Below are 121,828 nucleotides of genomic sequence, written 5' to 3'. Positions count from 1 at the left end.
AGCTGGCTGTGTCAGGCGGGCTTAGCACCAGCAGTTGAAGTGAGTTCAGCGAGGAAACTATTTATGGAGGCGTGGACAGGTTAAGGGCCCAAGAAGGGGTGGTGAGACCCGGGGACTAGCAGGGTCCTTTGGGTGGTGGGGGGGCTGACTGTGGAACACACCCCTGGACCTGGTTCTCCGCCTGCTCTCACTCTCCCTCAGTGTCTCTCCTTGTCAGAACCTCTTCGGCAGCTGGAGGGCAAGGGCACCTGGGTGGTGTGTGGTCTGCAGGGTGGAACCTGGGTGGGACCCAAGGAGAGAATTGAGAGCTGCAGAGAACAACCCGCCCAGTGTGGTGATTGTTTTGTGATGGTTCATTCAACTCAACCAATATCTGGTAAATTCCATGTGCCAGGCACTGTGCTGGGAGCCTAGGGATACGGCGATGGATACCTTTCCTGCCCTCCTGAACCCTGTGGTCTAGAGTAGCAGCTAATGACTGTGAAAGTACCTCTCTGCACCTCTGACGAGCGCTTGAGTCCTGCATGTGATGACTGAGGGCTGAGGCACGAATAGTCTCAAACAGCTCATAATCCCTAAGCCATTCTTTGGCTCCACTGTGTGATGTGAGTTTCCCTGCCAGTGGACGGCCTGCCCGAGGTATACTTGGCTTAGCTTTAGAGCAAAACAAATGTGCATTTCCTAGCCACACACAGACAGGAGGAACAGCGGCCAAGGAACACGCAGAGCAGAGGGGCAAAGAGAATTTGTGTTCATTGGGACACACCGTGGAAAAGCCATACGTGCGCAATGAGAAACCGATGGGTCGAACGCTGCTGGACTCCCACCCTGGCCGTGTTACCCTCACTGTGATCTTCTGCTTACTTCGGAAAGCCTCTTAGCTCACCTGTTGCAGAATCACATTTCCCCCAAAGCCCACGTTCTACCAGGGCCCAGGACAGTGTCCCACATCAACCATGAAGGCTGCTTATACCTGAGAGGATGGCGGTCTGGACTTTGCAGCTCTGGATCCCTTCTCCCCGCTGCATGGAAGGGCTGGCGGTTGCTGGGTGGGGTTGGGAGAAGACCCCACCTCATCGGAGAGGCCGTGAGTGCAGCAGGTCCAGAGTGACATCTGACATCAGCCTGGCTCTGGCCTCTCCACTTCCTTAGCTTCTCTGTTTTGACCCGAGCTTGAGGCAACACAGCTGGTTGGGCTTGGGGATCAGACAGACCTGGATATGAAATCCCCTGCCTTTGCCACTTCATGGCTGGGGCAAGCAAAGTCACCTTTCAGAGCTTCAGTTTCCTCATCTCTGAAATGGGAGCACGATACCTAATTTTACAGTTTGTTTGTTAAGGGTAAAATAAGAACATGGGCTTTAAGGGCCAAGCACCGGGCTGGCAGGTGCTATCTGCTTGGTGATTAAGGGCCCTTGTCAAACATTGTGTCCAAGGGATTACCTGTGTCTCTGGTTTCTCACCAATCTGTCCAGGTGCCCCAGTAAGGAGTCTCCTTGATTTCATCCTGTCTTCTTGATCTTCACTCACTGGACCAAACAATTGCTCTAACTTGCCCACCTTGTCGCCTCTGTGCCAGGCTGATTCCGGAGTGGCGATTTCCAGCCCTGTTGCCTTGGGCTCGTCCATTCCAGGTCCATCCGGAGAGTCTTTCCTGCCCCTGGAGCATCCCCACTGTTGGGGCTCCCTCTGGAGAACAGTATCACGGCACCTGGAGAGGGGGCCTTCTACTCACTTCCAGTGGTCTCTCACCAACCTCTGGAAGCATCTCAGGGGCAGGCCCTTGGGGTCCTTGCCGTCACCCACAGAACACAGGGTAAGACACATTTTATAAAATGCTACATGGACCTCAGTGAAGGTCAATCTGCAAGCAAACTGGAGATCTGTTCATCATGATGTCCCCAAGGTCATGACTGTACAGCTCCCCAGCTCTGGTGGAGGGGGCTCATGCTCCAGCACCCACGGCGGCTCTGACCCTCCACTATCGCAACTCTCCACCCGGGGAATGGACCTGAGAACCTGAGATCCAGGCCTCATCCAGGCAGTGACCTTAGTCAACACCGGATGAAGTGATCCCTATAAGCCAGCTCTGCGCTTGGGACCTACTATCGGTTAACTGTACCTTTATCCAATTTAAATCTTTCTGGCCATGCGCATCCACAAAAACGTTAGATGAGGCAGTTAGGTAAACAAGGGTCAAAACTACCTTTCGGTGAGAGACTGGCACTGTTCTTTTTGGTATTAAAAACCATCTACAGGACTTCCCTGGTGGCACAGTGGTTAAGAATCCGCCTGCCAATGCAGGGGACACAGGTTCGAGCCCTGCTCCGGGAAGATCCCACATGCTGCGGAGCAACTAAGCCCGTGCGCCACAACTACTGAGCCTGCGCTCTAGAGCCCACGGGCCACAACTACTGAGCCCGAGTGCCACAGCTACTGAAGCCCGCACGCCTAGGGCCCTTGCGCCGCAACAAAAGAAGCTGCCGCAGTGAGAAGCCCGTGCACTGCAATGAAGAGAGTAGCCGCCCACTCACCGCAACTAGAGAAAGCCTGCACGCAGCAACGAAGACCCAACGCATCCAAAAATAAATAAAATTAAGAAAAAAAGACATTACGGAGATTTGTAAAAAAAGTAAAACAATGCCACTCTTCCCACTAGATTAAAAAAAAAAATCTACAGTTCCTCTGTTTTAGACAACTTTATACATGAGTAGTATCTTTTTTCAGACAGAAAATTTATTTCCTATGCGTATATGGAGGAATAATACATCTCAGGTTTTAATGCATACAAATGTCCACAGAATCTTGTTGAGATGCAGATTCTGCATTTGTAACAAGGCCCCAGGGGATGCCAACTCTGCTGGTCCTCAGACCACACTTTGAGTAGCAAGATGGTAGTGGAGACGGTACACAGGTAAGTGCCATCCTCGCCAGGTGTGTCTTCAGGGTTCAGCCCGCCCAGTGTTTGCAGACTTTCTGGAATATCTCTTTAGAAGTCTGCATGGCTCTTTGTGCAATGGGGGCTGTCAGAGCGAGCACTCCCTGCTGTGACAGTGAGAGGACCATTGCCCTTGAATTATTATTTTCTTCTTTTATAGCTTTTTGCCTTGTTCTGCCTTGCACTTGCACTCCTGGAAGAGGCTTTCAAGTTGGTGCTGACAATATGTGACTCCAAATTTATAGCCTTGATGTTTCCTCCCTTGTCTGGTCCTCAACACTCTACCTGGCCCTGCTGGGACCTGGCCAGCAATGTCCTTAACCAAACGGTCCCGACAGCCTCTAGGAGATAAACTCAGGCTGTCCCTGGGGTGGGGGAGCCCTGGGATGCTCCTCCCCACACAGAGAAAACAATTAACAGGTAACAAAACTACCTGGCTCACATTTGCTTTGTTCCAGCCTACCCCTCCTCTGCACAGACAGATTGCAACGGAGGCAAGAAGGCCGGCCGTTCCGCACTGAACCGGAAACGTCTGAGAAAGAGCTCAGCGGTAGGGCGATAAACAGACCTATGTGCTGCTGGGGGAATGGAGGGGCCCGTGGTACGCAGTGGTTTGTGCGGAGTACGAGGAGGCCCAGAATGGGTCTGCTGGGTGGGCGACCAAAAGAATAGAGAAAGTTCTGGTCAGGAGAAAAAAAACCAAGGAAAACAAACAGCTTTGCCTTTGGTGTGGATTTCCTGCTTTAATGCAGGTTTGATTGGGGGGAAAGAAGGGAAAGGAGTGACCTCTACTGTCACTGGCCTGAGGCCTCAAGGCCTTTGGGGGATGGGGACTGATCCTTCCCGGGCAGGGCGCACAGCGGACCCACTGCTTGGGGACAGGGCAGCTGCCACCGGGCCGGCTGCTCCTTGCTTTCCATCTCTAACCTGACTTCACAGTCAGGGCACCAGAGGAGAGACACCCCCGGTCCCCCAGGCCAGTCTGGGGAAACCAAGTCAGGTGGGGCGGCTCCTGCCATCCCGAGGAGCGTGGGCTTCCCCAGACCCTTGGCCTTGAGGAGAACTGCAGAGGCTTCAGGCAGCCCGAGAGGGAGCAGGGCTTGCAGGGGGTCCAAACCTGCCGCTGTGGTGGACGGTGAAAGGGCGGAGCCTCGGGGTCTTCTAGAACAGTCTGCCGAGCGGCCGCCTTCTCTCCACACAGGCACAGGCTGCCTCCATGACTCCTTGCCAAAGCCCGAGGCTGGGAAGTGACTGGCAATCACATCCCAGGAGGCGCCGGCAGTGACCTCGGTGCCCTGGCCTCCGCCTCATTCCCCTTTTCCTTCGGAAAGCTCATGTGATGGACAAGGAAAAGGAGAGCTCTGGACAAAATCTTTCATTCTCAGCCTCCATCCCAACTAAATTAAAACCAATAAACTCCCCACTTAACAAACCCACAGGTCAAAATAGATGTTTAACTTAAGTCTTAAAAAAAATGGACACACAACTTCTTAAGTCCACCTCATAAATGCCCCAAACCAAACTGCCCCACACCCAAGAACGTTAGCCTGGTTTTAAGACACAGGAAGGACGCAGGGTGCTGCCCTCCACACAGCTGGGCTGGTGGCCCAGGTCACCCATTGGACATCCCCTGAGCTTGGCGGGAGACTCAAGGCAGATGGGTGGCGGGGAGCTACAATTTCTAGATGCCAGTGGACTCGCATCTCTGAGAGGCTTTCCACCCACCAGCCCCTCACCGGGGAGCTGAGTGGACTGGGGACCAGGGGGCTCATCAGGGAGAAGCAGGTGACAGACACCAGCAGAGGAAGGTCAAGGGCGGGTTATAGTCAGGTGATGGAGACATTCTGAACACTTCCTGTTTCTTTCCCAATTTGCCTCACAAACAGTAGGTGCCCCAGAAATAGTAATTAATCTATCAAGCCCAAGAGATCATGTTCATCATACCTCTCAACAAAATCATCTCACAACTGAACCCAGCTAAGGAAATTTGTTAGCAAAATATTTATGACTAGACTCTGTTACTCTGGGTCCTGCTTGCTCTCCCCCTGGCCACTCCTTGAATTCCTCCAACCTGTGACTGTCAGATTCTTTCAAGCTCTGCTGACTAAAGCCGGGTACCCCGTCGCCCCTTCTCTGGGGTGACTGCAAAGCTCCGAATCTGTGTGTGAAATCGAGGCGGGGATGGTGGCAGATGAACTGTAATGCAGGGCGAGGGTGACTGGTGAGACTTAGGCGTCTACACATACACATACATGGATATAGAAACAATAAAATATTTTAATTCTCTTTTTACAGGGCCACAGACTTCCTTCTGTCCGGTGAACCACAGTGGGCACCTCTCTCCTGCAGCTACGAGGTGACAGAGTGATGAGGTGCCTCCATACAGGTTGTCCCAGTGAATCGGTGCAAGTAGCAATGGCAATTCTGCACTAACAGCCCTGGGGACGTGGTGATGCTAAGAGCTGTTGCCTCTTCGATTGACTCAGCCTCAGCTCCAGGTGCAGTTGGTCCCAGCCGTCAAAAGCCTCAAAACACCAATCATGCGTCTTACCCCTATTTTGGATTTTATAAAACACTTTATATAGATAGGTAGATAGATAGATAGCACAATAAATGTGCCTGTGATGCACTCTAACATAGAGCACAGGAATACACACCACGGATCCCAGCCCCACCATCTCCACAGTGGGGAAAGTGCGAAGGTTCGTGTACACGCAGGACGTGATGGCGGAAAGGTATAGAACGTCACGTGCCACACCTTTCCACGCAGCCCATCCGAGTGAGAGCTTGTCTTCTTTGTCCCATTGGTGGTAGGAGCAGTAACAGAAACAATGTCATTTTCTAAGGGCAGAAGATGTCCACCTGGTACGAAGAGAGTGACTGCTATCCAGAGATTATCTAGAAATAATTGCCGAGGGTCAGCCTGGCTCCTGACCCCAGGCTGAGGTCTGCTCTGCAGAGGGTGGGGCTGGCTTTGCGGGTGGAGGGCTGATGTGGCATCTCTCAGACACACATACTCTCACACTCAGCCATCCGCTCCAGAGGAAAGTGCACTTCCAACAGCGGATACAAAAATAGATTGGCACGCTCTTTTGACACACTGAGGGTATCTTTTAGAAGCTTTCTCCCAACTTCTGCAAATTCTCTTCCCCAATCTGCTCTAGAACTTTGCACTCCGAGTTGGAACAGGGCTGGAGAGAAGGCCCTGGACCACGCCTGCCAGGTCTGCGTGTGGTCGCGAGGAAGTCTGGGTGAGGCCAGCTAGGAAATCTGGTGGGTGGAGAGCTGGGGGAGCCATCTTCTGCATGGGTCTCCCCTTCCTGGCTGAGCAGTAAACGGTTCATAGTCCATCTCGGCTGGCCAGACGGAAGACTCCCTGAAAAGTTTCTGGTACTGCTTCTACACAAAAACATGTCGAGAGGAGAAAAGTTTGCTGTGTTGAGTTCTATTTTTGCATTTCCAGTAGTACGCGCTGCCCCCGCGAGCTCAGGGGAAGTGGTCCCCTGCCCTCCTAGGAGGCCTGTGCTAGGAGCTCTGGACCAGGCGTCTGTAGTGGGGCATGACTTCGTGCTCCGGCAGATGAAGGGCAAATTCCAAGGCCACCAACACCGGGAACTCAAAGGCAATCAGTTCTCGTCTATTCAGCCGGAACTTCTCTTCCAGTCTCTGGCAACAGAAATAAAGGAAACCAAAAGCCTTTTAGCTTTGAAATAAAAATCCTAGGTTTTCTCCACGTGTAACCTCTGTATCCATCAGCCAGAGAGTGTTTACAGAGAAACCCGTTATGGGCAAGACTGTGGAGGAAGAAACGGAGGCATCAGCTGTGTTTCCTGCTCGCAGTCCTGATGGAAAAGGACTCGTACCTCCCTGAGGACCCACAGTCTGCCGGGAGCCTGAGATACATCCCGTGACTTCATTACATCTCTTGATAATCTCACACGGTCAGTGTTACATTTATCTCTATTTTACAGATGGGTAAACAGGGTCAAGAGGTTAAGAATTTGTCTAAGGTGACACGGGCAGCAAATTGAAATGCTGAGATTCAGACTCAGCTGAGACTCAAACTGTACCTGTCACAACTAGGTTATTCAAGCTTAGAGGTAAGACTAAAACCATAGCAAATCATCTATAACAACAATATCCACGTGGGAGGTTTAGGATTGGGGGGGCTGGTTATGTGTAGCTTGGTCTTTTCATTTTACGCTCGAAGACCAAGTCCTGGTGAGGCTGCCTCACCTTCAGAGCATTACATGGCTTGTGTGTATCTGACTGGGCTGAGCCCACGCCCAGGGGCTCCCCTCCTGCACTGCCTCTCGGTCCAGCTGCTGCCGGAGTAGGAATGGAGAACAATCAGGGTGAGGGTGGGTAGGGAAGGCCTCATTTTAGCTAGAGTACATTCCGCTTTGACTTAAACTTAGCTTTTGGCTTAATTAAAAAAAAAAAAAATCTCAACACCAGAGTAGTAGGCGACTACTTTCAGATTATAACTGGGTCGGGATCTTGCGTTCAGTTAATTGCTACTGCAAACGGCCTGTCAGATCGTTACCCTTATATTCTGCATTGGTACTATCAGCATTGCTGGATGATATATTTCTCAACTATGAAATGTGTGTAACAGCACACTTGTAAAGATTCATTAGTTCAGCTATTATCTATGTAAACCTATTGATTCTCAGCTCAGATTTGGTATCCAAACATCACCTCCATGGTCCTAAAAGTGTTTACTACACAAATTAGATGATTCTGTACCATTTCTTCCATGGATGGATGAATGGATAAACAAAATGTGGTGTATACATGCAGTGGAACGTTATTCAGCCTTCAAACGGTAGGAAATTCTGATGAATCTCCTGATCTGTTGGCTTTATTGTACCTCAGATTTTCTATGAATACACTGATTTTTTTTTTTTTGGTTGTGCCGCGCAGCCTGTGGGATCTTAGTTCTCCCAACCAGGGATTGAGCCCAGGCCCTTGGCAGTGAAAGCGTGGAGTCCTAACCACTGGACCGCCAGGGAATTCCCAGAATACACTGAATTTTAAAAACAGGCATTCTTGTATCTGTCCAAGAAGATCAGTGTTTCCTTGCTTTAAAGGGGCTCTACTTTATTTTTTATTTTTAAAATTTATTTATTTATTTATTTGGCTACACTGGGTCTTTAGTTGCCGCATGTGTGATCTGGTTCCCTGACCAGGGATTGAACTTGGGCCCCCTGCATTGGGAGCGTAGAGTCTTAACCACTGGACAACCAGGGAACCCCAAGGGGCTCTATTTTAAAAGGAAGGAGATACCACTCAGTCAAGCCCATGCCCTTCCCCAAAAAAGTAAGCAGCCGAGGCCACAGGAAGCCAAGGTGTGTCTGATGGATGTTCTGCAGGTCACACCACCCACAAGACCCCTGGCTATTACAGTGGTTTCTGTGGCTTGGAGAATAAGCTCACTCTCATGGTGCCTAAAAGCGTATTTTATGGCCAGACCCAATACTGGGGATCTTCAGTCTCATCAAAGTGGCCTATCCCTCTGTTCTAAGACAGCCTGAGATGCGGGGTCTGACATCTGATGCAGAAGGGCCGACCTCACAGCCCTGGTCCCTTAGCTGGTACTAAGGCACAGAAGTCTCCCGGGCTGGGTCACCAACCAGGCTCTTCTGAGAGACCAACGCTGGCCTGGAGCGCATGCCCCGCCCCCCCGCCCCCCCAACCAGCCAATCAGAATTCAGCCCACTTACGTCAATTAAATGCTTGACTTCATGTTTTTTGAGGTCGCTTCCAATTTTGGCTGCTAAGAGCACGCACGCCCCGGCACAAAGCTTCCGGTTGTGTTTGTTTAGCTTTCCCTTGAGGGCGAGCTTCTCAAAGTAGACAAAGGCCATGGCCACCGTGGGCTCCTCGAGGCCACAGTCCTCCTGGGCAAGCTTCCGCATCTCTCGCTTCAGGCTAGAAAAAGACGGGAGGGAGGGAAGAGTCTTATCAGAACTTGGAGTTTCGGGTGATCCCAAAGAAAAAGACTACCCTGTCTTGAAAGCATTTTCTCTTTCATTTCCAGAAGGGCGGCGTGGAATGGGATTAAATCCCTATGAGTGAGAAAGTTACATTATATGCGGCCAACAGACTTAAGTCGCTGGGAATTTGAACCCTTCTCTGTTGGTCAAGCTGTACAGACCACGTCCAGATGGGACCATGTTGAGCCCAGGTGGATAGCTGAGGGTCCGGAAACTAGGAGTAGAGCCGCCCACAGTGACAGAGGGAAACTAAGGTCATTCCAGAGAGACAGTTACTCGGATAAATTAGGTACTTGGTATCAGCTCTGCCGAAGATCGCTTATGGCCACTACCTATGGCCGAAGAGGGGTTAGACTAAGAGTGCAGGAACCAGCTTACTTAGGAAAGCTGCCCAGACAAAATATGAATACTTAATTTTTCTCACCTCTTTGGCTAGGAACGTGCCAGAATCAAAACAGGATTGGGATACATAAATGTATGAATGCTGGCACATGTTCTAACACTATGTTTGTGTATAGCCTAGCCTCCATTACTACACACACACACACACACACACACACACACACATGCCCTGAAATCTTGCTGTCCTGGCACACAGACACAACACAAGTCAGCTTCTCTCCAGCCCAGCAGGGCCAGTCCTCTCGATTACTGGGCCGGAAGATGTGGGTCACCACAAGGTCGATCCAATCAGCTGCAGGGGAAATTTGGGCCTGATTTTGCTTTGGCCGTTTTGCTGACTGCTTACATACAGGGCTTGGCTGTCACCTCTGGACAGACGGTTGTGGGTAAAGAGTTATCTCAAACCCTCTGATACCAACTCTGTTCTGTTTTGCCTGCATTTGAGAACGCAGGGAACCGAACGTTTCTTATTCTCAGTTTTCCATAACATAAATCTTACTGAACTGTAAGCCACAGATAGTACGAAATAATTCTTTCATAAGGAACCTCACTCCAGATCCTTGTCAGCTTGTGTCAAGGGCTCCGCCTCTGTCCTGCCTGCCTTGGCTCGCTCACATCTGGGCACCGGTCAGCCAGCACCGGACGAGCCTCTTTTAGCTGAACGTGACCATGTTTCACTTCCCCAGAACAACAGAAGACCCACGGTACAAAGCACGAGCTCAGTGCGTGCTGGGAGAGAGGCCTGGGGGAACGTTTAGGTGGGCGTTCATCCCCACGTACCTCCTTATTTTGCTGAGTGTTAACTTAATGTGAGGAAACTTCTCCTTGAAGGTCTCATTCATGTCCTTCTTGAGATCCGAGGGCTTCACGTAGTCGATCACCGTGGTCTGAAACAGATGGGGCGACACGGGTCACTCCTTAAAATACTGGTCATGGGTATAATCAAGTGCAAGTTAGAGCCAACTTCTAACACCCTGCACCACCAGCAACAGGGAACTCAGATGAGGGCCACCTCAAGGGCTCTGCTGGATGCAGGAATCTGACGGGCAGGGCCTCTGCAGGTGGATGGAAACCAAACCCCGTCCATCAGCAGGACAACACTTAGAAATCGTCAGGAGTCTGTGCCTGGCAGAAAAGGGAGACTCTCTTAGTGCCCGTGTTTCAGCCTGTTGTTCACAGAGTGTGATATCTGGACCCTCGCAGATCTGGGTACAATCCTCATGACCATCATAAGTCATCTGGCTGTGAGAGGTGTATTTATTTAATGACCCCCAACCTCAGATTCCACATCTGTAAAAGGCAAACAGCAACGGCGCCTACCTCATACGGCTATTTGGAGAACTACGTCAGAAGTGCTCTGTGCAGTGCTTGGTATACAGCAAGTGCTCAATAAATGTTAGCTACTGGTTTTTTATTTTTTTAATTGTGGGAAAATACCCATGACATAAAATTGACCATTTTTACCTTTTTTTTAAAAAAAAATTAATTAATTTATTTATTTTTGGCTGTGTTGGGTCTTTGTTGCTGCGCACGGGCTTTCTCTAGTTGTGGCGAACGGGGGTTACTCTTCGTTGTGGTGCGTGGGCTTCTCACTGCGGTGGCTTCTCTCGTTGTAGAGCACAGGCTGTAGGCGTGCGGGCTTCAGTAGTTGTGGCTTGCGGGCTCTAGAGCACAGGCTCAGGAGTTGTGGCGCATGGGCTTAGCTGCTCCGCGGCATGTGGGATCTTCCTGGACCAGGGCTCGAACCCATGTCCCCTGCATTGGCAGGCGGATTCTTAACCACTGCGCCACCAGGGAAGTCCATTTTTACCGTTTTTAAGTGTGCAGTTCAGTGGCATTAAGTACATTCACCATACTGTACAACCATTACCACCATCCACCTCTAGAACTGTTGACATCTTGCAAATCTGAAACTCTGTCCCGATTAAACGCTAACTCCCCATTCTCTCCCCCCAGCTCCTCCTGGAAACCACCATTCTACTTTCTGTCTCCCTGAATTTGACTACTCCTCATAGAAGTGGAATCACACAGTATTTGTCCTTCTGTGTCTGGCTTATTTCACCGCGCATGATGTCCTCAAGGTTTATCCATGTTGTAGCACGTTTTAGAATTCCCTCCCTTTCTAAGGCTGGATAATATTCCATTGTAGGTATATAATGTTAGCTATTATTAACAGTCCCGTGAACCCTGAGTTCCTCCTCCTCCCCTTCCCCTTCCTAATTCCATCCATCCTGAAAGACCGGCTCCTTCGAGCTCTCTCTGCGTACCCTGATCTCCCTTGCTTCTCTGTGCCTTACACTATTAACTCTGAATTAAAACTCAGTCTGGTGGGGAGGGATAAATTGGGAGATTGGGATTGACATATACACACTACTATATATATAAAATAGATAACTAATAAGGGCCTACTGTATAGCACAGGGAACTCTACTCAATACTCTGTAATGGCCTACACGGGAAAATAAAAAAAAGAGTGGATATATGTATATACATAACTGATTCACTTTGCTGTACACCTGACACTAATACAACGTTGTAAATCAACTATGCTCCAATTAAAAAAAAAACAAAACTCAGTCTGGCTGGATCTCAGCAGAGTAATCTTACCCCACCTCCTCAGGAACATACTTTCCAAGGGCTGCAACAACGTGTGATGCCACTCCTGGCTGGTTACGGGCGGTAACCTTTGTCAGGCAAAGCCAGAGAAAGAAGAAACCACACACTGTGATGAGAAGGCCGGTTCCCGTGGACAGCTACTGCCAGCCTTTCCAGAAGACACGTCCAAGGTCTCCTCAGCAGCTCTAACAAAAGTTGGTGGCTTTCTGTGAACACCCCCATTCAGAAGATGTTTGGTTGGACACGGTTTCAGAACAGGCACATGGAATGTCTCTGGTGTCACTTTTATAACCAAGAGCAGGCAAACAGCCTGCACGTCCAAATTCACACTGATCTCGGTGGCACCTTCTTTGCTTCTCTGGCCAAGAAAGGCAAACCACAGTCCTATTAACGCACACGATTCCACCAAGCTTGTTCAGAGCTTTTCCACTTCTGGGTGGAAGTGGACTCGGTGGGTGCAATGCCACGACTTCCGCCTCGGAGCTGTGGTCTTTCCAGCCCAATCAGGAAGGCTGTCCCTCAGCCGACCCAGGACACACCCATCTGGTAGCTGCCATGTGTCCCGGCAACGTGCCGGTGAGGAGCCGGGAAGTAGCAAGCAGTCGTGGAGCATGTGTGGACACGTGCGCGCACACACGCATGGGCAGTGCTGCTCTGCTGGGCAATGGGAGTGGGGTGCACACATTTTATGGAAGCCACTTACTACCAAAGTCCAGGAGAGTGGACGCCTTCCCTGTGGCAGCTCTCCAAGCCGTGCCTGTCATCCCAAACAAACGTCTCCTCTGGGCTGAACAGGATGTAAGATTTTTCATTTAGGAAACAGGCAGCAGAATGGGGTACCCCATCTAACACACTTACCTCAAGCTGGGCCCATCAGCCAATCAGCCAAGTTTTCTGTTTCCTAAATACCCAGTACCCCCTCCCCCTTTCTCCCACCCCTCCCCACATCCTGACCTCCCAGAGACAGCCCCTCCTGCTCTTCCTCTGCAGACGACCGTCGCGAGGTTTGCAATGATGTGAGCAGGTTCAAGCAAAGATTTGCCAGGTTTTGCTGGGGGCCAAAGCTGGGTGAGCCCCCAGCAAGGATATTCCAGGGGCTGGAGGAGGTGGGGTTGTGTGGGAGGTGTCTGGATCCCTCCCTGTGGCAACCACAGCAGCCCTGCTGTTTTCTGTCTTAAACGTAGATACACGCAACGCTTCTCTTGAAAGAAGGCTCCCACTGTCAAAAGAGTGCCTTCCAGCCACCTCACCTTACAGAGGAGGAAGCAGAGGGTCAGAGAGGTGATGGGGCTTGCCCCCACTGAGGTAGGGCACACTGGTTTCCTGCTCTTAATCAGACTGAAAGAGCACGGGTTAGTAGCAGCAGGGAGTAGCTCCAAGAGGCTGGCAGGTGGAAAGGGTTGGGGACGGTGGTTGGCAGGTCCATCTCCAGCGAGTCAGGCCTAACCTGCAAAATGTGGCTTAACCTCCCTGAGCTGAGTCTCACCTTCCTCTTCCCTGCACAAGGTAAGAATACCTGACGGGCTGCTTCAGAGGTTTATCTCAAAGATCAAACAGAGAACACGATGTACCTAAAGGACACTGAAGAATTTTATCAAGAGGACAACAGGGAGACAGCAGCAAACAAGTTCCGCTTCAGTCCCACTGAGTCAGTGTCTGAGGGTGGCGCCCTGCTCTCCACACCGTGATCTTGCCCAGGTGATTTTTATGCGAATCAGATCCTCCTTGCCTAGGCTGCAATGCCACTTCTGCAGGATCATCTTCTCTAAACCCCAGTGATTCACCTTCACTATACACTATGGCTTGGATATCCAACCCCCTTCTGGGATGCCTTGATGTACTCCCCGACTCCTTTGCAGCTAGAATTCCAAATACAATTACAGTTCTTCCTATCCCATGCATTGGTGTCAGAAAGCAGAGCTGAAGCAGAGGCTGGGCTTCTGCTGTTTCTGCTACCAAGAAGAATAGCTGCAGGAGCCCTAGAGTCCCACTTTCCATTTTGTGGGTGTAGACCACAGTAGAGCAGCATGGGTCTGGATCCAGTAGCAGTGGCAGCTTCCTGACCATGGAGGGGGCAGTACTGTTACATCCAGAGCTGACAGCCAGTGCAGATTCCCCTAGTGACCTGGTTCTGCAGTATGGTTTTGGGATCATTCCTGAAACCCCAACTTAGGCTGTTTCGTCAGCCTCCCCAGTGACTCTATAAGCTGTTTAGTACCCTGGAAGAAAACGCCTTTCTTCTTAAACTAGCTCGAGTGGATGCTGTGCTTCATAAATGAACCATAAGTGATGCATACACTGTTTTCACTGATGGCATTTACTGCTACTGTAACAGGACCTTACTGGGGGGATGTGGGATAGGGCAGAGCTCTGCTTCCCCTAAAGGCACCGATGTCATCAGTTCACCGCAGCACTGGGGTCCTCCCACGCCACTTCCTGACCAGTCCTAGCTTTAGAAGGGCCCCGTGAGCACCAACAACCCAGCTCAGCTTGCAGCCCTGGAGGTGGGGCAAGGAGGGCTCCGGCCACCCCCAAGCCCAGACCTTGCAGGAGAGACTTATTTTTACAAGTAGCCTCATCCTAGCTCTTGGGATACGAAGCTGGGACCTACTTTTCCTGGCAGCAGGATGAGTGGATAGCTACATTTGTTTCCATGCTGGACCCTGGAGAGGGGTGTAGAAGGAGGGCCAGTGAGCTGATGCTATGAGACCCTTGGCTCAGCACCCGGCCCCCAGCGAGGGCTGCACGTGGCCAAGCCCTCAAGTTCATGTTCTAAGTGGCAGAATTCCTCTGAACCCCAGCTCTGCCCCTGGAGGTACAGAGGTGGCACTCAGTGATGCCTTCTGTGCGGGGTTTCCAGCCACAGGGCCGTGTCCTGGTGACTGCTCCCCACGCCGGGCAGAAGGCTGGCTGGCAGCCTGATTCTCCATTTACCGATCTATTTGGCCATCACCTGGCTACTCTCTTTCCTCAACTAGATATAGTACATTTTGGGGGTGAGAGGGTCTCTGCAAACTTCCATCTTTCTGTCAAGGCCCCCCATTTCCTGACCTCCAAGTGGCCAGCAGCCCTGTCCTCCAGGGGGGTGTGGCAGAGGGAGGGTGGATCCACTGGGAAAGGTACAGGACGGACACAAGCCAGCTGGGCCCGCATTCCTAGGGGTTGCCAGCGTCAGGAAATCCAAGGGCATCTGGGGAAAGTGGCTGTGCATGCTGACTGCTGAAGGCTTGCTATGCCTGGACCTGAGGCAGGTGCCCAATAATAGTCATTCTAGTTCACTTGCTTACATATATTTTGGGGGGTGAGGTAGGTTGGCTTCTGGGGCAACGAAATGCTGCAAGATTCAAGACGGCAGGAGGATGGTGGTAAATCTTGGATGTCAGTCTGAGTGCCTTAGAACACAAAAGTGGTTGTATCCGTGTCCAGTGGCTGCTGTAACAAAGTACCACAGACTTCGTGTCTTAAACAACAGAAATTTATTGTCTCACAGTTCTGTATGCCGGAAATCCAAGATCAAGGTATCAGCAGGGCCACGGTCTCTCTGAAACTCTCCCTTGTTTCTTCCCAGCTTCTGGTAGTCCCAGGTGGTCCTTGGCTTGTATATGCATCATTCCAATCCCTGCCTCCACACGGTGTTCTCTCTGTGTCTGTGTTCACATGGCCATCTTCTCTCTGTGTCTCTGTCTTCTTAGAAGGACACCAGTCCTATTGGGCTAGGGCCCACCTTGCTCCAGTATGACCTCATCTTAACTAATTTACATCTGCAAACACCCCATTGCCAAATAAGGTCACATTCTCAGATACTGGGGTTAGGACTTGAGCCAATCTTCTTGGGGGACACGATTCCACCCACAGCAGTGGTGTCGCTTGTGATGGAGCTGCTGTGCAACCTCGCTGTACTCTGATCTCAGCCCTCCATCCCAGGCTGGATGCAGCGTCGCCCCTGCCTGTGAGGCCCCGCTCTGCCCCAGGCAGCAGGTTCTGGCCTTGACCTTGGTCTGAGGGAGCACGTCTCCTCTGCCCCCACCTCCTCCACCTCCAGATGGCTCTGGCTCACTCTTGCTCTCATCTCTGCTTCTCTGAGCTGCAGCTCAGTGGGGAGGATCCAGACTCTGGAGCCAGGTGCCTGGGTTTAAACCGCAGCTTGGCCACTCAGCATGTGGGCACTAGCGCAGGCGGCCTAAACTCTCTGTGCCTCCATCTCTTCATCTGGCTTCTCCGTCATGTGCTTTATGATGATGGCTGCAGGGCACCAGACGTACGGGCTGCTCGTGCTCAGCTGCTCGGGGCACGTGATCAGGGTGGCTGAATGGGTGGCCCCCAAAGCGACAATCTGCTCCCAGGCCCTTGCTCAGACAGGGCCTTGCACTCACGCTGCACCTGGAGCTTGCTGCTCCAGACCGGCCTGCTCGGGCCAGGCGCCAAGTGTGGGAAGAATAGCCCTGAGCCCAGGACGAACCCTTCAGGTAGATTCCAGAGGGATGACAGTCCTCACTGCCCTCAGCTCTGGTTCCCTCTAGGAAACACTTTCTGGAACGTAGCACGACTCCTCTGCATGGTCCTATCTGTCTGGAGGGAGCCTTACAACATCCTTTAGAGGCTGGACCTCCCCACGTTCCCTCCCTCCCCAACCCCGAGGGACAGTCATCCTCTTTCCAATGACGGGGGTGAGCCGAGGCGGCAGTACTGGAGGCTGAGCTGCTGGCGCGGGTTACGGTGGGCCCCCAGCCACCCATTCGTTCTGGCTCGAGAGAGAATGAATGAAACGGGAGGCCCATGCTTTGTTCCAGGTCCCCTATCAATCTAACTGCATGGTTTACAAAGACGCACAACGCCTGGGTTTTGCCAGTGCGCGTGTGTTCCTATGAATCAAAGTGCTAATAAATGGGCTGTGGTCCCCTACTGGTCTGGTAACAGACCGGGTGACCACTGTGCTCAGTGCCACCAAATTCCAGGCCACGGGATTTGCCAAGTGCAGGGGTCCTTGCGGCCCCAGCAGGGGCCAACAGCTGGGCCCGGCTGCGTGAGGGATGGGCAGCTCCATCCTTGGCGCCTGTGATTCGCAGGGTGGGGTGGAGCGAGAGATCACTTAAATGCACTTTCTCGCAGCTGCCTGGCTGCGGGGAAGCTGTGTGTGCACAGCTGCAGAGAGAAGAAGGAAGGTCAGCTGGGAGGAGGAGACCATTCCAACGAAACGCAGAAGGTCCAGGAGATGCAATTCAGAAAGGAGCCCTGCCCGGCCTGCCCCGCCAGAGAGGCAGGCAGAGTTAGGAAAGGCCCAGCATGGGGGCTGATGCCACACATCCCTTCTGAGATAACAGGAAACGACGGTAAGACCACAACCTAGTTCTCCAGCTGGAAGAGTTTACTGCGCCGCGCCGAGACACCCTTTGCTTTTTACCAAAACAAATAAAGGCTTGGACTCATCATGAGAGAAGGGAGGGAGCCTCCACAGAGCTGACCTTGGGCCCCATTCTGGCCCAGGGCACCACCAGGATGCCCTAAAGGGAAGGCCTCCCAGGGTGGGGTTGGGGTGCAACAGGAGAGGGTGGGAGGCAGCAGGTGTGCGCTGGGGGTGCGTGCACCCTAGTAACAGTGCTGGAGGAGAACAAGGGGCTCAGAGCTGACAGGTTGCGTGCTTCCACTCGGGGCCTGGTAAGGCTCTCCTTCCTTTCGTTCCCCACCTCCAGGGCTCACGTCTCCCTAGGGACTCTTAGAGCAGTTCTGAACTGATGTGAGCTTGCTGTCGACTCTGCTGACGTTCCCCTCTGGGTCAGAGGAGCCTCTGGGGGGCAGGAACATTCCAGAAGAGCCAGGTTCCAGCCGCAGGGCTACCTGAAACCCAGGAGGCAGCAGGGAGCTCGGGGCAGGTGTGCGGCCTCTCTGAGCCTCACTTTCCTGGCCTGTGAAACGGAAGTTACAAGGCAGTGATGTCTGCAGCCCTCTCCAGTGCCAACAGCCAGCCTCCACTGCACTTGCCTGACATCCACGGGGCTCCGAGCCCAGTTGGGCACCGGAAAGCACACGTGACCTGCTCGCTAAGGAAAGCAGAGCCACGGCCCTTGACGAAATCTATCTCACCACACACAGCTGGGCGTTTCGGCTGTTCTCTGTTTATTCCTTTTCCCTGAGAGGACTGTAAATCACAAGGAAACTACGGGAATGAGTGCACAGACCACTCGGCCTGGGGCTGCATTTGTTGCTATTTCTACCCATCGGATTCCAAACACAGGATCCTGGGTCTGACCTCTGCCCCTTCCCTTAGGCGAGCAGGTCTTCAGGTTCTCTCACTGAAATGAGATGGTTCGCAAATCGAGGAGAGGCACACAGGGAAAGCTGCCTTTGCGTCAGGATTACACCACCATGTGGACTGGCCAGGTGTGCAAAGCACGTTCACGGTTTCAGACATGTGTCGAGTGTTTACCTGGTACTACAGAAACTTCTGGAGTAGTGTTTCCACCCACCTGAGATAACAGTGGGTGGACGTGGCCCTGAGGTCACACACACACCCAGATAGTATTTGGATGCACTTTTAAATGCATGCTTCTTAAAGGGTGGTCTCAGAGCACGAGCTGATGAACTGTGTTTGCAGTGTCATGTTAAAAACCACAAAGTGATCATCAAAAATCTGAGACAAATGCAGAGAAAGGGAGCAGATGCTACATCTTGGTTGAAATGTAAAGCAAAGTTTCGTTTCATATTATTTTTACAAGGAAAAAAAAGATTAAAAAAACCCCCACAATACTGATGCATGCTACCACATGGATAAACCTCAAAAACATTATGTTAAATGAAAGAGGCCAGACGCAAAAGACCATATAGTATATGATTCCATCTTCATGAAATGTCCACAATAGGCAAGTCTATAGAGACAGGAAGTACACTGGTGGTTGCCTAGGGCTTAGAGGATGGATGGGTGCTTAAGGGTATGGGGGCCTCTTTTTGAGGATGACGAAAATGTCCTGAAATTGACTGTGGTAATGGTTGCACAATTTTGTGAATATACTAAAAACCACTGAATTGTACACTTTAAAGAGGTGAATTGTATGATATGTGAATTTTATCTAATAAAACTGATACCAAAAAACCCCCAAAATCCCAAAACCCAAACCCAAAACAGAAAACAAAACCCACCACGATGCAATAAGGCATTTTATTTTTACACTTACATCAAAAGCTGGCAGGCCTCAAAGCCCCACTGCTCAGCGTTTGTGCAGGCGCCTGGCAGGGAAGTTCCAGGGCCCCTTCAATTCTCCAGAGAGGCCCAGCAATGGTGTTTTTGTAACGCTGAACTACTTTTCTTAAAGAGGGTCTCCCGAATTGAATAAGCTTCAGGCATCTGGAAACCTGAGGGCCTGGAAAGAGCCTTGCAAGGGAGGGGCCCCTGGGCTCAAGGTGCTTTAGCTTCTCAATAAATCCACCTGCAGACAGGTAAGTAAGTGCCCACGTCATCCAGACAGCTTTCAGTGAAAAAGAAATATGGAGGGAAAGCAGAATCCAATCTCACGGAAGCCTGGACTAATCTCCTTTATTGTCTTCTATTCCCTCGTGCTCAGTATCTCATACTGTCCTGAAAAATTAAGTTCTAAGATATATTCCCACAACCCTGGGGAGATGCTGAAACGGAAGGAGGGGCTTTTCTATGAGTCCTTAGATCGTAATATTAATAAAAGAATGGGCACTGTATCACAGAGATCAATCCAAGAGACATCCTCTGGAGACTGAGATACCTATAGATATCACAAAGGTTGTGAGTCAGCTTTCTTTCTGTTGTCAATACAGTTCGAGAGGGCTTTCTTCCTGGGAAAGGAAAAGGATCCAGAAATCCCTTCACAGAACGTTAATTTTGTTGGCATTATCTCAGTCAGTTCTCTTTATTTTCTCCTCTTGATTGCTCTCCACACCCATAAGGGGGGGAAAAACCACTACCGACTTCAGCTGCCAGGTTCTAATGATAAATAACCGCTCTCTAGTGAAACTTTAATTATAGGCCAGGAGGCACAGGGCAGGAAGCACCGGTTCTAGTGGGAGGCCTCTGGCCCCCCTCACTGCATTGAGAAACCATATGAAGCTCAGGCCCTACAAGAACCTGCATGTAGCCAAGAGGCTCGACATACTTTCATGTTTCATGGTCACCTTCTAGAAACCGTAAGGCCAAAACCACGGGGGCAGCTGCAGTTTGATTTCCACATCTGCACCAGGAATTTTTTTTTTTTTTTTTCCGTTCAAACCTCTCCTTTGCCCTTTCACAATGGCTAATACTGGGAGTGACTTGCTTGGATCAAAGTTAAAAAATACAACTGTAACTACAAATGCAAGACCAGTTTCAAAGGGTTCCACTTAAACTCTGTAAATAACAGCCTTCTTTCTGAGCCTCGGGGAATGTTCAGCTCTGGAACCCTCCCACTTTAAGGCACGTCCCAGCAGTAGCAATGACTGGACTTTTTATCTTCTACTGAGAACAAACATGAACGAAAATATACCTTCAACTACATCCTGACTGGTAAACGTCACCTCCACTGACTCAGAAAGCCCGCTCCTAGGTATTTACCCAAGAGAAATGAAAATGTATATCCACAAAAAGACTTGTATGTGAATGTTCATAGCAGCAATATTCATAATATCCCTAAGTTGGAAACAACGCAAATGTCCATCAATAGGAGAACGGGTAGATAAATGATGGTATATCCATACAATGGAATCTTACTCAGCAATTAAAAAAAAAAAAAACAAACTACTGACACATGCAACATGAGTGAATCTTACAGATATTAAGTTGTGTGAATGAAGATGGATTAAAAAAAAAACACAGTACACAATTCCGTTCATATGAAGTTCCAGTAGAGGCAAAACCAATCTTTGGTGACAAAAGTCAGAACAGCGGTTGCCTTTGCTGGGAGGGGGTATGAAGCAGAACACGATGGAAAGGAGGGAGCTTTCTAAGGGGATAGAGGTGTCCTACATTTTGGTCAGAGTGGAGGATACAAACTTCATGGAACTATACACTTAAAATTGGTACGTTTGATTAGCTATAAGTTATACCTTAATATGAAAAGAGAAAAAAATGGCAGGACTTGCCTGGTGGTCCAGTGGTTAAGACTTCGCCTTCCAATGCAGGGGGTGCGGGTTCGATCCCTGGTCGGGGAGCTAAGATCTCACATGCCTCCCGGCCATAAAACCAAAATATAAAGCAGAAGTAATATTGTAACAAATTCAATAAAGACTTAAAAAAAAAAATTGGTCCACGTCAAAAAAATCTTTAAAAAAAAAAAGGCTGCTGCAGGATTTGATGGGGTAGAAGGACTATGGCTCATCACTGTAAAGCTTGCTTGATTCTGTAGAGGCCACACCAACACCTCAGACCCTGAAATTCCACAGGTATAGGATACCCCAAAACCCAGGACAACAGCCCCTGGTTCTCAGATCTGGGCCTCTGCTTGGCTGGCCGAACTTAAACTGCCCTGGGGGCCTCGTGGGGAAAGGCATATGGCAGCAGGACCCCAGAGGCCTTGGAGGTTACCATTTAGGGAGGTGTGTGGCGCTGCTCAGTCAGCCTGTGAGGGACTTGCTGGTTCCCTTCCCCAACTTCCACAGCAGGGAGCCGGGGAGGCGGAGGGAGGAGCGGGGCTGCACACGCTTCTCACAGGGCTGAGTCCGCCTGCAGGGGGAGCCCTGCCAACCATGAGGGTTCACCCCGCAGCAGGAACGCTCCAAGCTGTGTCAGCTCTTCCTACCCATCTACAGGCCAAGATGTGCCCCAGACCCTCAAAGAGGGCCTTTAACAACCTGGATTCGACAACCCTGTAGCTCCCTCTGTCCACCCTGGTAGCGGCGCCTATTGACAAGTGCAGCTCCCTGAGCATGGGGTCAAGTTAGCACAGAAAATTTGTCAGGATCATCATTCTATTGACTTCCGTGTGTGTGTGTGTGTGTGTGTGTGTGTGTGTATAAAGGGCAGTGACTGTTACTGTTAAAAATATCCATTTTACACAAGGTCAACCTCTTGCACACTTCAGGCTCTTGCACATGGGGCCATCCCCCCCAAGGCCTGGCAGTCCTCTCTCCCCTCAGCGTTCACTTTTGCATGTCTTCAGGGGAGCCTTCCTTGAGGCCCACCTCCAACCCCTAACCCTCCCTGTCATTCCTCACCACTTTTCTAAGACGATTCCTTCCTTACCCTCCTCACTACAGTGACTTGTGTACTACTCGCTGTCTGACTTCTCCACTCATTTTAAGGTTGAGAAGAATGGGGTCGGTGGCTGGTTTGTCCTCCACTGTATAAGGAAGCACCTGGCCTGGCACATGGTAGGGCCTCAGTCAATATTGGTTAGATGGACAAATTCTATACCTGTTACCCAACACACAAAATAAAGCAAGCAAACCAAAGCCAAACCCCCTACCCTTGCTCCTGCAAGTTCAATGCCAAAATGCATGTGAAGCCACGTCTGCTTCTAGAGAGGAAGTCTCCTGGAAGCCAGTCTGAGGCAGTTTGTAACTATGACATGCATGTCAGTGCTGAAAAGTGGACGGCCCACGTTTATCAAAGTACCAACATCTATGGCCAGAGCAGAAGGAGATGTAGGTCTTATGCAGCTGACCAGGCAAATGCAGTTCATGAGCAATTTCATTCTCTAAAAAATGGACGGTTACAGGAAGCACAGGCTACAGATTCAATGTAGTGAACTGAAAAATGACCCACTTGGGATCATAAAACGAGGAGGGTAGGACATACACACTGACTTGGCAGGTCATCTAGCACACTGTCTGGTGGAGCGGGGGAATGATCTGTCTGCACAGGTGTGCACATGTAGACTACAGCCCAGAACCTCGGAGCTCACAATTAAATCATTTAAAGAAAAAAAACCAAAACAACCAGAGCCACACTGGCCAGACACCAGGCCTATAAAAGGAGAGGTCAATGTTATCACCAGACGTAACATGACTACAGAAGAGCGCCCCTCCAAACCCCAACGCCAATCAAAAACAGTGCACCTTCTTATTCTCTTGGTTACCTAGAAATCTGTTAAACTGTTGGCCCAGAGAATCATCTTCACATTTTACCCTGAGGTCGGGGGTTCTGCCAATGGCTGCTGAGGGACGTGGATTCAGAGGCGCAGTAGGAAGAGTACTAAGCCCAGGGTTCTAGCCTCAGCCCCTCACTTCCTGTCTGTCAACTCTGACAGCCTCACTCAGACTCCCTGAGCCCCAGTTTCCTGCCCAAATTACTTAATAAAGTGAACTTTAATAAATAAAGCAGTGAACAACATGAAGAACCCTTACTGTTACACAAGTCACGAACTTTCACTTGCTCCCTCCACGACATCAGGGTAAGGATTCTGGTCATTTACTGGACATTTCTTATGTGCCAGCTGATAACGGATAAGCCCTCGTTTTTAGAAAGAAGTAAATAAACTAACAGGTCATAGGTAGAAAAAAAATAACTCTACATGGCTCTGGTTTTGCTTTCTGTGTTAGGAGTTGGAGAATAAGGATAGGAGAGAGAGGAGACGGGGCAATTTTAAACAAAATGCCTTTGGCAATTCATTCTGATTCAATGTGGCATTTTATTTTATTTTATGTTTTAAAATGTTTATTTATTATTATTATTTTTTAATGATATTTTATTTATGTATTTAATTTATTTATTTTTGGCTGCGTTGGGTCTCCGTTGCTGCATGCGGGCTCTCTCTAGTTGCGGCGAGCGGGGGCTACTCTTCGTTGCGGTGCACTGGCTTCTCGTTGCGGTGGCGTCTCTTGTTGCGGAGCACAGGCTCTAGGTGCGCGGGCTTCAGTAGTTGTGGCTCGCGGGCTCTAGAGCGCAGGCTCAGTAGTTGTGGCGCACGGGCTTAGTTGCTCCGCCGCATGTGGGATCCTCCCGGACCAGGGCTCGAACCCGTGTCCCCTGCATTGGCAGGCGGACTCTTAACCACTGCGCCACCAGGGAAGCCCCTAAAATATTTATTTATTTATTTTATTTTTGGCTGCGTCGGGTCTTAGTTGTGGCATGCAGGATCTTTCGTTTCAGCGTGCAGGCTTCTCTCTAATTGTGGTGCACGGGCTCCAGAGCGCATGGGCTCTGTAGTTGTGGTACACGGGCTCATTAGTTGCTGGAGCGCGGGCTCAGGTGCCCCGTGGCATGTGGGATCTTCGTTCCCAGACCAGGGATCGAACCCGCGTCCCCTGCATTGGAAGGCAGATTCTGAACCACTGGACCACCAGGAAGTCCCTCAGTGTGGCATTTTAGAATGATCTCTGAGCTATCTGCCAAATTACAAGAGGATATACGTTGAAAGTGAACAGCGAGGGCCTGAGTTCTGCCTGGTGTTTCTCTGTCGTCAGCTACTTGCCAGATGCTCAGTGAGAAGAGAAGCTGGGGGTTGGGGTTGGGGGGGGGGTCCCACTGCTGAGAACACTAAGCTTAGAGTGAGTGCATGGGGTGGGGTCCCACTCTGGTCTTTGCAAACACAGGAGCCTAGAACAGAAAAAGGACCCTCTGCTCACTCCTGGGGCCAGGGCTTCTGACATCAGCCGGCAGGGGAGGAGCAAGGGAACCAGAGTAGGACATTTTCAGCTGCACTCGCCCCTCCAGGCCTGGCAGGGGGGCGGTGGGGACATCCTGGGTCGGTGCTCTCTACCTGATGGTGTGTGTGGCAGGCCTGGCGCGGTGGGTTTCTCTAAAAGCCCGGCTCCCACAACCCCACAGCAGCCCAGGCTCTGCCCACATCCAAGTCAGGACAAGTCTGCCCAGTAAAAGTACACAGGACCCTGTCAGGCCCCACTGGTGTCTGGAGAAACAGCGGCCAGAGCGGTGGGAAACGGTGGTCTGCCAAAAGCAGAAACCAAATTACACAAAGGGAAAGAGAGGAAGAGCCTGTGAAATAAAAACAGCAAGGAAAGGTTTTGCATTTAACACCCACATTGTCCTACTTTCACTTTCCCAGGAGATGATTCTGTCATCCAGAACCCAGTGCCAAATGTTTGCTCAGAGTGTGTGCGGAGGCCTACGGTCACCGAGGAACTCCAAACAGCTGAACTTGAACTCAGTGCTGCCAGTGATGGGGCATGATTGGTGATCTCCTACCTAGTGGGGTCCATGGACACCCTCAGAGGTGAAGCTGCACGCTGAGCTGGCAGCTTTCACGGCTGCTGGCAATCCAGCCTTCTCAAGCCCTCTGAAGTGGTGGTGTACCTAGGCCAGGTGGCCGGCAGAATCCTGGATGTGATGCTGGTCCTTCCCTGAGTGACCCACACTCGGCGGGTGGTGGGGGAGGTCCTCGAGAAGAACCAGGCAGAGCAGTGTTTGAACAAGCCCCCAACCCCAGGAAGAGCCACTGTCCATTAGGATGAGCATGGCACCTCCAAGTTCTCCGAGGAGGCTGAGGGGGTCAGCTCCCCTGCCACCCCTCCGCCGCCACTCACCATGTACGAAGGAAAGATCAGAACTCGTTTGTGCTTGCCGCAAGGCCACTGGGGGTCATCCAGGAGATTCGGGTCATAGTCCATGAACTCTCCCGGGTCGCTACCTGAGGATCACACGCAAAATGATAACTAGGGCCCGGGACCTCCTGAAGCAGAAGTAGCCGGGTGAATGCCTGGCACAAAGTTAGACTGAAGACAGGGTGGCTTCAGGTCACTGAGCTCAGAGTCACATTGCTCGCTCTGACCGTCAGTAGGCGTCTCTGCACGCCCGTGAAGTGTACGCCCCGGCAGAGGGGTTCACCAAACACTTAACACTCTCTGCCATTTTTCCCATTTAAAAAAATTATGTATTAATCTCCCTGACCCGGGAGAGCACAGAACCTCACGAGCATGAAAGATGCCGTGAACACTCACAGATTACAAAACGTGGCACGGAAAAGGCTCATTTTCTAAACGTGCAGATCAAATGAGCCTCAAGTTATTGCACGTGAGAAGCACGTTTGTTGTGAGTGGTTCCGGGCAGGCTATGCGGTCTGAATGAATGCAAACCACAGCAGCCACCAGTGCAAACAGCAGTCAGTGACCAGGGGTGGCCGAACATCAGCACAGTGCTTCTGAACTCAGCACCTGGAGAGGCCTAAGGAGCTTCGTGTTCACCTGGAATTCCTCTGACAGTGGACATAATCCTGCTTCATAAAGCATTTTTCTGCCCGTGTGGATTCTCACAAAGGCTTGTACGGGCCAAGCTGGAAGCATCCAAGTCTCCCGTCAGCAGCCGAGTAAGCTCACCCACTGTGAGACTCACAAAGGAAGTTCTCACACCGGATGGTACGTTTATGGCCCAGTTATTTGAAGAAAGGCCAAACCTGAGCACTAGGAGAATGGAGGCAAGAACCAGGTATTTGGAGAGATGAGGAGCTGAGCGGTGGAGAGAAGCCGGGGAGTCTACCCATCTCTGCAAGGCGGCCTGGGCGTGTCTCCTCATGGGAGCTCAGGGGCTGGCGACTGAGGCCTCTCATTTAAAGAGCTCGCCCCTGGGCAGGGTTGTGAGCCTGCCTGGCCTGAAATCCGGTTGCCCAAAAGTCCCGTCACCTGCGGGATGAGCTCACGCTCCAGGGCACCTGTCTCCCAATGTGCACAGGGAGACCCAATCCACACCGTCCACCAAGGCACCTCCGGCTGCAAGCCACCCAGACCAGCCAGGCCCCAGCTTACCTGTGTCAAGGCTCCCCTGGGCGCTGCTCGCCCGGCCGATGGAGAGGCTGCGGTGGCTCAGGGTACGGAGCTGGGAGAAGGAGGACATGGAGTCTAAGGTGTTTCTCCGCGCTCCAAAGGCATTCGTGGGTAACAGAAACTGGGTATAAGAAACAGTCTAAAAGGTGAAGACAAAAACGGGCCAGTGATTAACCCCGGGCAGTGTTAGGTTTGCGTTCTGACCAAGCAGCGTTGCCACGCCAAGTTCACGTCCATATTCTTATTGCTGCAATTCTAAAATCCAAGATCCGAAAAATGAAATGTGTTTTGGCACTCGTTTGTGCCAAAACCTAAACTGGACTGACTAGAGGCCATCTGTAGTTTTAATTTATCCCACTTGGCGTGAATATTCACGTTATGGGGCAGAGATATTAGTGTGTCTGATAACAAGGTACTATCGCAGAGGCTGCTAGGATGTTGTCTAACACAAGAGGCATACATCGTGGTACTTTTTCTAATCCACCAAGTGCAGAATTCTAGAATATCAGGTCCCAAGAGTCTCGGATAAGGGACTGTGCCCTCCCATGTTCCCCTGGCAGATGCTGTGTCTATGACGCTCATCTCACTTCATCCTCCCTCCTTCCTCTGTGAACACTCAACCTTCAGGAATGAAGAGGCAACACGTGTTTTTCTTTTCACCCACTTGGAGAAACACGGCTCATACACCCCGACACGTGAGCTCAAGGCCGATGTCATTTGGGCGCAGGGGTGACCAGCTGTTCTGCGGGAGGGGTGACGGGTAGGTCGTTTGCTGCCCCAGCAGCTTTACCTACAAGCAAACTACACTGGACGACTTCCCCAAAGACACCCTTGCGTCGTCTCCATAAACAGGCTTTGGGAGTGTTTACAAAGACCGCCTGGATCTGGCACAAAAAGGTCCAGTTCATATTTCAACCTTCCCTCCTTAGACTTCAACCTAGCAGCTCAGTGAATTGTGGATGAAAGTGGGATGTGACAGCCCCCTGCTCGGTAGTCACTCTCTCAGGCCGAGGGACTCAGCCTCTCAGGACCATGGGTAGCAAAAAACACTGTCTAGTAGTGGGATTGCTGCCTGCCGTCACCACCAGTTAATGCATGTTCAAACCACCCGCCACTCCATCCTGGAACATGCACCTGTGTGCACGCACGCACGTGTGTGTGTGTGTGTGTGTGTGTGTGTGTGATAAAGTAGTCTCCCCTTACCCACAATTTCAGTTACTCATGGTCCAAAAATATTAAATGGAAAATTCCAGAAATAGGCAATTCATAAGCTTTAAATTGTGCGCCATTCAGAGTAGTATGATGAAATCTAGCACTGTCCTGCCCGGGATGTGAATCATCCCTCTGTCCAGCTGATCCCATCCCTTAGTCACTGAGTAGCCATCTCGGTTATCAGATTGACTATCATGGTATCACAGGGCTTGTGTTCAAGTGACCCTTATTTTACTTGATAGTGGCCCCAAAGCACAAAAGTAGTGATGCTGGCAATTCGGATATTCTCTTACTGTGCTTAATTTATAAATTAAACTTTATTATTGGTATGCATGTATAGGGGAAAATATGGTATACATAGGGTTCTGTACCACCCAAGGTTTTAGGCATCCACGGGGGGTCTTGGAACATATCCCCTGAGGATAAGAGCGGGTGACTGAACTGGTCAGGACCAGCATTAGTGGCGAAATAGCTGTGCTGCTATTTAACCCATGTGCACACCCGGGATCGGGGACAGCCTGGTGTCACGCACCCAGAATCGTGTCCCACATCGGGTTACCCAGCACGAGCGCAGCTCGTGGTCCATCACACAGCCTCTGCTTCCTGACCCTTGTGGTGTCTGTCGAACAAGCTGGTGGCCTGGAAGCCAGGCAGCCTTACCTTCCCATCAGCGCCCAGCTCCACGCCTTCCAGGCCAATGATCTCTTTCAGGCTCACGGCTCCTGCTGACTGTCTCCCTCCGTCCAATTTCAAATCCCTGGGGGGGACAAGCCGAGAATAAAAACGGTTCTGTTTGCACCCAAAGGAGCCACGGAGATGTCTCCTGACGGGACACGACAGTCACACTCGCAAAAATGACAGAGTCCTGCCGGATGAGACCCTCTCTTTGTCCCTCCTTCTCAGCGACACTCCGTGGGTAGGCAGTTCTACCCACTTTGAAATAAACGAAATCCAATTGAACAGACAGCCTGAAGACGAGAGTCAGGCTCAGAAGCCAATGGATTACCGATGTCCCTTCCTGCTCGGCAAGGCCATTGGCTCTTAGCTGGTCGGCTAACCGGAAGCCAGGGGGAGACCAGCTCTCCCTGCCACCCCCTTATTAGATGGGAGAGAGAAATTCTTACCCTAAACAGTTCTCAGCTTTAGTACTAGTAGCGAAGGAATTAATGCCACAAGAGCCACCCCAGCTACCTTGCCAGGCCACTTGGACAATGATTATCTTTCTATAAAAGAATAATCTCCAGTGTTGACAGCAAGCATTTATAGAGCACTTCACAATTTACAAAGACTTTCACACATCCTCCATTTCATTCTTTAAAATCATCCTATCAGACAGGCATTGCAATTATTATCCTACTTTACAGATGAGAAAAAAAGAACCCAGAGCAGGGAAACAGCTCACCAAGGTCACCCTAATAGTGGGCTGTAGAGACCGGTTTTGCAACTAACGCTGTATCTTGTGCAGCACGTGGCCTCGGTCTGGCTGTGCCTCTGCTCAGGGGTAACTGCTCACATGTTCATGGACAATCCCCCTCCTTACAGCAGTTCTCAGACTTTCGCTGCATATTCGAGTCACCTGGGATCTTTGACAAACTACAGGCTCAGAGACACTGCGGGTTCAGTTCCAGATCACCCCAATAATGCAAATATTGCAATAAAGCGAGTCACATGAATTTTTTTGGTCTCCCAGTGCTTATAAAAGTTATGTTTACATTATGCTGTAGTCCATTAAGTGTGAAATAGCATTATGTCTAAAAAACAATGTACATACTTTAATTTAAAAGTATTACTAAAAAATGCTCACCATCATCTGACAATGCAAGGTTGCCACAAACCTTCAATTTGTGAAAAAAAAAAAAACAAAAACGCAGTATCTGTGAAGCACAACAAAACGAGGTACGCCTGTACTGTGTCTGGCTTCCATCCCCAGACATTCATTCTGATTCAGCTGGACGCAGGTGGCAGGAGTTTTCAACGCTCCCCAGGTGATTCCAAATTGCAGCTACGTTTGGAAGCTCTCTCTTCCAGCTTGGCTCTACTACACAGTGCTTATCAGTCAAAGCTGCCCCAGCCTGGCAGTATCCTGCCGTGTGGCCTGGAGGGAAGCACCCCATTCAGGGGTGTCTCTTACAACCTCAGCAAGAATAAACAAAATGTAAAGGCAAGACTCTCCAGGCCAAAGGTGAAGGAATCATGGAAAGAGAGAAAGGGAGCCGGGTGAGAGGTGGGGAAGAGACAAGAGGCCGCCCCCTCCCACCTTCTAAGGAGGAAAAAAAAAAAGTATTCTCGCACTTTGTTGAGCAGTCATCCTTGTCTACGGGCATCCCATGCATGAACTGACTCCCTAATCCTATCTGATTAATGACAGTTTCCGTAAGAAACACCCAAGACCTGCATCTAGTAAGTACGATATTTTCTAAGGTAGTCTCCTTGGGAGGCCAAGGTCGTGTCAAGCTCAGGATTTCTCTGGAGCCCCTTTTGGAATCAACACTAACGTCAGGCAGAAAACAACAACAACAACAAAAAACAACCAACCCATCCCAGTCTTCAAACTTTATATGTATATATACAGTGCATGTGTATGTATGTGTGTTTGGGTGTGTATTTATAATATTTTTTAAAACCTTGAACACTTACTACTTGAATCAGTGTCCCCCCACCCCAATTGACCAGATTTCACTGTACGTGACTTCAGGTACTTCCGAACATCAAACTCACCCCTTAAGGACAACACAGAACAGCACAGTAACCCACAGAATTGCAAATACTTCGTTAAGAGGTGCAAATCACCCCCTCGAGAGCCCCTAAAATGTTCTGAGCAACAGAAGTGCTCTCGGGATGTGTCTGAGTTCTCCCGCAGGGGCCTCCTCTGCTGGGGCCACACCCACCGAGGGCTCTGAGGTCCAGGCTGATGTGAGTCATATCACTTTATGAATATGCCATGCCAACAGAGACACCTGTTTTCCAGTTATTGGCCTCAAATCCAAAACTGGAAGGACCAGGTGGGCTGGAGCAGAGCAGGGCTCAGCAAGGCCGCCAGAACCTCAGGACCTCAGGTACCCAGAGACCACGTGCCCAGCTGACTCACCTCCTACATGAGCCATCGGGGCAGCTCTCAAAAGACTTCCTCAAGCAATTAAGGACGGAGACGATGACTGCACCAGGGCAACTAACAAAGGGAAATGCCTTCAGAGCAAGAACCCGAACAAGACATGGAGGCAAAAATAGCAGTGGTGGGAAAGGATGGAGAGGCCCAATGGCGGAAGACCAGGGGCTGAGCTGGTACAAAGAAGCAGAGCCTGATCTTTTGTTAAAGGACACACGACGTGCTTCTGCGGACTTACTGCTTTTCCAAAGCCTAAACCAGCAAGCACGTGCCTCAAATTCCCAGCTCCCAAAGAACTGTCTCCTTGTTTCCACTTCACCCAGATGGAGAACATTATTTAGGACTGAAACTAATACAAAAGCAAGGAATATCTTTATGGGATGAGAAGACCAAAAGAAATAAGGAGTATTTAAATAGGCCCCTATTAAGAGTGCTCCTGTTGAAAAAGAATAGATACATGCATACGTATAACTGAATCACCTTGCTGTACACCTGAAACTAATACAATATTGTTAGACAACTATGCTCCAATACAAAATACAAATTAAAAAAAAAAGAGCGCTCCTGGATGGAGAGCTGGCTACAGGCAGGTACAGAGTCTGTATCCTGTCTACTTGGTGTCTGATGTGTGAAGATGCTTAAAGAAGTGCTTACTGAACGGAGCTAGTCTGACTCTTTGCTGGTTCATAAAGACGGCACAGAAGGTGGGTGTTTTTCCATCGTGCCCCTTTGCATCTGTCTCAATTTGCTCCCAGGCTCACTGCTTCCCTGGGGCAGCTCTGCCTTTGCCTTCGCCAGCTGGCCCCTCGATACTGGATGCACACACCCCACTTCGCAGAACCAAACCAGCCACCTTCACTCCACACTCTTCTTCTTCACTCCTCCCCCGTGGCAAATGGAGCCATAACAAAAGTTATACTTTCTGTGCACACATGAAATGCAAGACTCCTCTCCATGAGATAAACCCCAAGTCCCATTTAAAGGAACAGGGATTCTTAGACTGTCCAAGCACCTCCTGGACACTTTGGACCACACGGAAGAGAAAGCGTGACGGGCAAAACTCCACTACCCCCGACCGCGGGCACCCATCCTTCGCGAATTACTGCGCCCTTCTGCTTATCGCAGCCACCCTTCCCGCTGGCGCTTCACTTGTATCTTTCTACTTTCTAAATAACTACGGCATGCTGAGAAAGAAAATAAGCCAGGAGGATAGTGCATCCACCCTCACCGGCTACTGAGAAAACACACACTGCTCATTATAATCCAACAGAAACTCCCCCAGTGAGGGAACCTCCTCCATCTGAGCCGTCCTGCAGGGCATCCACGAGCCACATGTGGCAACGGAGCACTTGCAGTGTGCCCAGTTGACTGAGAAACTGAATTGTTAATTTGGGGTAATTTTAGTTAAAATTTAAATAGCCACGTGTGGCTACTGTACTGGACTAATAAGTCAGCCTTTTTGCAGTGGCCTGGCCACTTTCTGCCCATTGCCTCTGGGGGTGTCTCCATCCCAGGCCCCAGCTCACAGAAGAGACCCAGAGTGGGTGGGGGGACAGAAGCAGGACCCTGTGGATGGAGCCAGAGCACGCCAACGAACAGTGAGCAACGGTGCTCCCCAAGTTCACAGCATTCCAGGTCCTTTGTGCATCCTGGAGGGGAGAAGGGGGTGCCCAGTGATCATTAAGTCTGAATTTCCCTCCAGCCTTGTAGAAGGGAGTTTATATTACGTAAACTAAAAAAAAAAAAAAAAATGCTACATTTCTTGTACACCAAAGCTGGTGCACCTGTATTGGCTACACTCACATTTCAGAAACTTCACTGACCTGGTTATAAATATAACTGCTCTAGAAAATGGACTGCTTTGTGGTGGCAGGTGAGGGCACACTTTTCCATTTTTTCTGCCTCAGATTCAGGAAGAGGTTGTTACTAACTTCGGGGCTGCCGTTTTGGCGGCATTGAATTAAGAGTGCCCATGTACACACATCCACTTACACAGCCACGTGTGCACGGAAAATGAAACACATCAAATCTAGTTCCATAATGTTGGTCTCTTTTAACAGCTTTTGAATTGTATATACTGAGACTCTTAGGATATAAAAAATACTTCTTTCAAAAGAGACTGACAAACTTCTCAAGGTGCCTTAGCTAAGTGCTCTCATAAGAGTTGCTGAAACGTATACAGTTGGCCCTCCGTATCCGCAGGTTCTGCATCCATGGAGTCAACCAACCTTGGATCAAAAACATTTGGAAAAAAATTCCAGTAAGTTCCAAAAAGCAAAACTTGAATTTGCCCTATGCTGGCAACTATTGACATAGCATTTACATTGTATTAGGTAGTCTAAGTAACCTAGAGATGATTCAAAGTATGCAAGAGGATGTGTGCAGGTAATATACAAATACTATGCCATTTTATATAAGGGACTTGAGCATCTGTGGATTCTGGTTCCACCGGGGGTCCTGGAACCAACTCCCCGTGGATACTGAGGGATGACTACATAAATAAGAACCATATGAAATTGCTGTCGTCTGTGTGACTTACATAAACTGTAACTTCACATCGTGACACCTAATCTACAGACATAGTAACTGCTCAGGACTTACATGTAAGTGTAAAGCAAGCAAAAGACCTGTGGTCCTTGATGCCCCACTGTTTTGGGAGCCAAGGGATGAAGTCAACCACAGAAGGGAATTCTGAATGATGCTGCTGGTTCACCCAAAGAGAGTCGCCAGTGAAAAAAGAATTAAGCAGAAGTTCCAGAGGAGTAGTGATAAAATCTTGATGTTTTCTAAGATGATCCTTTTGAATTCTCATTAAAATGGTGTATGAAAATAGAAATATCTCTTTGGCTCAAATGCCAGCATTAACCCTCCAGTACCAAGAGGTTGAGCTGGATAACAGAACTGCAGCTGAAAGTAATTAAAAGCAAACTGAAGTTGGACTTTTCTATTTCTTTGAAAAGCCAAGAAGATCATCTTTTCCCAGACACCTCTAGAGTTCAAATATTAATTTATTTACGTTCTACCTCCTTCTGAAAATGGAATGAAGGCAAGTTCAAACACCAGATGTGGGGCTTCCCTGGTGGCGCAGTGGTTGAGAATCTGCCTGCCAATGCAGGGGACACAGGTTCGAGCCCTGGTCTGGGAAGATCCCACATGCCACGGAACAACTGGGCCCGTGAGCCACAATTACTGAGCCTACGCGTCTGGAGCCTGTGCCCCGTAACAAGAGAGGCAGCGATGGTGAGAGGCCCGCGCACTGCGATGAAGAGTGGTCCCCACTCGCCGCAACTAGAGAAAGCCCTCGCACAGAAACGAAGACCCAACACAGTCATAAATAAATAAATAAATAAAAGAACGTGAATTTCAAAAAAAAAAAAAAAAAAAACACACCAGATGTGGATATTGTCCAAAACTGTATGCATTAAGGTTTAAATGCTGTAGCTTGCACTCAGAGACAAACATGGTCAGTCAGATCATAGGAGAAAATCTCATTTGGGCAGATGCACTAACAGACCACTAGTTAAGAAACTGGACAATGCAAAGGCCTGATTCCTTCTCTTCCACAGGCCTGGGTGATGCTACGGCTCCGACTTATTTAGGTACAAGAGTTCATTTCTCATTCTATTCAAGTCTGTTAACTTTTGCAGAGGCTGTAGGCAACAAACATGCTTTGAAAACTCAGCTCAAAGATTTTTTTTACAACGTGTGGCCGATGGGTTGGGGAGTGGATGGCAGCGGTTCAAGGGGGGATGGGGGAGGGCCTCTCAGAAGACTGGGGGGAGATTAAAACAGAAGATGAAAACGCATTTGGGGACACAGCCAATCAGCAGTTGTACCCTTAAGCAAGGAGCAGAAATGTAGGTTGGTTCTTTTTGGGGGTGTAAACCCATCCTTCACAGGACAGCACTGGAAGTCATTTAATGCAGCTCTCCTGAAAGCCTGTAGCTTCATGGCTGGAAACCCCCTGGACCTCTTAGTTTTGGCTCCCACGGCATAAAGTGAATATACATGATTTCACAGTTGTGAAGTCATCCGGTCCGAGCAGATGGCCAGTCTAGATATCCTGGTGCCCAAAGGGGGTTACCCAGGTCGCTATTCATCACACAATGGCCAACTCCTGATTTCATCTTGTGTAATAGGCAAAATGATCTTTCGTTTCCTTTTTTAAATCTCACCCAGCCATAATGCATGGAACTGATCAAATAAGATTCCCTATGAGATAACAAGAAATTCAAGCTAAGGCCCTTTCCTTAGGGAGCAATGAACCAAAATTCCTCTTACTTAAAAAAGAAAAAAAAAGAGATTTAAATACTTAACACCTGGGAAGTAGATGGAACAAGTGTGTGTGTGATCAATTAACTAGTTTCCAGGGCTTTCTGCTTCCAAGGTGGGGATGGCCTGGCTTCTGTCTCTAATCATTCCTCTCATGGAGCCCCAAAGTCAAGACCTTGGAATGCCAGTCCGGAGCTAAACCGGGCACTTGCTCTTTAGAGAACCACAATAGGTTGAGCACTTTGATGTGTAAATAATGTAAAAGCCAGTTAATTGGGATTGACACATATACACTAATAGGCAGAAAATAGATAACTAATGAGAACCTGCTGTATAAAAAAATAAATAAAATAAAATTCAAAAATTCAAAAATAAAAAAGCCAGTTAAATATTAACAGGATTTCTGGGTCCTAAAAAAGAAAAAAATGAGAGATTTGCTGTAAAGAAAGCAAAGCTTGAAAGCTGGATTAGGAAAGAAAATACTACTTGTGAGCTCATTTTAATTAAGAGATCATACATCCACTGGAACTCAACCACACAGCATTTATCATAGTCTAAGTGGTCCTAATTGTCGCTTCTTCAGATACCGTACAGCTGCCATCTTGGATTGGGTCTGCTTCCTTGTATCAGAGCAGAGCATTATAATATCACAGTTCAGTCGATGGAACAAGGCCCAGGAATGACAGGAAAAAGTGAAATCCAAGCAGCTTTCAGTCCAGAAGTCCAGCCCCTCTCACACTCAGCACTTCATTGATAAACCACCCCTCTACCCCCCTTCGGTAACTGGCAGACCATGAAGGGACCGTAATACAGCTTACACCAAAATCTTTGTCTAAAGGCAGCTCCTATAAACAGCGGGGTAATAGCATGATTCATCCATGAGCTCATTCCTGAATCTGTCTCTGGGTGGAAATATGCTTGGTGTGAGGAAAGAAACACAATTTGTGAATGTGCAATTTTCCACAATGAAAAGAGATGTTTTTGGGGAAAATGGGTGCGGAGGAAGGGGGGGGGATGGGCTGGGAGCCAGGCAGGCAGCATTTAGGCTTAGAGGCCCTCTCTAAAAATAGAAGAAGCTGTTCTCTGTGTCACAAAATGATCAACTCAGGAAATGGACCCAAGAGGATGACCTCATCTGAAATGCCCCAATGCCAGAAAGCTAAGGACATAAACACCATGTGGAAGCTGCTATTTTAAAACACGCCCCCTGAGATACCTTGTGCTCCACTGGGACGCCATTTTCTTCATCACACGGTCTCTGATGCATTTATAATAAAACTAACCCAGTGACTTTCAATCAGGTGTGGTTATCTGAATGGGTCTGTACCCACACACGTCTCAGAAACTGTTTTTTGCTGAAATCACTAGCTTGGTTATTTTACATAGCCCCGAATCACAGGTTAACAGGGTTCATTCCTAATTCCTTTTGTTTGCATCCGTACATACAGAAATGCCTACTGATGTCCATATGTTTCAGGAAATAAGAGCATGTGGGCACCCACGTCACTCCCCTTATGCACAGTCCTGGGGCTGGTCCTCAACACAATGCCTGCATCTCTCCCTCAGCAGTGGGTTGTTATCCCAAAGCTTATGAGTCGGCCCTCTGGAACTCAGAATGCACTTCCCACTGACACGATGTTATAAATGGCCATTAGCCCACACAATGCCCTTTTGGCCTACAATGTAACTGAACCAGCCCAAGGGTACCAGCAAGAGCCGTGGTTGCAGGAGCAGCAGGTCAGAGGGCGTAAGAGGGCGAAGAAATAAGAGAAAGTTGGGTTTGTCTCGTGGTTTCCCAGTTTGGGGCTGACCCTCCATAACATTTTTTTTTTTTTTTAATTTATTTTTGGCTGTGTTGGGTCTTCGTTTCTGTGCGAGGGCTTTCTCTAGTTGCGGCAAGCGGGGGCCACTCTTCATCGCGGTGCACGGGCCTCTCATTATCGCAGCCTCTCATTGTGGAGCACAGCCTCCAGATGCGCAGGTTCAGTAGCTGTGGCTCATGGGCCCAGTTGCTCCACGGCATGTGGGATCTTCCCAGACCAGGGCTCGAACCCGTGTCCCCTGCATTGGCAGGCAGATTCTCAACCACTGCACCACCAGGGAAGCCCCATAACATTTTAAAAGAGGTCAAGTTTGCCTTATTTCCACCTCCCTCTCTGAGCCTCCTTTTCCTTCTCAGGATCCTTCCTTCCAAGCTGTTCCTATTTTTTCACAATTTCCTCTCGCTCTCTCTACTTCTGAACTCATAGATTCCTTTACAGCTCCCAGATTTTCCACTCCTGGTCCCATGGTGATGGCACAGCAGCCCAGAGGATGGGGTGAGGGCTGAGGAGCAGGAGAAGGGGCAGTGGTCTTAGAGGTGTGGATGACCTGTTGATCAAGTGGGGTTTGCCTACTTAGGAAAGTCGAGCATCTTGCTTGCAATCCATTTCATAAGTGGAGGGTCGCCAAGCCAAACCACAAATCCACGCTAGAAAAGAGAAGGCAATGACTAATGTGGATAAAAGGCAACGAGACTCAGACAGGCCTTGGCAACTGGTTGAGAGAAGAGGAGCTGGTTTAAGGCTGGGACTCTTCCCAGAAAATGGCATAATTTACAAGCTTAATCTGAGAAGAGTGTTTACAGCTATGGAGGGTTTGATGTTTCAGTTAGTGAAAAAGGCAGGCAACATCTGTTCCTCTTCTCAGCAACCAGCTTCTAATAGCTTGTTTTGAAAGGTGGGATTTGGCAGGGCCTCTTAGCACTAGCAAGAAAGATCAAAACAAAACAATCATCTTGTCATATTCCCTATAAGCCCATGCACTAGGGGGAAAAAAAAGACTGGAAGGAAATAGACCAAAATGTTAATGATGCCTTTGAGGTGAGGCTCAGTAATTTTTAGGCTTCCTTTTATTTTTATGTACTTTCCAGATTTTTAAAGATAAGCATGTACCATTGAGGAAAACAACGTAAAGACCAAGTAAAAAAGCAGAGCTGCAGATGAATCCCTTTTGTTTGTAGAAACACTCACTGGCTACCTCACCATGAACAGGATTGAGATTTGCCATGTTGGGGCACATCTAGAAAGACTGCTCAAGTAGCTCTGTGACCAGACAAACATGTTACCAAAGTTAACATTTAATGAGTATCTACTAACAGGCTGGCCGGGTTCTCAGAGTGTTCATACCTAATTTTCCAGTTAATGTTCTCAGAACTCTGAGGTTGGCATTATAGCCGATTTTATAGGTGAGTAAGCCTGGGACCAGAAAGGTTAGTTAATTTGCTGGGACCAAGGATCCTGTCCGAACCAGCTCTCTCCCATGCCGATGGCTCCTGGCTTCAGGGATGGATAAGGCCTGTGGTTTCACTGATGGGGCCATGAGGGACAGAGTGGACATGAGTGGGCTTCTCGTCCCCACTCCCACTTTTCTGGAATAACTCTGATGTTAGGGGTTTTATTTACTGGTGTTCTGTGTAAACCTGTGTTAGAAGAATGGTTCTTTTCAGCGAAAAAAGAAAAAGTCTGCAAACCACAGGACTAGACAGTCTCCGAGTTCCTTCTAGCTCTAAAAGTCTGTCTTCGGATCTGAAGAGTGCTCCCTGTCAATGAGCTCACATGAACGGGCGTTAGCTGGCAAATGGTCCATGCCACATGTCCTTTAATGAATTAGCTGGGAGACACCCCGAGAAGAAGTTGCGATGCCCTTACATCCAGCAAGGACTTCCACGCCCTCGGAAGTAGCTTCTGCTCATCCAGCTCAGCCAGTAGGCCTGCTGTTTTGAAAGGCAATCCATCCCTGGTAATGATTCGTGGGACTGTGGGCTCAAGTGCTGTTTATTTGACAGGAGTGAGCACAGCCTGTAGCCCGTCTTCAATCTAAGCGTGCCAGTAAATCCCAGCATCTTCCCAACACGTGCACCCGAGCACAGATGGCCACATGGGGCCACAGAAAGGGCAGGGCAGTGAGGACCAGGTTGTGCACGTGCGTGCGCGTGGGTGGTGGTGAGAAGGACCAAGGCAGAGGCTTCGGTTCACCCCCCCAGACATGGAGAGGGGCTCCAGTGACGGGATGAAGGTCCCCCCTCCCCCCAGCACTGACCTGGGAAAACGGCCCTCTAACGCTACGCTAGATTCAATCCGAAGTGTGTCCCTTGCCATAAGCGAAAGCAGGAAACGTGGAAGGAAAATCACGTGTCGCTCTGCTCACAATGGGGCTGTTACTTACACTGTGATCACATGATGCCGGTTCCGAGACGTTCTGGCAACCTGAGTTGGCTGAGGGCCGGGTAAGCCAGCCGCTGAAAGCCAGGGAACTCCGAGGTTGGCAGAGACTGTAGAAGCCAGGCGTGACCTCAGCAAAAGGCCTCGGCGCTCTGGGGTTTAACGTGCAGGGTGCAGCATCTGTGAGTGACTCTGAAGGAGCACCGCGTGCCCGGCTGGTGGTGCCGTCCAGGCTGTGAGGCGGACGTGGGAGAGACACCTGGCGAGGCAGGTCGGGCTGGGGGACCTCGATGGGGCTCGGCACCTGCACGCGGGTGCAGCTGGAAGCCCTCTGTTGTCGTCACCGGGCTTAGCAGCTTTCACTGAGGGTGTGACAGTTACTCGCAGGGAAGCAGGGCCCTGAGGTCCATGTCAGAGCACCCTTGTTAGCACCGTCCAGGGCCTTCCTTCTGACTGTCCAGCACCACTTCTACGGAGATGCCGCAGGGACGAGGTACCAGGCTGAGGGCTCCTGAGAAAGAGCCCTTGCTCCTGCTGACGCAGAGGGCGTGGCCGTCATTTGCTGGGGCAGTGATGTATCTTCATAAAACTAGCCACTTTTAATAGCCTGGGGACAGTCCTCAGAAACACCACTTCTCCTCATTCGTTCAACAAGCTTAACAGGAAGGAGTACTGTGCACTGAGCACTGTGGAGACGGCTGTTGGACTAAGACAGAGTCACGCCCTCAGGGGGGTGAGGACAAGCTACAAAGAGGTTAAATACATGTGTGAGCGCTACGACAGGCCTAAGCAAAGGCCCCACAGAACATGAGTGGACTCCTGCGGGGCCTGGGAGGGGGGGCGGTAGGACCTGGGGAGGGGTGCCTGAGCAAGCGGCCTGGAGGAGAGGGCCGGGTTTGGTCCCGGCTGGAGGGAGTCTGATTAGAACGTGTCTCCTTTCAGGGAGGCATGGTGCGGGGAGGGAGGGGACCCTCTGAGGACCCTTCCTATGGATCCTTGCCTCCCGGAGGGCTCCCTCCCAGGGCTGATGCTGGGTTGGGGGTTGGACTCCCTTGGCGTCCTCCCCAGGTCCAGTTCGGGGGCAGGTGGATTCTGCAGGGAGTCACGGTGGCAGAGGCCAAGGCTGGCTCACAAGTCCCAGGAAGGCTGAAAACTGCATTTTCCATACCCCCGCGGGTGACCCAGGTTCTGGCACGGGAGCACTCAGTGAAGCCGGGAGACAGAAGTGAGTAACACACGGGGAGATCAGGGCGTCTGTCGGGCATCGGGTGGAGGCATCAACAGCAGCGTTTCCACAGGAGGAGCCCCGGACTGGGCTGCATGTTTGTCCCGGCTGCACGGCCTCCCACTGGGTTGTTCCTGGGTGTCCATACTGGTTTCTCTGTCATTCCTGGACATTCTGTGAACTATCCTAACTCCGCTCCCTCCCACCCCAACCGTCAGCGAGGATCCCGCTGTCTGAGTGTACCCGACCCTGCGCTCTGCCCCTCCATGCCCATCACCGCCCCTGTGGGTTCAGGCAACAGGCACGACTCTGAAATCCTAAAGCGAAAGAGCGGGGACAAAGGATAGTGATTAAAAGCATCTTATTTCATCTAATGGAAGACTTCCTGAAGTGTTGTGCGTGAGCAAACTCTGTAGATCCAACGCTATTTTAAGAAATAAAATAAGAAAGCTTATTAAGAAAGAAACAAAGCTCTTAATCGTCAAAAGCCCTGTTACCAAGCCTTTTGTAAAGTGAAGACATATCTGGTGCTGTGAATAATAATCCTCTAATGTAACTGTTCGGCACAGTTTCTCAAAGAGAAGCCTTTTCTATGCATAGTATGAAGACAGTAGAAGACCCTTACCTGTCCTGGAACTGCTTCCTGGTGGTGCCTGTGGGGTGACCTGGGCGTGGCTGGGAAGGTTTGGGGAGACGTGAGCCAGCAGCCCATCAAGGTCGCGAGCCAGTGACGCCCACACACGGCCCAGGTGTCTGCTTGGTGTCGACACCTGGAGAACGTGCCTACCCCCGCTGCCCCACGCCCTGCCATAAGCCTTCCTGTTCTACAGTTGACAAATACCCATGTGGGAGAATTACACAGATGACTTTCCATCCAAGACTCCACCCAGAGATGCCTGGGGTTTGCCCTTGGAGGAGCCCAGGCTGCAGTGTAAATGGGCACCCTCCAAAGCCACCACCCAGCACCATGGCCACCAGGTCCCCAGGAGGTGGCCCTCCCGCGGCAGATGACAGAGCTCCGCGTCACCCAGTGCTCATCTGTCAGCCAGTGAAGCCCGCGTGTCACTGGTCCTGAGCCAGCAAGCCCAGCCCCAAAGCAGTGATGCTGCAGGGAATCCACTGGGCATTAGCGCTTTCGGGACGGCCTCTGGGGGGTCAGCTGGCCCCAAAGCAGCGCCTGCAGCCAGCCTGCCTGCCCCACCTCCTCCCTCTGCTGCTGCAGCCATGCTTCCCTCTGCCCCAGACTCTGCACCTGTAAAATGATAACTGGAGAATCTGCCTTCTGAGGTTGTTGTGGAAATTAAATGAGCAAATGTTTATAAAGCTCTCAGAACAGTGCCGGGAACACTGGAAGCATTATTTACCTTTCAGCTTACGTTATTACCTGCATTTGTCATGTTCACGCAATATTTGACTACACAATCAGCTAATCCTAAGGAAATACGCTCTTTTCTCAGATAGCTGTATCTGTAAGTCAAGGCAGGGAAGAAGAGTTTGGAGACTGCTGTAGTTGGTAAGCAATCAGAGGGGTCTGCTTCAAGCAGAAGCTCTGGAAATCACTTTGTGAATAAGCCTATTGTCAGCTTTGTATAAATCTGGTAGCATGCAAAATGACCCCAAACATTTCACATTGTTCTCAACTCTGGGTTGCTTTAGTATCTGTCCTTTTAGCCCGTACCAGAATAGAATGTACCAAATAAGACTGCAGAACGTCACTAGATCTGTACATTTAAAAAAATGCACAGAGAATAATTATTCAGATGTGAGGTCTAAAAGCAGCTGATGGCTGGTGGATGGGCAACGTGAACAGTATGTTTCATTCATAAACTCCTTGTTCAGCCAGACTTACAGCTTCCACATTAGCAAAGCGGACGAGGATGCGAACACAGAGGCAAGCATTCTGAGCTGGCAGGATCATTGGAGAGTGTAGTCAAACCTCACCATTGGACAGTGAGGAAACCGAGACCCCAGGGAAGGCTGGGTGGTGGGTCTGTGACAGTGACATCCCAGGACCAGGCCTCTCAGCACAGCTCCCTTCTTTCTGTCCCCACTCCCTCCCCCTCCCCTCACTACACAGGCCTGAACCCTGCAGTGTCCTCAGCAATGGGATTCCAGCTGGGATGGCGCTTTATGGAATTCTCTCAACAGGTCAGGCATTATGGAGACCCTGCCCGGAAGTTCATGAGCCAGAGTGTCCTCGAACATGCTTGGAAGTCAATGCTGAGGCTGGAATATCCTTCTCCACCTCTCCGACACCTCACACTTGCAATCTAGCTGAAGCGCCCCCTTCTGTGGGGAGCACTCTTCGATCCCTCTGTCCGAATTCACCCAACTCTTCCCTCTGTGCTCCAGCTGCACATTGCGTAGGACTCAACTGTTTGCTCTTTGGCTTGACGGCTAGTTTGTTTACCCGCTTGTTTCTGTCTCCTACCATTAGACGGTGAGCTCTATGGGAAAAGAGGCATTTTCTTGTTCACCACTGTATCCCTGGATACTGCCTAGAACACAGTAGGTTCAACAGACTTCGTGCGGTGAATGAATGAAGTCTGCTGTGAAGTGTTAGCACCTGAATGTCTACGTGGAAGGCAGGCAGGGATGGCAATGTACTTGGAGGGGTAGGCGGGGCTGAAGAGACTTTACAGAGCAAACATCTGGCTTTTACTGAAGATTGTAGATTTATTGTAAATGTGGATGTTGATCAAGATTTGGGGGCAAAGCGCTCTCTAGTGCCTCTTTGAGGCTCCCCAGTTGTCTTGGTCTGGCCGTTCACATGTCTGGCTTCCTTGTTCAATAATAAGCTCCTGGAGAACAGGTCTTACTCACCCCTGCACCCTCCCAGCCTCCAGCAGGGCCTCACACTCACTAGGGGCAGAAGAAATGACCAAATGCATGAATGCAAGAATGAATGGTAAAACCTCTCCTAACACTGTCCTGTCCGCTTTGGTCACCTGATGTTGGGAGCCAAAATAAGTATTCAGTTCAGTTTAAAGCCAAGAACAAAGCTTTGGGGTCGGGGTGGGGGGGTGGGGAGGGTGAACCAAGATATGAGGGCAGGACTTGGGAAGCTCCAGCACAGCACAAGAAGCCAGAAAACAAAACCGGAAAGAGATAAGGCCATCCTGATAGATGCTTTCCATGTAAGGGAGGTTCAAGTACACAGTGGATGAACTCTTGAGTTTCCTGTTTTTAAAACTTTCTTACAGTGAAGTTGGAACTGTACATTGTCCCCTTCAGCGGGGGGTTTGTGCTTGTCTGGAATAATCCGGCACATGCGGCCTAGTCCACATGCGTGTGTAAGGACAACGGAAACACGGGAGCTGGGGACCACAATGTCAGCAGGCTGGGGTGGCCGGAGTCCTGGGCTCTGGCGCTGCTGGGTTTGCTGGCGGTGTGAGTGAGTCTCATCCCCCCGGGGCCCCAGGGGCCTGAGCTATGATGCACGGAGGCCATACCATGTCATCTCTAGAGCCCTTTCCAGCCCTGAAATTCTAAGACTCATGTCCTGGCCACAGAGAGAACTTTAGCATAAAAGCAAAGGAATTTTCCACAGTGGAAAAGGCATTAGTTACTATGCACACAGACTATCGTACTTTAAAATATATATGTGTATAATTTACTAGGATAAATATTTTTTATTATTTGAACACAGCTGTTTCCCAATAATTAGTTTGAAAAAGTCATAATTATGATGCGGCAGACATTCATAAATAGGATGTCTGCTCATCAAAAAAATTTAAAAAGCAGAATGCTTTTTTTTTTTACATTTTAAAAATTGAAGTATAGTTCATTTACAATGCTGTGTTAGCTTCAGGTATACAGCAAAGTGATTCAGTTTTATATATATATATATTCTTTTCCCGATTCTTTTCCATTATAGGTTATTACAAGACTTTGAACATAGTTCCCTGTGCTATACAGTAGGTCTTTGTTGTTTATCTATTTGATACATAAGCAGAATGCTTCTTAACCCTGCCTCTAATTTACAATATTTTGAATTCTGTTCAGAGTTTCTTATGTGAGAGCTTAAGGAGGATATGTTGCAGAAATAGGCATGCTCTTTCCTCTGTTAGGTATTATGCAGGACCCGATTATGTGTTTTATTACAGAAAATTAACCCTTCTGCACCATGGTTCCCTCATCTACAAAATTTGAAGAACTAGTGTGTTTGAGTTTATTCATGTCTAGGATGTAAAAGGTTATGTCCTGTGATCCCACACACTGGTTTTGCTTCTCTATCTGGAGCCATCAGGCAGAATAGCTGACACATCCTATGATATATCCTCCTGAAACCCACGAGGGCTTCCCAGCAGTGGGGAGGAGACCTGGGCTCTGACAGGCCCCGTTTCCCCGCATCCCGGCTGCCAGCTAGCACTTCCCTGAGGTGTTCAAAATGTGGAGGGCCACTTATTTCCACAAGGATGTCAAACAGAGATACTCTGGGTGAACTCTTCCCAGGTAATTTAAGTTACAACGCATCCCTATGGGCTTTGCATAAAATGCAGTGATCTTCAAATTAACGGCACAGGTAGTAACCTTCCATCCTCGTTCTAGAGAGGACCAAGCACAGGCTCACAGAAGGTAAGTGATTTGCCCAAGTGAAAAGCTGTAAGTCTCTAAGTTCTCCACATGAAGCCCCGCATTTCTTTTGCTGTAAGAAATCCGGGGACCCCACCTGCCTCTCTGTGCCAGGCGCTGTGCTGGATCCCAGGCACCCAGCGAGGCTCAGTTAACTTCTGGGAGGTGGTTATCATAAAAGCCCCACTGCACAGACGGGTTTCTGTGAATACAGAGTTCGTCTCACCTGTTGGCCAGAGAGAGTCACAGGAAGCCCTAGGCTGGACAGACTCAGGTTCAAATTCCCGTTCTGACAAAATATATAAAGAACTCATACAATCCAACCACAAAAAAAAAACCTGATTAAAATGGGCAGAGGATATGAATAGACATTTTCCCAAAGACACACAGATGGCCAACAGGCACATGAAAAGATGCTCAACATCACTAATTACTAGGGAAATGCAAATCAAAAGCACAATGAGATATCACCTCATACCTGTTAGAACAGCTATTATCAAAAACACAAGGAATAACAAATGTTGGAGAGGATTGGAGAAGAGAGAACCCTTGCCTTTTCCACTGTTGGGTGGAAATGTAAACTGATGCAGCCACCATGGAAAACTGTATGGAGGTTCCTAAAAAAAATTAAGAATAGAACTACCATATGACCCAGGAACTACACTTCTGGGTATTATCTGAAGAACATGAAAATGTTAATTCAAAAAGATATATGCACTCCTATGTTCACTGCAGCATTACTTATAATAGCCAAGATATGGAAGCAACCTAAATGTCCAATGATGGACGAATGGATAAAGATGTGGCACATATATGCGCGTGCGCGCACACACGAATACTGTTCAGTCATAAAAAACCCTGTGATTTGTGACAACGTGAATGAACCTTGAAGTTAGTATGCCAAGTGAAATAAGTCAGATGGAGAAAGACAAATATCATATGACTTCATTCATATGTGGAATCAAAACGAAACAAAATAAAACAAAAACAAACTCATAGCTACAGAGATCAGACTAGTGGTTACCAGAGGAGGAGGTGGTTGGGGGGTGATCGAAATGGGTAAAGGGGGTGAAATGTACGGATGGTGACTAGACTCACGGGGGTGATCACTCAGACACTGAACTGTAATGCTGCACACCTGAAATTTATTTTTTAAAAATTCCCATTCTGGCCCAAAGTTGATGTTTGAGACGTTAAGTTTTGAGGATCAGTGGTTTTATCTATAAAATGGAGATAAGCACTTGGATACCATAGTGAGGGGACCCCAGGACTTGGAAATAAGATCATCTTTCAAGAATGAAACTAACACGAACACTTCAAAGATGAAAATATGGAGAAGCCAGATTGTGTTAAAGAAACAGAATGAGTCCTTGGATAGGAAGACTTGGCAGTCACCTGACTGAATACTCTTAGCCATTATTAAAGGTGGTTATTAATCATATGTGAAAGTTTTATGTGTCTTCCCTCTTGGTTGTAAGTTCCAGGAGGGCAGGAACCAGATCCATCTTTCCCTACCTTTACCTCCAGGACCTAGTCACACAGTAAGCCCTCAATAAATGAATAAATGGAACATAGCTAAGGACAGAATACGTTCATCAGAAAGGTGAGCAAGGAAAGCCCAGAAAAATAAGGCTGGCACCACAGTGTCCAGGCAGGTCCTTGCTGTGAGAAGATGTACTTGCAGACAGACTGGTGATTCAGATCTCCTGGAAGTGCACTTACAGGCTAGTCACACTCAAACATTCTGAGCCCTGGGGCCATTACTTGTAATTAGATCAATGAACTGGCCTTCTGGGTCACACATAGGTCTGTGAGCTGGTACAAGCTACTGACCCAAGAAATAAGCCTGCTCTCAGGGGTGGCCAGATCCAGGACCACAGCAGGTTGAAAAGATAAAGAAAACCTTTCTTTTTCCCCCTCTACTCAGTAGAGTAGAAGTCTCTTAAGGGCAGCCTGCTGGCCACACCCAGATGGTCCTACAAACCTCAGAGCTCAGGATTTGCTGTTACATTTTTTAGAGCACCTATTATGCAAGGTTGTCGTGAGAATGCAGATAATGAAGAGGACTGGCACAAAGTAAGTGCTCAATGAACAGTAAGATTATTATTGCTCTTTAAGGCACACATCTAATAAATGGCTAAGTCAGCATTCCATGAATAAAGATGCCCGATGTTCTGTCCCATGGAGCTTACAGTGTAGAGTAAAAATAAGGACCATGGTGAGTTTAACAGGCTGAAAGTCTGACAGGTCTGCAGGGGGAAAGGGAAAGTCATGGTGAACGGGGATGACCAGGCAGAGCCCATGGAAGGTGGTGGGAGAGGAATAAATGGCAGTGTTCGGGTGTCACTGTTGCAATGACCAGAGGGCAATACCAGCATTTAGTTTGCAGAAATCAGAGCTGACATCTCACGATGCTTCCGGCATCCTACGCAGGGAACCATCCTGCCCTAAATACCAGCAGCTCCCTGACCACAAATAGCGGATGCAGTGACCAGGTGAGGGGGCGAAGGAGTCAGACTCAGACGGAGAAACAGCACAGAGTTTGGGGATGTGGAATGAGGAGGGGGGGCTTTGCCAGGTCAGAGCCTCACTTACTTCTTTTTAGAACAAAGGAGGGGCTTGTTGACCTAGAGAAGTGTGCAGTCCTCCGGCCTGTGGCGAATCACACAGGTCTGTTCCTGATACCACTTTGCTTTGTGCAGCTTGCTGGTCAGTGCCCAGCCCCCAGCCCACAACGCAAGGAGGCAGGATGGCCACGTGGTTTGTCTGATTCCTCTCCTGAGCTGCCTTTCTCCAAAAGTTGATGAGGCCCAGAGGGATGGGTGGGCCCCAGATTGCTCTTGCTTTACAGAATTGTAAGAGGTGACAAAATGCACGTTTAGAAACAGCAGGCAATATGGTAAGGACACACATGCGTGCGTACACACACACACACACGCACGCAAACACACACACACACACCAATAACAGGGAAGCTTCCTGGCTGAAAAGAAAGTGGAACTTTTTTTTCTTTCAAGTTTACAAATACTAAATTTGCAGTGTCAAAGCAAGGCAAGTTCTTTGAAATGGAAAGGGTGGTCACATTATACACATGGTGTCAGAAGTTTTCACCCAGAGAACTACAAAACAAGCATGCATATACATACCCAACTTGGGCACTGTCGCGATACGGCAGCACTGAAAATATACTACAGAAGGATCTTCTGCCACTGATAAGGACTATTCTAAAAAAAAAAAAAAAGAACAAATAACAAACACACTAAATGCAAAGCCTCTTAAATAAATTTTAAAAATCTATAGCAATTAAGCATTCATGGAATTCACAGCAGTATTTGCACACTCCCGCCACCTCCTCTGACAGATGGTATTCTGCTCCCCTTGCAAAATTCAACCTCAGCGCAGCACAATTACACTGCCTCTCCTCATCCGAATTTTAACATGGTGAGACTCTGGCGAGGGTCTCCAAGGAGCACGCGTGAATCCATTCTCTGGTGAGAGAGGCTGGCTGTGGGCCGTATGTATTATACAAGATGGAGCAGACGCAGCTATGGGTCCGGGGTGCCCAATGCTGGGGGAACAGTCATGCCACATTTAAACCATCAATTTCTACTTTTCAGTAAACAATGCAAGAGCAATAGTGCCAGAAACCATGAGCAGGAAAGACACTCAGATGCCACCGTGATCATTAGGGTTTTTCATATGCTGGCAGCGTGTTAGGTTCTGAGAATAAATTGAGGGAACAATTACATAATCAGTCTTAGCCTCCATTCCTGCTATAAAGATACTACTGGAAACAGTTCTACATGACGCTCTTATGCAATCAAAGGCACTTAAGAAAACATTAAAAAAAAAACTCTCAAAAGTACTTATCTTGGCATCTGAGAATAACTTGCCAAAGAGAACTGCTGATGAAAAATTGGAGAAACAGTGGAGGAGATTAAAAACCAACATCCTTTAGCACAACAGTAACACACATCCGATATGGAGTTTACTGACTTTTGTCATCTTTTCCCTCAATAATTATAAGAATAAAACCAGGGGAAAAAAGCAGTAGTACTAACAGCATCAAGGTTTGGGTATTCTGACCTTGTGTTAAAACTATGATATTAAATTGCCTACATGCTCAGGATTAAGTCAGCTTCCCTGGCAGGTAAACCAGGCCCTTTGTTTTCTGGCTCTTTCTGTCTCTCTGGTCTCAACACACGTGATATTTGCCCTTGCATTTTATCACTCATCCATGCTAAAGTACTTGCAGTACCCCACCTTTAAAAAATTTTTTTCATAAGGTCCCTGGTGGGGACCTTTTTTTTTGGCTGTGTGGCATGCATGCAGGATCCTAGTTCTCTCACCAGGGATCGAGCCCGTGCCCCCTGCAGTGGAAGCATGGAGTCTTAACCACTGGACAGCCAGGGAAGTCCCCACCCATACTTTAAAAAAAACCTGTTGTTTCATATCTCTGTCCTTTGCATGCTCTTTCTTCTGACTGTTGTGTCTTACTAGGTATGCTGGGTGAACTCCTATTTAATCTTCAAAACCCAGCTCATGAGTCACCTCCCCAGGAAGCATTTCCTCCCCTTTCACGGAGTTACTCATTCTCTTTAGGGTGCTGCCTCTACTCCTTATTTCCACTTCCAGGAGCACCCTGATCACGAAGTGCTGCTAAACATTTGCTGCCCTCTTCTAGAGGACGAGTTGAGGGTTTCGTACACGCAGCCCCTCCAGAAACACAGTCTGGGCAAGGTCGGGCTTCAGAGCAGCACCTGAGTACCCATCCCTGGGAAGGCAGGACCAAAGCTACATTCCCAGCTTCAAATACCAGCTCTGTCACCTTTGTATAACCTCAAGCAGCCCACCAATTCTTTAGTTTCCTCATCTAAAACAACGGGATAAAATGAGCAGATATCTTAAGGGAATGTTGTAAAGAGGAAATGAGTCCCTATATGGGAGAGCCCTCGGAACAGTGCCAATAATACACGCTCAATAAATATTCATGATTTTTACTGGGAACTGCCTTCTTGGGTCGAGGTAAGTTTTCCCACCAGAGTCTGTGGATTCAGAACCTCTTCAGACCTCTGTGCTAAAATACACAGGCCTGCTAAAGGTGAAAGGTCGAGAAAGGATGCTGAAGGCCGACATGTGTGGCCTGTCACAAAGGTGTAACACGTACACAGAGGCACTGCTTTCAACCCTTTGGCCCTGTGCGGACAGTGTCTGACCAGGCAATGTCTAACGCCATCCAGGATCCTTAAGTGTTCTTTCTTATGCCAAAAACTGGCTTCTTGTTCTATTCCCAGAACCCTGGGGAGTCTCTGTTGGCTGTGGGAAGTTTTGATCTCTTCCAGGTAGAATATTCTATTATAGCAATGATATTCACTTAAGGACATTAAAAACATGCAAAGAACTTCGAAAGTCAGAGCAAAGAAAATCACAGTGGCAACAATGGTGGGTGAGTGAGTACACTGATACGTGAACACAGCTGAGGAGCGCCCACTACCCAGGGGTGCATGTTGGGTACTGGACACACATGTGGAAACGCATTCTCAAATTCTGTATTTCATTCCCTCCATGCCCAAGAAGCAAGAGAGAGCATACTTTAAAATGCTGGTATTGTGGTTTCAATCGTGTTCCCCCAAAAGACGTATTGAAGTCCTAATCTCTAGAACGTGTGGATGTGGCCTTATTTGGAAATAGGGTCGTTGTGGATGTGATCACTTAGGAAGAGGCCATAATATATTAGGGTGGGCCTTAGATCCAATGACTGGATTTCTCCAGGTTTGGAGACTTCCAGAAGAATACAGAGAGAAGAAGGCCACGTGATGACAGAGGCAGGCATTGGAGTTAGTCTTCTCAGCATGACTGCCAACACCGCGCCACGTCCACCACCACGTCCATTACTGCAAATGTTACTATGATGACAGTGCAGGCCTCCACTGCCTGCTAAGGTGTACCTTGTCCTACAATCCAGGGAGGGGTGGAAGATTTCTGAGAAACAAGTTATAGGATCTTCCTCTCCTCCTTCTTCCCTTCCACAAATATTTTTGGAGCACCCACTCATGCCAGACATGGTGCTAGGTGCTGGGGACCCGCTGATGCATGACACAGACAAGGGCTCATCCTCACAAAGCTTATGGTTGTTGGGTGGGAGGTAGTTACACAGGGGTGTCACTTCTCTGACTGGGGACTAGAGGGCGCTATCGCACATCGGAGGGACAGTTAATCTAGCTTGAGGGAGGCTAGGTGGGCTTCCTGGAGGAAGTGATGGCTAAACTGAGATCTTGAGAAGGGGCAACAGGCTACAAGGAGAAGATACGTTGGCAGAGGGATTGGTATGAGTCAAGGCTGGGAGGAGGAGTGGAAGGCCTATTGGAGGAGCAGAGAGTGCTGTAAAACTCTTTCTTCACTGACTTCCCTTGCCTAACCCATCAGGGTCTCCACTCCCCTCCGTAAATCACTTTGACCAACACTCACGGCACACCCAAAGCTCAGGCTGGTAGGCTGCTCTCTAGAACACCCACACTGAGTCGTATACTTGCTAAGATCAGGTCTGGATGCCCTCCACCTGTTTCTGCCAGTTGTATTTGTTAGTTATACTTTGTTCATTAAAGATTGCACAAACTAATGCCATGTGAAAATCAAAAAAAGGAGAAACGCTGTTTCTATAAAAAATAACACTGAGTGCTTTAAAATTTTTTCAAACAAGGCAAATCACTAAAAAAAAAAAAAAAAAAACAGAAAAACGCCTGCAGTTGAAATAGGTATGGGCAAGACATCTATAAAAGATAAGAAAGAATTGTAAAAATCCAAAAGGATTCTACACTTAGTTTCTTGGGTCACTTTAAAGAAGTTCAATCTGGACATGGAAGCAACAGGTGGGAACGATGATAGTGTGAGGTCAGTGCCACAGAGTCTGCTCCGTGAGCCCCAAGGCAAAGAAAGACCTGGCATCACCAACCTGTGGAATGGGCGATCGCCAACATGCCTGAAATGAAAGTGTGGTGTTTGAACTATGTATGTCATTTCTGTGGGTATTTTTCCCAGCGTTTACTAACCTCTTCCCTTGACCAAGCGATTACTGTAAATAATTCAGCAGAGCTGGACCTGGGCCTCAGGGGGCCTGGGGCGGTTAGGATGGCGATGGTGACCGAGCCTCGGCTGGGTGAGTGCCCCCAAGGGTGGGGAGTGCAGTGAGGAGAGGGGGACAGAGAGAGGACAGGCAGCAGAGTGCATGACTGCAGTGAGAGAGAGACTGAGGGAGCGTGGAGTTTGCCAGGGCTGCCGTAACAAGGTGCCATGCACCTTGCCCCGTGGCAACGGCTCCCATAACAGAAATCAATCATCTCAGGGTTCCAGAGACCAAGGTGTGGAGGGCCAGGTTCTCTCTCTGAGGGCAGGACCTGTTCCCGGCAGCTCTCCCAGCTTCTGGGAGCTCCTTGGCTTGGAGCAGCATAACCCCAGCCCTCACAAGGCCGCATGGCGTCTCCCCATGTGCATGTCTGTCTCCAAGTTTCCCCCTTTTATAGGGACACCAGTGATTAGATCAGGGGCCACCTTGCTCCAGCACAATCTCATCTTTTTTTTTTTTTTTAACGTCTTTATTGGAGTATAATTGCTTTAAAATGGTGCGTTAGTTTCTGCTTTATAACAAGATGAATCAGCTATACATATACATATATCCCCATAACTCCTCCCTCTTGCGTCTCCCTCCCACCCTCCCTATCCCACCCCTCTAGGTGGTCACAAAGCACCGAGCTGATCTCCCTGTGCTATGCGGCTGCTTCCCACTAGCTATCTCTTTTACATTTGGTAGTGTATATGTGTCCATGCCACTCTCTCACTTTGTCCCAGCTTACCCTTCCCCCTCCCCGTGTCCTCAAGTCTATTCTCTATGTCTGTGCCTTTATTCCTGTCCCGCCCTTAGGTTCTTCAGAACCTTTTTTTTTTTTTTTTTAGATTCCATATATATGTGTTAGCATACGGTATTTGTTTTTCTCTTTCTGACTTACTTCACTCTGTATGACAGACTCTAGGTCCATCCACCTCACTACAAAAAACTCAATTTCGTTTCTTTTTATGGCTGAGTAATATTCCATTGTATATATGTGCCACATCTTCTTTATCCATTCATCTGTCGATGGACACTTAGGTTGCTTCCATGTCCTGGCTATTGTAAATAGAGCTGCAATGAACATTGTGGTACTTGACTTTTTTTGAATTATAGTTTTCTCAGGGTATATGCCCAGTAGTGGGACTGCTGGGTCGTATGGTAGTCCTATTTTTAGTTTTTTAAGGAACCTCCATACTGTTCTCCATAGTGGCTGTATCATTTTACATTCCCACCAACAGTGGAAGAGGGTTCCCTTTTCTCCACACCCTCTCCAGCATTTATTGTTTGTAGACTTTTTGATGATGGCCATTCTGACTGGTGTGAGGTGATACCTCATTGTAGTTTTGATGTGCATTTCTCTAATGATTAGTGATGTTGAGCATCCTTTCATGTGTTTGTTGGCAATCTGTATATCTTCTTTGGAGAAATGTCTCTTTAGGTCTTCTGCCCATTTTTGGATTGGGTTGTTTGCTTTTTTTGATATTGAGCTTCATGAGCTGCTTGTAAATTTTGGAGATTAATCCTTTATCAGTTGCTTCATTTGCAAATATTTTCTCCCATTCTGAGGGTTGTCTTTTCATCTTGTTTATGGTCTCCTTTGCTGCAGCACAATCTCATCTTGACCAGTTAATTACATCTGCCACGACTCTATTTCCAAATAAGGTCTCATTCTGAGGTGCAGAGGGCTGGGGCTCAGCATAAGAATTTTGGGGGGATACCATCCAGCCCCTAACAGGGAGGTAGGAAGGAGGAAAACAAGCTGAGCGTGGTGTCACAGAGGTTAGAAGTCCCCTCTGGAGCCCTCTCATCCTTGCTCTTCCAGGACAGCACTGGTCCTGAGTGTGTCCTAAGCGTGGCCCCAGCCCCGCCCATCTACTGGCCCTAATGATGGTTTTCTTCTCAGACTGCTGCAGACCACTGGTGGGGACCAAGGTCTGGACTCCCCCCTGCTCCCAGGCCCTCTCGTCAAGCAGAGAGTCGAAACTGAACCGCCAAGGGAAGGTTCTCTCCAACCTCTCAACCTTTTTTTTTCTGTGTCTCATTTTATTTCCTGTAAATCAAACTGGTTGAAAAGAAGCAACAAGCATTCCCAGGCCGAGCACTTTTCAGCACAGTACATCGCACAGGAGAAGCACCAAGCACAGTCGCTTATGACTGAAAACAGTTTCTCTCAAAAGCCTCATGCAGAGTCACAGAAAAAGCCAGCATACCCTCCGTGCTCCTTAAAGAGGTACAGATAATAAAACCGTAATAAACCCTGCATATGGTGCTGACCCAGCGCCAGCCCCAGCTGGGCCCCCGTGTCTACAGCCCAGCTCCTCCTGTGGCACCAGGGAAGAAGCAGAGGACAATCAATGGGGCAGTCATGTTTGAGAGCAGCTCTGGGGGCCACTTCGGTGGCAGAACACGCTGTGCCCAGGAGTCTCAGTGAGGTTTGGGGGTTATTAAGGCTCCTTCAAGTCTATCCATTCGCTGTCCTTCAGGACTGAGGTTTTGCTGACAATTGGTTAGAAACACCGATGATGATACTGATAAAGATGCTTCCCTGCCAGCCTCCTGCTGCTGGGGGGATGGAGGGTTCTAGTCTTTTAATAAAGAACAAAAGTTCTGGGGGTGAGGGGCGGTTCCCTGGTGGCCTAGTGGTTAGGATTCTGAGCTTTCACTGCTGTGGCCTGGGTTCAATCCCTGGTCGGGGAACTGAGATCCTATAAGCCGCATGGCGCAGCCAAAAAGAAAAAAATAAAAGTTCTGGGAGTAGAAATGCGTGCTTGGGAAGAGGCAGATGTTTCAGGGAACCTCACAGAAGATGCCTGACATCTATCGAATGGATGGAGAGAGAAAAGGCGATGACATATTTCTTCTTTCTAGAAGGCCCGTCCAGAGTTCGTAACTAGCTGTTTTGTTTTTTGAAACGTGCCACTTCCTCCAACTCATTTTTCAAACTAAACTAGGCTGACAGATCGGAACTGATGAGATGACAAACGAGGTTTTAATTTAGTTATGACCCATTCGCCCAGTTCCCTCCAAAATTTTCAATATAAAAATGAAAGGCTACAACCTGACTTCAGTTACTGCCCTTTTTTTTTTTTTTTTTTTTTTTTTACCATCTTACTTTACAAAGTAGATAAAAGCTGCGGGAATCTTTTATATTTTTGTTTTTCCTACTGAGTTCACCCTTTAAAGAGACAGCCCTCGAGCTCGATGCTCTGTCCATTATCTCAAATCTTTTTAAGTCTCTTTGAAAACTCCTGTCAAGGGATGAGACAGACCAGTCCACTCACTGCAAAGATCACTTCTCTGCCTGTTCAGAACGCAGTGATTCTCACGACAGACCCAGGAGGGGGGCGCTTCCGGTGCAAGTGGCAGCCATCACTTGTGCTCGAGGCAGACATTCGAAAACCAGATGACTTCAAAAGGATGCGAAGTAATGCCTGAGGGAGGGTGACGTCCACTTGAAACCAGAGCTCTTGTCTCCCACTGCTCTCAAAGACAAGCGCCCAGAGGAAAGGTCCTGTCCTAACAGGACCATGAGGGTCACTGGACATAATGTGTCTTCGGCCGGTGGCTGGTCTTCAGTCTTCACGCTCACCTTCCATTCTGATGACCCAGATCTACCTGGCCAGCAATCAGCTCTCTGTTGGCACTAGCTAGCCTCATAATGGTTGTCATTTTCAAGGGTGTCTCCTCCCCCAGGGCCAAGATCTGTCTTTACTTCCAGTTAACCCAGGAGACTCGGGGGCCCCCGGTGCCCCCTGTGAAGATGCAGATGAGTGTGAATGGTGACTGGCTCTTCTCGACTAACCAAGCGGCAGCTCCCAGCCCCCAACCGCCATCCTCAGGATGTTCAATGGCCCCCTCCAGACGCTAAGGCAGGGGGTCCTGGACTCCTCTCTATCATGACAAAGGGTTTGCTTATACATGTGTGAACAGTTTTTGAAAGACCTCAGGTCATTTCTGAACTTCGTATCAAAATTAATTCACTTTCAGAAGAGAATACACAATACACACACCCCCTCTAATTTTCTATAAGAATAAGGTTACCAAAGAAGACCTATGGGACTTCCTTGGCGGTCCAGTGGTGAAGACTTCGCCTTCCACTGCAAGGGGTGCGGGTTCGATCCCTGGTCGGGGAGCTGAGATCCCACATGCCTCGGGGCCAAAAAACCAAGGCATAGAACAGAGGCAGTATTGTAACAAATTCAATAAAGATTTAAAAAAAAAAAAAAAGAAGACCTGTGATGCTTGCCCTTGATTTTTGGTTGGCCAGAGTGCTCCTGATCAAAGCCAAGCCAGAGCACATCAGTCGTCTGCCTACCACCCTCCATAGCTCCCATCTCACTCACAGCGAAAGCAGACATCTTCACGATTCACCCTCCCAGGACTCCTCAGGGTGCACCTCTCCCTCCTCTCTCCCTCTCTTCCACCCACACGGATTTCCTGTGGTTCCCCAGGCACAGCCCTTGCGTTCCGGCCTCAGCACCTCTGCAACGGCTGTTCCATCCACCTTGAACGCTCTTCCCCGCTGGGACCACACGGGGCTGGCTCCTTCACCTCCTGCCCACGTCTGCTCAAAGGTCTCTCCGTCAGTGGAGTCTTGCCCCAGCACATGCCCTGCCCCCGCCCCAGTGGCTTCAGTTTTCCTCCAGAGCACATCTACCCCATCTCTGATAGGACACACTTACTTGTCTATCATCTGCCTCCCCGACTAGCCTGTAACTCCATGAGACAGGATCATGGCTTTATGCACAGATAAATCTCATCCCTTAAAATAGTCCCAGTGCAGGGCAGAGGTCAGCACCTAGGTGCTGGAAAGACTGAACACAGGTTATCACTGCATTCTTCATAGTTAAGGAACTGCTTTATTAGGCGCCGTCTATCCAGATGCACTTGTCTCCTTCCAGAAAAATGGCTATTTACACATAGGCGGTTCAATGAAATGAGGCGGAAGATCTGGCTATTCCCATTTGCTATGTGCCATGCCTCCCACCCTCCGTGGGGAGTGGGGCTTGGAAAATCCGAGTCCAACAATGGGGCCGTCCTAATACAAATCCAGTGTCCTAAAACGTGACACTCGTGCAGATCGAAGCTCAACAGATGCGACTGATCCTGTCTGGGTGCAAAAGTGATACATTTCTGGGATGCTATCTCCTTCTATCAGGACGAGCTACATTAGCTCACTCTGTAGTGACCTCACATCGTTAGCCTCTATGGAGCACACTGTTTAAAATCTAAATTCCAAGATATTTTTCACATGAACTTCTGAAAAGTCTGTACCCTGTGCTGTAATTGATCATCTACCTCTGTTACATTTATCCCTGCTAAGTTTAACCTCGGGGAGCTGTTGAAGGAACCGAGCCTTGGTTCCCCGCTATAACACAGTCTCCTGCTTTTGGTCTTCCACGTGGCCCACCACGAGGCTGACTGGCCTTCATGCTGCAGAGGAGATGATGCTCAAGGGCGTACCACGTGCTCTTCCTCCCAAGCTCCCTTCAGGCTGACGAAGCTTGGCTAACACACTTCAGCTGCCTGCAGGTTCTCCAGCTGCACAGTCACCCAGCATCCCTGGGAGATGCCATAATATGGAACAGTCTAATGTTCTGCTGAAATCAAGAAATGTCAGCGTGGAGGTCCTCTAATTTACTAGCCTAGTTATTCCATCAATAAGGAGATGAAGTTAACATGACTCTTTCTCAGTGAAGCCATGCTGGCTGTGGCCACCTCCATTCTTTTCTAAAAGCACACAAACCATCTGTTTAACAATCCATTCCAGAATTCTGCCAGCAATCAGCTCTAGGCTTGCTGGTTTACGATTATTAGAACTTATCCTCTGCTACCACCTGTCTCTTTTTGACTTTTTTTTTTTTTGGCTGTGTTGGCTCTTCATTGCTGTACGCGGGCTTCCTATAGTTGTGGCGAGCGGGGGCTACTCTTCATTGTGGTGTGCGGGCTTCTCATTGCGGTGGCTTCTCCTGTTGCGGAGCATGGGCTCTAGGCACACGGGCTTCAGTAGTTGTGGCTCACAGGCTCTAGAGCGCAGGCTCATTAATTGTGGCGCACCGGCTTAGTTGCTCCGTGGCATGTGGGATCTTCCTGGACCAGGGATGGAACCCGTGTCCCCTGTATCGGCAGGCAGATTCTTAACCACCGTGCCACCAGGGAAGTCCCTCTTTTTCACTTTTTAAAGGCAATGTGTGCCTGGCATTCAACTCAGAACTTCTTTTATTCTCCCCGGCACTTTAAAGATCATTTGTATTTCTAAATTCTTTCCATTCCCTGATCTAGTCCTGAAGACTGAAACATTCAAAATGTAAGGCCTCTCCATTCATTTATTCCACAAACACTTGCTGAGGACCTCCTGTGTGCCCAGCACCTTGCTTTGTTCCGTCTACATTTCTTCACAGTTCTACTTGTTAAAGATGCTAATGCTAGCCCAGCAGCTGACATCTGTTCTGTCCTTGTACCATCAACCCCAAGAAGTTTACCATCCCTTTCCTCCCTCTTCCGAATATGGTTTTAAAAGCCCCATGGCTATCACTGGTGTTTTATTTTATTTTATTATGGCAAAATACATGTAATATAAAATATGCCATTTAGCCACTTATAGGTGTACGATTTTGTATCATCAAGTACATGCACAATGTTGTGCAGTTTTCACCACTGTTTCCAAAACTTTTCCACTGCCCCAAACAGAAACTCTGTCCCCCTTCCCCCAGGCCCTGGTAACCTCTAGTCTACTTTCTGCCTCTATGGATTTACCCATTCTGGATATTTTGTATAAATGGAATCATATATTGTGTTTGGCCCTTTGCGTCTGGCTTATTTCCTTTTTTTTTTTTTTATAAAATTATTTACTTATTTATTTATGGCTGCGTTGGGTCTTCATTGCTGTGTGCGGGCTTTCTCTAGTTGTGGCGAGCGGGGGCTACTCTTCGTTGCGATGTGCAGGCTTCTCATTGTGGTAGCCTCTCTTGTTGTGGAGCACCAGCTCTAGGCGTGTGGGCTCGGTAGTTGCGGTACTCAGGCTCAGTAGTTGTAGCTCACGGGCTCTAGAGCGCAGGCTCAGTAGTTGTGGCACACGGGCTTAGTTCCTCCGCGGCATGTGGGATCTTCCCGGACCAGGGCTTGAACCTGTGTCCCCTACATTGGCAGGTGGATTCTTAACTACTGCATCACCAGGGAAGTCCCGGGTCTGGCTTATTTCAAACAGCATGATGTTTCTCAGGATTCATACACACTGTAGCAGGTATCAGCAGTTCATTCTTTTTTATGGCTGAGTTAATATTCCCCTGTATGTATATACCACTTTTGTTTATCCACAATCTGTTGATGGACACTTGGGTTGTTTCCACCTTTTGGCTATTGTGAATGATAATACCATGAACATTGATATGAAAGTACCTGTTTGAATTCCTCTTTTCAATTTTTTAGGTACACCTGACAGTGGAATTGCTGGGTCATATGGTAATTTTATGTCTAACTTTTGGAGGAACTGCCCAATTGTTTTCCATAGTGGCTGGACCATTTTACATTCCCACCAGCAACATATGAGGGTTCCAACTCGGAATCTGATGTCTGAATCTGGACTCCACTCCCCACTTTCTAGCCACGTGCTCTAGTTCCCTCCTTTGTAAACTGAAATGATGAGTGTTTGTTTCCTATGGCTGCAGTGATAAATTGCGACAAAGTTAGGGTCTTAAATCAACACAAAATTATCTTACAATTCTGGACATCAGTACTCTGAAATGGGTCTCATGGGGCTAAAATCAAGGTGTTTGGAGCTGCTTCCCACTGGAGGCTTCAAAGGAGAATCTGTTTTCTCGCCTTTTCCAGCTTTAGGGCTGCCGCAGCCCTTGGCTCATGGCCCCTTCCTCAACCTTCAAAGCCAGCAATGGGCAGTTGAGTCCTTCTCACATCACATCACTCCAGCACTGACTCTCCTGCCTCCCTCTTCTGCTTTTAAGGACCCTTGTGATTACACCGGGCCCACCCAGACAATCCAGGATAATCCTGCTACTATTTTAAGGGCAGCTGATCAGCAATCTCAACTCCATCTGCAACTTTAAGTCCCCCTTGCCATGTACCTGACATAGCCAGAGGTCCTGAGAACAGGACAGTGACATCTTTGGGGGACATTATTCTGCCCAACACAACAGTAGTAATACCTTCCTCATGAGGTTGTTTCAAGGATTATTTGTATTTCTAAAGTCTCTCCACCCCTCGAAAAATAGTTCTGAAGACTGAACTCATTTAAAAGGTCTCTCCAGGGGGTGGAGAGAGGGGGGAGTTGGATGAAGGCAGTCAAAAGGTACACACTTCCAGTTATGAGATAAATAAATACTAGGGATGAAACGTACAACATGATAAACATAATTAACACTGCTGTGTGTTATGTATGAAAGTTGTTAAGAGTGGATCCTGGGAGGTCTCATCACAAGGAAAAAAAACACTTTTTTCTTTTTCTTTTACTTTGAATCTGTATGAGATGATGGATGCTTCCTAAACTTATTGGGGTAACCATTTCATGATGTGTGTAAGTCACATCATTATGCTATACACCTTAAACTTATACAGTGCTGTAAGTCAATTATAGCTCAATAAAACTGGAAGAAACATAAAATAGAAGGTCTCTGCCTTAATTTACTCAACAAATACCCATTGAGATGAGTTAATGAAACAAAGCCTATGAAGTACTTAGAGCCTGGTACCCAGGAAGCACTCAATAAATGTTACCCATCATCACTTTATGTTACTCTTAATTTTATAATCCCTTTTGGCAATATGGATGCAGCCACAATAATCCACTTCTCAGTCTGAACCTTCTGAGATCTGTCTTCCTAAAACCCAGACAAGCATTGCTTTCTTTCCGTAACTATCAAGTCCAACATGGCCTCCCCATCACCAGCCTGTCTTCGTGTTAAGGCAGAAGTAGACCTAGAGGGTGCCAGCTCCCGCACCACCTGCCCCACCTGCTGGGAGAGGAAACAACCGCCAGCCAGGGAGGAACCCATCATGCCATCTGGTTCTAACAGTGGAGCTGAGGCTCCCACCACGGAATTCGTAGTCTGTGTCCAGGCTCTGTCCTTCTTCGCTCCTCCTGCCGGAGGGTCTGCAGCCCGAGTCCCACACGCTCTCAGCGTGGTTCTCTGCTCTTGATCCGACGCAAAGCCTTCTGGCAGGTCCCCAGCGCCAGCCTCATAGAATGCACCGATTCCAGACAGAGGATGACGGTTCTCACTTAAAGCGGGCTCCATCCTCCATCGGAGCCACACCTTCTATGGAAGAGGCTCACCTCCGCGTCTCGTGCCGTTGGACTCGGTCTAATGTCACAGAATGAAGTGGGTGAGCACGGACCGGCTGGGGCCCCAAGGTTTATTTCTAAGTAGCTACCTTGATATTACGGATCATGAGGTTAACTTGGACTTTTTGTTTTTTCAGTGACACAAGTACTGTCTTTTATTGTATTTGGTTTTCAGTTTTAATATTTTTTTCCCTTTCTATCTCAAAATTTTGCTTAAAACTCTCAGTCAGGTCAGGCTAGAACCTTATAACAGACACTCTACTCATTTCCCACGCTGCGCTCTAGTCCTTGCTGAGACCGGAGCCCAAGTGCCCCTTGACGCCCGTGCCTCTGCCCCATGGTCAGCAGGCTTGGAGGCAGGGGAGCCTCAACACCAAGGTCTTCGGGTCCAGAACAGTGAGCGGGCCCTGGGTTCGGCCTGCTGTCCAGGAGGCTGGTCTGTGCTGCCCGGAGGTCACAAGGAGACTCCGGAGCTGGGCAGAGCTGTGAGCGGGCAGAAGTCGGGGCTGGAGTAGGGACAAGCCTGCCCAGCTGGGAGGGTGCCTCCCACGGGCCTGGGGGGCTAAGCAGGCCCCCTTTCAGTCTGTCTTCCCCGGCACAGGAAGAGGCGGACACACCAGTACTCAGGCCACTCTGTTCTCAGTCCAGACCTTTGAAGTGCTTTAGTGAGCATCTCCAGACTTCTCAGTAAAGCCTCTTTCCTCCCAACACGGCAGGCAAACCTGAGTCAAGTGGCTCCCATGTGGGCTGCAGGAAGGCCCCCTTTGTTGTGGTGTTGTGTGTGTACCCCGCACGCCCGAGGTGGGAGCATCAGAGACCCCCAGGCATCGCCCCAGTCCCTCCCTCCCGAGAGCATGTCCAGGCCCCCTCCTACCCACCACCACAGCTCTGAGCTCATCCCCGTCCCTAACTACCTCCAGCAGGACGGCCTCACGCCTGCTGCCCGGCTGCGGTGGGTCCCCTCCTCCCACTCATCAGCTCCTGACCACAATTTCCTTCTGTCACCTCAGAAATCATAGTTTCTTCCTGGTACCCTCCTGAGTTTTTCTTTCATCTATCTGAGAACAGTCCATCCCTGCTAATAAATCAACCGGAGGGAGGAAGGAGAGCATCTCTAGGCCTTTCATCTTCTCTGGCACCGAAAAAGCAGTTCTCACCTAGGCAGGTACAACCGGCTGTCACCACTGCCTATATTATATATAGCCTGTGCTGAGAGCTTGCTTTCCTGCCCTAAAGCCCATTTCTTAGATCTCCAGATAAGCTAACAGTCCCTCCTGGTTCCCTCTGAAAATTCCCCAGCAAAACTGCCAGCAACTGCATGCTTTCTGGACTGTTGACATTGTTCCAGGGTCAAGGGTGTGCCAGGGAAGGCGGCTTCGGAATATACTATACACTGGTGATCCCATTAGTCCAAATCTTTTACTAACTACATCCTCTCACTACAAACCATGCCAGGTGATTGATTATCTGACTTTGTGTCCTCAACAGCATTGAGAAGTGGGGAATACCATTAATTTGGCCCACTTTTTGGCTTTATCACTGATTTTATTTAGGAAGTCGAGGCTTTCTATGTTTATTTTATGGTTCAAGAGATTATGGACAAAAACACCAACATACATAAATGATGAATAATTATACTAAAAATGGCATAAGTAAGGTTCGGATTCAGTAAGAGCCACAAAGGAAAAGAAAAACACGGTGGTTAAATGAATAAGACACAATAATTGTGACAGTGAGAGTCAGGGTGAGAGAAAGAAACTCAGGGTATTCTATTTCACAGATGACAGTTGGGTTCATTTTAACTAAAAGCTCTGTACTTAAAATAGGAATACATACTGAGTACGTAAAAATTATTTGATGGGAGAGTTCAATTTGGCCATTCTAAAATCGCTGAATAGCTATAAAATTATGTTCTCTATTCAAGTGAGGTTTAAAAACTTGAAGAAAACAAGTCTTTAAATACTGTAATTGTTAGTTATTCAGGTTGTACAGTGTATTTTACACCAAATTATAGTAATGCTGGGCCTTAATCATGCCATGAGTCTAACTTTTTAGCAATTTTCATTTGGTATAGATTAGAGAGTATTAGTGGGGCCCATATGAGCTTCTGTAAATCAGGAGGAGATCAAACGAAATGGTCTTGGGGCAGGAACTCTGCTCTGGGATGCGTCTCTAACTATGATCCAGGTCACAGGTCGGTGGAGAAGAGCCACCCCCAGGAGCACAGAGCATCAGGGGACCCCAAGAGGTCTTGGAGCCCCGTTCCCAGCGTTGTTGTGAGGCTGCCATGAACGGGCTTCGCCATTCAATTATAAGCAGTGCCGGCAACAAGGAGTCACATCCGCTTGTCACCAGGAAGGTTTTAATACCAAGGTCATATACATTTAACCATAATTTTCATTTAACAGCCCTTCCCAAAAGAGCAACTCTTTGCTGGAGAAACACATGGTCCAGACGTATGTCAGCAGGCCCAGGAATCTGAATCGGCACCCAGGGAGTATCTGCTGGCAGAGTCGTGATTCTCCCCTCTTAATGAAAATCATCAGAGAGAGAGCCAAACCTGACTTCAGGTGCAGATCTGGCAGGATATTGACTGACCAGAGCACAGAGCCCTGGTGAAAAAAGAAAACAAAACCCAAAAAAGCGGAAAAAGAAAGAAACAGCAATAACAAAACACCCAAAAACTCAACTGTTTTTCTGTTCAAAATTTCCTAATAAAAATATATTTCAGTACTATTAAAAATTCAGTTTTAGTTAGTCTAAAAAACTAAGCCTTTGGTTGCCATTAGAGAGCAGTATTTTCTATAAACTTCTTTTGATGATTCTGGCAGGAGTGGGGTGGAAATAGTAGTCTGTTAGGGAAGGTTACATGAGATCCTGTTCATCTAAACAGCGGGCTTCACTCTGTGAGTTCTGGCCATTCAAAGGGTCCCCTCTTCCCTTCCCCGCTGGACCCACCCCCTCCTACAGCAGGGAGGATGGGGGCAGTTTTTGTTAGTATGATACCTGCCATTCCTGGTATCGTGTTGCCGCATATTCTTGATAAAATGAATCTTCTTAAAATTCTTTGGTCTGGGCGAACCTGAGAGAGTGCGACATCTGAAAAATAAAGCCATTTCGAAAACACAGTCAGTTGCCCGTGGACAGCTGAGACATCTCCACACAAAGACAGGAAGGAAAGACCAGACTCAAATGGTTTGAGTCACCCCAAGGATAATGAGGACTATATAGCTGGAAGCAAGGAAGCTTTAAAAAAAAAACCCAACGACAGACAACTTCCTCGATAATACTGATAATAATTTATATGGGTCTCTGAAGAGCCAGCTAATGAAAACTATTGTCCTCAGTTACAATAACATAACCTACACGAATTCCAAAGACATTATTTGTTCCTGTCATCTTAAAAAGAATCCTCCTGTATCAACACAGGTAACGGGAACAGAAAACTGTAAATTTAAGAATCCAGAGGGCGGAAAAACACTGGAAAATTCAGTTTAAAAACAACCCTGAATCATTTTTCTTCTGCAGCAGGACTCTGGCCTGAATTACCTGGACGATTGCCTCAACATTCAACTTGGCTCTGCCTGGAAGTCGCAGCTTTACTTTGAATGAGAATCAGAGACTGAGACCCAGCTAGTGGCTGTTTTTTTTTTGTTTTTTTTTTAAAGATAAATTTTAAATAAATATTTGTTGAACAAATTGACTTGGATTCCAATTAATTTCTCCTAGAATATACAACATGTGTTTGCACTACAGGAATGACAGAACAGACCACAGGCTGAAGAGATCTTATTTGTGTATATTTTTTCAAAGGTACCTGGCAAATTCTAAGATATACAACTGTAATAACAACTAGGAAAAAAGCAAAAATCCCAGCAACTGAGAATCTGAAGTTTGGTCTTGTATTGAGAAAGGGAGCAATGACTTTTCTAGTTGGGTTTTTGCTACCAAATTTTTTTTGTTTACCTTTCTGACCATGGACCCCGAGGGCTGGCTCCTGGCATCAGACGTGGGTGCCTGAGACCTTATGCTTCAGAGAGCGAGTTCCAGAGAAGCAGTGCCCGGCTTCCCAAAACCACACTAAGGTCCAGGCCATCACCCGAGTTCAGTCACTTCTGAACTTTGAGGCTTCAGGTAAGAGAATAACAAGATGTACCTCCCAACGAGGAGGTACAGCTGAGGGCAGGTGGGGTGTGTGGACCCACTGGTGGCCAAGGATTAGGGAATGGGCAGCCTCACAGACCTGCCTAGCAGCTCGAATCTTTCCTCTCCTCCAAGGGCTCCCCTCAAGGGAAATTGGGGGATAGCCCTGGGCTAGGCTAGGTGTACAGCTCCCAAACCCTCTTACCTGCCCTCAAGTAAGGGCCAGTCTTCCTACAAGCCCCTTCCCAGAGAGTGCTGAAAATTATTTTTTTTCCTTAAGAAACAGCACCTTAAAATGTAATTTAACTTGAAAAAAAAATATAGTAAAGTGAATGAGTGCAGGTCAAAGCAAAGACATGGTAGCAGGTATCTGGTGGTTTTCATCAGGGAAACAGGGTTCCCTGGGCCTTGGATCTAGAGGAAGGAAGGCCCCCTGCCAGTCATGTCCATTCCACCGGAGCAGGATTCACAGCACACGGCCGCAGCCTGAGTGGCCCTCCCAGCATCCACCACACACTCACTACCAACCCTAGTGACCTATCACTAGTAATATTTCAGATCCCTCCCTGGAGCTGTTGTGAGGATTAAACGTGATGATTTCTACAAGAGCTTCGTACAGTGTCAAGTGAAACGTTCAAATACAAATATTCACATTCATACATATGTACACACATTCATATACACATTTCAAGTGTGTGATTATTATTAAAACCTTTAACTACAAAGGGTGCATATTTTGTTACTGTTTGCCTCCTATATTCTGAAAACCACAGCCCTTATTAAGGGTCCTGAATTCTTGGTTTTAAATAGATTCTTTTAAAGACGTGCAGAGGGACTTCCCTGGTGACGCAGCGGTTAAGAATCCGCCTGCCAACACAAGGGCCACGGGTTCAAGCCCTGGTCCGGGAAGACCCCACATGCCGTGGAGCAACTAAGCCCATGCACCACAATGAAGAATAGCCCCTGCTCGCCGCAACTAGAGAAAGCCAGTGCGCAGCAACAAAGACCCAACACAGCCAAAAATAAATAGTATAAATAAAAAAATAAATTTACAAAAAAAAAAAAAAAGAAAAGATGTGCAGAACCCTGCCTGAGGGCATTTTGTAGATGCTTCCTGTGGACCTCAGGAAGGGTTTGAATAGGGAAAAGCACCCACTAATCCCCCTCCCTACTCCAAGCCTCCGAACCCAGATTCAGCTTTCTTGAGGTCCAAGAAGATTCAGCCTCACTCAGCCTTCCTGGGGCAGCTCTCTGGAAGCAGACCCAGCACCTCAAACTGCCTCTGTTCTACCTCCAGAATGACTGTTAGAGTCTGCAGGCCACCCAAGGTCCCCAACTGCCTCTCTCACACACAGCAGAAGGTTCTAGAACTCTGTAGTCACTGGAGAGAGGAGAATCCTTGAAGGCATAAATGTGCGCTATCACTGGTTGCTGGACCGTTGTTCAGAAGCATCCTCACATCCTTACCCAGCTTCCTCCCAAAATGCAGAGCTTCCTGGGCCCCCCAGTCTGAGGGCAGTGGGCTAAGAGCTAGACTGTGAGGGTACCTTCCTAAGACCCCAAGCTGCTCCCTGCCTCCACATCTGCAGAAAGAGGTGCTGTTACCCTCAGGTTTGGGCACAAAATCTCCCAGCCTTCTGCTGAAACTGGAAGTTGGCAAAAGGGGCACAGGTGGCTTTTGGCACCAATAATTACTTAATGGCATAGCAGCCCGCACACATCAACTGAGACAGGCTGGAAACTGGGGCAGGTGGTGACGGCTGCCGCATTTGCTGCAGCTGAACTGAGGTTTTTCTGGACACCTAACAGAGACATCCTAGGTCCTTATTTCTGGGATACCATGTAACCACCAGGCAAAGTGGAAAACCTCAGTCTAAAGCCTCTCATTGCAAATGCTCAGTCCTTGGAGTTCAAGGTGGATACAGGAAACTAACCTGTGATGTGCAAGAGAAAAGAAAGACTTTTAAAAAGATAACTTAACAGAGGTGCTTTCTTTCGATACCAGCATCCAATTCTAACTGCATATGCTACTGATATAGCCCTTCGATCAGCAAGTTGTTTGTTGTCTTGTGTTTTTTTAAGCATTCAGCCTCCACCACCTCCCACCTAAGAAACGCTTTAAGAGAACTGTGGCATTACCAACAATTGCCAAGGAAACTGGAAGACTAAGCACTCAGGTTATGGCAGGTTAAGCAAAGAAGGAATTAATTTCAAAGCCACCTGCATTGACATGTAAAAATACCCATTTAAAACTATACATTTTAAGTGATGCAAAATTAAATTAGGATAGAATTAAATTGAAAACTAATTTAATGAAAGATTAGCTCTTTCTTGTTAGCACTGATTACAGGATACACTTAATTATGCAAAAGGTTTTTAATAGATGCCTTGGAGCAGTTTGTTCTATGTGCTGAGTTTAAAAGCAAGTGGGGCTAATAGCCTTCCGCCCCCGCAGTTCCCAAAACACTTCAGCATCATTACTGGTACATTCATTTCACAGAATCGGGGAGCTGGAAAGGACAGGGATCAGCTGATTTGCCTCTCCCATTTTACAGGTGGGAAAACTGAGGCCCCAGAGTAGGTAAATGAATTTCCAAAGCCACATAACCAGTTGGTAGAAGAATCAGGCCAAGAATTCAAGTCCCCTGACTCCCAAACTATTCAAGTCCCCTGACTCCCAAACTAATGCCCCTTCTGCTATTTTTATTTCTTAGGAACAAGTAAGTTTCTAAGTAAATATCAGAATTTTTTATTGAAGTATAGTTGATTTACAACTTTGTGTTAATTTCTGGTGTACAGTAAAGTGATTCAGTTATATATATATATATATATATATATACTTTTCCATTATGGTTTATTACAGAATACTGAATACAGTTCCCTGTGCTATACAATAGGACATTGTTGTTTATTTTATATATAGTAGTTTGTATCTGCTAATCCCAAACTCCTAATTTATCCTTCCCCCACCCCCTTTCCCTTTGGTAACCATAAATTTGTTTTGTATGTCTGTGAGTTTGCTTCTGCAGTAAATATCAGAAAATTTTCAATTAAAAAAAAGTCCATTAGGGAAACTAAGGACTTCTTAAACTGCCAACTCCCTTGGTTTCAGACTTACTTTTTAAACTTCATATTTACACAAGATTTGTTGGAAATTAAGTATAGCATTCTGTAAGTAAGGGCTGGATGAAGTTACATTTAAGGCAGATAAGCCATTTTTACTCTGCCCATTTGTGCTATCACAGGACTGAGGGGTAGAGGACCAGCCTGGGCAGATTCTGAAAGGAGGGTACAGGGGTGATGGGGCACATGACCAGGAACACAGCGCCCAGCTCCTTCTCTGGTCCCCCTTTACCACCCAGAATCCCCGAGGAGGTGACATTTTAGAGCCTGTGACTTTTTTTTAACCTGGTTTCCTTGGTCACAGCTACCACATTGCTCGAACGACCACGGCTCCTTGCATCCTCTCCAAACTCCAGGGCCTCTGCAGTTCTGTTCATTGATTGGCATCAACTGTACTCAAATGCCAAAGCCACTCGGCGCCACCGGAGAACGTTTCTCCCTGACGCTCGCTGATTACTTTGGGCCACTTAATAGAGACTGACAGAAGAACACTCGTACCCAGGCCACGTGGATCACACAGCCACACACCATCAGCCTAAGATGGTCCCAGAGGCTATGTGTGTTTTCAAAAAGACTTCACAAGTGGAAATCGGACTGTCTGGCCCTGACTTTCTCTTTGGAATGATGTCGGTGAGATTCACAGTCACTGATGCTTCCAATCAGATCCCAGGCCTGTCTATGCTCCACCCTTTATCCGGGTGGTCTGTGGACAAGACCCGTGACCTGGGGGTGAAACTCCAGGCAGGGAAGGAGCCGGCTCCAGGGGGAGACGCCTCCCTCCAACTCAGCATCCTCCCAGGCTCAAAGGGATGAGCCGGGGACGCCCAATTCCTGGCCAGCAGCCAAAGCATGCATGAAGGGTGCAGATGTGGGTTCCCGTAGGAGCTGGTGCGAGGGCATGAGAGTACACACCCTCCCTCGGCTCTACCCCATCTGCAGCCTGCCACGCATCCCCTGTAAAGCCACAGCGTCCCACAAGGTCCCGTCTTGCCTCAGCTCCTCCTGCACAGCCAGCTCAGCTGGGGCTCCGGTGAGGACTGCAGGGGACGCAGTGTGTGTCTCCTGAACTCCAGGGGGGCCAGGTGGACCGAGGCGCAGATTAGAGGAAGGAGAGCTGCCAGTCAGAGGCCCGGCACAGCTCAGCAACTGCTGTCACCCAAAAAAAGATGCTTCGAAAGCACTTTTCTAATCCGGAGGGAGAAATGGAATGCTTTCAGCCCCAAGGGAACACTCACAGCTGACCTACCTGAGTTTCCCAGCACCTGGCTCTGGAGGAACATCGTGCCACCTGCTAATGAAGTCGGGGACTGTGGTTACTGTGTCACCGCGCCTGGGAAAGCCGGGGCAAGTGACACGCTCTTCTTCATCAAGCAGCAATTTTCAAAAGGAACAGGTAACCGCACCTGAATTCACATGCAAACTGGGCTATTCTGATACATAATTGGGATTTCATAGTGTTCTAGTTCTAATGTTCCAAAGGGCTGGGGTTTCCAAACGGAGTCTGGGGATCAGATTGTCATTTTTAGAATTTAATTCTGCAGATCAAAAACTAAAAAAAAAATTCACACTTTGGCTGCCACCTTGTATTGCAGGCCATTCACACACACATAAATGCAACCCGAAAACTTACCTCCGTAGAGGAGCGTTCTCCTCAATATCTTCCAGGGTCTCCAAGGACGATCTCTGGGAGATGAGGCGACGTCTGCAGAGAGAGGGGAAAAAAATCTAGGAGTTAAAACTGCATTGTGAAATGGATCCGGCATTTCTGTAAAGCTAAAACTGTTTTAAAAGATAAAGTCCACTAAGAAAAAAATCAGGCGAAAGGTGTTTTAAGAGGCTGCCATGTTCCCAGCCTGTACCCTGAATGCCAAGCCCATCTTGCCTTGCTGAATCCTGAGCTTTCTCCCTGGTTGTAGGGCTGCTTTTTGGTGATTAGGGAAGTGATGGCTACTTTTTATGCTGCCTAAAACCAAAAAGAGACAACGTGCCTCTGATAGCGTATAACTTTGGTACTGTGTGCACTTTTTCTAAAGCATTAGATAGTCCTGTTAAGTATTCAGATATCAGTGGTCTGAACCAGCTTTAGCTGATAAATATTAAACATTAAAACCGTACTAAATAAAATCTCAAAATCATTAGGAGGCAAGAAAAAACTTATGGTCTCTGGGCCATAATTTCGAAAGCAACTAGAAACAAGGCAGACATTATTCCCCTGGGAGAATTTCTCCAAGACCAGTGAGAATATATATCAGGGTGTGATTAGGCAAAACACAAACTCTTTCCATCTGCTAAAGAACTGCAAACCACCTGCCCAAACCTCCTCAATCTAGTTTCTTTTGTCAGATTGAAATAAGAATGGGTCCTAGTTAATTGAGAATATCTGGTACAGGGACCAGGCGGGATGGTGGTTGGTAATTTTATAGCAAATCCGTCTGAACAAGGGCCATCACTTCATAGCAAATGATTTGGCTGAAGGGTGGTGCGGACAGAAAAATATCTGATTGGGTCTTTACCTTGGAAAAAAATGGGACTAAAATTAGAAGACTATGTCTATTTTGTGTTCATTTGATAACATTTAGGTTAAGAACATGCAATTATAACCATGTTCTAATTTGTTCTAAAGAATAAAAAAATGGAACGAATGTTCTTTGCTTTGTTCTGTGTGTACTTTTTCTGACCAACCACACTGATACCTTTTTGCTTCGTGTTTTATTTTTAATAAGACAATCAGAAGGGTCATTTTTGCAAACCATTCGAGGGCTTCATCAATTTTCTCAGAGCCTGTCTTCATGTTTTGACAGTCAAATCCTTTCTAAAACACTCAGCACACACCTCCCTGCTTCTCTCTCCAGTGAGCCTCGTTTGTCCACGTGTGAGAACCAGGAGCTCTCCAACATCACCTTCACTGTCTTCGTGACACACTGACCTTCTGCAAGATCTCCAGTTTACTCTGTAATTAACTTATGCTAAACTTCCATTTCTGTAATATGGTATCGTTAGATTTCCAGCAGTCAGTCAGACCAGCAGACACTGGTCTTACCTGAGGGGGTGGGGAACTGATTTTATAGGTGGGGATTTGAGAGGTGGCCAATTCATGAGTAAGTAGGACTTGCCTGTGCAGCCCCCTAAGTCCAGGGACTCAGCATGCCAGGACCCCTGTGACAACACCCGGCGGCTGTGGCTTTGAAGGAAGTGTCCAGGCCATCGTGAGGCACAGCCCCTCCAGGCGCCAGGTCTGGCTGGGACGGAGTCCCAGGCTGGGACGGGGACAAACCCCCAGTTAGTCACACTCCCACCCACTGTAGCTCTCAGGGATAGGTGTCCCCAAGCTCCCCATCCAAGGGACGGTATGATGCTACACGTGTGCTGGGTCAGACAGACTCAGATTTCAGTCCTGGAGTCTGGAGGCTCTGGGACCTTAGAAAACTCCTCAATCCTTGGGCCTCAGTTTCCTCACCTATGACACGGGAAAATGAGAGTAAGTAAGAAACAAAGAGACATGAAGTCCTTGGCACAGGACAGTTAATGACCAGGAGCTCCTGGGATTTTGATTGTTACTCCAGTTTCCTCCACTGGGGCTGCAGCCTGACCTGATGCCCTCCCTGCTCAAATGACTGGGGTCAGCCTGGCTGTCCCAGCTCTGGCTGCTCCTCCAACCCCTGCCAGTGGCGAGGTCACTCCCAAATGCCCTGTGCCCGAGCCAACCCGTGACACGTGCTCCTTCCACCCCTACACCCCCTTCGAAGCAGAGCTAACTTGGTGTCACCTTCGCTGAGGCACTGGCCACCTATAAAATTAGAGCCCCAGGCCTCCGTGCACTGTTCTTACTTAATACCGATGTCTCCTCTGCAGTTGTGATTAAAATGATATTTACTCTGTGTATCTGTGGATAATGTTCTGAGTTTCGTTTTTCGGTTTTTTTTTTTGGCTGCACCATGCAGCATGTGGGATCTTAACTCCCCGACCAGGGATCGAACCCTCACCCCCTGCAGTGGAAGCGCGGAGTCTTAACCACTGGACTGTCAGGGAAGTCCCTCTTCTGAGTTTTTAAATCAAAAGTGAAATATTAATTTAAGTATGCACCCCTAAATTGTCATTAGACATAACATAGTCACAGGCAGAAATAAATGTATGGGTTTCAGATCCTGAAAATCCCAACAAATCCTGTCAAACTTTGAGCCTTCCTCTGCAGGCAAATGCAGAGGCACCTGTCACCTCTGCATTTTCAGGTGACAGGTAAACAGACATTTAACATTTGGCTCAATCTGCAATCGAGGCGACTGCAGCCAATTGTGCAGCTTCAAGCTCTCCCTTCCTTCAATTATCGTAACAGAGGTCCCCTGGGAAGCTCTGTGGTTAGCTCCTTGGGCAGTAAAGATACAACCAAGGCCGCAGCAAAGGCCAGGCAGGTGTATCCTTTTCTGCCCACCCACCCAACCAAGCCTGGCCTGCTGGGACCACAAAGCTGATCCCGGCTTAACTCTTGTCCTCAAGGAGCTCATATTCAAGGGGGAATCCGTGGAACCACCAGCAGGGAATTCCATTAACAACCCCTCAAGCTCCTCTGGCATTTGAGGCTGTCTCCCTTTCCCACCCCAAGAAGAGCATGGCCAGCCCTCCAGCTGAAGATGTGTCCAAGTGAACCCACGGAGGACACGTGAGGCCCTGCCAGGCGCCCTGGGGCCCACAGCCTCCTGTCCAACATTCAAACCAGGGGGTTCACCCTAGAAAACTAGGTCAATTCATAAAAGCACACAATCTGACAATTCCCCCATCTAAAAGCCACATCTGGCAATTCCTATGCTGGAAAAGACAGATGCTACTTGGAAAATAATCAAATTAGAATACATCTTTCTATATATTTATAAGGATTTGTTTTCTAAAAGCCAGTACATTTGATATTCTCTTCATGAGTTGAACAGGTATAGATTCTCTCCCTCTCACACACACAGAGGCACTTAAGGTCTGGATTCCTTAGAGGGAAAAAAATTCAAAACCCAAATGCCCACCTATTTCTTTAAATTCAGCAGATGTGTGCTTCCCTTCTTCATGAACAGAACTAAGCAATACATTCTTTGAGATGCACATATAGAGATTGGAAAGAACTACCACGGATCATTGTAAAGAAACTGTCAGGGCTTCCCTGGTGGCGCAGTGGTTGAGAATCTGCCTGCCAATGCAAGGGACACAGGTTCGAGCCCCGGTCTGGGAAGACCCCACATGCCGCGGAGCAACTGGGCCCGTGAGCCACAACTACTGAGCCTGCGTGTCTGGAGCCTGTGCTCCGCAACAAGAGAGGCCACGATAGTGAGAGGCCCGCACAGCGCGATGAAGAGTGGCCCCCGCTTGCCGCAACTAGAGAAAGCCCTCACAGAAACGAAGACCCAACACAGCCAAAAATAAATAAATAAGTAAATTAAAAAAAAAAAACTGATCATTTAAAAAAAAAAAAAAAGAAACTGTCATATGGTACCAGGAAAACGAAGATGAGATGCCTGCCCTTCCTGGCACGAGGGCCTGCCCTGTGGTGGTAGCTCACCTCTGCCCCTGCCACCCTGCTAAATCCTTCCAAGCTGTGTAGTAACCTTACCCCTTGCCTTCTATCTTCAGAAAGCCCACAGTGGAAGGGAAGGCTTAGGGTGGGTGACCGACCTTCACCAGACACTTTTCACCCTGTAATCTACCTCATAAATCAAGTCCATTACTGTGCAGACTCCTTACCATTGGGCACAGTTAACAAGCAGAGGTCTTTGAATATTTTAATGACTGATGAGGAATACTTAGCCTTGGGCCAAAACAGCATGCCCCCTTATTAACCAAGAAGACATTCAGTAAGAGCCCAAGCATTATACGTCGAAATCACTAAATGAAAGATTGAGTCCTCAGAATTCAGGGTTCCCCATCTTGTCTGACAATTATAATTTGGGCCCTTCCACACTGGCCACCAACACTTTTGAGGCCGATGTGGTTCACATTCAACACTCATATGTAAGTCAGCCTCCCTAAAGCCCCCAGACTCATTTTAGAATACTACCCCTTTGAATGTCGGACTCTGCCTAGGCAAGGAAGTTCTAATCCATGACAAGGTTGCCTATCTGGATATACCTACTTGGACCAAATTAATCCACTTATCATTAGGGCTAATGGTTGATTGTGGTGCAAGTCACCGAGTGCTCCTGGGACCCAGGGCTGGTCACAGTGGGAATTATGGCGGCAGAGCCTCACCAGCGTGGACTCTGGGCTCACTAATGTCCCTGCTGACCAGTGAGGCTGGGGCAGGGTCATCCAAGCTCCAGCTGGGCCCAGGGTTTAGGACGGTCATTTAGGACCAAGCTGGGATAAAGAAGGTGACCCCCAGCCTCAGCATTGGTGTCAAACAAGTAAGTCGAGTTGGATCAATGCTCGCCACCCAGGGAACATTAATAATCTCTGGGGGAAAAACACAAGCTTTGGGAGCAAGAAGGGACCCTGACCATCTGGGCCAACCATTGCTACCCTCACAAAAAGGCAATTGAGCTGTGTGTTTCCCCCCATGTATGGAGTCCCCTTCCTGGCTGTCAGGCCGCTGGAGGGCAGGGTTACCTCTTCACAGACGTGAGGGAATGAGGGCCTCACGGATCCCTCAGTTACACAGGAGATGGGCCAGCTGAGGTCATAATTACTTCAGATCTGTTCCAACAGTTATTATGACCCAAAAAAACCCAAACAAACAAAACCTCCAACCATAAAAATAACTTACTCTTATAGCCTCGAGACACGCACACACTTGTCATTTATTTGCTGTGTTACTTGTGCCCTGCTCCCACTGCCCACGTCACCTCCCTCCCCCAGACAAAACTGACCACTCCAGCCCGTGAGCTGCTCAGGCTCTCCTCACCTGCATAGCCCCAGGGATGGGAGATGCTCAGTAAACGGCAGGGGCTCGATCAGGGCCGGCTGAATAGACTAATGAAGTCCACCATCGGCCGGTGGCTGTTTGGGATTTTCCCAGAGAGCACCAGACCTTCCACTCAATGCTTTTCTATGCACAATTATTACTGGCTCTTCTCTATTCAACACACAAGGTCCCGATCTCATCACCAGGAGCCCAGAAATAATCCTCAGAAAGCTTCCCATGGTCTCACTACAGCGAGAAGAAGAGGGAGGCAGAAGACCCTCATCCTGCAGGGCTGGGGTGGTTGGGTGGGCAGAAGGGCCAGGGCCCCCAGCACAGCCCAGCAGTTCACAGGTAGAAGGCATGATCCGTTTAAAATGGATTTCTTCTGTTTGAGTTTATTAAACATTCATGTTTCCAAATGGATTTCTTCCCCCTGCTTTTGTGACTATAAGAGTACTATGGGGCTTCCCTGGTGGCGCAGTGGTTGAGAATCTGCCTGCCAGTGCAGGGGACACGGGTTCGAGCCCTGGTCTGGGAAGATCCCACATGCTGCGGAGCAACTGGGCCCGTGAGCCACAACTGCTGAGCCTGCGCGTCTGGAGCCTGTGCTCCACAACAAGAGAGGCCGCGACAGTGAGAGGCCCGTGCACCGCGATGAAGAGTGGCCCCCGCTCGCCGCAACTAGAGAAAGCCCTCACACAGAAACGAAGACCCAACACAGCCAAAAATAAATAAATAAATTTATTAAAAAAAAAAAAAAAAGAGTACTATGTTTCACTGTTTAAAAAAAAAATTCAAATTAGGAAACGTATAAAGTAGAAACTGAGGAAATGACCTGCAAACCCCAGGGCCCAAAGAGCACCTTCTAAGAGTTTAGTGTATGTCCTTTTAGACTTATTCCTATTTCCACATCAACTTGTAAACGTGTGTGTGTGTGTGTGTGTGTGTGTGTGTGTGTGTGTCTGTGATTGAAACTGTGAAAAAGACAAGAAGGGTTTGCTTTTTTAAAAACAAAGGCAACAAGGAAGAGCAACCCGCCATGGGGTGAAGCTGGAATCCGGCTCCACTGTTGGTGACATGTGCAGTGTCTGAGCAAGATATAAGGATGGGATCTCAGAGAGACAGCAGCCAAGAAAGAATCCGGGGTCCTTCCCAGGCTGGGAAGCAGCCCCCGGGGCTGGGTACCCTGTTCTCTGGCTCTGGACCAGCAAGTGAGGAGCAGTGAGCACAGAGGGGCTGTGCTTGATTGCTTGCAACACCAGCTAGGGAGAAGGGGATCGAGGACCACCAGTAGGATTAGGGCTCCAAGCTCACCGCTGGGGCTTGGTCCTGATGCCCGCAGGTCCAGCAGCCTTCCCCACGCTGAGATGCAGATGTGGGAATGGTGGCCCGAGACCTTTCTGGGGGCCAGAGGACTATCTCACTACCTCAGGTAAAAGAGGTACTGCAGGCAAGGAATCAGGGCTGGACAGCAAGCAGTCCCACTTCAACCTAGAGACCACGGGAGTCTTCATCCCTCAGCCTCCTTTTCTGACTCAGAGTCACAAAGCTTCCAAGGTCCCAGTCAGGGCCCAGCAAGAAAAGATGTGAGGGTCACTAACCTAGAAAGCAGAGCTGGCCTTTTTAGCAGTTAGGAAATCCCTTTGCAAAATGTCATAAGATCCCATCCCCTGGCTCGTATATCTCACGTATGAGAGGAAGCTCACTATTTCAAGGAGCCCTAAAGAGAAGAACCACTATGTATCTAAGACACTATGTATCAGTGTACTTTCACTGATACAGCTTCTGTGAAAATTCTCGTTTTCACATACCAGGCTTCAAAGTCAAATGCTAACATCCCCACTGTTCTTTCCTTCATTTCTCTAATGCAGCTTCAAGTTGTTGAGGTCACAGCACCAGGAGCTTGATCTCCAGATTCAGCAACTAAGTTGTGATAACTCTGGTCATGATTTGGCAAATTTCAAAGCCAGGATTCCAGATGCTCCTGTAGCAGAAATCAAATCAGATTGTGCTCCTTGAAGAAGCAAACTGTTTTGCACCAGTGCATATGTGTTCACAGATGAGAAAGAAAAGTCAGCTGTCCCCTCTCAACAGAAGCTACAGTCTGAAAGCAAAAATGGCCTTGGCTTCAGCCTGAAGGCGTGTTTGTTAGATGCATGCTCAGTTATGCTTTCCACGATCTAAAGCTTCATCCAGCAGCAAAGGTGCTGAAAATGAGTGAGGCCCTACCTTGCTCGCCCGGCAACGGCTGCTTGATAGACTGTGGAAGAAATCCCAGAGGAGAGCTGTGGAATCTGACATAGCAGTGGCGTACCGGCTGGGCCAGGCCACCAGGCTGGGGTGACTGCAGAGCACCCTGCCTGGACCAGTCAGGTCCTGCAATGCCACTGAGCAAAGAGTACATGGCTTATTTGCTTGTGCAGGAAAAAAACCCTCTCCCTGTGGCAGCATATGTCTCTAAAGGCAGATCCATACACAGAATACGGATGGACACAATTCACACCCCCCCAGCGGTCATGGAATTTTCCTTGTAAAGGAAGGAAAATAGATCATCTTTAAGAAAAGAAAGGCTGCGTGGATCAAGAAACAGACAAAATGCTAGGAAACTGATTTTGAATCTGGCTATATTTTAGAGTCTCCAGCTGATAATCAAGCACAGAATCAAACTGAAGTCAATACACCAAGAATTGCCAATCAGCTTGCTCAAATAAGATCTGTTTCTACATTAAAAAATATTCAGCCATTTATTTCCTATTTTTGCAAACATTTGTTTATTAATGATATATCAAGTATCCAGCAGCAAGCTGGATGCTGAAATACAGCAGTGAAAAAGGTAAACACTATCCCTCCCTCATGGAGTTTAAATTTATGGTCAGGAAGACAGACACTAAACAAGTAAAATAATTCTAGTTGTGAAAGAGATTAACACAAAGGAGGAAGAAAACAAACTACCTATAATACTGTGGGGCTACTAGCAGGATACATTTCAGTTATTTGTAAACATACTGAGTTCTTGTTTCCGCATGTGTGTCAAGAACTTCCCTGGTGGCACAGTGGTTAAGAATCCGCCTGCCAATGCAGGGGACATGGGTTTGACCCCTGGTCCGGGAAGATCCCACATGCCACACAGCAACTAAGCCAATGAGCCACAACTACTGAGCCTGTGCTCCAGAGCCCGCAAGCCACAACTGCTGAGCCCATGTGCCACAACTACTGAAGCTCGTGCGCCTAGAGCCTGTGGTGCGCAACAAGAGAAGCCACCGCAATGAGAAGCCCGCGCACCACAACGAAGAGTAACCCCCGCTTGCCACAACTAGAGAAAGCCCATGCGTATCAACAAAGACCCAATGTAGCCAAAAATAAATAAATAAATAAATAAATAAATAAATAAATAAATTTTAAAAAGAAATAAAGCAACTCCAAATGTTTACAAAGAATACAGAGACACTTGGCTTGCCTGAGGCTACGTTTGTTTCAAGGTTATCATCAGACTCACCAAATCCTGGAAAACCAAGGTGTGAGGTTATCTCAGCATTTAGGGCTGTGCAGAGACAGACTTGTTGGCAGGATTTAATGACTGGCCAGGTTTTCACTCCTCAGATTCCCCACTCCACCCTGCCCACTGTGCCCTGCTGATCTTACAAAACACCCTTTCCATCATGTCATTCCCTAATTTGAAGATCCACAATGATTCCCTCTGGGAACAAGTTCAAACTCCTCTGACAAAGGGACTAGATGGGGAGATGAGAAGACAGAGCAGACACAGCACACATGGCCATCCCGAAGGCACCTCCCAGTCTCCTGGGGCATCCCAGGAAATAGAGGGGCCATGCCAGAGCCACGAGTCGACAGTGCCGCATTCTAATTCCCCCTCAGCCTCATCCCGGAGGGAAGGGCCTGGCCCTGCAGCTGGAGGGAGCAAGCTGGGCCAAAAGTGCAGAAGAAGAGAAACCAAGAGCAGGTGTATTGGTTGAAAAAAAAAATCAGGACCCAGAAAGGTTTTGGGTTTTGTGTGGCTGATGAGATAAAACGACATTACCCTTGCAATAGAACATGCTGGATAGCCATGGGGGTGACAAGTGGGGCCCAGACCAGGGCAGGGAGAGGGTGGAAAGGAGACATGAGCAATGGAAAACCACTCAAAATTAAAGAATCGCCTTCATCCTGGAGACGAAAGAGCCCTGTGGATCGAACAGAACCAGCCCAAGGAGTTTGGGGCCAACTCTCGTATGTTCTGGGTGGACCCCAGAATCAAAGGAATCAGATCCAGGTGTTTCTGTGACAAGAGTGCCCTGAGCCAGGTGAAGGAGGGTGGCTGGGAACCCAGCACCTGGACCCGGAGTTTAAGGCCAGGACAGACCAGGTGTGGAGTGTGGGTGGGGGTGGGCAGGGGAGGGCACGAGTGAGCTCGAAGGAGAGCCAGGATTAAACTGGGAGAGGACCTCCTGGAGAAGGAGCAGCCGGACTAGCCCGGGAGGTTCAGGGTAAACTCAGGAGGGACATACATGCCTCATGGGAGCCGAACAGGATGGAACACCAAGCTTTGCAAGACACAGAGGAATTCCCTGAAGCAAAGTCCAGGAAGGAGCCGAATAGGAGCCAGGAGCCAGACAGGCCCCTATCAGATGGCTGAGGTCAGTTCCAGGAGGAGCTGGCAAGACCCCAAAGGCCAAATGAACACGCAGATGGGTGGGCTGGGGCCTGGCACCACAGTGAGATGGAACAAACACGTGCACCCATAAGCGTGTGTGCACTTGCGTGTGCATTTACACAGTGTTTCCTTCTGACTCAGAACAACAACGGAGGTGCAGGAACACCTGCAGGGCACATGTGGGGAAGCGAGGTGCAGGCACAGTTGGCTGGAGATGCTTCCTTAGACAGAGGCTGATTGCAACGGGTTCTGAGCCTTCCAAAGGCCCACAGGCACCTGAGTCGTGTCAGATGGACCCTCGACCTCCACTCATCTCCAGCCTCTTCAGGAAGAGTGGGTCATCCTGGACCCTCTTCTCTGTACTCAAGACGGGGCCTTCTCTTAAACAGTCCACCCTGACAATAGCCCAAGCATCGGTGACCTCACCTTTCTTTCCCAGTCATTAGGAGGACTTAACTGTTGCTTTGCAAGAATGCCTTTACATGCTGAAGACCTTTAAAGCCGTTATATGGCAGAATGGGTGTCCTCTATGCACATAGTCAGTGCTATGGGGTCTGCAGCACAAAGGCTAGAGATGGATGAGAAAAAGCCAAGCCCCGCCCCGGGAGGTGACATCCTCTCCCCAGCTCCCCGCCCCCGTCTTGAAGGGCTGAGATGTCAATGGGAGCTAATTTAATTAGAACAGCAGGGTCAGGTGGGGCTGGTTACCTCCCCGCTGGCATTTCACTGAAACTTTCAGAGGCTGTCTTCCAGCATAATCGCTCCCCTGAGTTTCTCCCTTGGTTTCCAGCTTGACCTTTCTCTGTTCCGAAGGGCCTTCAGTAGAAATGGATTCTGACAGCTCGGAAACAGCATGCAATTATTTATAGCAAATTCGGGATGGATGGGGTTTCATCAATCTTTATTTTCTGCTTTTTCCGATTAACCATGGCCCACGCTCAGTCCCAGCTTATGGAAACGAAGACTAATGCTCCCTTGTCTTTCCAGCTTCAAGCATCATCGGCCTCCCTTTTCCTAACGAGGGGCCCAAATGATCTCACTCCTCTCTGGAAGCCTTTTTAAAATGCCTTGCTTCTCCTTGGCTGCCGAGGTTTATTCCCTTTATTGAAAGCTGATGGGGATTGGGCACAGCTGAATCGCTGGCCTCATAAGGAGGCTTATAGGGTAAGGAATGCCCCAGGGGTGACCAAATCTTAGTTCAAAAGAAAACCAAGAATCTGCTTCACCTGCTCTTCATCCAAATGCTACCATCTTCCTAAGGCACAGTGTGGTGCCACCTGCTCTGCGAAGCTACCGCTGACATTTTCTGAATTCCTACAACATTTGGTATCTTTACTGTATTACGTGGAAATTTTGATATCTAGATACTTGTAGAATGATTGATTTCATTCTTATTACACCCTGTATCTCCAACCTGACTGCAAATACCTTGAAGAGGTAACTATGTCTTCCCTTCTCTGAAACCCCCTCAGTGACTGGCACATTACCTGGTCATAGTAGGTGCTCAATAAATCCTTAAGTACAGCATGAACAACTGTCTGTAGCTACAGCTGGCACACAAAGGGCAAGGATGGATCTTAACTGCTCCAGGGAGTCCGATTAACACTGCTCTGAGGGGCTCTTCTGAGACCCCTCACCAAACCAGCAGAGGCCCAAACCATATCAGGAATGAGGTCCAAATGAAAGCTGGGAGGGATCTCTGAGATCACCAGATCACCTGTGGTCAAACTTCTTCTGAGCAGCAGAATGTTTTTTTTTTCCAAACTAAATCTTATATCAAGTCTCCACATATGAAGCAGATTAGAATAATTATAAATTTTATAAGTAAATTTTTTATATTCAAATGTATAACTCAATCACTATGAGAGCAGTGAAGCTATCTCGCTGTACAAGCAAATCTGAAGTTATGGTGACATTTCTAGTCTAAGGTCAATCTCAGCATCTAGCTTATTTCTTTTGGTCTTGGTTGTACAGTATGGAGATAATCCCAATTGATACAGATAGGTAGGTGCCTATGGTAACCATTTTTAAACGTCTCAGGACCCACTTCAATTAAATAGATGTGGCAGGTGAAGCTTAGTTGCACGAAATCAACTTACTGTGGCAGCATGTTAATTAATGCAAAATTAATGTATTGACAGTCACCAGCATGATAGCTATGAACACTACTGAGTTTGTATTTTTCCACAGTTTTAAAAACACTTTATATATGTATATAAGTGTGTAACATACACACATATAAATTATACCTCAAAATGTTAAACACAGAATTACCCCATATGACTGGCAATTCCATTCCTAGACATAATCCAAGAGACATGAAGTTTATACTCACACAAAAAGTGGTACATGATTTTACTATTAACAATTTATATGCAAAATTGTTATACTATCAACTTACATTAATAAATAGGGATGCATCAATTAGAATAAGTATATGTATTATAAAAATTCAACTTTAATTGAAATGCTGTATATGTTAATAGTATGCCCTTGAGCTACGCAAGAAACAGAGTTTTGAGTTTTACGTAAGCCGTCAAGGGAGAGTGAAAGTGAAGTCAACAGACTTCTTGAACAAGGGAATTCCGCTCATCAGTATTCCATTTTGCAGTTACTTTACTTGAACATAGATTAGAGAAGATTCTTTGTGACTGTTAATCATTAACATTTTTTTTTAACATAAGGTCTAGTGAGTCTTCACACTGTGAATTTTATGAGTTGAATGAATATGGACACCGTTGGTACTACATTGTATTAAAAGAAGTATCAATAAAAAAAAAAAAAAAAGTCGTACATGAATGTTCACAGCAGCATTATTTACAATAGCCAAGATGTGAAAACAACCTAAATTTCATCGACTGATGAATGGATAATAAAATGCAATATTCCTCAGCCATAAAAAGGAATGAAGTACTGATACGTGCTATAAAACGGATGACCCTTGAAAACATTATGCAAAGTGAAAGAAGAGTCACAAAAGACCACATGGTGTATGCTTCCAATTATATGAACTCCATAGAGGCAGAAAGTAGATTAGGGGTTGCCTAGGGTTGGGTGTGGGGAGCGGGAGGAATGGGGAGTGATTGCTAATGGCCACAGGGTTTCTTTTTAGGGTGATGAAAATGCTCTAAAATTAGAGAGTAGTGATGGTTGCACAACTTTGTGAATATACTAAAAACTGCCGAACAGTACACTTTAAATGGAGACTGTATGAATTATCTCAATCAAGCTGTTAAAGTGATATAGAAAATCTATATATGTAGGAAACTATATTCTGAGAAAAAAATAGTCAAAATGAATCAACTGTTTGTGGAATTCCTTAAAGCCCTTGCTGAGTTCCTTAGTGCTCTATTGAGATAATACGATTATGAAAACTATGGATTTGGTTCCTTTCCTTTGACCAGACCTATGGACACTGAGAGCTTAGCTGACCTGCCCAGGCCAGGGCCAGACGGTCAGAAAGCAAGGACAGGGCCCAGATGATCTCACTGCAGAGCTGGCTCCTTTCCTTTCTAATGTGGCTTAAGCTGGCCCTTTCAGGGGGTGTTTCCAGCCCTCGGTAACAGGAACCAGGTGAGCACAGAAGGCGGTGATAGGGGCAAACTCACCACTTTCACCAGGGCCTCGTTTTCTCCCCCATCTCCCATGGGCATCTCCAGCTCAGCATCACCAACACTGCTGACAGACAACACGTCCGTCCCCTTTCTCCCTGCATCCTTGCAGGGCAAAAAGGGACCTCCTTACTGCACACGTCAAAGTGGCATATTTGTTTGGAGTCTGAGACTTCGGCTTCCTTAACTTCCCATTTCCCTCACCTCTGGTGCAAGACACACTTGCAAACGACTCCCTTTTTATTAAAGGCTCATCCTCTTTTCTAGAGAGGAGAGAGCCTGGGAGCAACTTCAGGCCTCCAAGAAGCAAGAAGCAAGACAATACACCCTCTGAGGTGCTTCTGTCAGCGTCTGGGTAGGTAGTTTAATTTTTTAACAGCTCGTTTTGGAGCCCTTTGAAAATATATTATTAGCACATTGGCCTCACCGTATACCTAATTTAGCAACCATGGTTCTAATTACCAGGCTGTTCAGGAAAGGTTTCCAAAGTGAGTTTGCAGCCTGAGAGCTGTGCGGAAAACCACATGAATATTTACTTAGATGTTCTGTGGATTCAACTTATTGGATATTCTTGCAAAAGTCTAACCCAGAGGTCTGAGTAGCCCTTTATGCCAGGGCTTTGGTGTGATACCACGTGGTTATTATGGAAAATAATATATTCTTTTTTAATAGAAAAATTTTTTATTGATGTATACTTGATTTACAATATTATATTAGTTTCAGGTGTACAATATTATACTAGTTTCAGGTATACAACATAGTGATTCAATATTTTTATAGATTATGCTCCATTTAAAGTTATTATAAAATATTGGCTATATTCCCTGTGCGGTACAATATATCCTGACAACTTATTTATTTTATACATGATAGTTTGTCTCTTAATTCCCTACCCCTATCGTGCCCCTCCCCCTTCCCCTCTTTCCCATCAGTAACCACTAGTTTGTTCTCTATACCTGGGAGTCTGTTTCTGTTTTGTTATATTCATTTGTTTGTTTTATTTTTAGGTTCCACATATAAGTGATATCATACAGTATTTGTCTTTCTCTGTCTGACTTATTTCACTCAGCACAATACCCCCCAGGTCCATCCATGTTGTTGCAAATGGCAAAATTTCATTGTCTTTTATGGCTGAGTAGTAGTCCATTGTACATATATACTCACAAATAATATATTCTTAAAAACTTCCAAGGTGGGGGACATACCATTTTCAACCAATGTTTTCACAAAGCAACAGACTAAAATCAATGCAATCAGTTGCCATTTTATTTTCCTAAGGATGCCCAGCGGTGTCATCCTTTAGGGCAGGATCCTTAAACTGGGGTCTCTGGACCTCCTAGGGGTTCTGTGCACCTTTAAAATCAGATGTAAAGCACGTGTGTGTGTGTGTGTGTGTGTGTGTGTGTGTCCATTTTCTCTCTTTTCTAAAAGAGAATCTATGAGATCCCAAGCAAAGATTAGAAACCACTGTTATCAGGCAAAGAATGATGCTATCAGGGGTAGCAGGGGTGACAGGGCAGAGTTCTAGATCCAGTTCTGTCTCTATTACGTGACTTTAAGCAAGATGTCACTGTCACCATTATCAGTGTCATCGGCACAGATACAAATATTCACAGTCCTAGGTACTGGGGATGCAGAGAAGAGTAAAGAAATGTAAGACTCGGTTCCTGTTCTGGGTGGTTCATGACCTAGTATGGAGACAGGGCAAACACAGCTCTGAAACTTGTAGACTTTGCTCAAATACTCACAGGCCAGAGCTTGGAATGCAGGCGAGCTCTGAGCTGTGCCCCCTTCGGCAGGGAGGCAAGGCTGAAGGAATCGTGGGGAACCAGAGCTCCACTGAGGGTGCATGTAGAAGGTGAGTCTCTGTGGAGCCTTTGGCTCTGCTCAATGGGGGTCAAGCGCAGGTGGCTAGGGTTTCACTGGGTGGCAGGAATCTTGGAAAAAGCTGAGGGATGACAGTCAAAGCAACACCAAAGCAGAGATGAGGGCTTTCTCTGAAAATTGGGTAGATTCCTAAAGATCGCAGGAGAAATAATAACACTTTGATCTATCGAAAGGAAAGTAGAGAAAAGCGAAACAGAAGGACTTTGTAAACCTTTACCAAGAGATGGGGGCATGAATCAAGATATGCAGGGCAGAGGAGAAGAGTGCACATATACTCTGGGAAGGTCCAACACACGTGAAACTGCCCCTCTACCACCTGGAACAAAGCTCACCTGAACTACCAACGGTCGTGCACTCGTGCATTCGAACGTCCATCCACCATTTACTAACTACCCATGACAAGGTGCTGGGAGATCAAGAATGCATAGAGTTCAGTCCCTGCCTTCAAGGACAACCTGATGGGGAGACACCTTCAGAGAAATGATTAAAAAGGAGAGTGCACGGATGGATGTCTCGTGGGAGCAACGAGGAGACTCGGGGAAGGCTCCCAGGGTGCCAGTGCTGGGATGGACCTTGGCGGCCACTCATCCAGGTGAGGAGACCACGCACGGCCCGGCTGCACAGGTCACGTGTTAGCAAAGCCCCAGTAATGTACCACACCACCTGGCTCATCTCCAAAGGCAAGAGCAACCTCTGCCCTTCTTTGCCACCAAAACATATCAAGGTTAAGAATGCGGTCTTCACTGTTTCTCTACAACACAGAGCAGCCCCTCAAACTGCTCCCTGCTCAGCCTGGGAGATTTTTTCCTGGATTTCAACACGTGTCCTTTGAAACTGAAGCTCGTCAAGCATCAGAACAGGCAAGGCGCACTCTGAGGCTGGACTGGGCCTATTACATTGGCGCCAAGATTTAATGCCTTGTAATCATCAAGAGCCCACTTTCCCAGGTTCATAAAACCCCAGCAGTCTGGCTTCTGCGTTTAGACTAGTAAAAAGCACAACGGGCATAAAGGGACCCAAGGCCCGTCCACATGCCACCCGGGAAGCCTTGGTTATGTGGTCCTGGAACCCAGAAACACCCCCACTGCCCACCCTGCCAGAGGCCAGGGAGAAGGTGTGGAAGAAGGCTGATGTGCATCCTGTACGCCTGGGACAGCGCCTCCAACAGCACCCAGGCTCTCGGGAGGGACGTCAGACCAGACCGAAAGGCGGCAGGCCCTTGTTACCTGTTTCTCCATCATTCTGCGAACATTACATCCCAAGCACTCTAACAGCCTTATAGACTTTTTTTTTTTTTAACATCTTTATTGGAGTATAATTGCTTTACAATGGTGTGTTAGTTTCTGCTTTATAACAAAATGAATCAGCTATACATATACATATATCCCCGTCTCCCCTCCCTCTTGCGTCTCCCTCCCACCCTCCCTATCCCACCCGTCTAGTGGGACACAAAGCACGGAGCTGATCTCCCTGTGCTATGCAGCTGCTTCCCACTAGCTATCTATTTTACATTTGGTAGTGTATATATGTCCATGCCACTCTCTCACTTCGCCCCAGCTTACCCTTCCCCCTCCCCATGTCCTCAAGTCCATTCTCTACGTTTTATAGACATCTTTGTGTTTAATTCTCACAACGCCCCTGTAAGGTCAGTACTATTCTGACTCCCATTTCACAGATGGAGAAACTGAGGTTCCAACATGGTATGTAACTTGCCCAAGGCCCCAGAGCCGGCAGGTGGTAGATAAGGAACAGGGCAACTTCCATACTGGACACTCTGAGGTGGCACTTTGCAAAGGAGATTCATTCTTGGATCTCTTCCAGAACTAGCAGCTCACGTTATGGAGGAAGGAGTGGGCTGTCTTCCACAGGAGAGCTGGGAGGGCTGGAGGGCTGCTCAGGGATCCCTCCTTCCCACGGGGCTGGCTGCCCTATCAGGGCCACCATCAAGCCCAGGCAGGAGACACCTGCCCCGCAGCTGCCTGTGACTCCACGGTGGCTGGCTCTAATTAGGGGAAACCAACAGGTTTCAAAGGAGTCTCTGGAGAGCCTCTGCAGGTCACATGCCGCTTTAAACCCCCTCATGTACTTATCTGAGCAACAGGACATCTGCCCCCATGGTCCTTTCAAATTCTGATGAGTTCTCCAGACAGTTTGTTTCAAAAGAAGTGAAGCTCTAACAGTTTCTGCTAGGTTTGAAAGAAAGCTCTTTTACTTCAAAGTGAAAGCTATTTTGCCAAAGAAATAAGACAGCTTTACCCAACTAGGTTGGAATGGTGGGTTCAAAAAAAAAAAAAATTAACTTTGGAACCTTGGATTGCGTGTAGGGGAAGCTTCACTCTTGGAACTCTAAGGCCCCATTCACATTAGAAATAACTGAGTTTTCCTCACAGACTAGGCTTTTCTTTTCTTTTTTTTTTTTGGCCATGCCACACAATGCATGCAGGGATCTTAGTTCCCTGACCAAGGATTGAACCAGTGCCCCCTGCAGTGGAAGCGCTTAGTCCTAACCACTGGACCGCCAGGGAAGTCCCCTCACAGACTAGGCTTAATGTGTTTAATCATCACATCAGGTCTTCAGGTGGCTGGAGCCTCCTGGAGATCCCAAATCGTGGGCACCTGTGGGGGGAGCCCTCTGGTACAGGTGAGGGCCTCATCACAGGGGGCTTGGAGAGGCCGGGGGCTCTTCTTCCAGGCTCAACTGTCAGCGCCATCTTGGACACAGCTTTGCTCTGTGCCCTGATTTTCTCCCCCCCCTCCGACTAAAAAAATTTTTTTTATTGTGGTAATATATACATAAAATTTACCATTTTAACTATTTTTTAGTGTACAATTTAGTGGTGTTAAATACATTCACACTGTTGTACAACCATTACTACCCTCCAACTTAAACTCTGTACTCATTAAACACTCACTCTCTTTCCTCTCTCCCCCCCTGGAAACCACCATTCTCCGTTCTGTTTCTGTGGATTTGACTCTTCCAGGTACTTCATCTAAGTGGAATCACACAGTATTTGTCCTTTTTCACTTAGCATAATTCTTCCATGTTGCATGTGCCAGAATTTCCTTCCTTTGAATAGGGGTATAGACCACATTTTGTTGAGTCTCATCCATTGACGGACACTTGGGTTGCTTCCAAATTTTGGCTATTGTGAATAATGCTGCTATGAACATGGGTGGGCAAATATCTGTTCCAGTTCTGTGCCTGGATTTTTTTCGTGTGTTTTTTTGAACTCTGAAAGGGCAAACTGGCATCAGTCCCATCAGATGCCCCAGGGCTTGCCCCTGGGTGGCCCGGAGGCGCCGCAGGTGTGAATAGAAGGGAGGCATCCGGGAGCTGCCCACACAGAGGTGTCACCCAGAGGGCTGCCAGCCTAGCTCCGGTGTTTATGGGAGCTGGCCTGTTGCTTTTAAGCATGGCAATGAACGGAAGGGCACAAGCCCCTGCGTGCCCGTCTCCTTCCCCACCTAAAACACACCCTTCCCTCCACTGCGGCAAAGCTGCCCGCTGAGCCCCCCAGGGCACACGTGGGCAGCTGGAGCCCTGGTGTGGAGCAGCCCCTTCCCCCCTTCCGTCTCTCTCGCCCCCTCTGCAGACGGAGCCCCCTCAAAACCCCCAAAACAGCCCCAAATGAACACTACACAAATTATAACCGACAGCATCTACCCAATGTGAGTTTCCTAAGGATGGCACCTTGCTAGCCTTTTAAAGTGTATTTTGAATGAGCTAATACAACTGCAAAAAAAAAAAGAGACATCTGGTAAATAACACAGACCCTGAATTTCCAAACAACTTCTTGAAAAATTCGGCCTGCAGCTGGACCATCCGGAGCCCGAGGGTTCTCAGTGGGGGTGGTAAGGGCCGTCCCAGGCTCCGTCTGTTCTGCGGCCCCTTTTCCAGACATGTGAGGGGAAAGATCCAGGAAGTCTCCCAAAGAAGCCTGGAAAGTTTTTGTTTTTTAAGTGGAAAAAAAAAAAAAAAAGACGTGGAATTGAAATTACCATTAAGCAAACATAAAAATATGAAAGCACACTCCCAGGAGATTAGGGAAAATAATTTCCGCTGATAGTGATCTTGAGATTAGTTTTGTCCAGTGAATCAAGCACCAGGCAGTGAGCAAGGGAATTTGGCTTCTATTTCTAGCTTCCCGCGCCCTGGTTCAGTCATTCAGAAATAACTTCTACTCCTTGCTTTTTCTACTTTAAAACAAGGGAAATGCCACCCTTCCTCCTCCGTCAGCAAAGAAATTGTGCTCCTCACAGAACGTGCAGGCTGCCCGGACTTCTGACACCATGGAGAGAATTCAATAAGCTCCCAGAAAAGCAGCCACCAACAGACGTGTGCAGGATGCGATTTAATGACAAGAGGGGGTGTTCATAATGTATTACTGAGTGAAAAAAGGAAACTTGCAAAATGGTATGTGCAGTTTGTTCTCTAGTATTAAAAAAGAGAGAGAATATATATCCACACCATAACCAATGTTAACTGACAGATTCTAACGCACCCATATCCACGCATGCCCTATACCAAAACATTAACTGGTCATTTCTGGGTTTACGGGTAATTTAAATTTGTTTTTTTCTAAATGCTTCACACAGGTATTCCTTTTTGTTATCAGGGAAAAAAATACATAGTTTTTAAGAAAAACTTATTCATATCATACACAGAGACATAAATATGTATGTGTGTGTATGTGCACTGTGATTGTATTCCGGGTGGTAGTAAAGAATCAGCTGGCGCCATTATTGAAGAAAATAGGTGGACGGGCAAGAAATAAAAGGTTGATAAGACAACCCCTTTTGATTAAGTGATTTCTTGGCCAGCTGTTTGCACACACATCAAAAAATCCCTAGAATTGCTTCTTTCCAGCAGACAGGAAATCACTCATTTCCCCTGAAATGTGAACTTTCAGGCACCAAGTCTGATGAGGAATCATTGCGTTCAAACCAACCTTCCCTTTCCTTTTGTAAATCACCTCTAAATGAGAGATTGCTTCTAGATAGGCGGGGAAAAAAGAGCAAAATCTTTAGAGTGATGTACACCCATGTTCAAAGCAGTATTAGTCACAATAGCCAAAAGGTGGGAACAACCCAAGTGTTCATGAACGGATGAATGGATAAACAAAATGTGGTATATATATATATATATACAATGGAATATTATCCAGCCTTAAAAAGGAAGGAAACTCTTGACACGTGCTACAACATAGATGAACCTTAAGGATTTTATGCTAAGTGAAATAAGCCAGTTATAAAAGGACAAATACTACATGATTCCACTTATATGGGGCACCTAGAGTAGTCAAATTCATAAAGACACAAAGTAGAATGGTGGTGTCCAGGAGCTGGGGAGAGGGAGCAATAGGGAGTTATCGTTTAATGGGTACAGATTTACAGTTTTGCAAAATGAAAAGAGTTCTGGAGATTAATTGCAAAACAATGTGAATGTTTAACACTACTGAACTGTACACTTAAAAATGGATAAGAGGGTAAATTTATGGTGGGTTTACACTCTATCCGGTTTGGTTTATGAATGCAGGGAGCAATTTCTGGCACACAGAAATCCCTCTTTTCCTGGGTGGAAGAAAGATAGAACCCAACCCTAGGAGTAAGTGCACCAAAATGTTAGCAGTGATAGGATTACACATGGTTTTACTGGTTACTTTTTAACTGTCATTCTTTTTTTTTTTTTTTGGTTGCATTGGGTCTTTGTCGCTGTGTGCGGGCTTTCTCTAGTTGTGGTGAGCGGGGGCTACTCTTCGTTATGGTGCGTGGGCTTCTCACTGCAGTGGCTTCTCTTGTTGTAGAGCATGGGCTCTAGTTGCGCGGGCTTCAGTAGTTGTGGCTCGCGGGCTCTAGAGCGCAGGCTCAGTAGTTGTGGTGCATGGGCTTGCATTGGCAGGCAGGTTCTTAACCACTGCACCACCAAGGAAGCCCTGTCATTCATTTTTAACACAACTTTAGAGACAACTTTTCTGAAACACAGATTTCCAAAAAGCACCACTAAAGTGTTTTAGGAGAAAGTATGAAGGTAAAGTGAGAGTTGGTGGTTGATTGATTGATTGATTGGTTTGTTTTAATGTTCAAAGCAGGATCTTTATCACAGTCCACAGGCCAGTTTGTATTTACAAGGGGCCTCCACTGACAAGGGGGCATCAGGATGAAGTCCAAACCGGGCATATGGCCCCTACAGAGAACATTTGGCGGGTGGGGCGGGGGGGATGCACGTGCCCACCTCTCCCCCACACATGTTGGGCCTTCTGTTTTAATGGTGTCAGACAACAGATGTGTCCGAGGTCCCTCCTGGAAGGGCTCGCTGGACAGATGGACAGGCCACAAAGGCACCACACGGCAGCGCATGTGACAGCACAGGGCGTCACAGCCGTCCACAGCTCCACACACCGTGCACCTGGCATTGCACCTGGGGCAGAGGGTCTTGCAAAAGAAAACTGGAAGACGACTCTGCCTCTGTCTCTTCTCATTTCTCAGTTTCTCTCTAGTAACCCACCCCCTATCCAAACAGCTATCTGAGAATCAACACATCTTTTTGAAAGTCCTCACTTGGGAGAATCTCTTTTTATTTAGATAATTTCAGAGTAGCCACAGACAAGAATTACCTGACAATTCTCTGGCGACAAGAATCCTAGCACCTGGTGAGGCTATTCTAACAGGTATAACTTGACAATGAGTTTAAAAAACCAGTCAAACCTTTATCATTTTCTCTACCTAGATTTTTAGGATGAGATAAAAATGGGGAAAAAAATCATAAATTCTTTTGAGAAAAATATAAAGAGCCTTTGGAACAGCAGACTAATTCTAATCTCGCTAGGAGCAACTAACTTTTTGTCTGTGCATGTGTTTTAATTATTTATTTTTAAACTTCAACAGATGTCTTTTATAAGCTCACACGGCCAGGATCATCTGACTGGAATCTATTTAGCAGCCTATCTTGCACTGACGCCTTGGGCTGAGTAAACACTGACATGGAAGAAAGAATCACTTGTTCACTGATAAAAGTGTATACATAGAAAAAAACCATCTAGGGTAAAAGGTCTACTTGAAACGTGGCACAAAATACTTGCTTATAGGAAAGGTGCCCTTTCCCCTTAAGGAAATAGGAGTTTTCTTTCTTTTTAAAAAAATTTTATTGAAGTATAGTTGATTTACAATGCTGTGTTAATTTTTGCTGTACAGCAAAGTGATTCAGTTATATATATTCTTTTTCATATTCTTTTCCATTATGGTTTATTACAGGATACTGAATATAATAGTTCCCTGTGCTATACAATATGACCTTGCTGTTTATCCATCCTATATATACTAGTTTGCATCTGCTAATCCCAAACTCCCAATCCTTCCCTCCCCCAACCCCCTTCTCCTTGGCAACCACAAGTCTGTTCTCTATGTCTGTGAGTCTGTTTCTGTTTCATAGATATGTTCGTTTGTGTCATGTTTCAGATTTCACATATAAGTGGTATCATATGGTATTTGTCTTTCTCTTTCTGACTTACTTCACTTAGTATGATAATCTCTAGGTCCATCCATGTAGATGCAAATAGCATTATTTCAGTCTTTTTAATGGCTGAGTAATATTCCATTGTGTGCGTGCGTGCGTGTGTGTGTGTGTAGGTGTATGTGTATCACATCTTCCTTATCCATTCATCTGTCAATGGACATTTAGGTTGTTTCCATATCTTGGCTATTGTAAATAGTGCTGCTATGAACACAGGGGTGCATGTATCTTTTCGAATTATAGTTTTGTCTGGGTATATGCTCAGGAGTGGGATTGCTGGATCATATGGAAACTCTATTTTTAATTTTTTGAGGAACCTCAAAATAGAAGTTTTCTAACAAGAGAACTCCGGCGAGCTTATGTTATAAAGGCAAGCAGGTGGGACTTCCCTGGCGGTCTAGTGGTTGGGACTTCGCCTTCCAATGCAGGGGGTGCGGGTTCAATCCCTGGTCGGGGAGCTGGGATCCCACATGCCTCCGGGCCAAAGGACCAAAGCATAAAACAGAAGCAATATTGTAACAAATTCAATAAAGACTTTAAAGATGGTCCACATCAACAAAAAAATCTTTAAAAAAATAAAATAAAATAAAGGCAAGCAGGTTAGGCAAAGCAAAGTTTGGTTTGATACAAACCAAACACAGATACCAGATACAAACACAAATATGAATTTAGCTCTGCAATTTTTTATAAGCAAATAACAGAAAGCCCCACCTCACGCCCCAGGGCTGGAAAGTTCCAAACTCTGTTTCTGGAAAGCAAACAGAAATTTCCTACATTGCTCTCATAGTCTGCTGCTATATGTCCTTGTTCCTAATTGAAGCGTCCCCCCCCCAAAAAAGATTAATTTTGTGCCACTCAATTGTGAGACCCAGATCTGTGGAGGGAGGGAAGAAATGCAGAAAGTAACGTGACTGCCCAAGAGTGGGGTTTCCAGAGAGAAAAAGAGAATCGATTCCCAAATCACTACCATATCTTAATTACCCAGATGTGAAAATAATGTTACATCCTTTGTTTTTACCTTCTGCTGGTGACACGAAAGGCATTACCAAGGAGATGGGCGGGCTGCCTGGGGTCTGGTTAGAAAGGTACGTGTCTGATGGGTCCTGGGATGACTCCAGTTTGGGGACCCTCCACACGATCTGGTCTCCCCATTCCTGTGGGACACAGGACTGCTTTTGACTAACATCTGTACCAGTTGCTGAGTTGCAGAAGGAAGGGAAGGAAAACTCTGGCAGTTTTAAATACACTTGATTAGCTGTAAAGATGGAGGTTCTGGGGTGACACAGAAATTTGCTCTTTACATGCCTTAATTATGCTCTCCCCTTGTGACATCTCATGTTCTTGTCTTCTACCACTTGAATGTTCACAGTCAGGGACTATTAAAACCCAGCAGGTGCCCGCTAATATTTGCTCGTCTGATTAGCTGTCCACTCATCAAAAATGGCAGGGACTTGACAAAAGTCTGTTTAATCTGCTGACTGCTGACAGTCAAACTGGATAAATAAAGCTCCAAAACAGATTTTCCAGGTCTGAACTACATAACCCAAATGGATCAAAAGGACTGGAAAATCGCAAAATCTCCTCTTGGCTCTGGGCCACGCAATTACCACCATACTTTACTATTTGCCTAATTTAAGAGCCATAGTTGATGACCGGACACTCATTTTCTGAGCACCTGTCAGCTAAATAATCATCATGGCTCATGCACAGAGGGTCTAAGGCAGGAGCAGGTCTAAGCACTGAATACGAATTACACAGAATTCTCACATTAACCACACACGCTTGGTGTTAATACTATACTTTACAAACGAGGAAAACTGAAAGCCAGAAAAGGTTTTACTTTATTTAGAAACTGCCAGAAGTCTTGCAGGTAGGGAGTAGCAAAGCCAGGATTCAAACCTAGGTCTGGCTCCAGAATTTACATTCTTAGTCACAATGCTACACCGCCTTTATCTGATTAAATCACAGAGAAATCATTAGGAAGATAACTTTTTCAACGGTATGAAACTGTGATGTCAGCATTCAAATTCTGCTGTTTAAAGCACTCATCCTATCTCGTAACTGTGCCTGCACGGCAGAGTGGGAAGAAAATGGCCAGAAAGCCAGACTCCACTTTCTGCTGGGACCCCCGAGTCAAGTCTGCTCTCTGGTTCTTGGTTTCCTCATCAATACAGGGAAGGCAAAAACGCCAGCCCTTCCCCAATCAAGGGTGTGATCAGGAATAAATATGAGAATGGATGGGGCAGGCCTCTGTAAAACAGAAAATGGACCCCCCCCCACCCCCGGCCCCCAAGACAGGCCAGCTTTAGGAAGCCTCTAGCGCACCGCACGTACTTATACCTGGACAAAGTACAGGCAAGTCTCATTATCTGCAGATTCTGTAGCTGCAAATTTGCCCTCTTGCTAATATTTATCTGTATCCTTGCCACATTTTTTGCACTTTCGTGCTTGTTGTTGGTACTTTCGCTGTTTAAAATGGTCCCCAGGCCAAATGCTGTCTAGTATGTGACCAACGGGGAAAACTTGTGACAAAGAAGCTTTGTCCACGCATGAGTTACTGCTGGCCGTGAGTTCAATGCTAATGAATTAACAATATATATTAAATAAGGTATCTCCAAGCAGAGGCACACGTAAAACCAGATTATACATTGACTGGATGATGAAAATGTGACCAGAGGCTGGCAGGGTGCTTCCCTGGAGCAACGGTCCAGTGTTCAGTGTTTGCAGCTCACTCAGGGTTCACGGCCACTTGATAGAACATAACTATGCACTACCATATAAGCCAAAAGTGTTATAATACAAATTCACTCTCTTGGAGTAGAGGCAGTTAACTTAGGTGGACAAAGCTGATCTCTAAAGAGGAAACGCTTAAGTACTTGGAGCTCAGTCTTGGCCCTCCCTGGGTCTCCATCCACAGCCCATAAGCCTTTGGCCAATATTAGCCTCAGTGAGCAGGGTCGTGGGCTCTCATCCTTTCATCCCATGGCAGCCTCGCTGCTCTGGGCCTCTTCAAGGTCCCTCTCGTCCACCTGAACGTCCACGGCCCGGCTGCTGTAGGAAACACCAAGGCCCGTTTTGGGGGGGCGTGGCGCCCCTCTGTCCTAGGTGACTCTACTCCACTCCACTCCTGTGATCCTCCAGCCACCTGGAGGATGGCTGGACATCCGGAGGATGGACGGACAGTCCTCTTTTCCAGGCTGAGCCTCCAAGAGAGACTCTCACCCAAGTCTGACCACGGCATCCAGGGTGAGGAGCCAGAATCCAGACTCATCTCTCCCTGTCAGGTCACCCGGGAGACTCTCCAACAACTTGAATGGGAAAATCAGCATACATTCTTACACAGAGGCACCTTTTAGAAAGCATTCAAGGAACGCGGCAGAGGTGTCAGGCTACTCAAGACTCATTTTATGAGTCATTCCCAGCGCCAGCAAGAAAAACGGCCTGGAGGAGAAGGGAACGCTGCTGAGACCAAAGACTCAAAACGAAAAACCAACTTTTTTAAGCCACTAGGGGAAAATGTGCAAGTCACCCCATGAGCCTGGGGTCCTGTGGAGACCACAAGAGGCCGGCTGCCCCAGATGCAGTGCTCTTGTGTTTCTCCTCTGACCTAAGGTTGAAGTAGAACAGAAATGAAACTACTGGTTCTGGACATGGCTACACAGGCTGAACTAGCTCCCAGGGCAAGTGGGAGATGCCAATACTAATAAAATGTCACCTCGATTCCTTCTGCCAGGGTTATAAATAAGAAACTGGAGACTTCCTCCCTTGGGCATCCTCTGTTAATTGCCATTTATAAAAGTTCTGTTGGCTGGGCCCGTAATATGCATTATTTTCCCTTTGAAAACAAAACGAAACTTCTAAAATATCAATCGTCATTCCAAATGGCACAGTGATTTGTTTTCCAACTCACACTCTCGGATTAGCTGGGGAGTCTGTCTGAAAGGCAGGCATCTGGTATCAATTTGTGACAATATAAAATCAAAGCTGAACTCCCATGTAAATACACTTTAAAAAAAAATTCCAGATTTCACCAGCCAGCATGTATTTTACCCATTTCCTTATATTTCAGTCTTGACTGTTATTTTCCTGGCTCCAAAGAACTAAAGGTACGTATAACAAAGAGGTGTACGTACGTGCACCTCTTAACAAAGCTCTACTGGCTAAATTCCTTTCAGGTCTGTGAAATACAGCTTGCAGGGAGGGTGTATCTAGATTGATGACTGGGTTGAAATATACCATTACCATCTCTTCCAATCTGCCTGGCCTCAACTGCTCACTTGTGTTTGGAGCAAACAGGGTCAGATAAAAAAGCTGGCTGAGTCACTCTGTATACACATAGCAGCTCCCCGCTGACACATCCATAGTCAAACATGGGCTGGATAGGTAACTGACACAAACATATTCTTGGACAGTGCAAGTGTCCAGAAAACCAACTGGATCCTAAAACAGTACCTGTTTTTTTGCTCAGGAAGGTCACAAAACTTGTTTGGATAAAATGTTACACTTGACAAAGGCAATAAAGCTCAGTGGCAAGAGTATGGTTCAGGGTTAGATATGATTCCAGCTCTGCCGAGCTCTACCTTGGAAAGAAAAGTAAACTCCCCAGAGTTCAATTCTCATCTACACAGTGATGTCAAGCCCCTACAAACATGCAGAGCACCAGCAGCGTGGCTGGTATATAATAATCACATCGGATATTTATTAAGAACTACCTGTGTGCCCAGAACTGTGCAAAGTGCTTCACAGAAATAATCAGATTTAATCCTGGCTGTCATGCTATCAGATATCTGATTATTAATATTTCCCACTCTTTAGAGATGAGAACCGAGGCTCATGGAGTTTCCAGATTCTGCCTACCATCTCACCCGGGAAACAACAGATCTGGGATGTGAAGCGATTTCCACATGGCTCTGCAGCTCGTAACATTAGTGTTCAATAAGCATGCCATTATTATGAAAAACCACCTATAAAACAAGAAGAAGATGCAATTGCTGCTGGAATATTAAGACTGCATCCCAGCCTCACTGTCAATCACAGAGCAAACACAAAATCACTGGACACTGTGTAGTGTTCAGTTACTGCAGCAGACTGCTATGCAGCTTTGCAAAGGTATCTTTTCTTTTTCTTGAGAACGTTATATTTATCCTTCACACTCTAGATCACTCAGACTTCAACACCTGGTAATTAGTTGCAAATACGCACAAGCTGAACCAGGAACTGTTTGAAAAAAATCTCATGGTCTTGCTCGAGTATTTTTTCATTCTTTAATAAAAAGAAATTATATGTCTTTAACTGAAATTAAATGAACAAAATCTGATCTGTTTTTGAAACTGACATGTTCAGCATTTACCTTAAAAGGTAACATCAGACTTTTTAGACCAAAAGAGTTGGAAATGAGTGTAAAACTTGAGATGATCTCTCTCAAGCAGAAAATGTACACATTCTCGGTCGAAAAGTTATTTAGGACCCTATATACATCACCTTGAGCTATGTGGAGAGTAAAGGCACAAGATTATGTGAAAAAAAGACAATGAGAAGAAACAGGGTCATCTTCAGGTCTGTAAATTTTTCTTCTAGGGAGTTTCTTAAACGCATAGCATTGGATTGTGCCAATACCCTCCTCTCTGTCACAGAGACGGCTCTGCCATCCAATCAGTCCACACACTCAAAACCCGGTGGGAGGGTCCCCCTTGACGCCTCTGTCTCCCCCATCTTCCACAGCCAGTCCATCGCCAAGTCCACTCTGCTGCATCCTAAATCTCTGTGGAATCCATCCCCTTCTCCCCACTCCCATCACCACCACTCCAGCCCAAGGGGCCACCATCTCCTGCCTGGACTGTGGCGATAGACTCTGATTTCCTCCCACCTACGGCTTCCCTCCAAACACACTGCCTGCCCTTCATCTACTTTCTCCACATCTCCCTGCTTCTTCCCACCAGAGACCCTGCCCAGGCTGGTCCTGTGGTCTGCACCAGTCCTCCCAGCCCTTGCTCACCCTTTAGACACCTCCAGAAGCCAGCCCTCCCCATCAGAAGCGGGTCAAACCCACCAGGGCGCTCATCACAGGCTCCGAGAGGACCAAGGCCTTCCCTTCTGTCCACGCACCACAGCCGCAGCCCTACACTTGTGGGTGATTATTCAAGAGTCTCTCTCCAGCTCCACGGAGAGCTCCATGACGGCAGGGACCACCCAAGTAACGTACAAGTCCTGTCAATTCTGTCTCAAGTTGAGTCAATCATCCCCTCACTGCCTCCACCTAGTCTGGAACTGAACCCGTAGTATCTCCGAGGTGAGCCTATATCTCCAAATAAGGTCACATTCTGAGGTTCCAGGTGGGCATGAATTTTGGAGGACACTATTCAACCCCGTAACCACAAGAGCTGCAGAGATGGGTGACCCGAAGGACTTCAGGGAGCATAGGCAGTGACCCAAACCGAGTGGGCATCGAGCCTCACAGTGGTAAGTTAGGCACCTCTGCATGCCTTTACGCTCAGGCCCCCGCTTCTCTCTGGGACTCCTAACACCAGCTTCTTCGCTGGTCTCCCTCCCTCCAGGAGAAATTTCCAAGCATCCACGAACCCCCAAAACTCTTTCTAAAATTCTCTATGTGTAAAAATAGACGAACCCCCAGAACGGAAAATTTTGGACATGCCCAAGTCCATCTTTCTGAAGCGACAACTAAGATGCCAAAGGGTTAAAAACAGAAGGCACTGCACTCCCTCCACCATCCAACCCGCCTCCAAGCTTTCAAAACCCAGCTGTACTCACACCTGTCCCTGCTCAACAGCCTCCCTCCTCTGAAATAAAGTTCACCTCCGTGGCCAGGCGCCCAGCGCTGGGCCCTCACCCGCCTGCAGGCCCAGCTCCAGGGCCACCGCCGGGACAGCCGCCCGCTCCAGAGCAGAAACAGGGAGCCGGGCTGCCTCGGCCTGTAATCCTCCTCTCTCCCGGAAGGCGGGCGCTGGTCCCACGGATCCCTGAACCACCAAGCGACTTGATGGTTCACACAGAGGCGTGTGAACAACCCGGCACGCGGAGGGGTGTAGGTTGCTGCTGACCCCATGCCACGTGGGCTACACTGGGGACCCTGGTTAGGCCCCAACTCTGTCTGCCCAGGGGGTTCAAAGAGCAAAGGCGGGGGCCCGGTGCAGAGGGACCTGCGAGCAGGGACGGGGGAAGCCGAGTCAGTCACCAGAGCAGCATACAACCGACTCCAGGGTCACGGCCATGGGGACCCCGAGGGTCCCCCCCCCAGGAGCCCTCACACTCCAGGGGTGTCCTGCCTAGAAAAGGAGGCCGAGCAGGCAGCACTCAGACCACAGGATGAGGGACGTGGCTTCTGCAAAGGGCGGGAGGAAGCAGAGGTACGTCTTCCAGAATTGTCTTGGCAGGTAGCACTCCCCTCCCGTGGGCCCCAACGGGCAGGGCAGCGTCTTCCACGCCTGCGTGTGGGCCAGACCAGCTGTTGCTCTTAACCTCGCTGCTGTGCTGCTCAAAGGGTACAACGCTGAACACGTGAATTCGCCCCTTCTTGTTTCCCTGTCCCGGAGACTGTCATTTTGCAGTGTAAATGGGGCAAAATGCAGCACCTGACGGCCGGGCTGTTGTCTTCCTCAGCTGCTCTGATTTTACTTTACCATGAAATTGAAATTGAAACAATGCGGCAAATTGTCGGCAAGCAAAAAGCTCCACCCTGGATGATCTTAGAAGACCCTGTCAAGTTTCTCAACTGCTTCTTGACTGACGGTGTGTGAACAGAACAGCTACAATTTTACCAAGCAATCACCGAGGACCAAACCTCTGCTAGGTGCTTCTCATTTTCATGCTCACACACCCCAAATGGGCAGGAATTATTATCCCCATCCTACAGATGAGGCTACTGAGGCCCAGAGGGTTAAATGAGTTTCCCCAAAAGGTGCTGCTAGGGGGCAGAGTTGCCTGGCTCCAAGGCTGGTCTCTCCTTTCTCGAATCTGTTCACCCAATTTGCTGAGAAGGAGGCAGAGCATCAGGGCTCTGGGAAAGGAGCAAGCGACACCAAACTATGATTTGGAGAGAGCTATTGTTATTGGGAAAATTTTCCACAACTTAGGCCCCAAACCAGCGTTCTCGGTTGGCCTGTCCCTTGAGGTTATCACATGAAAATCAGCACCCTTGCTTGACGAGAAGGCACCGCTGGCCAAAAATATAGCACAATATTTCTTTGTACTTTAACATTCTGACCTTGATTGACTCTAGCCCATAGGTCTGAAATGGATGAGGCCCTAGCATTTTTGTTCTCTGGAGGTTAACTAATACATAAGCGGAAGGTTTGGGGCAGGAAGGAGAATAAAATGCTACAGCATGTAACAGAGTTCTTTGCTTTTCTTAAGTGATACAACTACATTAGAATTTGTGGTTTGTTTTAAAACTCTCGGAATCAGAAAACACAGGTTTCAAAATTCCAGCTCTGCCATGTATGGGGTAGGTGACCATGGATGTGTCACCTCGTTCTTCATGGTCTTGATTTTCTAGTCTATAAAACAGCTACCACATTGCCTTTTTGACGACTTAATCTATAGGAAAGCACTCTGTAAACTGTAAAGCCCCAAACAAGTAAGTAGAATTTAATTATCAGATGTTCATCTTAGGATGGATAAACTGAATCCCTCAATTACTGACACAATCACCTAGGAATTTGTAATCTCATCTTCCTTCCTCAGGTCTTCTCCGAGAGCAAACTTTATTCAACTCAATAAAAATGTAAAAAACTTCAAGAACTACCTTACAACATCAGATCAACGATTTATCTCCTAACATTCCAATTTTTTTCTTACTAGTTTTTAATTGAAATATAGTTGACATGGAATATTATATTAGTTGCAGGTGTACAACATAGTGGTTTGACATTTAAAAACATGGAAGTCTGCACCTCAATTCCCTGCACCTATTTTGCCCATCCCCCCACCCCGACATGCTAATTTTAGTCCTTCAGCAAAACATTATAGACTTTGCCTGTCCTCCAGTGTCTCACATCCTCCCACCCGCTTCCTAAGATGATCAAAGCAGACATGTCGCTGTATAAAGCACTGGGTCAATGAGTAAACTGCTTTAAAATAAAAATCAATGTGCTAGACACACAAATCTTTGGCATTGTCACATATTTTATTAGTCTCTTCTTGAATGGCTTGTCATCTATTTGTCATGAAATTAAACTTAGATACTAAGTACATCCTAGCCTTTACGTTTTTTTATTTTTATTAAAAAAAATTTTTTTTTGATGTGGATCATTTTTAAAGTCTTTATTGAATTTGTTACAATATTGCTTCTGTTTTATGTTTTGGTTTTTTGGCCGCAAGGCACGTGGGATCTTAGCTCCCCTACGAGGAACCAAACCCACACCCCCTAAACTGGAAGGCAAAGTCTTAACCACTGGACCGCCAGGGAAGTCCCTCATCCTAGCCTTTAAATCAGGGATAAGACTGGGCCCTTTCATGCACGCACACACACATTATTACAATATTCCAAGTCCTAAACTTCTAGTATTTGCATGCTCTGTGTTACAAGTTTTTGTCTTTGTGACCAAATGTGCAGCAATAAACCTCAAACCACATCAATGATAACCCCGTTAAATATAAACTAGTGTGCAATTATCCAAAATGCTAACACAAACAAAAAGGGAAAAAAACCAGGAAACCCTGATTGATTGTATGTTCTTGGAGACTTTTAAAAACCAAACAAAAATAAAAATACATTACACAATTTGTAAAGGAGGGTAACAGCTAATGATTTTATGATTCCTACAGATAATACTAAGCAGTCTGTTTGAGCCCCAGTGTCTGAAAAGTTTGGTTTTTAAATTGCACACAGGTTGAAACTTGAGGCGGGGGGTTGTTAGATATTTTTTTGAGGTGGAAACATGGGTGGTGGTGACCCTTTGGGAAATTCACAGAATTATGTGAAATAATAAATTCTGATAAAAATGTCTGGTTTTCAACACTCTTCCTCTGATGACATTTTGCACAGCCCCCCAGGGGACAAAGGAACAAAGAGACGTGTGGTGAGGCTCCTCGTACACATGCTGACAAACCAGGTCTCCGGAAGGAAAAAAGCAAAACCCTGGCTTGTAAAACTGGCTGATTCCTGTGGTGTAAATACTCCCACCATGACTGATTTCAGTTACTGATCAGCTCAGATTCCTCATCGGCCAGTTCCTACCAAGTTATAGGAGCCAGTCCAGCACGCTCCCGGCTCTGGCAGAAAGCCAGATTAGAAGAGACCAGGGCTCAAATTCTAGCTCTAGATTCCAGTTATGAGGCCTTAGACCAGCTTCCTTAACCCCTCCAACCCTCAGTGTCCATAGCTCTAAAATGGGTATAATCCCAGTGCCTTAGGATTGCCACACGAATAAAACAAAATAATGCATATGAAGCCCACAGCACGCGGGAAGGTGCTATCTTCCCTCCCTGGGGAGGGGGAGAAGCTGCTGAGCGTGGGGTGGGGTTGGTGGGTGGGTGGGTGGATGATGGGGAAGAAACATTCAGGGAGGAAGGTTCATTGCTGCAGGACTGCGGAAGGAGGTGGTAGGTTGGCTACTTTACCAAATAAAAGTTCGGGAGTGACTGCTGCGTGAAAATAAAAGACCTAGAAAGTTGAGGTGAGGGGCAGCCTCAGGCCTGTCTCCAGCAAGTCCCCCAACCAGCGAGGGGCCAGGGGCAGGTGCACACAGACACACAGGGAAGTAAGAAAGTCACCCCGGAGGGCGTGCTCAGTACCATACCCAGGGAGGTCGGGGCAGGGGGTGATTCTGCAGGGTGATGGGTCCAAAAGGGAGGAAGGGCGTCTGGTGGGGACCCTTCCCATGGAGAAGCCTGTGGGTGCCAGAACCCAGGTGTCCTTTGCAAAGCCAGCACAGCATGGAGATGACAGGCATGCAGGGGAGCAGAGAGGGTGCCATGGTGGCAGGAGGGCCACACATGAAATACAAGGAATTTAAAACTGCCCAGATCGGGTGTGGGCCTCAGAAAGGCCCCTCTGTCGGCTGGGGAGAAGAGCTGGCAGGTCCAAACAGAAGCCAGGAGCCTCCAGGAGACAAGGACAGGGAGGGACCAGGCGACCAGCCCACATCTCTGGGGACAGAGCCCTGTGCGGGGGGGCAGAGATCTCACGCGTTTCGGTAAGGAATCAGAATGAATAGTTCAGGCTCTGCAGGCCACATGGTCTCTGCCGCAACTACACCACTCCGCTCTGGTAGCACAAGGGCCGCCGAAGACAATACAGAAATGAATAAGCGTGGCTGTGTCCTAGAAAATCTTGTTTATAAACAGACCATGGGCCATAGTCTGCCAACCCCTGGGCTGGGGAAGGGGTGACGCTGAGAAGATACAGAGGGTCCAAAGAAAGGAAACACGCCCAGGAGGGAGGTGGTATTATTCCCATTTCATGGATGAGAACCTCATCCCAGAGTTAAGTGGCAGAACTAGGGCCACAAACCCCATTCCTGGGGGTGCCAGGCTCCTGCTCCTCTTCCAGCTCCCTGTGAACGATGGAAGGCACAGCAAGCACAGGTGCACTGAAGAGATAACAAAGGTGACAGGAATTTAGGTGTGGTCGAGAAGGGTTGGGGGGTGCAGGCAGGCCCTGGGCAAGACTGCATCACTGTGGTCACGGAATCCTGTCCGCCCTGGGCTGTCCCCTGGGCTCTCACGCACAGAGGTCCTCCCTGAGGGACAGAGAGGCAGACACCTACATAAGGAAACCGCAGGGCTAGCAGTGCCCTTCGAGGTCACGTACGCCACCTTCACCCCAGTTCAGCTGAAGCCAGTTGAACAAGCATTTATGAGCCTGGCTCAAACCACAGTGGAGCAGAGACAAGCGGGTTACAGGGCCCAGACCCCGGAGCCAGAATGCCTGCGTTCAAACCCAGCTCCCACGGACAGCCTAAGGGATCCTGGGCCAGTAACTTAACCTGTCTGTGCTTCAGACTAGGGGCGATACAGGGGTGCTGTCCAAGGGCTGTTATAAATGTGAACTCGCCTGACCTCCATAGGGTGCTTAGAACGACACCTGGGACATGGTAGTTAAATAAAAATACTGCATCAAGGCACTGAGCCAGGTCCCACGGTGGGGAGCGTGAAGTGTCCCTGCCCTGGTGAGGGCTCAAACAGCAGGCTCACCTCTAACCAAGCTCTCATCACCGGAAAAATCAGCCGATCTACCTGCATCTCCCAACACACGCAGGGACCACGCTCATGTCTGTACCTCCCATAACTGACAGGGGCGCTCCATAATTGATATTCATGATGTTCATGTTTGTTGAATAAATCATACAAGGCATTAGGTCCCCAAACTAGAATTTCCTCCGCGACATACCTGACAGATAACAGAGCACCTAGGGTCACCCTCTACTGACTCTGTGACCTTGGATTCCTGCCCCTCCGTGCTGTTGAGGGCTGAAATCAACGTCTACAAAAGCACTTTGTAAACCTGAAGGCCTTTTAAAAGCGACAGAGGTGGGGACCACAGATCACTTCCGAGACAGGGGTGGTGGTCCTGGCTTCCAGCCTGGATGGCCGCCTGGGGCCGGCAGGCCAGTTGCCACACCGCCCCAGCCAGAGGGAGCACAGCTGAACATGTCTTTTTAAAGTTCTCCCTTACGCCCGGGGAAACCCATTCCTTCATTCATTAGTGCACGTCCTGCCAGCTGGAGCCTCCCAGGATAAACTTAGCTCCACCTCTGCATCTGACACAGGTTCAGTTACCCACTCATCCCCAGGCGCAAGGGCGAGGACACCCAGGGCACTAGGCTGGAAGAACACAGCACTCCACTGTCCCAGCGCTTTCATCCTAGAAGGAAACGGAGAGGCTGGGGGGGTGAAGCGACCTGCCCGAGGTTACCAGCCAGGGCAGGGGCAGGTCCAGAGCCCAGGGGGGCAGGGTACCGGTTGGGCATTCCTGATCGACATCGTGTCACCTCACCCGGCCTCACCCACTGCTCCTTCCCAGTGTGTTCAAAGGCCACCTGCCCTTGGCCTTCTCCCTACCTAACAACTCTCCTTCCTGGGGAAAAGCGTCCAGCAGGCGGAGCTCCCCAGCCCGGCTACGGGGACACACTGCAAAGCCAGGCTGTGGCTTCCCCCACCCTTCCTGGAGGGCAAAGGGTCACACTTGAATTCACTGCCCTCGCTGGGCACTTGCCAGCAGCGGGCAGGCTTCCGATGCATTTCCCCTGCTGAGTTCACCCACGGCATGACAACTTGGTGACTGTAAGGAAGGGGGCAGCGGGTGAACCTTGGGCTCTCGCCTCAGGCCCTGGCTAGAGTCCTGGGTGAGCATCCTGACCAGGGCGTGGCCTGGCCCGGGACTGCAGCTTTGGCTTCCACAATGCATGTTGCTGGAAAGGTGGCTCAACAATAACTTGGGTTGGCTTACCGCAGAGGAGGTCAAAGTCCTCTCCTGACTTCTAAAATCCAGAAGGGTCAGGTGGCTTCCAGCTGGAACACAGTGTGGTGACTTGCCTGAAGTCACAAAGCAGGGAGGTGACAAAGTGGGGAGAGAAGTCCATCCCCCCTCTTTTACTCTGGTTGGCGATCCCCTATTTAGCTCACATTTTTCTTTTCAGTGAAGAGGACACCACAGACCCAGTATCAGTCCAGGTCTCACCCCAGGAGGGGCCCTGCAGAGGGAGGGCTGGTTAGAAGCTCCAGAGCAGTCAAGTGTTAGCCTGAGCTCTGCCCCAAGGGGTAAGTGACCTCGAGCAGGCTACTTAATCTCTCTGAGCCCTGGTTTCCTGGTCCTTAGGGTAGGAACAATCATAGTACCAGTAAAGTCTTCTTCAAGGTGCGGCCCATTTGCCTCCCAGGAAGCTAGTTAACAATGCAGACTTGGGACCCCCAGACCCGCAGGATCAGAATCTGCCTTTTCTCAAGATCCCCAGGCGACTCTAAACTCATTTACATACATAATACATACAGCACTTACCATGTGCTCCCACCCACACAGTCAGCCCCCCCGATAATAAATGTAAGCTCAGTCTGCACTTGAAAGGGTCTGGAGCACAGGCCGGGGCTCTCCGGAAGGGCTGACTTACTGCCCAAGGCTGTGCACCCCGATTCGAACCCCAGGCTTGGGACTCTACTGCACCACACGCTCTCTTTCCACTGAAGACCCGAGTCTCCACAAGTCACACGCTAACATGGGTGTTCTAAGAAGCAAAACCCTCACGTTTTAAATTAATACACTGGTCCCCGTGTGCCCCTCTCATCAGGGCCGATGGTGCACGTCTGTTCACCTGGGCTCCATTCTGCAATTCAGGAGCTCTACGAAGTGGAGTAACCCGCTGCCAGCTGCTACCTGAGGTGAAATTTTTAAAGTGAAAGAAAGCCTTAAAACACACCGTATAAATTTACACTCCCCTTCGCCTACTAACACCTTCCTCGGGCAGAGAACACAACAGAATGTCAAGCTAGAAGGCATCGTTTTGGTTTCCCAGCTCTGACACCTAGCCATAGAGCAAACCCCAGCACAAACTCCAGGCAGGCCTGGAGCCCCATGCACGAGGCCCGTGGTCCTAAGTTCACTATACACTTCAGTGGAGACTGGTTAAGTAGCAAGGCTAAATGTGAGGACTAGGAAAGGGAGTACAGAATCACACCAGCACGACTGACCTGCTGTATCCCGGACAAACATTTACAGCCAACAGCTCCAAAATTCTCCTGGGGCCTACTGCATGCAAGGCACAGTGATACCGTGCAGCGGCGGAGGAAAGACATCAGGCTTGGATCTCAAAGATCCTGGCCAACACTGGGTCTGAGAAAGAATCTACACATAGGGTGGCTGTGAGGATTCACTGGGATAAATGTCAAATACCCAGCCGAAAGCACACAGATGGAGTCATCAATCCATGGACACATCTGTGCCAAGGCCTGGGCACAGAAATTTTCCTGTCATATTTCAAGATTTGGAAGTACAAGTAATAATTGTGATTAGTTTTACAAGTGTCCAGGTGGAAGTAACAAAAAAGAAAGGGTTTCAAGATTTCAGATCAGGAGATTCTGATTTTTATATACCCATAACAAACTGGATATATGAAATCCCAAATTCATGGAAAAAAAAAAAAAAGGCAGATTTCAGTTAACTATGGCAGTGCTTTCCAAACTTTCACTTGTATATGAATCATCTGGGGATCTTGTTAAAATGCAAGTTTGCACTCAAGTAGTCCAGAGTAGGGCCTGAGCGTTTGCATTTGTAAGAGCTCTGAAGGTCCAAGAACTCAGTTTTGAGCAGGAAGGTTGTTTGGAATTCTTTACATTGCAAGCAACAAATCCAAGGAAAGCATAATATGATTTAAAAACAACACCCCAGGAGAACATCTATGAAGTAGTATATGGAACCACCCAGGCTAGGAGAATTTCTTAAAGGGAGGCATACCAGGAAAACAAATGACATTCTTTAAGTTGGCCTGGGCCTTATTCATATGAGTCTGCACTCCACATTACCATTCATCTAGGCAGGTGGAAGTACTCTCTAGTGATCACAAAAGCACCACACTTCTGACAAAATTCTTGCAAGCAGGGTGGTGTAGGAAACAAAGTGTCCTAGGAGATTCCAAGTTCCTGGCCACTCCATGAGTAGCGGCCATGCTAGCTCTTCACGGCCTTTCTTAAATCTCTGTTTTACCCATTTACTTCCTCTCTGCACATTAAATTTGACACTATTTCTGTTGACAGATGTAATGTTTTAAACGTCCGTCAAGTTGCCGGATATGGATAATTCCGAAGTAGTAAGATGAATGTGACTGTCAGGTTAAGGAAGCATCTTATACTGACTAACTCATCTTAATGTGTGTGTTGGGGGGGGGGAAATCAATAAAACATCCAAGGGGTTCATATTTATAGGTTCAGAGATTAAATCTGGCTATTTTTTGTATCAGAAATATCAACACACAAGATCCTCCGTGTCCTCTGAAATGAGATTCTTGGAGACAAAGTGTGAAGTAATTTGATCTCCAGATGTTTTGAGCATGGGAACACATCTGTCTACTATGAGACACAGGCCAATCTTGCACACTGGCTTAGAATAACATGTATGTTTATTACAACTCCTGTCCTGACCCGCTGGACAAGCTGGGCTCATGCTTAAACTATAGAGTCATTAAGAGCCAGTGCATGATGTCAAGCTGCCCAGAAACTGCTGAGTCCGAACCACTCACCCAGAACGGAAGGGATTCCCCTCCCCTCCTGTGCACTGGCCCAGTAACGGGGAGAGGCATGCTCTGACAAGAAATGCCAGGCCCAGGCTGTCACCTGTGCGCAGCGTCACTAATCATCCATGCAGTCACAGAGCTATTCGACCGCTCCACACCCCTGCCCGCAGCCCATGTGCACTCAGCCTAGGATGTTACATACCAAGCAGGGTCATGATTTCACCACTTGGGAAGAAACAGACTCAGAACAAAATTCTGCAGGAGCCTGGCTTGCTCTTTCCCATCTGTCCACTGCAGGAGGAAGTTAAGTTTTCCAACAGGCCACCTTCTTACTTAGGCCAGAAAAAGCCTAAGTGTTCAGATGAGCATTACAGGAGAGAGGCTGTAACAGGAAAGGTTCCCCCTTCTCACCTTGAGGCCTGCAACATGTTGGCAAGGTCCCATTCCAGAAGGGGAAACTGAAGCCCCAGGAGGTTAAAATAACTGAGCCATAGGGAGCCTAAGAGGCCTTCCTAAGTAACAAGCCTCCCAGGGAACAGGTCTGCACTTCCTTGAGGCTCCCCACTCCTGTTCTCTCCCAACCTCCAGTCCCACTGCCTGATGCAGACCTAGCTCCCCGACTGTCCCTGGAACATAAGTGACAAGCTCTAGCCATTTCCTGAATAAGCAAGTGTCCAACATTTCACGGTTTTGCTAAGATGCTTGATACCCGCAGATGACTTAAGCGAGCGAACACAACCACCTTTCCACTAATTTCAGCAAATTCACCTTGGAATGGAAAAAAGGATCCTCAAGCCCTATTTCCTCCCTGTCCCCCACCCCCAAGGCCTGGTTCAAGGGAACATAAAGACTTCCCTTTTCTTAGAAAAGCAAAAGGAAAACGCCAAGTTCTCCTGGGACACTGGAATACTTTGAGCGCAGGCAGAACTTCTCAGGAAGGATTCACGGCGTGTCTGCGACAAGTTTAGGCTCACACGCGCCGCTTAGCCGCCGGCCGGACCCACGGCTCAACTCTGCGCCCCGCCTAGTCTTGCCTGGCTCAAGGAGAGTGCTTCTCCGGGTCCAGACCGGGTTTCTGGAAGTTCGTGATCTCCTCCGTGCAGTGGGAGGTTTTGGTGCCGCTTTTTAGTGGGCTCCCGCAAGCCCTAACTCGGGACCCACTGCATGAACATGGTGCTTCTGCTCTGTGAGTGCCCGGCTCGTGCACACACGTGTGAACACGCACACACGTGTGAACACGCACACACGCTCCCTAGAGACCTTCCCTCTTCCGCGTGCCCTCGTAGTTTGGAATTCGCGCCAGAAGCCCAGGGATCCGGCAGCGCGCGGGAATTGGGAGCGACCGAGTCCCGCAGCAGAGAGCGGGCCGGGAGGGACGCGAGGTAAGGCGCGCGTGGCGTCCTGGATACTCACCGGGACCTCTGCAGCTGCTCGAAGGCGCTGGTGCTGCCCCCCTGGCCCGGCTGCTCCAGGGAACAGTAGTTCTGCGAGGTCTGCCTGGAGAAGGCGAGCGGCAGGATTCCCTGAGTGAAAGAGTTGAGGCGGCCCCGACTACCGCTCCCACTCCCGGGGGTCCCGGAGCCCAAGAAGGCGGCCGCCGGCACGTGCACGCTGATAAAGGCGTCGTCCTCCTCCAACTCGTCCTGCCCGGCGCCCCCGGGCCCGTCGGGCAGCTGCGGCTGAACGCAGGCGGTGAGAGGCGCGGGCCGGGGCGGCTGCAATTGCTCCCCCGATGTCCGGCCCGCGCCCAGGGGGCTCGCAAACCCTCGGGCCGCCCCGGGGCCGAGGACGGTCGCGTGGCCGCCGGGGACCAGGGGCGGCAGCGGCGAGGGCGGCGGGTGGCAGGGGCCCGATCCAGCTGCCAACGCCGCCGCCGTGCCCGCCGCGGCGAGCGCGCCGCAACCGCCCCGCTCGGCGGCGGCGAGCAGGCTGAGCCGAGTCCTCGCGCCGCAGGCGCTGCCGGCGCCCGGCTTGGCCGCGCCGCTCTCCTCGCCGCCGGCCCACTCCTCGTCCTGCAGCGGCGGCCGTCCGTCCAGCGAGATGTTGGTGAGGAAGGAGAGGGCAGCCTGGCGGCGCCGCGGGTCCATGCGCGGCTTCCTGGGGGGCTCGGGCGGCGGCAGCGGCGGCTGCGGCGGCGGCTGGGCCGGCGCGGCGGCCGCGGGCTGAGGCTGCTGCTGCGGCGGCTGCTGCAATCTTCTGGTGCCCGCGGCGTCGGTGCCGGCGCTGCTGCTGCTGCTGCTGCGGACGGCCTTGCCGGCAGTGGCGGCCGTGGTGGCGGCAGTCGCCGCCATTGTGTCCGTCTGCGGAGATATTTCCGCGATGCCCGGAGAAGCGAGCGGCGCCCGAGTGCTAAGCGGCGGGCGCGAGCGCCGGTGACCCGGGCTGGGCAGGGCGCGGGGCGCGGGCGGCGTGCGCGGCGGCCCGGCCCCCCAGCGGGCGGGCCATGCTCGCCCCTCGGTGCTCTGGCGGGGGGCGCCGCCGCTCCGGCCCACGCGCGCGGCTTGCTGGCTCGCTGGCCGTCTGCCCGCCCGCCAGCAGCCTGGGGGTTCGGTCCCGGGCCCTCTCAGACCCCGCAGTCTCCGACTCTCGGGCCCCGGTGTCCGTATTTATAGGTGCGCGCGCCCCGCGCTCGCGCTCCGAAGCGCTCTTTGCAAAAACACTGTATCACGTGTGGGGAATGAAACCTGGGAGGAAAACAAAGCCGCAGGCGGCAGCCGCGGAGGCTGGCGGCCGGAGGCGGGGGGCCGGAGGAGGAGGAAGAGGAGGAGGAAGGGAAAGCCGAGCGGGTGGCGGGGCGAGGGATCGGCCGGGCGGTCCAGGTAGTCCGGGCCGACTGCGGGGAGAGTTGGTGGCTCCCAGGGCGCGCGCCCAGGTGAGGGAGGTAGCACGTTTCCTCGTAGCGCTTGGACTGGGAACTGGGGGCGCGAGCAGAACCCCATGAGTCACCGCGTGAAAATGTGGTCCCAGGAGAGTTGTGGGTCTGCGGGACAATTAATTGGAGCGACGCGGAGATTTGGCCCGCGAGCTTGTTAACTGGATCCTGCGCTGCTGTTGGGCCCCGAGAAATACATCCTTATTAATAGTTACACACCCCTTATGTGGACAGTCCCACCATAAAGCTGTCGCTAACCGTTGAGTTTGTGTTTCATTCATTCGCAGACTGAGGATGCAGCCCCTGATTTAAATGCACACCCGAGAGTGCGTCAGAACCCAGGCTCGAACATCAAACGTGTGGCCAGACTAATTGACACATCTCCATTTGATGGTGCTGTCACTTTTCATCTCTTTCTTAGCAAAGGCCAACATCAATTTTTACTTCGGCCCAGAAACGTGCTCCGTTTTCCATGAAGACCAAGGTAAGCTAAGATGGCCTCACAACCTTTTCCCCTTGTCACCTTGCAAATTTTTGTGGGTTGTGATCTCTTTTCCTCCCATATAAACTGGGAACAATATGCACAGCTACTTTCTGTCATTTATTTCATAAACATCCGTCTGGTACCTACAATATCTTCTGTAAAGATGAGTACCTGTCCAAGCTGCAGCTCTGGATCTGTGAGGGGTGGCAGAATTCTGTACCCCAAACCCACGCCCAACAAATGCCTGTCCTGGGGGGGTTGGAGTGGTGGGGGGTTACCATGAGCCATCCGAAAACGCCTGCAGATTTCCCTATGCGGTTCGGGTGACTTACCAAATGCAGTAGGAACAATTGTCACACTGACTTGAGTTCTGTGACATCTAAGAAACCCTCTACACTTTCCTGAGGGAGAAGCAATGTGTTTAAGATCAAGGGATTAATTTAATTAAAGGTTTAAATTTAGCCTTGGAGCTAATGGGTAACTGTACATTGAAATTCCACTCCATTTCAAGTTCAAGAAAGTAAATTGAGTAATGTAGAGCAAATACACCCTTCCAGAGACATGCAGCCAGCCTGGAGGATGAGATATGGGTGAGTTCGGGTTACAGTGGTTTAGGACAAACATGGCACATGGCCCTTTACATGAACAATTGTTCATTTTTTATGTTATGCCATTTTTAGGCCTTTTGAGAAAGTGGAACCCAGTGTCTATATTTAGAGCAGCCTTACTGCAGCTAAGCGACCAGTGCTGTGTAATTTCATTAGGATTTTAATTACTCTCTTCAACTAACTACTTGAAACTTCCAAGTTACTTTATTACAACTAACTTAATTTACTTGACCACTGGTCTGGTTGTGCTGACAGGCAGTGTTTAAAAAAAACACCAACTCTGCACATGTAAAAGAAAAAACTATTTTTATCAAAAAAGTGATACATGTTTATTGCAGAACATTTAGAGAATAAGATAAACAAAGAGAAGTAGGAAAAAAAAAAAAGCTTTACTAACAATCACATCTCCTATGGAAATTTTGATTTCTGTCCTGTGTATATTTTTAAACAAAAGTTAAAGCGGGCTGTTTGTGTCTTGTGATCTTTGCTTGCTGTGTTGCGATCATCCTTCCTTTTAGAATATTTTTCTATAACATCACTTTAATGACTGCACAGTGTTCAGTTTGATGGAGAAACTATAATTATTAAGCCTGTGCCCTACATTGAACATTTAGGTTGTTTCCTCTTTTACTGTTATAAAGAGTGATGATGACATCCTTTGTTTTGCTAAATCTTGCTACCATCCAATATTATTTTCTTAGGTTAAATGGATTTTGGGGCAAAGGACATACCATATTTTTAAGGCTTTCTATCCAGAAAAGTTGTTCCAATTGGCTTCCTCACTCTTGCCAGCATAGGGTATTAAAATTTTTTCATCAATATTCATTTCTTTGCCCATTTAAGCTATTTTAAGGGTCAAATATGCAAACTAATTTCAAATATTTATTAAAACATCAAACAAGAATTAATATCAATTTAACCTCCAAACCGCTCCTGTGATCTTCTTATGGGGATCAGGAGAGATACAATTTACTGTTCATCTACTATGTGCTAGCCACAGACTATTTCTAATCCTTATAACTACGCTGCAGTGCTGGGGGGAGGGGAGATTATCATCAATAGTTTACAGATGAGGCTCAGAAAAATAAAATGATTTGCCCAAGGTCACTAGCTCTTAAAGTGGCTGGGCCAGGGGCTTCCCTGGTGGCGCAGTGGTTAAGAAGCCACCTGTCAATGCAGGGGACACGGGTTCGAGCCCTGGTCCGGGAAGATCCCAGATGCCGCGGTGCAACTAAGCCGGTGCGCCACAACTACTGAACCTGCGCTCTAGAACCCGCGAGCCCCGACTACTGAGCCGGCTCGCCTAGAGCTGGTGCTCCACAACAAGAGAAGTCACTGCAGTGAGAAGCCTGCGCACCGCAACGAAGGGTAGCCCCCGCTCGCCACAACTAGAGAAAACCCACACACAGCAACGAAGACCCAACGCAGCCAAAAATAAATAAATAAATAAATAAATTTATATTAAAAAAAAAAGTGGCTGGGTCAGTATGCAAATCTTACTCCAAGACCCATACATATTCTTGCGCCCTCTGCTGGTGAGGATGTTTTATGGGGGGGGCTGTCTCCACATTTAATCTCATATTCATAATTAAGAGTCAACTATAATGGAAATAAAACAAGCTTTAGAGGAGAGGGATCTGGGTTTCAAGAGTAAGTCTCTTAACCTCTCCAAGCCAGTTTCCTCTGGGTTATTCTGAGGTACAAATGAGGTTGCTTGAGAAGCATTTTATAAACTTTAAAGTACTTTTTAAAATGTCTGTTACTATACCATCCTAATCTACTTACTCCCTGAATTTTTCCAAATTCACTTATTTTTCACCTATTTATACATGCATCAAGTATTACTGAGCAACTTCTAGGTGCACAGCACCATCTTGCTACAAAAGGGATAAAAAGAAGTGTAACCTTTAGCCCTTGTGCCCTTGACATTGAAAGCAGTGAAAACCAAAAGCTCAGGACATTTCAGTAAAATGGTAAGGCAGACTCTGATGAAGTGATCAAATGAGCAATCTGACTGGAACACTCTATACATATTATCATAGTGTGAAAGAGGAGCTTTTCATTTGAGGGGAGGCCTCAAGCAAGAGCCAGGATTTAAGCTGACCTGGGAAATGAAGGAAGGAAGAAGTTCAGTTCAGGAAGAGGAAATTCTGCAAATTCCTCATGGATTGCAAGCTTAGAAGTATAATTCTTACTAAACCAGTTGCCAAGGTTTGATTATTTTTCCATTTCTTTTCATATTGCTCCATTCCAAGCACCCATTCTGAAAACTGTAATTGCATGCACAAACTGTTTTGACTGACATACATGGGAGTCAATTTAAAAAAGAAAAAAGAACCTACAAGTAATCACTGATCCTTTAAAAAAAATAATTCCGCAGACCAAGAAGTCTGAAAATTAGCTTAGAGAAAACAGTGGATATCAGTCATATCAGAAGCCATCTGACATAAGTGGCAATAACAAGGGGTTCTGATGCCAGCTTAGGCCCTTACAAGCTTATGACCTTTGGGGCCTCCTGCTTGGGAAAATTACAAAATTTTTGCGTTTGTTGCCTCGTCTGTAAAGGTAGGTTTAGTGTAATATTTTACCTTGCAGAGTTGTGAGGATTAGTGACAGTATGATGATGTAACTAGCAGAGTATCTTTAGGTAGCTATTATTAGAAAAATGCAAAATATAGAAGGTGCTCCTAACAAAGGCCAGGATGTTTTCGGTTCTAGGTTTTTGTAGTTTTCACTACTGTCAGGCAGGTAGGCCCATGAGAATCTTCAGATGTCAGCTCCAGTTCAGAACAGATTATTGTATGGCATGTTCCCTAAAAGTGCAGGCTGTTGCCTGCTTTTTATAGGCGTAAAATATAGGCATAGTGCCGATGAGAAACCTGCTACTTTCCTTAATCAGATGAAAGTTAGATTTTCCAAGACTAGAAATGGAGAATATCCAAGAGACAGTCGTTAACAGCCCAACTGTTCTCCCTGAAATTCACCTTCCCGTCGGGACTCTTAATCATCATTTCTGTTATCCTGGGAGAAGGGGAGGGAAATCGATGGGGGGGTATTGTTTCCCCCTTTACAGTTTGGCATAGATACCTTAATTTCCTTACTTAATTCTCCAGGACATCTGAGACTAGATGCAGCATTTAAATATGACTTGACTAGAAGCTCAGGGATATTTAACGAAGAAATAAACTCAATGAGTAACAGACAGCCACACAGAGCAACTTACAGAATATGACTTCCTTATAGTCCTCGTCTCAATATTTCCTAAATGCCAATCCCATGCTCGGTTCTGGCTTATGTTCTGTGAGTAGCAATGATCCTACCCTGCAGCCCTCAAGCTAATAGCAGAAAAGGCATGGAAATATTTTCACCAAAATATATCAGGTATTTTAAAAAGAGAGAGAGAGAGAGCTATATGCACAGGGGTCAACCAAGCCCCCGGCATACCTCCTAGAGTAGGGGCTATTTCAACTTTTGCCCCCCAGCACCACCCATCTAGGGCACTCTCCTCTCCCTACGCAGGAGAAGATGCCCAGAGGAAATGGCATTCCTGCTACTGGCCAGGATCCCATCCTCCAAGTCTCCTTTTCCTGTCTGGGGACCTGCCCATCCCTCAGTAACTGGCACCAGCAGCCCCTGGCATTGTTAACTCATCGGCCCAAACAGGATCATTTTGTCTCCAGACGCCTCACACTACGTGGAGGAAAGAGGAAGAAGGACGTTTTACCACAGTACCTGCCTAGCACAATGGAGTGCCTTCAGACTTTTATAACTCGTATGAGAAGCCGAGAAAAGTAGGCAACAGGGCATGTCCATTGGACTGTATGAACGGTCACGTAAGTGTGTGTTACTAATTTTTCAAGGACGACAGCTCAGGGCAAGAATGGATTTTGATAGCTGTCAGTCTGGGGAGACAAGTGCCAGTAACCCTTCGTCACTGTCACAGTGTCTTTAGAGTGTAGATCCCCGAAACAGTAGTGCAAATGCATTTACTCTTCAGATTTCTTCTGATCCACCAAAATTCTCCCTTGGATGCAGCCCAGCCAGTTGTGAAGGAGGAGGGATAGCCATTCATAATAAGTGGTCCATTCCACTAGCCCTCCGCCAGCGGGGTGCAGCCAACGGGCCCAGGTTCGGGTTTTCAGGTTCCGAGCTCTCCCGCTAACCTGTGACTGCTGGGCCTCGGCTTCTTCATCTCAAGGCTGGAGCAAATCCTGTTCACCTCGCATGGTTACTGTGCAGATGAGAACCAAGGCATGTGTAGAACACCTCCCACTGTCTAACACATAGTGGGTGCTCGTGAATGGTGGCTGATGCGAGTATACAAGGGACCCCAGAGAAGCACGCCAGACTGGTGAGCAGTGGATGTCCCGTTCCACTGCCCAAGGCATTAACTGCCCTGGAAGGAACGTGGCGTCCAAACTGTGTTAAGAAAAATACATTTCAGGGCTTCCCTGGTGGAGCAATGGTTAAGAATACGCCTGCCAATGCAGGGGACATGGGTTCGGGGACATGGATTCGAGCCCTGGTCCGGGAAGATCCCACATGCCGCAGAGCAACTAAGCCTGTGTGCCACAACTACTGAAGCCCGCATGCCTAGAGCCCGTGCTCAGCAACAAGAGAAGCCACCGCAAGGAGAAGCCTGCGCACCGCAACGAGGAGTAACCCCTGCTCACCGCAGCTAGAGAAAGCCCGCAAGCAGCAATGAAGACCCAACGCAGCCAAAAATAAATAAATAAATAAATAAATTTATAATAAATAAATAAGTCAATAAATATACTGTGTTTAAAAAAAAAAAATACAGGGCTTCCCTGGTGGCGCAGTGGTTGAGAATCTGCCTGCCAATGCAGGGGACACGGGTTCGAGCCCTGGTCTGGGAGGATCCCACATGCCGCGGAGCAGCTGGGCCCGTGAGCCACAATTACTGAGCCTGCGCGTCTGGAGCCTGTGCTCCGCAACAAGAGCGGCCGCGACAGTGAGAGGCCCGCGCACCGCGATGAAGAGTGGCGCCCGCTTGCCACAACTAGAGAAAGCCCTTGCACGGAAATGAAGACCCAACACAGCCACAAATAAATAAATAAATAAAAATTTTAAAAAAAGAAAAAAAAAAAAACATTTCAGATGCTACCCTGAGATGGCCTCAGTCTTCCAAAAGGGGATTGTTCATGCCCATAATGCCACCCAAAATCCAATTGCAGAATTTTTATGATATTGGCATTTTAAAGAAAAATCAATGAATTTTCTTCACTGTGATACTTTTATACTTCAATTATAGCAAACTCTTGATTCTCTTTGAAATTAACCTGTTTTTATTTCTTTTGAAATTATACTGATATGCATGAATAAGCATCTCACGTACAAAGAAGAAAGCACTTCTTATGTAATTATAGCACTTCTTATGTAATTATGTAATTTCCTGAACATGCAAATTACATATGGCGCTGGCTTCCAGATGAAAGCTCCTCTAGACTGTGCACAAATCGATAGGCCTAGAAGGCTCTATGTCTCCCAGTATAAAAATGTTATTTTATAGTGTTTGCGTTTGTTAGGTCACTCTCACGTCAGAGTGGGACGAATGTGGCCAGATTCTGGGGGAAACATCACCACTTTGCCTGCCACTGGAAGTTTAGCTGAGCTAATTAGTGGTCTGTGGTAACCTTCACTGATAGATGGGCAAACCACATGAAGAGACGGCCCAGAGAAACTGAAATGCAAATGCCTACCAATCACTTGAAAAAAGGAGAAATAAGAGTGATGGACACTCTTATATTGCTGGTGTAGACTGGAACAACCTTTCTGGAAAGTCATTTGGCAAATGTATCAAGAGCCTTAAAAAGTTCACGCCTGAGAGCATGGGCTTGGGAGTCACACTGGCTGGGTTAAATTTTGGCCACACTCTCATGGTTTTGAGCACATTGAGCACGTTACCCTTTGTGCTTCAGTTTTCTCATCTGTGAAATGGGAATGATAATCTACCTTTTATAGCATTGCTATGAGGAATCAGTGCAGTAACGTTGCAGTTAATGCTTGGTACATGGCAAACACTCATGAAATGTAGTTACTGCAGTAATCCTAAGGAGCTATTGAGAAACAAGGTCAAACATTTATGCACAAAAATATTCATCGTAGCATTGTTTAAAATAAAGGAAACTTGAAAAAAGAAACCCTAAATGTGGAGCAATGGAAAAACTAAGTAAATTATGGTTTACTCAAACAATGGGATATTGTGCTTCTATTTTTTAAAAAATTATGTTTACCAAGCTTTCTTAATGACATGAAAAATGTGTTTTGAAACAATGCTAACCAAATAGAGTAGAAACTAGATAGATCACAATATCTCAACTTTGTGAAAAAATTGAATGGAATTGTTTTAAATACTAATATGTGCCTAAAGCGTACATGTGACCAGAGGGGTAAATCACTGGCTAGGATAGTAGGATTATGGTGATTTTTATTTGCTTCTTTTTGTTTATGCAAGTAGAAATAAGTGTGTGGTCATTATAGAAACTGCTTCCCAATGAATATTTTTTAAAATATTTTTTAAATACGTAGAAATAAAGCTTGGAAGAAACTATGTCCAAATGTTAAATGGTGGAATTATTGGGGAACTTTTTTCAATTTCTTTAGGGATATTAGGAAGCAACTAGCTTTCTCTGCCACCGATGAGTAGGAGGTGTTTAGGCAGAGAGAAGGAAATGCCTTTTAGTAAGGAAACCAAGTATGAATGAAGGTGCAAAGACAGGATAAGAAAGGAAAGGACTTTTTGGAAGGGCTGGCAATGACTAGACGTCCCAGAACAGCTACATTAAAAGGACTGTAGCAGTGAATCATGAGGAATAACACCAAAAAAACAGTATGTAGGGCCAGATCACGAGGAGCCCTGAATCTGAAGGAAGGAATTTGAACCTATGGGCACTAGAGAGCCATAGGTGATTTTTGTTTTTTATTTTTTTTTTAAGTTTCATCCGGTTTGTTTGTTTGTTTGTTTTGGCCGCTCCACTCAGCATGTGGGATCTCAGTTCCCAGACCAGAGATCAAACCCGTGCCCCCAGCAGTGGAAGCGTGGAGTCTTAACCACTGGACCACCAGGGAAGTCCCCATAGGTGATTTTTCAACAATAAGTGACACATATGTCAAAAGCCAAACTGAAGGAGTATTAATTTGGCAAAGGTGCACATGGGGTTGAACAGAGAGTCTTAAGATCGGAGAGGGTTTTTTCTTCATTCTTCCATTTATGTATTTATTCATTCAGCATGCATTGAGCTCCTGCTTTATGCCATGCCCTCTGCAAGGCACCCAGTAAGGCAAGATCCCAGGCCTCAAAGAGTTAACAGTCTGCTGTGAAAACTGGAGAAAGAGAGCAAAGGACACAAGTGTGGGTTCCCTTTTATGAGCAAGCCCTGAAATGGTCATTTCTACCTTCTAGTTTGAATTCTCACCAAAGCCCCGCTATTTATCCTATCTGACCTATGAAGAAACAGAGGCTCAAAAAAGTTAAGCATGGGGTCGTGCTTCTGGTCACACAGCTGATCCCTGGATAATTCCTTCTGTAACATCTTAGGGTAGAGGTCTGTGTCACAGGGAGAGGCCGAATCCTAGGTGGTCAGAGAGGCCCCACAGTGAAGGTGATATTTGAACTTGGACTCTAGTGCACATGTGAGATAGGGCATTTCAGGCCATGCACAGGCATGGGGTCAGTAATGTTAGGACTCTATTACAACCATTTGGGCCCGAGGCAGTAACACTTGGAATTGGCAGTGAGAATGGAAAAGAAGGGTCAAGGGCAAGAGGCACTGAGGAGAAACTGGCTTCCAGATTTCCAAGCTGGGGGGCAGCTGTAATTCCTGAAAGAACCAACAGTACCCTGGGGAGGGGAGAACAGATGAGAGGGTCAGATGCTGGCTACGTTCTGGCATGAGTTCCTGGTCTACACCATCACACAGGGGCCCAGGGGAAAGTAAGAAGGAGTAAGAAGGTCTCATTTTTCTAAATAACACCTTAATCAGGTGGAAAGAGAAGTAGGCTTTGTGTTTGTACTGTCACAACCCTCCAGTCTGGTTACAGATGGGCTCACATGGTGGATGGCTGAGGGCCCTGGTCTCTGGAGTCCCTACACTGGCCATGGCCACACATTCCATTTGCCCTTTGAGACACAATTCAGAGCTGACACAGCATCCTGGCCCCCTTTTGTGATGTACGCGAGAGAAGCTGTTGGAAACAAACCATCCGAGGACTGGGCTCATTTCAGCCATTTTCTAGGATCCTTTTGATGGCAGGTGACA

General features: G+C 47.9%; 1 protein-coding gene and 1 long non-coding RNA gene across 3 annotated transcripts; one reads left to right on the top strand and one right to left on the bottom strand.

Annotated features, from left to right (window-relative positions):
* Positions 1–5,197: 5,197 nt before the first annotated feature.
* On the bottom strand, positions 5,198–111,934 carry CABLES1 (Cdk5 and Abl enzyme substrate 1). Its single transcript, XM_068562248.1, has 10 exons — positions 110,999–111,934; positions 70,499–70,570; positions 64,609–64,701; positions 48,346–48,423; positions 28,480–28,576; positions 26,590–26,746; positions 25,375–25,478; positions 10,120–10,226; positions 8,665–8,872; positions 5,198–6,604 (listed from the first exon to the last, which is right to left on the bottom strand). The coding sequence occupies exons 1-10, from the start codon at positions 111,874–111,876 to the stop codon at positions 6,464–6,466; spliced, it is 1,935 nt and encodes a 644-aa protein (XP_068418349.1). The 5' UTR covers positions 111,877–111,934; the 3' UTR covers positions 5,198–6,463.
* On the top strand, positions 110,874–115,002 carry LOC137776113 (uncharacterized). 2 transcript variants are annotated; one of them, XR_011076176.1, is made up of 3 exons: positions 110,874–110,967; positions 112,745–112,941; positions 114,729–115,002. It is a non-coding gene; the product is annotated as an uncharacterized lncRNA (long non-coding RNA). The 2 variants fall into 2 exon arrangements; XR_011076175.1 differs by lacking the exon at positions 110,874–110,967 and adding an exon at positions 111,501–111,631.
* Positions 115,003–121,828: the final 6,826 nt, after the last annotated feature.

Source organism: Eschrichtius robustus, chromosome 14 (assembly GCF_028021215.1).
Source record: "Eschrichtius robustus isolate mEscRob2 chromosome 14, mEscRob2.pri, whole genome shotgun sequence".
NCBI classification, from domain to species: Eukaryota; Metazoa; Chordata; class Mammalia; order Artiodactyla; family Eschrichtiidae; genus Eschrichtius; species Eschrichtius robustus.
The sequence above is the reverse complement of the archived record's forward strand: the minus strand, read 5'-3'. Positions and strand labels throughout refer to the sequence as shown.

Excerpts from the sequence above, each read along its gene's own strand:
- CABLES1 (XM_068562248.1), bottom strand. The coding sequence starts at position 111,876 with ATGGCGGCGACTGCCGCCACCACGGCCGCCACTGCCGGCAAGGCCGTC. Across the intron at positions 70,571-110,998 it reads GAGCAGCTGCAGAGGTCCCG|ACGTCGCCTCATCTCCCAGA; the intron begins GTGAGTATCCAG and ends CTCTCTCTGCAG. Across the intron at positions 64,702-70,498 it reads GAGAACGCTCCTCTACGGAG|ATGTCGCACTCTCTCAGGTT; the intron begins GTAAGTTTTCGG and ends TTTATTTTTCAG.